The following is a 140,751-nucleotide window of genomic DNA, read 5'->3' on the forward strand; positions in this document are numbered from 1 at the left end:
CTACTTGTGCTGGGCTTGGAGATTTCCAGGTGAGAACAAGCTGTGAATCTATCCTGACTGCTGCTAATGTTGAGCCTGGGGCTCACTGAGGTCTGCTATCACCTGAGCAGGGCTCAGTGAGGCCTGCTTTTGTTTGAGAGGATTAAGGAAGTCGTAAAGGATGAGCCAAGACCAGCCATTCACATGGAAAAGCATCTTGGGTGAGCCCATACGTTGGGTGGGGCAGACTCTCTGGAGGTCTTCAAGGTGGGCCAAATAATGTTAGCCAGGCTGACGGAGTCTCATATATGGCACCAGCTCACTGGCTCTGTGGCTCTGCTGGAGGAGGGTTTAGAAAAAGGACAATGGCCCCCGCTTGTCTTGTTGCCACATACTTCAGTTTCTCCCAGCATGTCACTGGTACCTTTCAAGCTGCTACCCTGTTAATGGAGCGCAGAGAGAGTGAGTCTGAGTTGGTGAGTCCTTGTGTGGGTTCTTTAAGAGGGACTGCTTGGGGCTCCAGAAGTTTCTTCCACCAAGTCAATCCCTGCTGATTTTTGCAGCCAGAAGTTGTGGGGACTTATCTTCCTGGCAATGGAACCCTGGGCATGGGGGCTGGTGTGGGGCTGGGACTCCTTGCTCCTGAGATACCCCTCCCAAATTTTTATCCACCACACATGGGTGTGGGATCAACCCATTCTGTGTCTCTACCCCTCCTACCAGTCTGGATGGATGTGGTTTCTTCAATTCCGTAGTTGTCAGACTTCCAGTCAATGCTTTTTCTGACAGTTCTGAGTGCTGGTTGTTCTATATTTTATTTGTAATTCTGATGTGGTTGTGCAAAGAGGCAAGCCATGTCTGCTTATGCCACCACCTTCACCAGAAGCCTCTCATTTCATTTCTATCAGTTTTTGCCTCACGTATTTTACATTGTTTTTAGGTGCATACACATTATAGATTGTTATGTCATCTTTGAGAATGACCACTTTGTCATGAGATATTCCTTTTTATTCCTGATAGCTTTTCTTATTCTGAAATCTGCTCTGTCTGAAATTAATAATGCTGTTCACACTTTCTTTGATTAGTTAATAAGTTATCTTTATTTTTCTTTTTAATCTATGTGTCTTTTATTTAAAGATAGTTTCTTGTAGACAACAAAGTTGCTTAGTTTCTTGTATTTATTTTAGTCCATTGTGACAATCTCTTTTAAATGGTGTATTTAGATCATTGACATCTAAAGTGATTATTGATGCAGTTGGATTAATATCTATCATGTTACTGTTTTCTATTCATTGTTATTTGTTCACATTTTTGTCTTCCACTCTACTACTGCCATTTGTCATTTTCATTGCACATTTTATATTATTCCATTTTCTCTCTTTTCTTGGCATATCGGTTATACTTCTTTTAACTTTTTTCATCATCACCCTTAAATCTGCAAGATACATTTTCAATTAATCCAAACCCTCTTTCAAATAACACTATACCACTGCACGGATAATGCAAGTGCCATAAAATAACAAAGTATTTCTAATTCCTTCATCCTGTCCCTTCTTTCACTGCTGTCATTCATTTCACTTATACATAAGCTATAATTATCAAATTCATTGTTGTTGCTTTCAACAATCTATTTTCTGTTAGATTAGCTAAAAGAAAAAAAAAATTTTATTTTACCTTCACTTATTTCTTCTCTAATACTCTTCATTTCTTTATGTACATGAGAGTTTTTGACTTATGCCATTTTCTTTCTTTGTGAAGAACTTCTTTTAACATTTCTTGAAAGGCAGTTCTACTAGCATCAAATTCCCTCAATTTTTTTAAGGATAATTTTACAGGATATAGAATTCAAGATTGGTAGTTTTTTCCTCTTAAACTGTTAAATGTTTTACTCAACCCTCTTCTTGCATGCTTTCTGAAGAGAAGTCAGATGTAATTGTTATCTCTGAGATGTTATCTCTGTCTATATGCAAGATTTTTCCCCCTCTTTTTTCTTTCAAGATTTTTTCTTCATCTTTGACTTTTTGCAGTTTGAATGTAATATGCCTCGGTATTATTTTATCTTGGCATTTATTCTGCTTGGTGTTCTCTGAGCTCCTGGTATCTGTGGTTTGGTATCTGATATTAATTTTGGGAAATTCACAGTCATTGGTCTTCAAATATTTTTCTGTTCCTTTTTCTCCTTCTCTTTCTGATAGTCCTATTACATGTACATTACACTTACTAGTTTTCCCACAGTTCTTGGATATTCTGTTCCATTTTTTAAGTCTTTTTTCTCTTTGCTTTTCGGTTTTGGAAGCTTCTGTTCACATGTTCTTTGTCAGGTAAATTCTTTGGACAATTTTGTAAGTCACTGGGTCACTCTAAAAGGCTGTGATCTTGAGTGGAAAAATAGCAACAGCTTCTTGTGGTTTAAATGCTCTGAAAAAAGAAGCAAGGACATTCCCCACATCTGTGATTGCGCTCACCACTTGGTAGGCAATTAAATTTAGAGGCATTTCATCTCAAATGTCAGTAAGCTCACTGATTGTTTCCTTGGCCATATCTAGTGTACTGATGAGCTCATCAAAGACATTACTTACGTTAATGTTTTTGGTCTCTGACATTTTCTTTTGATTCTTTCCTACAATATCCATCTCTCTGCTTATGTTTCCTATCTCTTTGCATGTTTTCTGCTTTTTCTCCTAGACTTCTTAGCATGTTAATCATAGTTATTTTAAATTTCCAGACTAGTACTGGCTGGTGTGTCTCCGTGGATTGAGTGTCAGCCTGCAAACCAAAGGGTCGCTGGTTTGATTCCTAGTCAGGGCACATGACTGGGTTGCCGGCCAGGTCCCCAATGGGGGGCACATGAGAGGCAACCACATGTTGATGTTTCTCTCCCTCTCTTTCTCCCTCCTTTCACCTCTCTCTAAAAATAAATAAAGATAATCTATAAAACATTTCTGATCTAGTAATTACAACACATTTCTAACATTCCTGACACATCTGACTCTGGTTCTGATGTTTGCTCTGTTTCCGTAAACTGTGTGTGGTTTTATTGTTGTTTTTACCTTTTAGTATGCTTTGTGATTTTTTGTTGAAAGCTGGACATAACGTATTGGGTAAAAGGAACTGTTGTCGGTAGGCATTAGTAAGTTGTGGGGGAGGGGATGCTGTTCTATAGACCTATGATTAGGTCTCAGTCTTACAGTGAGCCTGTGCTCTGAGGTTGTGAGCTTCACAGATGTTTCACAGTCCCCTCCCCCAGCCTTAGGTGGGACAGGATGGCTAGAAGGGGGTGAAGTCGAGTATTTTCTTTCCCCCGTGTCAGTTATATGCTGATAAACCCCCAAGCGAGTAGGTACTAGTAGAATAGTTTCTTTAACACATGGGCAGGTTCTTGGGTGTTAAGTTTAGGGAGATTTGAAAAGCCACAGGAAGGAAGGAAGAGGGACAAGAGTACAAGGCATGCTGTGACTCAGTGGGGTATTACCCATTCTTCCTACTTGGACAAAAATACATACATCCCGGGTCTGGTGCTGCACTAACGCATTGCCATGGTTACATCATTTCACTGCCTCTATTTTAATTTCTGGCTGTTGGCATCCTGTAGTCCTATATTTCGGGGTCTATAAGAATCATAACCTTAAAAAATTAAGGAGGTAGAGTTTTTCATGACATGTGGCAGTAAATATCATAACCTAAAACCTATAGGTTCATAAACTAATTAGTTTTTGCTACTGTTGGACAAGAAGCTTAAACCGCAGGAACTATAGGAGTTTCTAATAGCATTATTGATTAATATTGGCTTGAGTATTTTGTTTTCCGCCATGGTAAACATAGACAAAACAGAGGCTTTCCTCGCAAGTGGATTGTGTAGAATATACTGCCAGTCCCTTGTCTTTGTTTACCATGACTACTTCTGGTACACAGATCAAAGTACTTGAAGACGTGTGCCTCAAGCCAAGCTTTTGAGGTGGTTCTCAGACCTCAGTTAAAAGAATTTAGCCAAAAATTTCCCTTTTTCTTCTAAAGAAGAGTCTTTCCCTGGAGGAAATTCAGAAAAATTTAGAAGCAGAAGACACAAATTCCATGAAGCTAAGGTGTTGAAGCAGCTTGCTGAGAAAGAAGAGCACAAGAAAGAAGTGCTTCAGAAAGCAGCAGCAGAGAAGAGCAAGTGCAGTAAAGTTGCTTGCTCTGGTGCTGATTCACAAGGAGGTTTCTGCATGTAGGACCCTGCTCCAGAGGTTGGACTCCCTGGATTTCCTATCCGTCTCTCAAATTTTTTGTGGTAGTAGTTTGCCCTTTGATCTCAATTCTTTGAAGGATCTAAGAAGAGTTGTTGATTTTTAGTTTGTTCAACTTTTTACTTGTTGCTAGGACAGAGTGACAACTTCCAAGCTACTCATGTGCTGGACTGAAAATAAAGGGCAAAAAAAATGTGGAAGATAAGACAGTGAGATTTAAAAGGGGTAAATTCTTTGTAAAATTGCATAAGTCACTGAATCATTCTAAAAGATTGTGATCTTGAATGGATAAATAGCAACAGCTTCCTGTGGTTTAAATGCTCTGAAAAAAGCAAGGGCATTTCCCACATCTGTGATTGCTCTCACCACTTGGTAGGCAATTAAATTAAGAGGCATTTCATCTCAAGAGAGCTAAACAACAAATATGTTCTTCAAATAAATAAAAGGTTCAACTATTAGTATATTAAATTTAGTTAAATGTTCTTATGATAAAGAATAGGCCTTGATGAAATTGCTGCTTTACTCTTGGTCTAATTAAATTCATTCACACATTCATTCAACAAACTGAGTCCTCAGGATGTGCCAAGCACTGTGCTTGAAAGAAGATTATAAACACTATTCCTGCCTGCAAGTCTCTTAAGCTAGTTAGAGACATGGGCACATAAATGGAAACTTAGAAAATAATATGGCACATAAAATAATAGGTACACAAGGTTATAGAAAGACAAGGAAGGACATCAAATCCAGCCGAGCAGGAAGAGGAAAGGCTTCCAGAACATAGTGGTGCCTGAACAGAATATTAACAAGTCCAGCTTCTTCTCCTATAAATCTCAGACTATGAATAATGTAATTTTTTTTTGTTTCAATCCTCTTTCAGCCAAGTCCTAAAGGCCGTAACTCCTAGAAATAAGAACTAGAAATAACTGGGTAATGTATCAGGGCATGTGTATTTCTGTGAAAATGATGAGGCATCCCCAACAAGCAGGAGGGCTGACATGGAGCAGAGTAGCATTAGAGAAGTGTCGCAGTGTTTGAAGCCTCTGAGATGTTTGTGCATTACAGCTGGAGGGAGGCTGCAGAGGTGTCTGACCAAAAATACATTGAGCATTAGCAAAAAAATATTACTGCCATGATATGGTGATGTTTAGGTGGAATCTATTCACAGAGGAGGAATCCGGGAGGAAATCTGCCCGCCTGAGGTCATGCCGCTATTTACTAGCAGAGATGAAACCAGATGGGGGTCTAGGTCATTTATTTTTTCATTAAAACAACTGAATGATATCTAAGTGCCAGGCTATGTGCAGGGTACAGAGTATGAAATTTATGCACACTGATACTCCCCTACTGCCCCCCACCTGACTGCCTCCCCCAAATATCAGTTTTACTCATACTTTAGATATATCTTCAAAACATATTAAAACATAACCACCTTATCGCTATATTCACCATAATTCATTAATATCATCAACTATCTAGTTGATGTTGAAAGTCTCTAATTATTGTAGACAATTTTTTTATTGTCCAAATAAGATCCAAATCAGATGTAATAACATTGCACATTAAAGGTATCTTTGTTGTCCTTATTTGTTGAAGAAACAAGGTCATTATTAGGTAGAATTCTCCAGTCTGGATTTGCTGTTTGCAACCTGTTTTCATTTAACATTTCTCTACCTTCTGATTTATTTTTTTATTTCCAGGGTCACACAGTCAGTGAGTGGCAGAGACCAGATTAATATTCAATTCTGTTGACTGTTTCATGGTTCCATTAAACAAACTCCTTTCACCTTTCAAATGGTTCAATTAAACAAAAAAATCCAATTTAATCTTAACACACTGGACACATGTTCATTGCTCATAAGTTGTTTGTGAGAATCTTATAGATATGAGCTCTCATTGTAACAGGGTTCTAAGATATTAGAAGGGTGAGGGTCAAGTTATCAACGTTCAGTTTATGAAATATTCTCCAGCACCACCATATGTCACAGCAAGATACACATCACTGCACTTTCCCTCAGGAACTACTGAACAGGACACACAAGAGTCCTGTTAAACGCTAAACTGTGCAGCCCAGGAGAGGGATCAACAATGGGTCAGGACTCCCAGAGGCTTATTTCTTTCCTCCCTCACGCCCCCCCCCCGGCCCCCCGCCCAAGTAACCTGCACATTTATTAGCATCGGGACTGCAACATAACAGTTTCCAGTAAATATGCTTCAGTAAATAGGTTCAGATATGTGAACGACGGGTTCTTATTTCGTCCACTCATTCTGGTTGTAGTCCCAGCAGGCAAAGCAGCCCTGGGCTGACCTTCATGTCCAGCATCCTCTTGGTCTGCTTACTCCTCTTCAAAAGTGAGTGGGATGGGGCCATACATGTAGCGCTTTTCCCAGACTAGAATGAGAGCAGTGAAGCCGACGAAAAACATGGCAGCACCCACAACTGTCTTTCGCTCACTTGTGCTCCTGCTCATTTCAGCAAAGCTCTCATTGAATTTAGTGCGATACAATTCAACTTTTTCATCAACCGATGCACTGCTCCAGGGGTTCTTCTCCGTCTCTTTCACGGCTTCCTGGCTGGCAGAAGGGTTCTGGGCGAGGGCCACATCAGGTAAGGGATAGTCACGTCCATCGACGTAACTCGCCGATCAGGTAGGGTAGAGCAAAGCCCTCATCTTCACAACACTCCCATGTGCTCGTACACACAGCACACAAACCGAAGCGGTTGCTCGCTTGCCAATTAGGCTAAATACTCCAATAGTCAACATTCTGCCGCTGCCGCCCAGCCGCAGCGCTGTGGGCCCTGCAACCGACCTCTACACCCTGGCTGCTCACAACCAGAAGACAGAGAAGGTTTCAAAGATTAGAACAGAGCTCTATCTTAAGGGGTCAGTGGAATTTTTATACTGAGAAGGAAACCGAGGGACACTTCAGCACATGAAAATGGGACCAGATACTAAACCTGACAAGCTCTGGGGAGACCTGCGTGGTGGGCCTGCAAACTCAAGAGACTGAAAGTAACCACGTGACGGGGTCTGACATTAAACCTCCCAACTAGAAGCCCGTCACGGTGAGCGCTCACGTCCTAGGCTGGGATCTTCCTAGACAAAGGTCAATGTTTACCTTAACTGGGCCTGTCTATTGCCTCTTTGTAGGTACAATAACCTACCTTTGGAAAGTCAGAGTAATCCCCTTTCTTTCAGAATCCTCAGGGCACAACCTTCCACCAGAGCAGGAGACCCGGGAACCCCTCGTTGTTCTCTTGCTGCCCAAATACCATCTCTGTGTCATATACGCTAATTGTTAACTATCCTGTGCCCACCAATGTAAAAGTAGTTGTCTCTTCATTTTATCCAGTCTCAGAAATTGCCCTGCTTTGCTTTCTCCCACCTCCTTAATTTACCCACCAATAGATGTCCCTCCTTATGACGCCTCCTCCTCTGATTCCAACGTGTAAAATAAACTTCAGAACTGCCCTTCTCCAGGGCATTTTCTTATTCTGTTAAGAGTTTGTCTCCTGGCAATTGTCAGTTTGGCTCAAATAAACTCATACAAATTCTTACAGGTTTGGACATTTCTTACGTCCACAGAGGTAAGAGTGGTAGAAGCTTACACACCTCTCAAAATCAGTGTACACCCCGTCACGCTGATATCGTGGTAGAAGGAAGCTACCAGTGTGTTGGAAGTTCACAAATCTGAAGTCAGGTGGCTGAGAAGCGAGCGGAGCACGGTGATCCGCGCAGGCCACCCTAGCGCCTCCGGCGTCCCCGGGCGGGACTGCAGTCCCCCTCGCTGAAATAAAAAGTTAGAGACGTTGCCATTTGCCTCTACAAAGCTTCGGCAAATTGTGACTCCTGAGGGGGCCATATGCGCACCTACGTTCCACGCAAGCTCAAAGCCCTTCCTTTCCGCACAAAGACGGCAGGAGGAGAGGTCGGCGCAGGCGCCCTAATACTCTCAATAAAAGGGTCATCATTCCGCCTCCTGGTGCAGAGGCAGGGCGACGCATGCGTTGTGAGGCTGTTTGCGACTTGTTTCACGCTGGAGAGGCGGTGACGTAATGACAGAGGAGGCGGTGGTCAAAGAACGGAAGCCGGGAGGGACCCAGGGCGGAAGGGGCCAGGCCAGGCTTGTGTTCGGCGCCTTGGCCGGGCTGGGGTTCCGATGTGGTCTCCGGAGCGGGAGGCCGAAGCCCCGGCCGGGGGAGACCCGGCGGGCCTACTGCCCCCCGAGTGGGAGGAGGACGAGGAGCGCATGTCCTTCCTGTTCTCCGCCTTCAAAAGGAGTCGCGAGGTGAACAGCACCGACTGGGACAGCAAGATGGGCTTCTGGGCGCCGTTGGTGCTGAGCCACAGCCGCCGCCAGGGGGTGGTGCGCCTGCGTCTGCGGGACTTGCAGGAGGCCTTTCAGCGCAAGGGCAGCGTCCCGCTGGGGCTGGCCACAGTGTTGCAGGACCTGCTGCGGTGAGGGCGGGCCCGGGCCTGGGGTGGGGGCGGCTCCCTGAGGGCAGGGAGCCAGCGCTTCTGTGACCGCGCACCGCGCCCAGCCCGAGCTTGGCTCAGAGCAGCCTGTGTGTTTGCTCAGTAGGCGAAGGCAGAGGAAGACGAGAAGGAGGCTGGGGTAGGGGAGTTTGGGGGCTGTTTGGGGGGAATATTGACGGGGTATGGGGTTAGTCCGATTAAATGAGAACCAGAGAGAGGAGAAGCCAGCCCGATGGATGTGACAATGATGCGTCAGGACTGGAATCCCATTATGGAGTTATTTTGCAGGGCCTTCCGAATTTTAATTATCCCAGAAGGTCTGTAAGATTTCTTGAGTGAAGGAACAGCTAAGGAGAGGGCAGTGGTGAGGAAGAGGCCAAGTTGGAGAGAGTGTCCCAACGGCCCATATATAGCACAGGTCATGCGTATGGCGAGTCTTGTCTTGTCCTTGGCACAGGCTCTTTGGGGCAGAGTACATGACAGATAGTGAGGGCTCTACGGAATATCTTAGTGCTCTCAGAAGGTCCTGTAGGTGCTACCTGTGCAACAGGTGCGGTGTTTGGGGATACCTGGGGCATGGCTGTCTGATGGATGTATAGCAGTTCACAGCGTACAGGTCCTTCACACACACCATTTCATCTGACCCCCTCAGCGGTCCTGTGGACAAGATGGCAGAATTATCCTCAGCAGACAGAAGAAGAAACTGAGCCTCAGTCCACACAACTTCCCTGGGGTTACACGCTAGTTAGAGATGATGGCGGGGCTGGACCCTGGTCTTCGGATTCGAAGTCATCTGTGCTTCACATCGTATCGGTCATACTCAGAGCAGCCTAGCCAGCCTAGTGCCTGCCTCCCTCAGTGAATGAAGAAGAAAGTCAACTTAGAAATGTTGCTTTTAGCTTCCTGGTCTTCCTGATCAGAAAGTCTCCCTTCCCCCCCTTACCTTACCATTGGCTGACATGGATGGGACAAGCGATTTCTCAGACTTCTCTTTTCTGAGCAAGTGTGCTGTGGACAAAGTTCTAGTTCATGCTTGAAGTGAGATGCGGGGGAGAGGGTCGCTGAGGAAGCCACTTAGGGACAGGAACGGTCTAGGCTTCACAATTGCAGCAGGACCATCCTCTAGCCCTTCTGACCCAGAGTCCTTTCATACCTCAGTTTCCCCCTTCCTGGCTGCTGTCACTGTGCTCACACTTCCTGGTGTTCGGCGGCACCTGGCAGGTGGAGAATTTCTGAGGAAGCTGTGCCCCGTGGGAGCAGGATGGCATAGTAATTAACAGCTTTGCTTGAGGGCCAGATGGCCTGGGTTCAGATCCTAATTCTGCCACTTGCTAAATTACGTGACCACAGATAAATTCTGCTACCATGGACAAGTTATGTACCCTCTGTAAGCCTCAGTTTGACCATTTATAAAGTGGTGATGATTGTTGAACCTAGGTTTATTGCGAAGATTTCAAGAGATAATCCTTGTGTGGTCCTTAACAAAATGACAAGCTCATGGTAAGCATTCAGTGAATGTAGCTACTACTACCAGTATCATGAAATGCTTATGTCTCCTCTCCACCCTAGCTTGGGAAGAGCAGAAAACCCTTTTCACACACTCTTTGCATTCTTCCTTATGCCTTGCATCTCACAGTGATCCACCCATTGTTATTTTCATTTTATCATTTTCGAACTCCATTTGTGAAAGGCTCATCATTGGCCCTGCATCCTCCTGTGCCTCAGCAGTCTTAGTGGAGAGCTTGCGCTTTGGACCTAAATTACAGTTTAGATTTGGCCTCGCTCACCTTCTCAGCCCCTCAGTTTCCTTATTAGCTAACGGCCGGTTAACACCACCTGCCTCGCAGAGCTGTGAGGCTTCGAGCTGGAGCGTAAACGTAGTAGCTGCTCATCGTAGCTGGCAGAATAGCTGCCTAATACATGATGGTGATGATGATGATGCTCAGACTCCTCGTCAGGGGCGGGTATGTGGGGACTGGAACAGGACATTGTATGATGCCTGCCGTATGCCCATTCTTTGCAGTCGCGGGGAGCTGCAGCGGGAGTCAGACTTCATGGCCAGTGTAGACAGCAGCTGGATCTCCTGGGGGGTCGGAGTCTTCCTGCTGAAGCCCCTCAAGTGGACTCTTTCCAACATGCTAGGGGATAATAAGGTTCCTGCCGAGGAGGTGCTTGTGGCTGTGGAGCTGCTTAAGGTGGGTACTGGGAAGGGAGGGGTCTGGATGCCCTCTGGTGTGATCCCTTGTGTGTATCATTAGAGAATGTATCTTTTTACTTGGTGACAGGTGATAATTGTTTACCTGGCTTCCCTTATTCTGTACTTTGGAGTATCATTTAGATGTTAGTTGGACGTCTGTTGGCTGGCCAAAAAGTTCGTGTGGTTTTTCCCATAAAATAAAAAACACACTTTTCATTTTCATCAACAACTTTATTGATTTGGATATTTTGAGTTGTCGGCTCTCTCCTGCATGATAGAACGTTGATTGTTCTCAGTTAATGTTTTGATCGCTATCAACTTCAACAGATCTGCTCTACCTTGGAGCACCGTCCAGTGAGAAATCTCCAGCATGAAACTTTGCAAACCACTTTTGACATGTTCAATCAGTCACAGCACTTTCTCCATCCACTGCACAAATGTTTTTTTTTGTGTGTGTGTATTTCAGTTACATTTTTACCTTTCTTAAAATAATAAAGCATAATATGCTGAAAATGTCGCTACTTCTCAAAATTAAAATGTCTACACAAAAATTCACCAATTTTGATAAAGTTTTTTAAATGCATGCTGATATGACAGCTGTCACAATACAATCTAACAAAATTGTTTCGAATGAAGTTAAAGGCAACTAAGCACTGCCTTATGGGGGGGAAAATGAACTTCTTGGCCATCCCAGTGTATGTCAAGGGTGAGCCTCTGTCTCAGAATCGTCAGTAATATACAGTTGATTATTTTCTGTATTTATAGGGATTCATGAAAAGCTGAATGCTTAGAAAATGCTTTGCCTTCTGTAGCTTGCTAACAAAAATTTCTCAGGATTCCTGAGGACCTTGTGACTTTCAGCTTTGCCTTCCTCTAAATCACCAAACTGCTTAAGTATTTCTCCTCTCTGGCTGTAACCCTTTCCGATTCCAGCTTACTAACGGCCTTACTTCCATCGAAGAGGCCTCCAGGCCCTTGGCCCCTTTCCGCTCCCCCGGTCGGTCAGCTTCCTCCATGCCTGCCTGCCCTACCGGCCTAGTGCACGCAGCTGACTCCTGTCTGATTTCCACCTCAGTACCCTCAGCTCATTTGCAGCTCTCCCCATCCACACCAGAGACTCCAGCAAACCCAGCCCCTTCAGTCGACCCCGCAGTCTCCATCCCTATCACCCTATCACCGAAACTGGGTCTGCTTTCACGGCCCCAAGCTTTAGGAGGACCCTCAGAGCCCCCCACAGCCTGGTTTTCTCGTCCTCTCCCAGCCCCTCACACACTCCTTCCACGCTCTGCCCTCTCTGCTCTCCGCAGACACTTCGTGGAGAAGGTAGGACCTCCTGAGTCAGCGCCTGCAGGTTTCTGCCTTTCCACCTCCAGTTTAGTTCCTCTGAGCCCCTCTCCCTGGCCACCCCTGGGAGGATGAAGCGTCCCTCCCCTCTGCCGCAAGTGCTCCTGAGTCTGTCCCTGTCCTGCTTGCCCCATCCCATCAGTTAGCCCCTTGTTCCATATATTCCACCTCCCTTTGGCGCTTACCCCTGTCAGCCTCTATACCCACTCATTGCCGATGTGTGACCTGGGCCCCTGCCTACTTCCGCTCCGTCTCTCTCCTTCCTCTTCCGGCTTTGTTGTCACCGCTTCCTCACCTCCCGCGCTCTCTTTGGCCCAGCACACACCTGCTTCGGCCCCACCATTCCTCCAAAGCTGCTGTGGACAAGGTTGCAGCGATCTTGGAGAGAACAAGCGCATGTGTGCGAATGTACAGAGCTGACAGAATGCCTGCTCGCAGAAGTGTAAGGCAGACAGCGGTTATTTTTGAAACTCCCAGACCAAACCCAGCATCAGGGTCCATGCATGGCCCTGGAAGCTTCCGCCAGCTGGAGCCAGCTCAGAATGCCCATTTCCCCACCCCAAGAAGAGCTCCAGTTTCTCCTCCCCTCAGCAGACCCCCAGCCCTCTCCGCCTCAGGCTGAGAGGGAGGTCTCTAAAATCGACCACCTCTCCTGGTCCCCCAGGATTTCTGACTGAGCAGCACACGTTTTCTTCAGGGAACGCCTCTCCCCACCTGCTGTCCACCCCCTCCCTCATGGTTATCCCCCGACCCAGCGCCCTGACCTCCAAGGCTCAGCCAGGGCCCCAGAGAAACTGCAGGATGACTTGGGTGGCGCTGGGCCAAGCCCCGCCCCACTGTGCAGTCTGACCTCCTGTGTTCTCCAGCCCAGAGCAGAGAGACGGGGGTCCATTTATCCCCACAGGTGTGGTTTTGGACTCAGTCTTTGGAGAGCAAAGGAAGAGAAGGGATGGGGGTGGAATCACACAGGTCTTCCAAAACCAGTGGTGGTATTTGTTTAGGTAGACAAGTCAGTCCTGTCTCTGGAGGCTCATGGTGCTGTTAACTCGGTACCCAGTCTGTGTCATTAGACAGAATGTGTAAGACTCAGTCTTGTTCAGTGACATCCGCTTTCTAATATTTGGTGACTTCACTGTTTTCCCCTGGGATGGAGACTCGTTTACCTCCTTGGAACTAAAGGTTCTTACCTGGATATTTTATAAAACAAAGAAAACCTCCTTCTGAGGTCAGTTGATATTTTCTCAGGTCTGGACATAGAAAACAGCCAATAACTTCTTACTTGAAGAAAGTACAGAAAAGAAGTTGCCCATAGATTTTGCTATTTAAAAAAATTATGCAAAGATATGAAAAATTCCCTTCTGTTTATCCCATTTCCTTCTCTTTGCATATGTCCCCTTTGTGTGTGTGTGTGTGTGTGTGTGTGTGTGTGTTCACAGACATATCTTTTCTTACTGACTCTGCCTCACGCTATTATATTACTTTCTGTTTTATTTCCTTACTAGCATTCAGTACTTCCTGAAAATGTTATTTACTTGTTTATTTATTTGTTGTCTCTCCTACCAGAAGGGAGAACTTCCTGGGACTTGGGACCCTGGGATCGGAGTCAGTAAATATTTGTTGAATAAATAATGAATATTCACATACATGTACCTGTGTGTATGTATGGAGGTGTGTGTGTGTGTATATAGATATAGTGTGTGTATATATACACACACACGCACGCACACACTCCATTTTCTTCTTTCCAGAAATGGAATCTTCTTTTACCTATTGGTCTGCAAACTGCTTTGTGTTCTTTTCACTTTAATATATCATGAGCATCTTTCCAGGCCCCTACACAACAGAGATTTCCTTCTTTCTTTGGGACGGCTGCATGATAGTTTGCAGATACACCACAGTGTATGCCGTAGATACCACATGGACAGACAGTTAAGTCATTCCAATTTCTCTATTATAAAAAAATACTTTTCCGATGGTCTTGTTCGCACATCTGTGTACTTCTACTTTTATTTTTATGGAATTGATTTCTAGAAATGTATATGTACATTTTACATTTTAACAAATTACCAAATTACTTTTCAAAAAGTGTGTACTACTTTATGCTTTCATCAAGACTACATTAAAGTGTCTCGTCTCCCCCCATCCTTGTCAGCACTGGATAACAGTGGTCTTTTAAAATTTTCCAGTTTGATAAGCAAAAATGATACTTCATCAGATCAGAAGATTTGAGCATCTTTCCCCCTATCTACTGGCCCTTTCCATGTCCCCTTCTGTGAATTACCTATTTATATCCTGTCTTTATATTGGATTATTTATCTTTTTTTCTTTTTTAAAAATATATGTTTTATTGATTTTGCTCTTACAGTTGTCCCGTTTTTTTCTCCCCTTTATTCCTTTGCCCGCTGCACATGCCCCCCCACCAACATTCCCCCAACCCTTAGTTCATGTACATGGGTTGTACGTATAAGTTCTTTGGCTTCTCCATTTCCTATACTATTCTTCCCTTTGTCTGCTTTGTACCTACCAATTATGCTTCTTGTTCCCTGTACCTTTTTCCCCCATCCTCCCCCCTCACCTTCCCCTCTGATTTCCATTTCTGTGATTCTGTTCCTGTTCTTGTTTGCTTAGTGTGTTTTTGTTTTTTAGGTTCAGTTGTTGATAGTTGTGAGTTGTCATTTTATTGTTCATAGTTTTGGTCTTCTTTTTCCTAGATAAGTCCCTTTAACATTTCATATAATAAGGGCGTGGTGATGATGAGCTCCTTAAACTTGACCTTCTCTGGGAAGCACTTTCTCTGCCCTTGCATTCTAAAGGATGGCTCTGCTGGAGAGAGTAATCTTGGATGTAGGTCCTTGCCTTTCATGACTTTGAATACTTCTCACCAGCCCCTTCTTGCCTACAAGGCTTCTTTTGAGAAATCAGCTGATAGTCTTCTGGGAACTCCTTTGTAGGTAACTGTCTTTTCTCTTGCTGCTTTTAAGATTCTCTCCTTATCTTTAGTCTTGGGTAATGTAATTATGATGTGCCTTGGAGTGTGCTTCCTTAGGTCCAACTTCTTTGGGACTCTGAGCTTTCTGGATCTCCTGGAATTCTATTTCCTTGGCCAGATTGGGGAAGTTCTTCATTATTTTTTCAAATAAGTTTTCAAATTTTTACTTTTCTTCTTCTCTTTCTGGCACCCCTATGATTCGGATGTTGGGACATTTAAAGTTGTCCCAGAAGTTCCTAAGCCTCTCCTCATTTTTTTTGAATTCTTGTCTCTTCATTCTGTTCTTTTCAAATGCTTATCTCTTCCTTCTGTTTCAAATCATGATTTGAGTCCTAGTTTCCTTCCCTTTACTGTTGGTTCCCTTTATATTTTTCTTTATTTCCATTTGCATAGCCTTCACTTTTCCTCCATTTTGTGACCATTTCTGTGAGCATCCTGATTACCAGTGTTTGAACTCTGCATCTGATAGGTTGGTTATCTGTTCATCACTTAGTTGTGTTTTTGGAGCTTTGATCTGTTCTTTCATTTGGGCCATATTTCTTTGTCTCAGCGCACCTGCTATGTTGGAAAGGCAGAGCCTTAGGTATTTGCCAGAGCGGGGCAGCCCAGGTCTCTATGTTGTGATGCTGTCTGTGGGGGAGGGGCCGAGAGGGAATAATGCCACTTGCTCAGTTCTTGGCCAGCTTTCAGTCACTTCCCCCACTACCCACAAGCAAATTGGGCCCTTCTGGTGCTGATTCCCGGGTGGGTGGGTTTGTGTAGGATCCCACGAGTCTTTCCAGTGGATGATCTTGTGAGGCTGGGAGTTTCTCCCACTGCTGCAACCCCCACAGATTTTTACAGCCAGAGGTTTTGAAGCTTTTTTTCCCCACTGCACTGGAACCCTGGGTTACACAATTTTTCTTGCTCCCCACCTGTTCCCGGTTTTTCTGCACGCAAATATGGGACTGCCTGGTCCACCAGCCACCACCTTGCCCTCCCAGTCTGCCAGCCACCGCCTTGCTGTGTGTTTTCTCCACCCCGGCTGCCCATCTCCGCCCCTCCCACTGGTCTGGATAAGTGTTTCTTTTTTACCTCCTTGGTTGTCGGACTTCCATACAGTTCGATTTTCTGGCAGGTCTCATGGTTTTTGTTTTTAAATTTGTTGTTGTTCTTTTGGTTGTGCGAGGAGGCAAAGTATATCTACCTATGCCTCCATCTTGGCCAGAAGTGGATTATTTATCTTTTATATTAATTTGTAGGAGTTCCCTATGTGTAATGTATATTTATATCTGTATGTCTGTGTGTGTGTGTGTGTGTGTGTGTGTGTGTAGGAATAGGGATGTGAATACTGTTTCCCAGTCTCTTGTTTGCTTTTCATTTTTCATTTATCATGTCTTTTCATTTAGACAAGTTTTCCTATTTCTATAGTCATACATCTCAAATTTTCCTTTATGGCTACTGAATTTCTGCTATTGCTTAGGAAAATACCCTCTTTTAAGTTTCATCAGATTTTTAAAATATTTTCTTCAAATTATTTTACATTTTTATTTTCTCAGTTTAAATGTCAGTAATTTGGTATTCATTTCTATATATGTAGAGAGGAGAAACTGTATTTTCTTCCAAATGGATAGCTATTTGTTTTTAACATCACTTACTAATGTTATGTCCATTAATCTATTTGTGTATGGATACCATCCTGTTCTCACTATAGTAGCTTTAATAGTAAGTGTTGTTATCTGGCAGGGCAGTCAAATCTAAGGAAAACTTTAGGTTGTATCTTACTAGACTCCTCTGCTGCCTTTGACACTCCTTGAAATTTTCCATTTCCTTGACTTTGTTGCTTCTCCTTGGTTCTCCGTGAGCAGTGTTTCTGGATCTTGTTTGTGAACTCCTTCATCTCTAAAACATTAGTGTTTCTTCAGCTTATTATTTGCTCTCTGAATTTCCTTGTGATTTAGTTGCCTTCTGTCTCTAGTCCTGGTGTCTCCTTGAGCTTTAGATTTATATGTCCAATTACCTGCTGTACGGATCTCCTTGGATGTACCCCAGGCATCCCAAACCAACATGTCCAACATGTAATGTTTTATTTTTCAATTAAAATATGTTTTTCCTCCTGTATTCTTGCTATTAACCAATAGCATCACATCCATCCAATAGTATCACTCAGGCCAGAACCCAGGAGGCGTGCTAGACTCCAGACCCAGTTACCAGGGACCGCCAGCCTTATCTTCTAAATGCCATTTCAGTCCGTCCCTTCTCTGTCCCCATTACCATTGCCCTGTTCAAACCGAATATCCTCTAGCGTGAATGGTCTCCCTGCCTCTAAGCCTGACTCCTACAATCTATCTTTGCCCAGTTGTCAGCGAGATCTCTGTTAATCTAACTATGTCACTTCCCTTCAGTGGCTCCCCGCCATCTGCCGAACGAAGGACAGCATAGGAGACACTGCGCTCTGTACCAGATGGAAGAGCTTTACGCCTTCCCCTTCCCGTCTGACTTGCGGACACCGCGCTGACTCACACTCCATGCTGCTGCTCTTGATGGCCCTTCTGCCTGAGACGCCCTCCCACCTGCCTCACCCATAAACTCCCTGCCCTTCCGAATTCTGCTCAACAGCCATTTGTTTCCAAACAGCCTCTGAACTCCTGCATGTATCTTCCCGGTGTCTCCAGTGTTCTGTGCATATCTCAGTAAATATTTCTGTTTTTCCAAAGACTGAGAGAGCAGTTTGCATGTAGGAGGAACACAGTGGCCTTGTTTCTTGGAATCTTTCTTTCTTAGATTTCGCATAAGAACCCCACTCCGCCTGCTCATCCCGTGCTTCTCTCCTGAGGACAGTAGTGCTCTCGCTTGCAGCATTGCCAGTTGACATAAAAGTGGACAGAGTAAGGGCTGGAAGGGAAGGTCGATATCTGCAGTGTGAGAGAGAGAGCCGAGGACCAGTGAGACGGGCCGGCTCGGAGATGCCCAGGCCAGGCTGAGAGCCAGCCTCAGCTGCCGTCCACGGCTGTTCCAGCCCCCCGCACCGCCTCCTCCCTCCCTCAGGAAAGCTGTCGGCCAGGGAGACGCCTAAACACACAGTCCCAGATGGAAGTGCAAGCACAACTGGCTTCCAGCACGTCATGGACCTCATTTTATCCCTCCCACCAAACTCCTCCAGCATTTACAAAACACAGATCTTTTTTCTTTCTCAAAGTTGCCACTTGAGGGAGGGTGGGTCGGCGCCCCTTGCTCTTGCGCTGCATGATTGTCGTTTGGAAGCAGGGGTCGGGGCTTGCCGGGTTCGGGGTGGTGGTCAGGGCCTGTGAGCATGTTCTGCCTTCGCTGCAGGAGAAGGCTGAGGAGGTGTATCGTCTGTATCAGAACTCCCCTCTCTCTTCCCACCCCGTGGTGGCCCTGTCCGAGCTGAGCACCCTCTGTGCTGGCTCCTGCCCTGACGAGAGGACCTTCTACTTGGTGTTGCTGCAGCTGCAGAAAGAGAAGAGAGTCACAGTCCTTGAGCAGAATGGGGAAAAGGTACGCGAGCTCGCCTGTCCATTCGGTAACTTACTGAGCATATACTGACGTGCCCATCAGCGTTCCTGCCTGGGGGTGTCTCAGCCTTGTGGTAGGGACAGCAGTAATTTGTCCCTGTCCCTTAGATTGTAAAGTTTGCCCGGGGGCCACATGCCAAGGTCTCTCCTGTCAACGACGTAGATGTTGGGGTGTACCAGCTGATGCAGAGTGAGCGGCTGCTCTCGCGCAAAGTGGAGTCCTTATCCCAGGAAGCAGAGAGGTAACTACCCCAGAGCCGAGCTCCCCCACCCCCTCCCTGCTGGCCCTCAGAGTCGGCAAAGCATTGGTGTCCGTGGGCTCTTTTAAAAAAAAAAGTCTGTGTTTGTTTTACTGATTACAAAACTACTCGCTGCTCAATACAGCAGCCATGGAAAGCATAGAATATCACCAAGGAGAAAAATGAATTTTAATTATTACGACCATTAACGTTATGTTCCTGCTCTCCCACACCAGTATCCACTTCAGCAATATTGGTTGAGCCAGGCCTTGTCGTGGGGACTTGGGGATATGGTAGTGAATACGACAAGTCTCTGCCTTCAAGAGGTCCCTGAGGGACCCCCGCTCTTCCCTGTGGACGGCCATACAAGGTGTCCCTGCTAAAGGCACATGAACACTTCTCCACAGAGTAGTATGTATAGGCACTAGATTAAGATGTACTTGTTTTTTTGTTTATTTTTTAGATTTTATTTATTTTTAGAGAGAAGGGGAGGAAAGGAGAAAGGGAGAGAAACATTGATGTGTGAGAGAAACATCAATGTGTGGTTGCCTCTCTCACGCCCCAACCAGGGGAACCTGGCCCACAACCCAGGCATGTGCCCCGACCGGGAATCAAACCAGAGACCTTTTCATTTATGGGACGATGCCCAGCCCACTGAACAGCACCGGTCGGGGCTAGATTAAAATGTACTTATTCACTCCATCACAGAGTGGGAGAAATCCAAGCAATGTGTCCAAAGTCATCGTTGATGTTAGGAGTTGATTTCCAATCCCCTGGCTCCCCAAACGGGAGCCCGTTTTTAAGGTGCCTTGGTGGCAGGCTCTCCCTGAGGGTTCTCAAGCGTACATCCCAGCTCGCTGCGAGAGTTTGGTGGCGGCTGTCGGGCACCTTTTTTCTTGCCATTGGGGGAGATGGATTCAATCTTCGGATCTGGAGGTGCTTTACCTAGTGCTATTCTGAGGGACTTTTCTGGACCCTGCCACGCAGTCTGACGGCACTGTCATCCCGATCTGTCCCTTCGTCTCACAGGTGTAAAGAAGAGGCCCGCCGGGCGTGCCGAGCAGGGAAGAAGCAGCTGGTGAGATCGCTCTTCCCCTCCAGCCGTGCGCCTGCGTGCTGGGCGGGCGGTGACAGGCGCCCCAGCAGCTCAGGGAGGGACTTGGGGCTCGAGGGGAGCAGCGTGCTGGTGGCCCAGGCACTGCAGAGGGAGGCTTGGGATGGTCTTAGCGTCTGGGAAGGCTGTCTCCCTCCGGCCCTTGGTTCTGCCCAGTGTGACCCTGACCAAGTCTCCATGCCCCCCAGGCACTGAGGTCTCTCAAGGCCAAACAGCGGACAGAGAAGCGCATCGAGGCCCTGCATGCCAAGCTGGACACTGTTCAAGGCATCCTGGACCGGATCTATGCCTCGCAGACAGATCAAATGGTAGCCGCTGCCCCTCCGCTCAGCTCCTGTCTGGTCTGCCCGGCACCCACCTCCCACCGCCCCCGCGTGGCTCTGCTTGGACGAGGCCTGGGATGTGTGCTGCCGTTTGCCTGAGCCTCTTGTGTTGGGAAGTTTGGGCCTCAGTGGACGTGGGGTGACTTGAGCATGGATTGCAAAACAACAAAAACAAAAACAAACAAAAAAACCCCCCAAAGCTGCCTTTTGGAGCTGAAACAGTATTGTATTGTGTTTTGCCCAGTGTTCGCCATTGGCACTGATAACTGCCTTCTCTTTAGGTTTTCAATGCCTATCAGGCCGGGGTAGGAGCCCTCAAGCTCTCCATGAAGGACGTCACAGTGGAGAAGGCAGAGAGCCTCGTGGATCAGATCCAAGAGGTACGGGGAGGGCCGGGAGGGCGGCTCCAGGAGGAGGTCACTGAGGACAGGTGGGACTGTGTCGCACTTCCTCTTTTCACAAACTGGACTGCTGACCTTGTGGACTTGAGGAAGCTGCCTCTGGTTCCCGGGCGGGGTAACAGTGCTATGTAACGCTGAGACACAAAGATGGAGGCCCGTGGAGACCACTCAGAGTTCAAGGCCAGCGCTTTCCCTTACAGCTGTGTGACACCCAGGATGAAGTTTCTCAGACTCTGGCTGGCGGGGTAACCAATGGCCTAGGTGAGTTGACAAGGTGGTCTCCCCCCCACCCCCATTCCTTGTGCTGTGGTAAAGTCGCTCTCTGGGGCTTACTCTCAGGAGTATTGGGAAGCAGTTGTCACTTCCTCCCTCTGCGCCCCAGCATTCCTTACTGACCAGGCTTCTGACTGGAAGATGGTTCTTTAAGGGCAAGAGGAAGCCAGGTCAGTTCTGTGGAGTTAGCAAAATACATCTTTTTAACAACTTAGCTCCACGCACAAAAAAGAGTGTTTGCCCGAAGGTGCCGTCTGCCTTCCAAGCCACGTGCTTTTTAAGCTGAGCTGAGTTTTGCTGTCCTCCACCTTTGACTCATAAATGTGTTCCTTCCCTGGGCCTTCTGTGTCCTCACATCGTCTTTTCTCTCCAGATTTTGACAGTGAGGAACTAGAGAAGGAGTTGGACATCCTTCTTCAGGATACCACCAAAGAGCCTTTGGATCGGCCCGACCATCCCAATCGCCAGTTTTATATCAACAGTGTGCCTGTCCCTAGGATCTCGGACGCTGAGCTTGAAGCTGAACTCGAGAAACTGTCCTTATCAGAGGGAGGTATGGAGCTGCATTCCCCGGGCTGCTGGTGGCCACGTGGCCCTCTGGCTGAAGGGAGCCGCACAGAGTTGATGAGTCCCAGTCCAGTGACTGACTTTGCGGGGTACCAGAGGCCGGGAAGGGATGTGTGGGCTCCTTACTTACTTATATTAAGATTCAGTGCCTTCAGCAGTGGGATGCTTCCGTCTTAAAGATCTGCCTGGTACCGTGTTCATCATTTTTTCTCCTTGCAGGTTTGGTCCCAAGCAGTAAATCTCCAAAAAGGCTATTGGAACCAACTCTCTAAAGCCATTGAAGGACCCTTATATAAAAGAGAGACCAGGCTTGTAAGTGTGTACATAGTTATTTAAAGGAGAAGCTCTCTGAATTTGTTGGGAAGAGGAGGAAGGAGAACCACTCAGATTTTTCTGGATGCTACTACTCACTACGGGACAGACACAGCTTCTGCAAGTGTGCTCCAGACTGCTCATCTTCATAGTGCCACAATTTACACCGTTCTGTGTGTGACCTGTCGTCCCTTAGCCTGCAGTTCTTGCCATTGGCTCAGTTAGGTTTGTCTTCACCCGCCAGCTTTGTTCCAGCTAATGGAGGTGAAAGACTTGAAACTTTGCTAAATCAAAATCAGTCCTTTTCCCCACCCCACTGTTTCTTAGAGGGATGTGTTCTGTCTGTACAGCCAGTTAAACAGCTTGTCCCAGTCCCACTCCACTGTCATTGGTAATGAGAAGAATGAGAATCCAACAGCTGCCACTTTATGCAGAAAGAGACAGTGTAAAAGGTTTTTCTCTAGGGTCATTTGTCACATTCTCCAGGTGTTCAGAAAAAGAGGTCACCCTGAGTGGCTCAGAGTCATGACATCTGGAGGGGGCTCGTGTGGTTGGTGGTCGCTGCTGCCTCTTCCATCTTATGCAGAAGATCTGACTGGAGAAAGGGATATTCTTGGAATTTCGAACTTGGTGGGGGGAAGCCCATGTGACTGACTGCAGGGCCCCAAGTGTCCAAACCCGTATGTTTTTTTTAAAGAGGCATAATCGCTGCCTTGCCCCATCATGAATTAACTTAAACGTACCTTCAGTGTATATTATCAGAACAAGCCACACAACAACACACCTCCCCTTGAGCCAGGCACACACCAACAGGCTCTTCGTGTGAATTTCAGAAGCATTTTGCTCTGTGCCCACCGCTCAGGGCAGATGACCTAAGCCAGGCTGTGCAATAGAAGCAGAAGATCGGGGTCTGCTGCCGGATCTGCTGCGTGCCTCCCGGTCCTGCTCTCTACCTGTCCCTGCGTCCTTGAGCCCCGTCTCCCTGCCTCCTTTGATGGGGGAGGATGGCGCAGCGGGACGGACAGGAGAAGGGAGCGCTGTGGCAGCAGGGAGAGGAGATCGCTGCCGGGCTGCACTGCCGCCACAGCGCAAGTACTCCTGCCTGGAGCCCTTCCGGGCGCCCCCGCCCCGCGAGGTGGGGTGCGCGGAGGGGAGGAGTCTGCTCCAGGCCAGGAGCTCCAGTCGCCTTTCAACAAATTTCCCACTGAAGCTGGGTCACCTGAAATGTTGGGGGTGAAGAGAAACAATCACTATTTTTTCTTTTTTATCTGGTAAATAATTAAAAGCCCGAGTACTTGTCCTTGTCTCTTCTTTAGGTTGCATCAAGTGTCGGTTCCTTCGTACCTCTCCACCCCAGCTCTGCGTGGACTTGCTCTCACTTGGGGGCCACAGAGGCTGTTGAGCGGCTTCATAGTTCAGGTGCTGAGCTGCATTGAAAGCTGGCCAGTCTCCCTGGTGGCTTTCACGCTGATGCTGGCGGAGGCCCCACGTCCTTTGAATGGCCTCCTTGGTTATAGGACTGTGCCATCATTTGCTTTTCCTTCGCCTTTGTTTAAATGACCCAATCTCCTCTGGCCATGGGACCCTGCGTATTTTAGTCTGGCACCAGTGTTTACTCAGGGCATTGTTTAGCAAAGCCTCAGGGACAGGCTTTGAAGCTGAGTGCAGAGCTAGGGCAGGCTCAGACAGCGGCCACGGCACTAGGCTTGCAGCTCCAGGTGAGTCAGGAGGTGAGCCAAGCAGGAAATGGCATTGGGAGCAGGCCCAGAGCAGGCAAATTGGACGGAAGACAGGCCGGGTTCTCGGAGGCTCCAGGGAGTGGGGAACACAATCCCCCAGCCCCTACCACTTCTACCTTTACCCTGCCCTCTCCCCCACTAAAAGCAAAGGACTTGGACTTTATGAGCCTCTTACCTGGTCTCCTGTTGCTCTTTCCCTTGTGGATAGGAGCTGCTGAGGGGTCCTTGTTGCGATGTCTTGGCCTGGTTCTTCGCTGTGCTACAGGAATTGAAAGACGTCAATCCTGTGTTGGATCACTTGGGAATAAGGAGCTGCCGTCTGGTGGTGGCTGTGTTTTTAGCATGTGATCCCCATGTGGGGAGGGGGGCAGAGTCTTAACCAGGATTCTCTCTTTCTCTTGCAAATATGTTTACTGATTTTAGAGAGGAAGGGAGAGAAAGAGAACATCAATGAAAGTCTGGTGGTTGCTCCAATGCATGCCTTGCATGGGTATAGAACCTGCAGCCTTTTGGCACATGGGACGACGCTCCAACCGAGTTGCACTGGTGAGGGCAGGGTGCTCTTGCCGAAGGAACAGACTTGGTTCTTTAAGGGAGCTGGTGGGTTTCTTATATGTGGGGAGGGGTTAGACTAAGGGACCAGGTTCAGATATTGCCTTTTTGAAACAGAAGTATCCTGAGAGGGTACAGATGTAAGAAAGTTTAGAGGGTGAGCACTTGAAGTTGGGGGGCCCAGCGACATCTTCATTGAGAGGGGACATCCAAACTGTCATTTCCCCTGGCTATTTCCTTGGGTATTCAAAACCTTGTGAAGCAATCTGCAAGTCTTAAAATACCTGTGCATGATTCCACTGAAATCAAGTAGGGAGATCATGTACTGAACCAGGTGGGGGCTGGTCCCGACTGGGAGTCGGAAGCCTGGCTCCAGTTTTCATCCCAGCCACCCGCTGGTTGGTTGTGTGGCTTTGGAGACCCCAGTCCCTCATATGCCATCTGCAAAGTGAAGCAAACAGGATGACCCCAGAAGTTCTGATTGCCTTAGTGTCCCCCTGTTATGTTCCTCCCTTCTCTTGAATCCCTGCTACCTCATGACAGAGCACTACTGCAGCAACGCCAGGCCTGGAAAGGTGGCTGGACAGTCCCCAGTCACTGCTGGCTGGGGGAGCGGGGTGATGTGGTGGGGGGTGGGGGTAGAGGAGAGAGTGTGCATTAGGGGAGGTGGGAGGAAGGGAGAAGCCTCAGAACCTCCTGGGCCTCCCTGAAAGGGGCTCTTAGCCACAGGCCTGGGCCCTGGGTGGCCTCTGAGTTACACGTCCCGCTGCAGCCATTGCTTACTGCCTGCCTGGAGGGCAGAGTTCAGGGTTAAGCAGACCCTCCCCCGCCCTACCCCCACCCTCAAGTGGTTGAGACATTCTGGCTCAGTCTGCTGGAAATGTAATCAAGGCAAGGCAGAAAGAGAAAGCCTCCCAACCGTTCAAAGGACAAGGCGGCAGACAGCATGGCTGATGCACAGGAAGCCCCCGAAGCTTGGCTGTGGGGCTCGTGACAGACTTGGCAGCCGCTTTGCTTTTGAGGTATTTTACTGTTTCCTCACCAGCATCTCACTTTTACTCAAGTTGCAGCTACTCTTCAGGGGAAAGCATGTTTGCTTATCTCCTCCAGCACACCAGCAATATGTGGTCATAGATGCCCAAACATGAGGGCGCAAGGACCTCAGCAAGTGCAGGGAAAGCCTCCATGTTACTGGGGAAGACGTTGAAGTCTAGGCGACCGAGCTCGCAGGAGAACTTTCATTTATTGATTTCGTTTGGTATCTGTTACCCCAATCCTCCCTCTCTCTCCCTCTCTTTTAAATCATTTTTTATTTTTCAGTTACAGTTGTCATACAATATTATATTAGTTTCAGGTGTATACCCTGTGATTAGACATTGTATAACTAAGTGATCATCCCAATAAATCTTGTACCCATCTGACACCATACACAGTAATTAGAATATTACTGACTATATTCCCTATGCTATACTTTACATCTCTGTGACTATTTTGTGACTACCAATTTGTACTTTTTAATCCCTTCACCTTTTTCACGCATCCTCCCAACTGCCCCCTCCCATCTGCCAACTTCCTTCAGTGGGGCTCTGGTGCCTGCTGAGTTTGCCCTTTGAGAGTGCTGCTTTGTGGAGGTGGTTGGCTGGTTCTTTGATGTGGTCTGAAGCTTTCCACTGGGTGCACTGGCTCTGGAGTCCCTCCGGAGGTGCAGGCCAAGGTCAGCCACCAGCTGTGTTTGATGGAACCACCCACCAGGAGCTATGAAGCGATCTGCGGATGGCTGCTACTCCTGCTGGGCACGGAGGTGCCCCAGAGAGGCCAAGCTCTGAACCAAGGCTGGGAGCCACTAGTGTTGGGCCTGGGGCCACTTAGTGACAGGTACTGGGTGCATTGAGGCCAGAAGCTGCTTATCTGAAATATTTTAGGAAAGTCTGAAGTGTGAGTCAAGACAGGCCATTCATATGAAAAAGCCACTGGAAACAGCTTGGTTGGGTCTGCAAGTTGGTGGGGCGGGGTCTCAGGGACTCACCAGGTCCAGTGGGGAGAACAGTGAGGGCCAGGTTGGAGGAGACTCAGCTATGGCGTCCCATGGGGGGAGCTCAGAAAAAGAATAGTGGCCTCTGCCAGCACTTCTGTCTGGGAGCAAGCTGCCCCTTCAGCTCTCACCCTGAAGCCAGACAGTTCAGTTCCTCCCCGTCTGTCCCTGGTGCCCTTGAAGCGGCTGCCCCAATGCTGGAGCTTAGAGGGAGCGAGTCCAAGTAAGTCTGTGCGTGGGCCCTTTAAGAGGACCTGCCACCCCTGGCTTCTCTTAACACAGACCCTCAAAAACCACACAACTCCAAGAGAACTTCCTGTGGTTGGTGCTCGGTGGTTGGTGGTCGGTGTCACTGCCTTGAGTTGGCAGATAGCTTACTCTGGATTGAAAATTGCCGCTCAACTAGCTGGCCAGTTTCCCATTTTTAGCGAAACCAAGGACAGTCTTCAGCCTGCTCCTTTGCTGATATGCACCACGAAGGTAACCTTCCTGACTTAGATTTTGTAGCAAGCACATCAACGATGCAGGAAAAAAATGCAGCTGTGGGCTGCACAGCACTCCCTGAAAGGGCCAGACGCAGGCCCCTCATGAGATAACCAGTGCTGTGATGAGGTGACGCGATACCCCCAAAGCATGTCATGAAGTGCAGCGCAGATCAAACCTCAGCCAAAGGACTTCTAGTCCTCTGCAAGGTATAATGCATGTAGGCTGGCTCACTGGAGTATCGCATCAGGGGTGAGCCCAGCATAAAAGAAATGGACTTAGATTATGCACTTTGAAAAAAAATTCAGCTATTTATTCAAAATATCATGCTGGATGTCCTAATCCAGGAAAGTTAAAAATTAACAAATGTGCGCAGTATGTGTGAGCTAACAAATCAGCAGAGGAAGGATGGAAGTTTGAGGAAGTTTAAGTTCCTGCCCTCCAGGAACTTAAAGTCAGACGAAGGATGTATTAGTCAATCTGGGCTGCTACAACAAAATACCAGAGACTGGGTGGCTTTAAACAACAGAAACGTATTTCTCTCAGTTCAGGAGGCTGAAGTCCAAGATCGGAGACCAAGCATGGTCTGGTTCCCCGTCTCGCATTCTTGGTGGTGGACAGAGAGCCAGAGAGATGCCTGGAGTCTCTTTTACAAGGGGACGAATCCTATTCCTGAAGGTTCTGCCCTTATGGTCTGATTATCCCCCAAAGGCCTCACCTCTTAATACCATTATATCAGGGGTTAGGATTTCAACGTGTAAACCTGGTGGGTGGAGGTGGGGGACAACACAGGCCTTCAGACCACGACAAGGGCCATTCCAAGATGTCAGCACAAGGACGGATCAGTGCGGCACTAACGTTTGCAGAGCAGGGGCTGGATGGGTCAGGAACAAAATGCCCAGTCTTGGACTCTTGCTCCCGTTTTAATGCAAGAACCACAACAAAGAAAGAACAAGAGCTCACACGGACTGGGTACTTCCTGTCTGCTGACCACTGTGTTGTGGGGGGCGGTTCTCCAGAAGCAGACCCGAAGGTCACCTGGGGCATCGGGATCACCACCTGTGAGGGAGAGGGGGATGACGCAGGATGGGGAGAGGAAGAAGGCCGCCTGAGAGCAGGCCCCCGAGACGCTTGGCCGCCCTGGTGGGGAATTCCAGCATGCCCATTATCCAGCGCCGTCCCACCTCAGGCAGAATTGCCAGGCTCTATTCCCACCCTTCCCCCTCCATTGTCAGGTGTCCCTGTGAAGGCGGCGGCCTCAGCTCGGGTGGCTCTCTGTGGCTGAGGCAGCCCCTGAAGGAGCTGGCATCGGCAGCGGGCTGGCTGCTGACCGCCGGCCACGAGCCCTTGAAGGGAGGCCTTGAAGGGAGGTGCGTCTCCGTGGCTCCCACTAAGCCCTTGGCATGTACTTAATCTTTCCAATGGGATGGTTACTATTATTTCGTAAATGAGGTAATGGAGGTTTAGAAATGGTACCTAATTTGTCCATGGTTACCAACGGGTAATTGTGATATTGTGATTTATAGTAAGAGACACATATTTGCTCTTCTTCCTCGTTTCTGGCATGAGCTCCTAAAACCCTTGGGATTTCCCCAGTGAAGGAAGCAGTAAATGGGTCTTGATACTTGTTATCTGCAGTAGCCCCCAAAGTAACAAATTCCGGGGAAAAGGTCTCATGAAAGGTGTTGAATAGTCCTTCCTTCACCAGAGTTTCTCAGCCTTGGCTCTACCGACATTTTTGGAATGGATAATTTTTTATTTGTTAGGCTGTTATTTTTAAAAAAACACAAAAAACCATAGACAGGGTGGCTTTAACAACAGAAATACATTTCTTACAGTTCTGGAGGCTGGAAGTTCAAGACTAGATAGGTGCTGACTAATCTGGTTCCTAGTGAGCGTTCTCTTCCTGGCTTGTAGATGGCTGCCTTTCGATGTGTTCTTGCGCGGCAGGAAAGAGAGAGGCTTGCTGTCTCTTCCTCTTCTTATAAGGGCGCCAGTCTTATCAGATTAGGGCCCCACTCTTAGGACTCATTGAACTTTTATCACCAGCTCACAGGCCCTATCTCTGAATACAGTCACGTTGGGGTTTAGGACTTCAACATATAAATTTTGGAGGACACAAACATTGAGTCCATAACAGGGCAATTGTACATGTAGGATGTTTACAGCTATCCCTGGCCTCTGCACATTAGACTCCAGTAGCAACCCCCTCCCCCAGAGTGACAACCAAAAATGTCTCCAGCCATTGCCCCCTGGATGGTGGTGGGGAGGGAGGTGGCAAAAGGGGGTGTAGAATTGCCCATAATTAAGAATCACTGCTCTATGCTAAAAACCACAAAATATCATAGAGAAAAACAGGCCATGTTCATAGATCGGAAGACTTAGTATTGTAAAGATATCCCACCTATTCTTCCAAATTCAATAAAAACCAAATCAAAATCCCAGCAGGATGAGTGTGTGTCTATGTGTGTTTGAACACAAATTAAAGAGCAAATTCTAAAATTTATATGAAAAGTGAAGGATCAAGACTAATCAAGACAGCCTTGAAGAAGGATAAAGGTGGAGGACACCTTTTCTGTGTGTGTGTTATAGCTCAAGTCTTTACAATGTGGGTAACTAAAAGACCAGATGTTGAATGAATAACTTCTAAACCATTAGAGTATAAAGGTAATAAGGAAAACTTAATCCAATAGAAAAATAGGAAAATACATAAAAACAGAAGCATGAAAAATTGTTATTAATAGAAAGTACAAAATTAGATGGTAAAAAGCAATGTCAGTGATCAACAATAAAAGTGAATGAATGAAATCTGTCAGATAAATGACAGATATTGTCAGATTTTCAAAAAATAATAAAATCTACTTCTGAACTGCTTGCAAAGGAGATCTATTTAAAACATAAGGTCACACAAAAATGTAAAATTAAAAGAAAAAGTTGGTGTATCTATTTTAATAATAAACAAAATAGACTTCAGGGCAAAAACATATTGTTTAAGTTAAAGATCGTCATTACCCAATAATAATATGAACAACTTACCAGAAAAATGTATCTTTTCTATATTTTATGCATCCAGTAATATAGCTTCCAGTAATATGGCACATAACTTAAACATGAAATTACAAAGAGAAATTGACAAATAACAGAGTAGTAAATTTTCATACATTGTATTCTAATAGTATAAGATTGACTCATAGATCAAATAGACCAAAGTTAGAAGGCCATGGAAGATTTGAAGCACACAATTAACATGTTGATCTAGGTAGAAATATATGCTACTCTACATCTAATGATTAGAGACTATTCTTTTTTTTAAAGTATCCATAGAATATTTACAAGAGGCAGCCATGTACTAGGACACAAAGCAAGTCTCAACAAATGCTAAAAGATCATATGACGTTGCCCATATTCTCTGATCATGGTGCAGTTAAGCTAGAAACCTACAGCAGTGGGATAACTTAAAACATACGTTTGGGCATTAAAAAACAATTCTAAATAATTCATGGGTCAGAGACTAAGTGATATTGGAAATTAGAAACGATGTAGCCACAGGAGCCCTCGCTGGCCCTGAATTCCCTGGGAGTGCCCCCACCTCAGGACCCACGTCCAGGCTGCCTCCTCGACTCATTCAAATTCATACAATGGAGCTAAAGAAACACTCAGGGGGGATTTATAGCCTTACCTGCTATTATTGAAAAATGAAAAGATGAGGGAAAAAAAGACTGAAAATCAACGAGCCTTTAAAAATCTTAGCAAAGTATTTTTTTTTTTTAATTCCTGTATTCCCAAGTTGGGCTGTGTCTTTCCAGCAGTAGTTTTATCAGAAAATCTCCGAACATCACTGACCACCACGCCGCCAGGTACGCCAGGTATGGGTACGCAGGTCGTCACAGGGCGGGGCTGCCAGGTGTCAAGGCGGCCAGTTGCAGCCAGGAGCCCAGCTTACTGCAGTGGTATACGCAAGAGGCTACACGGAAGGGACGTAGGCTCCCCATGTTCCACTTCCCCGCAGGGAACGGCCCTGGGTGACGGTCAGAAGCATCAGTGAAGTGTGACAGGGAGCCCTGACCGAAAGGCTCTTGCCGTTTGTTGTATGCCGGCGGCGGGGGCGGTGGGGCGGGTGGGGGGGGCGCGGCTAGAGAGAAGGAAGAGGAAGGGCAGATGCAGAGGCATCTGGGCGGTGTCTCAGCTGACCCCCTCCTTTGCAGTGAAGGTCTAGGCTGGGGATGCAGGAACTGCAGGTGCTGTAAGAGCCTGGCCCAGTCTGGACAAAGAGGGGTCCGGACTGCAGAGCTCAGCTGTGCACCAAGTCCCCTGCTAAGAGCCTGGCCCAGTCTGGACAAAGAGGGGTCCGGACTGCAGAGCTCAGCTGTGCACCAGGTCCCCTGCGGGGAGGGCAGCTTCCCCGCCGAGGGCTGCCAGGCAAAGCCTTTGTAACTGCTCACTGCCAGGCCAGAAGGACCACACACAGGATTCTGGCACCCCCCACCCCACAGTCAGGCTCCTCACAAGGTGCGGTCAACATGGGGGCATCTTGCTGGAGGGTTAACGGGGCTGAAATTCCGTTCAAGCTTTGCCGGCATGGAGCTCTGTCCCCCTGGAGGGAGGAGCGCCTTCTCCTCACTCACATAAAGGTATCAGATGGGCTACCTACGGCTCTGCCCACATTAACAGACCAAACTAGATTATTTTACAAAGTCCTCCATAGATGCAGAAGAGGCATGTGATAAGATTCAGCGCTCATTTATGATTTAATAAAACAAATAAATGAATACAACTTAAAAACTAATAGAAGACTAGGAGGAAATTTTCTTAACCTAATAAAGTGTGCATCTGTGTCCAAATTTTCTCTTTTTATGAGGACACTCACTATACTGAATTAGGGCCCACTCTGCTGACCTCATTTTAACTTGATCATTGTTTTAAAGGCCCTATGTCCAAATGTAGTCACATTCTAAGGTCCTGGGGATTAGAGCTCCGACATGTGAATTTAAAGGGACAACTCAGCCCAAAACAGAGGGTTTGGCTTCACTTAGCGAAAGGAGGGGTTGTCAGAAGAGACCATTTCCAGATGTACATTGGAGAGGGAGCCCACAAGTTCCCAAAAGCTTGGGATAAGATTGGAAGGAAAGGAGAGACTAAAAGATGAGCAATACAGCCCTGGCTGGTGTGGCTCAGTGGGTTGGGTGTTGTCCTGCAAACTGAAAGGTTGCACGTTTGATTCCCAAAGCACGTGCCTGGGGTGCGGGCCGGGTCCCCAGGTGGGGTCATGTGAGAGGCAACCCATCAATGTTCTCTCTCACACTGATGTTTCTTCCCTCTCTTTCTCCCTCCCTTCCCTTCTCTCTAAAAATAAATAAATATAATCTTTTAAAAAAAGGAAAGATAACCAATACATTGTGCCTTGAACAAGTGAGTGGATGCTACTGCCATTTACCGAGAGACTGAAAACCGAGGGCAGAGGAAACTTGGGATCTGACCCAGGACGGAGCCCTGAGGCCTTTCAGACCTGAGAGGTTAGCGAGGAGCAGTGGAGCCCAAAGGAAACTGCACGTGGCCGGCGAGGATGCCGGGAGCCGCAGCCAGGGCACCTTGGAAAGTAGGAGAGAAGAGCCAGCCCCAGAGTTTCGCTGTTGCTCCTTTTTCCTGGCTCTCAGACTCGTTCTGATTCCTAGTCTGGACCGGACCTTCACTGGGATCCCACTCCAGTGAGACCCGGCGGAGGGAAGCCGCTCTTACGAAGGGGGGCTTTGTTGGAAGAGAACATAAAAACGGTAAAACACAGTGTGCTTTTCCTGATCACCGTGTGCTGGCAGCCCTAAACGATGTGGGTGATAAAATGTCCTCTCTGAAAAAATGATTTGTTGGCTTAAGTTCCAAATAACTCTGCGGTTACGTTAGCTTCCAGTAGGCACATTTTTCCTACTTACGTTTGTAACAAGCCTTGAACTTGGACGTTCCTTCCGGGAACTCTGGGACACAGTGGGCCGCCACACATTTGTTTTGAAAGAAAGTTCTTAGTGGTTCAGCATCATTAAAGCCCCTTTTCGGTGAGTTCGTTCTCTCACTCTGACAGTAGCACAATTCCCATGTTTAAACAATGGATTCAAAACCAGCCAAGATAACGTAGTAACTGTGAAAACAGGAGAATCGGAGCATGAGTTCCAGTAATTAAGTCATTCCGTGTGAGCAACTGGAGTTTTACTGGTGTTTAAAACCATGAAAAGTGTACAAAGTAGATGGTATAGTATTTTGGCTTGATAAGTGCACATTTAGTTCATGGGTGCAATACCTTACTGAACTCAAATATCTTTAAGCTGAAATTTACTCTTTTTAAAAAATGTAAAGTTTTGTTAAGTTAAAGAACAAATCAAGACAATAATAATGATTAATACTGACTACCCTGTGACTATTACCAAACATAATTTTGTTGTACAGAGAAGAAAGACGTTGAAAAATAAGCCACTCCCCAGGGGTCACATAAGCTAGTTGTGACACCAGATACTCAATATGTCATCTTTGAATATAAATATACAAAGACAAAGCTTACTACCTCCTGCGGTGGTTTCTAGCTTTTCAGTGTGAGAAATTAATAAAGAAAAAAGGTCACAGTTTCTCCTGGCCTGTGCAGAGGGACTTTGAACGTCGAGCTGAGGAAAATATCAGATGGCATGTGGCAGTTTTTATATTAAATTCACTCGTGGCTCCATCTGTATTTTCACAGAAATGAGCTCATTTGCGGTGTTTTATTCTACTGAGTTTCCTCGAGTACTTTCTCTTTCTTCAAAGCCATAAAAAGTGGTGATTTCCTAATACTTAGCCCGCAAGTCCGCAAAGGGTGCTCAGGGGGCCCTAGGGGATGAGCTGCAGAGTTGGGCTCCGAGGGCGCAACCAGCTTGAACTGGAACAGGCCGCGTTTACACATCATGGTCCAGACGTCACGCGCTAAGTTGTGTCCCCTCGAAATTCATATGTCAAAGCCTTAACCCTTAGTACCTCAGTATTTGGATATGGGGATTTTGAAGTAGTCATTAATTAAAATGAGGCCATTAGGGCGGACCTCAATCCACCACAGCTGGTGTTTTATAAGAAAAGCAAATCTAGACATACAAAGAGACACGAGGGGGCACGCGCAGAGAGGGACAGCCCCGTGGAGAGGCAGCAAGAGGGGGGCCATCTGCCGGCCAAGGAGAGAGCCTCAGCGGAAACCAGCCCTGCCAGCACCTTGACCTTGGACTCCCAGCCTCCAGAGCTGTGAGACTCAGTCTCCCGTTGTTTCAGCTGCCCAGGCTGCGGTACCTCAGTACGGCACCCCTAGCAAACTGTACATTAAGGTGGCATTTATTGGAACCAAGGGCTCCACAGCTAAGGCCTGTTGGAAAATTACTGGAATAGAGGCCGGAGCACGTGATTGGAGATGATTCCCCTGTGTTTCGTCTGCCGTTTAGTAGCAGACCATCCTCCCATCTACTGAATGTGAGAAGCCCAAGTTTATGTTTGCAAAATGGGGGTGAAAACCACCACTTCACGGGATTGCAATAGAAGCAACACACACACGTATTGAAAGGACCAGGCCCGCAGCAGGAACCCAATAAATGAAGACGCCAAGCCCAGAATTCCCCAGGCCCTCCTTCCGTGTAAACACTGCCTTAGTTCATGTAGATTAAATCCTGTACCCGCCCCCCACGAAGGCTGGAAGTTTGTGAAGTTTGCAGTTAAGGGAGGGTCATTTTAAAGATGTTTGCTGAGCTATTCAGTTTAAAAGATTTTGCTGAATGTGCAGGTAGTACCACTTTGAATGATTTGGGAAAACTGAAGAATAGGTGTATTATCTCTGCTTATAAATATAACATACATTCATAGTCACGTTACAGAATTACACATATATTGTAAAAAAATTTGTATGAGAAGTCCGGAAGTCTAAAGAAGACAACGGCTCATAATAAAACCACTCAGAGACAGCCACTGACCACAATAGTGTGTATTCTTCCAATAAATGTTTCTGTTGTCATTCTTGGAATAGAGGAGATCAATCCTCCCCCCCCCCCCTCCGTGAACTCTTTAAACAGGAGCGTTTCCTGTGCCATTACAACTTCTTAATGTTCACCTTTCCTCACGCCCCTCAGACCCACCGCAGCAACCGGCTCCGCCGTGAGGTCGCACGTGGACCGGGGAAAACGGGCCTGAGTTTGGAGGTGGGCGCGCAAACATCTGCAAAGTCGTGTCGCCTGAGGAGCCCCTGCAGGAGTTCAGAGGCTGAGATGGGGACAGGCCTGAGCCCTGCAGCCCACCTTGGAGACCCTCCCTTCCCCCAAACCCCATCTGGCCGCCCTTCCTCTGGCCCTTTATGGAAGCTGGAACCCTGGGCAAGCCCGATGCAGGGGTCTCCTGGGAACGGAGGGAGCGCAAACGCACCGGAGATCGGGGGCGGGGCGGCGTGGGAAAGGGAGACCCTTCTCAGCAGCGGGCCGCGCGCCGGAGGCCGGTCAGGTTGAGCCGGGACTTGGGGTGGGTCTCTCGTTCCTTCCTCCTCTGGCCCCTTCGCCCCGCCCCGCCCCGCCTCTCCCCCCACCTTTCTCTCCACCTCCCCGCTCCCCGCCTGCCTGGGCCCTTCCGCTGTCGCTCCCACGGCCCCTGCTGCAGACGGCCTTGGTTTCTGGAGCCGGTCCTTGCTTCTAGGAGTTTCTTCGTTGATTCCTTTTAGATTTTTAGATGGAAAAAATAAAATATTCAGCAAACAATGATCTTTTGTTCTCAACAAATTTCCAAAGCATTTCTTTTTCTTTCTTCACCATCCCCTCCCCGGACTGTTTTTCCTAGGGCCTTTTTAAAAAATGGTAAATCCTAGAGGTGGTAGTGGACATCCCAGTCTTGACCTGAAATGAAGGTGGTACCTCTCACTTCTAATGTTCCCCTATAAAGCTTCATGTGTTGTTTCAACTATTTCACTTAGATCTTGAAAGGAATTTTCATAGAGTTGTTCCAGATGTGAGTTTGGCAAAGACTGTGGAGTGACATTTTGCTTTTTGAATCAGTTCTAATGACTGTAATATAATCGAATCTGTCCCATTTATGGTTTTCCACAAAAGTTTTTTTTAATGTTACTTCTATCACCTCTGTTCTGATTTTTAAGCGCTTCTTTCCCCTGTGTAATATTTTGCTATGTGGTGGGTGCTTCTTTATCGACCAATGCCCCCCTTCCCCTTTCCTCCGTGTTCCAGAATGCCATGTGGCCTGTCTTGCTCTCTTGTGATTTCTTAAAAAAATGCTTTTTTTTTTTTTAACATGTAGCCATCCTTGCAAGAAATACATTTGTGTAGCATTTTGTTGCCGTAATTGTTTCAGTTAATTGAATGTTTAAGCAAATTAAATGTTCATCATGAAGCTTTTTCTTTCACGACGTCCCAGCGTGTGAGCCCTTCAGTTTGATTCACCTCTTGGTTGTCTGGGTTATGCTTTCCAGTAGCTTCCCAGGGAGGATAATGAAGGTCCAAACACAATGTAGAAACACTTAGTAAGCTCTATCACTAACTCTCAAGTGTACCAATGAACAAAGTGAAAAAAGGGGGGGCGGTGGAGAGAAGGATTTATATGAGAAAGTTGGGGGAGGGCGAGAGGTGGGGAAAGGTACCAGTCTAGGAAGAGGGAATTTTGTTTGGTGACTAGCCGGAAGCTGTCAGCGGCCAGTCTGGGCAATCTATTCTGCGACAGGCTGACTAGGTCACTAGAGAAACAACTTGGGTTCGTTGTGGATTTTCCAAAATGTCTCAAGATTGAAGCTGTGCCAGCCATGTGGCAGGCTGTCTGGGAACAGCCTGCGCCCATGTCCCTCCCGCTGGCTCCCGGAGGGCAGGCAGGCAGGTCTTTCCCTTCCTTCAGCAGAGCTTCTGGGAGGCCGACTTCCACGGTCAGAGCAGGCTTGAAAACAGCTTCCTGTTGCCCTCGCAGTTTATAGACTTTTCTAGTCATAAGATTTTCCCTTTAAAATTCTGCAGATACCTTTTCTTCTGGCATAGGAGTGGCTAGGGAAACCTACAAAACATTTGCTTTTTTCCTAGTCTTCTGCCTAAATCATCACAGAATCAAACCCAGATTTGGCCGCCTGCAGTGGAGAAAGCCAGACTCATGAGACAGGGGCTGGTGGGAAGGGAAGCGGTTCATTCAAGTGCCGGCCACCTGCGAAGATGGGGACTCTTGTCCCAATGCCCTTCTCCCCATCTCGGTACAAGCGGCGATTTTTACAAGGGGAGAGAGGGGAAAGCAGGAGAAAGAGATCGAGGGGAGGGGGCTGAGAGTTCTCTGTTGAGAGGACTACGTGCAAGCCAACACAGCCTGTTCAGATAACTGATGGAAGGCCAGCAAATCCCTCAGAGCTGGAACGGGCGAAGGTCAGAGCCTGTTTCCCCTGAAGTTAGTTTCTAAGATTCTGATACAAACATGCTGTTTATCTATAAGCTACATCTTAGAGTCACCATTTATAGAAACAATGTCAAAAGAATGGTGTGGGGGGTGGCAACCCCACGCTGCTACAATTATAGGGGTTTTGTTCCATGTCCAGGGGAAATAATTGTACCATGATATGCAGCAGCCATTTTTCTTTCTCTCTCTCTCTCACTCTTTCTTCCTTCCTTCCTTTCTTCCTTCCTTCCTTCCTTCCTTCCTTCCTTCCTTCCTTCCTTCCTTCCTTCCTTCCTTCCTTCTTTCCTTCCTTCCTTCCTTCCTCCCTCTTTCTTCCTTTCTATCATTTTATCTATTTCTGAAACACAATAAACCACTTTAATCTGTAGATTCACATTTTTGTGTGCTTCAACAAAAATATTATTGCAATTTAATTTTTTTTAAATGTTCCAATAGTTTTGTTTTCCTCCTCCGGTGCACTGAGTATTTGCGTGTGAGATCTCTAGCGCAGGCACCCACATTTCTATTTTCTTTAACTGCTCTAACCTCTTTGGTTTTTCCTTTGAATTTCACAGTTTTACATGTCTGAAAGTGGCTTTTTGCTCATTAAAGATTTCTTGTAATTATTTAGATTTAAGTTATATTAGTTTATGAGATCACATTTAATATCCAGATTTCATTGTTTTAAATTTCAATTTATAGATATGGTAATTTTATTTACATACCTAATATATTTTATAAAAATAAAAACAACTTTGATAACCTGAAAAATAACAGAACAAATTTATTTCCATTAAATATTTAGTTCTGGTTTTACTCATACTTTTATTATTAAATATTTAACCTGCATTTATAAATTGAAATATTTGATTTTCTTTTTTATTAATTGCAAATTTTTATTGAGCATGTTGTGGAGTCACATGCAATTATAAGAAATAATACAGAGAAATCTCACATACACTTGGCCAAGTTTCACCCAATGGTAGTATCTTGCAAACTACAGAACAATATCACAACCAAAACACTGACATTGATGCAATCTTATTTGGATTTTCTCAGTTTTACTTATACCCATGTATATAGTTATATATAACTTTATTACATACGTAATTTCCATATCAAGATAGAGAACACAAGGATTCCTCCTAGAGCTTTTTCAGTTGCACCTACATTCCTCCCCACTCCTCTCCACTCCTCCCCTCCTGTTTCTAACCGCCTCAACCACTAATCTATTCTCCATTTCTAAAACTCCTATCCTTACAAAAAATTTACATGAATGAAATAGATGAAGTAACTTTTTAGGATTAGATTTTTTCACTAAGTTGTCAAATTTATGCGTGCAAAGTTGTTTGTTGTATTTCCTAGTTACACTTTTGATGTCTGTAAGGTCTGCAGTGATACCCTGTTTCATTCCTGATGTTGGTAATTTGTGTCTTCACTCTTTTTTCCATATCATTTTATTAGAGACTTAACAATTTTATTGATATTTTCAAAATACCAGCTCTTTGTGTTATTGATTTCCTCTTACTCTGTTTTCAGTCTCATTGATTTATACTCTTGTTTCCTATTTTCTTCCTTTCTACTTTCTTTTGAGTTTATTTCACTCTTCTTTTTCTTTTGGTTTGCGACTTTTCTACTTTTCATTATGTACCCATCGTGTGCTATAAACTTCCCTCTCAGCACTTTACCTAAGCCTCACAAATTCCGATATGTTCTATTAATTTTTATTTCATTCATTGTATTTTTTCCCCCCATTTCCTTCAAGATTTCCTCTTGAACTCATGAATTATTTAGAAGTGTATGTTTAGTTTTCAAATGTTTGGGGACTTTCCTGTTAACTTTCTCTTATTTATCTCTAGTTTCATTCCACGGTGGTTAGAGAACAACACACTGTGTGATTTCAATTCTTTTAAACTTGCTGAGTTTTGTTTTGTGGTCTAGAATATGGTCTTTCTTGGACCATGTCCCGTGGGTATTTAAAAAGAAGGTGTATTCTGCTTTGGTTGGGTGGAGTGTTCTATACATGCCCATTAGACCCCATTGATTAATGGCATTACTGAGTTCTATATCCTTGATGACTTTCTGTCAAGTTTTACTGATTGGAGAGAGAAGGAGAAGGGGAGAGAGAAAGAGAGGTGTCAAACTTTCTACCTGTAATTCTGGATTTATTTCCCCTTCCAGTTTTATGAGCTTTTACCTTACATATTTTGCGGTTCTTTTGTTTTGTGTGTACACATTTAGAATTGCTATATATTCTTAGTGAGTTGAACCTTTTATCACTGTAGACTTTTATCATTATATAATATCCTTTTTTGTCTGAGGTAATTTTCTTTGTTCTGAAGCCTACTTATCTGAAGTTAATATTGCAACTACACCTGCTTTCCTTTAATTAATGTTTACATGATATCTTTTTTATTTTTTAATTTTCATCCTGCTTATATTTTTATATTTAAAGTAAGCTTCCTGAAGACTGAATGTAGCTGAATTGTGTTTTTTTCTTTTTATGTATATTTTATTGATTATGCTATTAAGTTGTCCCATTTTTTTCTCCCCTTTCTCCCCCTCCCCCTGCACCCCGCCTCCCTCAGCATCCCCCCATCTTAGTTCGTGGCCATGGGTCCTACATATAAATTCTTTGGCTTCTCCATTTCCTGTACTAGTCTTAACCTCCCCTGCCTATTTCGTACCTACTATCTATGCCACTTATTCCCTGTACCTTTCCCCCCATTCTTCCCTCTCCCCCTGCCCTCTGATCTCCATTTCTATGATTCTGTTCCTGTTCTAGTTGTTTGCTTAGTTTGCTTTTGTTTTTATTTTCTTTAGGTTCAGTTGTTGATAGTTGTGAGTTTGTTGTCATTTTAATGTTCATAGTTTTTGATCTTCTTCTTTTTCTTAGATAAGTCCCTTTAACATTTCATATAATAAGGGCGTGGTGATGATGAACTCCTTTAACTTGACCTTATCTAGGAAGCACTTTACCTGCCCTTCCATTCTAAAGGATGGCTTTGCTGGATAGAGTAATCTTGGATGTAGGTCCTTGCCTTTCATGACTTTGAATACTTCTCACCAGCCCCTTCTTGCCTACAAGGTTTCTTTTGAGAAATCAGCTGAGAGTCTTCTGGGAACTCCTTTGTAGGTAACTGCTCCTTTTCTCTTGCTGCTTTTAAGATTCTCTCCTTATCTTTAGTCTTGGGTAATGTAATTATGATGTGCCTTGGAGTGTGTGCTTCCTTGGGTCCAACTTCTTTGGGACTTTCCAAGCTTCCTGGACTTCTTGTATATCTATTTCCTTGCCCAGACTGGGGAAGTTCTCCTTCATTATTTTTTCAAATAAGTTTTCAAATTTTTGCTTTTCCTCTTCTCCTTCTGTCACCCCTATGATTCAGATATTGGAACATTTAAAGTTGTCCCAGAAGTTCCTAAGCCTCTCCTCATTTTTTTGAATTCTTGTTTTTTCATTCTGTTCTGGTTGAATGTTTATTTCTTCCTTCTGCTCCCAGTCATTGATTTAGTCCCAGTTTCCTTCCCTTTACTGTTGGTTCCCTGTATACTTTTATTTATTTCACTTTGCATAGCCTTCACTTTTTCCTCCATTTTGCGACCACACTCAACCATTTCTCTGAGCATCCTGATTACCACTGCTTTGAACTCTGCATCTGATAGGGTGGCTCTCTAGTCATCGCTTAGTTCTTTTTCCGGAGTTTTGGTCTGTTCTTTCATTTGGGCCATGTTTCTTTGTCTCAGTGCACCTGTTATGTTGGAAGGGGTGGAACCTTAGGTATTCACCAGGGCGGGGCAACCCAGGTCGCTGCATTGTGACGCTATATGTGGGGAGGGGTCTGAGAGGAACCAATGCCACTTGCTTCGTTCTCAGTGAGACGTCAGTCACTTCCCCCTGCTACCCACAAGCAAATTGGGCCCTTCTCGTGCTGATTCCTGTGTGGGTGGGTTTGTGTATGTTTTAGGACCCCAAGGATCTCTCCAACAAACATTCCTGTGGGGCTGGGAGTTTCTCTCACCCCCACAACCCCCACAGAATTTTATAGCCAGAGGTTTCAAGGCTTTCTTTTCCTGCGCTGGAGCCCTGGGTTGCACGGTCTGTTTCGCTCTCCAGTTGTTCCTCCCAGTTTTTCCACATGCAAATGTGGGACTGCCAGGACTGCCAGCCTCTGTCCTGCCCTGCATCCTCTCCACCATGGCTGCTGGTCTCCGCCCCTCCTACTGGTCTGGGTGAACGTTTCTCCTTTAGTTCCTTGGTTGTAGGACTTCCATACGGTTCAGTTTTCTGGCAGTTCTGGTTATTTTTTGTTTTTAAATTTGTTTTTGCCCTTCTTTTGGTTGTGTGATGAGGCAAAGTGTATCTACCTATGCCTTCAACTTGGCCGGAATCCTGAATCATGTTTTTTAGTTGACATCTTTGTCTTTTAATTAGAATATCTAGAACATTTACATTTAGTGTAATTATTGATATGTTAAGGTCTAAGTCTTTTTTTAAAAAATTATTCCAGAGAGAGAGGAAGGGGTTGGAGGGAGGGGGAGAGAGAGAGAAACATCGATTGGTTGCCTCCCATACATGTCCTGACCAGGGACTGAACCCGCAACCCAGGGCTGTGGCTTAGCCAGGAACCAAACCAGTGACCTTTCGGTTTACAGGACGACGTTTCAACAAATTGAGCCACACTGGCCAGGGCTGTCTTGTGTTTTGTATTTTGTTTTCTGTTTGTTCTCTCTGTTTTTTAGTTCTCTGTTTTCTTTTTCATGTCTTCCTGTGGGTTATTTGAACAATTTTTAGAATTTTATTTTGATTTATCTCTATTTTTAATATCTATATAGGTTTTTTTTTTTGGTTGCTCTAGGTATCACACAACTTATAACATTCATTTGATGTCACTTTACTAGTGTGAAGTATAGAAATCTTACCTCCTTTTATGTCCTTTTTACCCTCTTCCATTTATAATATTATTGTATTAAACATTTTCTCCACATACATTTAGAACCACATTGTTTCTGTTTTTGCTTCAACCATCAAACTTAATTTAGAAAATTCAAGAGGAGAAGGAAAGTCTACTGTGTTGGCCCTGGAAGGGAGGTCAGTTGGTTAGAGTGTCATTCCGATATGTCAGGTTGCAAGTTTGATCCTTGGTCAGACCCATACAAGAAACAACCCATGAATGCATAAATTAGTGGAGCAAAAAATCAGTCCCTCTCTCTCTCTCTCCCCCTCCACTTTTCTCTCTCTAAAATCAATATATAAAAATTAAAAAAAGAAAGTCTATTGTGGTACTCATCTTTGCTTCCTGAGTTCTTCCTTCCTTCCTAATGTTCCAAGAGTCTTCCTGTTATTGTTTCTTTTCTGCGTAGAGAACTTTATTTAGCCATTCTTCTGGGCTAGCTATCCTAGCAACAAAGCCTGAAGTATGTCTTCACGAGATAAGGATTCTGGGTTCACAATTCTTTTCCTTAAGCATTTGAAGAAAGTTGTGCTACTTTTTTCCTGTCTTTTTGGATTTTGATGAGAAATCCACTGTCATTCAAATGGTTTTCCTCCTATAGGTAAGGTTGTTGTTTTTTTTTTCCTGGCTGCTTTCAAAATTTTGTCTTTAGTTTTCAGAAATTTAGTAATGATGTGTCTCAGTTTGGATTGCTATGGTTTTTTTCTGTTTTATTTTTTTCTTCTTGAATCTCTTGGTTTATGTCTCTTTTCAAATTTGGGAAGTTTTCAGCCATCATTTCTTTAAGTACTTTTTAAGCCTCACCCTCTTTCTCCTCTCTTTCTGGGACTTCAATTACACAAATGTTAAATTTTTTTTGTTTTAGTTCCATAGATCCCCTAGTCTCTGTTCACTTTTGTTTTCAGCCTATTTTCTCTTTTGGTGTTCAGTTTGGGTAATTTCTATTGTTTTACCAGTTCACAGGCTCTTTTCTTTCCCCCTTCCATTCTGCTACTGAGCTTTTTATTTTAGGAATTGTATTTTTTCAATTCTAAAATTTTCTTTTATATACTTCTGTGCCTTTACTGAAAATATATATTTTTTTATCTTTACCTGAGAACTTTTGTTTTCATTCCTTTTAGAGAAAGAGGAAGGGAGAAAGAAAGGGAGAGAGAGAAACATTGAGGTAAGAGAGAAGCGTCATTGGTTGCTTCCTTTATGCGCCCAGACCAGGGACCATAGGTGCCCAGACCAGGGATCGAACCCACAACCTAGGTATGTGTCCTGGCTGGGAATCAAACCCGCTATCTTTTGATTACAGGATGATGCTCTAACCAACTGAGTCAGTCACACTGGCCAGGGCAAGACTATTTTTTTCATTTATTTCAGGTGTGTTCATAATGGTTTGTTGAAGCATATCTATCATGGCTACTCTAAAATGTTTGTCAGATAATTTAACATGTCTGGCATCTTGTTGTTTGCATGTATTGATTGTCTTTTTTCATGGAGTCTGAGATCTTCCTAGTTGTTGGTATCACAAGTTATTTTTTATCGAATCCTGGACATCTTGGGTGCTCTGTTAACGGGGTTCTGAATCTTACTGATGCCCGGTTTAGCTCCCTTTCTCTGCCACCACGCCAGCAGGGGAATGGGGGCCACTGCCTTGTGACTGCCAGGTGGAGGTTAACGTTTATTTAGCTCCCTCACCTGAAGTGGGGGCTCTTCATCTGCTGGGTGGGGTGGGGGTCCTGGCCTTCCCCTAGGCCTTCGTGGGCACTTTCCTTAGTGGGAGGGATAGAAGTGCTTTGCTGCTGTTCCCAATGTGGTCTCTGCTGACACCATGGGCGTGGGGGTGGCCGCTTCATCTCTGGGTGGTGGCTGCCCACAAGGCCTCCTCTGGCAGCACTCCCGGGGGAGGGTGCGGGGCGGGTGGCTTCCTCTCGCTGGGTGGGGGTGGAAGTCGGGTTCCCTAGCGGTCTCTGCTGACGCTGTGGGCAGGGTCAGGGCTCTTGGCTGCTTGGAATGCGTGGAAGTCCGAGCTCCCTGCTTGACCTTCTCAGGCATCGTCTTGGTGGGAAGGTTGTGGCTCCTCTTACAACCCGGTGAGGGTGACGGCCTAGGCCCCTACTTGCCCTGTGCTGGTGTGATGGGGAAAGTGTTTGGCTGTGGTCGAGCAGTTACTGTATGACAGTGTTTTGTCATGCTAGCTTGCACCTTTGGCTAAAGGAAAAAAGGCTTTTGTTGGGTTTCTGTCCATTGATATTTCTGGGTTGCTGGCTTCTTCAAGATCCAAGTCTGGGAATTTGAGGCATAAAAAACACCCAGGAAACTTACCACTCCGTTGTTCGTTGTAACCCGAGGTCCTTGGCTGGTCTGCTTTCTTCTCTCCACTTTTCAGAGTCCGCTTGTTTGTTTACACATAATGTCCAGGGTGTTTAGTTGTGTGCAGTGGGTGGGTGGAACAGGAAAATGTATGTTTACTCCATCTTCCCCGAACTCATGATTTTCTTCTTATACGTTCCAAGTGGATGGCCCAGCAGGCTCTGAAGCAAACCTTCCTCTGTGCTGTGTTTAAACAACTCTTACTGACCTTAAAATAATGCGAATCCAGTTCTCTAGCCCTGGCCAATGTGGCTCAGCTCTCTTTAACACTGTAATATTGTTTACAAACTCCTACATCTGCCTATTTATAATTGTAAGTCAGAGATCTATTTCAGTTTTTAATTAGAATTGCCACCTAATGTGTGAGATTATATAATATGGAACAACTATGTTAGCATTACAAAGGCCTTTAATAACAGCCATGAATGGATATTCATTAACTTAACATTAAACACGAAGAGAAGAGAATAGTGTATCACCTTAAGCCAGCTGAGGCGCCTGGGTTTGTTATAATACTATAGGCAGTCAGAGAGCTGGGGGGTCTCCACCACTGGCCAGGGTGGCAACAGGGGGAGGTTCTCGCCCTGAGCGTGCCAAAAGCTAGAAAGATGGATGGATAGGGCGCCAAGAGCACCAGAAGCTGGAAAGATAATTGGATAGGAAGAAAGTCCCTCTCCCCCTCCCTATAAGAACCTGGGCTTGTGCAGAGAGGTTGAGATGGTCTTTGGGATGGGAGTCCACCCCTCTCCCAGGTCATGTGGCACCTGAATAAAACCTCTTTCCTTCTGCACCAGCACCTGCCTGGTGATTTTGGCTTTTGTTGCAGCAGGCAGCTGAACTTCCGTTTTCTTCAGTCACAGGTTGGCAGTTCACTTCCTGTATTACCATCTCAGGCAGGTTGAGGTGACTTAGAGGAGACACAACACACTGGGACAAAGGCTCCCGAGTTACAGGTGCCCACAGTGACCCTGCCCATGGCAAGGAAAGCTGTACTGGGCTATGATTTAGGTCATAGCTGTCACTACGGCAGCAGGTCCATCCCTTCAGATAGGACTATTTGCAATGCATGCCCCTGCATTCAGTCTTTTCATGGTCTTTCAATCATACTTTCTGTTTCAGGTAAAATTCTACAGCACACACTTAGCTCGCTTCTCCCACTGACCAATCCATCTAATTTATTGAATTCCTGACTTTTGTATTGGGCTGCTGGCCACGCCACCGAGGCAATTCGAAGGCTGTCCTAAAAAAGGAAAATCTTAGTTTTGGGGTGTTCGGTGGCAGTCAGGCTAGACCTGGATTTGAGTGAGTTCCAGCTCTGCCCTCAGTAGCTGGGTGCCCTCAGGTGGTTCTTCCGGGTGAGAAGCTGCAGCTGCAGGGCCTGCCGTGAAGCTTAAACACTTGCAGTTTACCCAGCAAGCTTTACAGAGCCAGTAGCTGTCTTTGTTTTCACGAGCCTTTACTCCGGGCCACTGACTGGTTAGCAGCATGGCGGGCTGTGGTTTTTGCTGCTTCTGTGAGGAGCGTGATTGCCTCTTTCACATCTTTCCGCGGCTCTGGCAGTTCTCTTTCATTTCAGTCTGTCGATTTATCCATTGTGACATGGAAATCAGGCTTCGTTGATTTCCTTGGGAACATGAAGCAGTTATTAACTGAAATTTTCTTCTTTTTATGTCCCCAAGAGAATCTTCCAATACACTCTTATCCTCTCTTTTCTGCTATGTTTTATTTTTTGCTGTAGAAATTCTGCATATCCTTTGTGCTGCTTTTTGTTCTGTTTATTTTCCTTTGAATGGGAACCATTCTGTCCTCATCTGCTATTTGTCATCACAGAGAGTGGGTAGACAAACTTTGGGCCCCTGCTCCATTTATTTCCGCGCCGCACGGCAGAGGCCTGCATGCTGACGCTTCTCTTCCTTTCGGCCTGAGTTACTGGAAGGCGCTGTGGTAGAAGCGGGGCTCAGGAGCGGCTTTCCTCTGAATCCCTCTCTCACAAACCAGCTCGAAGAGGTGGAGGTGCAGCTTGTCCCCCGGGTTTTTGGTTTGTCCCTCCATTTTGAGGAGAGACGGGGACTTTGCTGAGAAAGTTGGGCCTTTGTTTTCAGCCAGCAGGCAGATTTCTCCCAGGTTGTGTCTGGTCCCATAGCTGCTGAGTGGGCTTGCCTCCCAGCCTCCCACCGCCAGTCAGGAAAGTCTGGTCAGACAAAACAAGGCCATTACACGGGCACCCAGCCTCCTCTTGGGTCTGCTCCCACTTCAGTTAAGCCAGGATGGGGTGAGGGAGGGGGCTGGCAAAGTCAGGACCCCTGTCCCCTGTCTGTCCTGCTGCCCTCTCACCCCCTGGCCCACCCCGGCCCGGGGTTGGACGCTCCTCCAGGCCACAGGCTGGGGCAGGGGACCTGTCAAGCCCTCAGAATCTCCTCTCACAGTCATGCCCCCTCCCCGAGGCTCACGACTTACTTGGCTCCCTGAGTTCTCTTTGCATTTGGTCTTGTCTTTAGTCAAGGTCTTTTTATTCTTTGTTAAAAGATTTTATTTATTTATTTTTAGAGAAAGGGGAAGGAAGGGAGAAAGAGAAGGAGAGAAACATGGATGTGTGAGAGAAACATCAGGTTGCCTCTCGCACACACCCAGTCGGGGACCTGGCTTGCAACCCAGGCATGTGCCCTGACTGGGAATCCAACCGGCAACGTTTCTGTTTGTGGGACGATGCCCAACCCACTGAACCACAACAGTCAGGGTCCTTTTTATTCTTGAAAAACCATTGGAAAGATAGTTTTCATAAATGTGATATAATACCACCATCTTCTTAAGAAATACTCTGGGAAAAATGGCAAGAGGGCAAAGTGTATCTTAATCTTCCTCCATTTTTCTGTCCCCAGGCCTCTTCTCCCAGCCGGCCTTGGGAGGTGTCCTCTTCCCCTGACCTCACCCATAGATCCTAGAAAGACCTCACTTGGACTCTCCCACTCCTTTCCTAAGACCTGGGCCTTCGGTGCTGGTCACTCGGGCCCAGCTTGCTCTCAAATTCTGAATTCAGGATGCTCAAGGGCTTACAGTTCAGCACCTTTCAGGACACAGCAGGATGGATTTCAACCTTGGTCTCCTAGATTATTGTAGCCCTTGTTCCATAGCCAGATTTACAAGCCCTATTTAAGATGGGTGCTAGAGTTTTTTCTGGATGTAGTAAGGCAGTATAATTGATGGCCTGCAAATCAACAAGCCATATTCTGGCCTGTTATCCACAAGGCTGGTGCCCCTGGTTAATGACCCTTTAATGAGGGTTGGACCTCTTTACAGGTTCCATCAGTAAGGGCCAAGGAAGGACAGTGAAGCACAAAACTCTGGTACCCGCACGACCTCATAAATAGGAGCCACTCAAAGTCTTCACTGGATGTAATTGATCCTAGGACACTACGTGCGCTCCCGGGCAAAAAAAAAGAAAAGAAAAAAGAAGAAAAAAAAAAAGAAGTCAATCACACGCCCTCTGTCTCTTCTGCGATGTCTCCCCCGGGTCGCGCGGTGGCGCTGCGCCTCCGCCAAGTCCCAACTTTTTGTGCCGCGCGAAAGGGCGTGCGGGCTTCTGAGTACCCTCGGGGCGGCGGAGGCTCTTGGGACGGCTCGGGTGAGTGCGGGAGCCGGGCCTGGGGCGGGCAACTCCGTCGCGGCCCGCCCGGGCCCTCCCAGCCTCTCGCACCTGGGTTGGGGAGGGCCGACCGCGCCCGCTGAGCAGGCTCGAGGCGGCCCCGGCCTCTCTGACTCTTACCCCCCGGGCCAAGAGCCCGGGCGCAAAGGCCCTACAGCCGCGGGCGCCAGCGGGGCCTGGAGCCCCTCCGGTGCCCATCTGCTGTTGTGCCAGCGGCCCTGGGCACGTCCCTGCTTCTCTTTTGTCGGAGGAGAGACCAGGACCACGATGGCCCCAAGGCCCTTGCAGCACCGGCACTGCGGGGTTGGGGTGGCTCGGGATCTGTGCTCTGATTCAGGCCCTGGCCGTCTGCTCCACAGGCCCTCCCTCCTATCATCCTGGCCCTTCTCTGCTTGGACGGCGTCTTCCTTTCCCCTACCGAGAATGACTTTGTGCACCGCGTCCAGGAGGAGCTGGACCGCTTCCTGCTGCAGAAGCAGCTGTCCAAGTAGGCTGGAGCGAGGGTGTTGGAGGGGCCTGCCCTGCTGCTAGGAAAGGCGAGCTGCACCCCGCCCCCTCTGCCCCTTTCCCTAGTGGTGCACCCCGGGTAACAGGCCTGCAGCTGACTCTGACTTTGGCCTTTTGGCTAACGATCTGCTTTCTGGCCTCTCCCAGTTACATTTTTTCCCATGTCATTCTGAGCATTAACTTCCAGCCTCAATGGGGCCTAACACAGGAATGGCGGGGGTTGGGGGCAGGAAGGGCCGGACCAGTTGCTCCCTGTGACAACCCTTATGCTCAGGTCCTTTGCCGTCAGCCTGACTCCAGTGGGCAGAAGGAGCCTAATGTTAAGCCACCTTTAAACTGGGAGTGCACCTGGTGGCGGTCAGGCCCCAGAGGCCGCCCCGGGAGCCCCTGCTCAGCACTCCTTCTGCCCCTCCCTAGGGTGCTGCTTTTCCCCCCACTCTCCAGTCGCCTTCGGTACCTGATCCATAGAACAGCAGAGCATTTCGACCTTTTGAGTAGCTTCTCTGTTGGGGAGGGCTGGAAGAGGAGGACAGTCGTCTGTCACCTGGACGTCAGGTGTGTATCCTGCTGCCTTTGAGGGCCCTCTGTGGCTCTGGTGGGTGGGCAGGGAGGGATCGAGTCAGTCCCTGGGAGGGGAGAGCTTGTTGGGAACTCAGGGCGGGGAGCCCCGATGCTGCTGCCTCTGTCTTCAGCCTCAGTTGCTTAAAGCCAGCGCTGCCTTTTGTTCCAGCAGTGGAGTAGCTGTGCATTGCCGGTGGGATTCACTCAGCAGATTCAACTCTGCATGTTGGGCCTGGAGAGAGGAGGAGAGAGAGCAGTTGAGGGCCTGTGACTCAGGGAGCATGTGCCCCAGAGGCCAGGAATGACTGTGGGAAGCTCATCTGAGCCTTCACTCACCTCTGTTTCCACGTGTGTCCTGCAGGATCTTATAGTGACTCTGAGCCTCGTGCTTATATACACACGCGGGCGCGCGCGCATGGGAACTTGGGATCCAACCACATTCAATATTTTTCTAGTAACGCAATCCCTAAATGCAAGTATTTACCTGGTACATATTCGAAGGTTCAGCCATCTCTAATTCAGTTTAAACACTGGAGGGAGAGCTTGGCTGCTGTGGGCTTGTTCAGAGATAGCATTCAGCCCCCGCTATGATGCCTTAAGCGATTTTCAAGGGTCATTTTGGCATTGGTTTTGCCTAATGCTGACTTGAGGGCCTCATGCCTGGAAGGCAGGTAGCTCCAGTAAATCATGTTCCTGGGGCCCAGACGTGCTCAGATCCCCTTCTGTTTCTGCTTCAGGTTACCCAGCTCAGATGGACTCTCTGGCCCCTGCCGCCCTCCTGCCTCCAACCCTAGCAAGTACCGAGGTCCTTGGCTCACCTCAAACCAGGGAGTGGCTTCTACACCCCGAGGGGCACGGGCAGGTCGGGGGCAACGGGGACGCAAGCCGGACCAGGCTTTATATGTGCCTCGGGTACTGCGCAGGCAAGAAGAAAGGACGCTGGCCCCTGCCCCGGGGCTCCAGGGTGATGCCCCAGCTGGCAGGCGCCTGGAAGAGCCTGCGGATGTCGGTGCTGGGGACCCCAGCTCTGATCAGGAATGCCCTGTGTTGATGACTGAGGCAACAGAGGACCTAAAGGGCCCGGGCCAGCGCTGTGAGAACGAGCAGTTGCTGGACCCAGGGGACGCTCAGCCCTCGGGACCTGGGAGCCTCCCAGCGACGGGGGACAGCCTGGAGAAGGCCACACAGCTTTCGGCCGGTCTGCAGCCGGATCTGGAAGAGGGGAGTGGGGGCGAGCTGGAGAAGAGCCTGGCGGCAGAGGAGGGAGAGGAAGACGTGGAAGAGGCGGGGCCCGGCGGCTGCTCCGAGGACGAGTACAGTGAGCTGCTGCAGGAGGTGATGAGGCTCTTAAGCCCGGAAAAGGGAGGGCGGAAGTGAGGTGGGTGCCGTTCCGGGTGGATGGGACCGAGGGTCATGGTGTGTGGGGCACGTGCTCTCGGAGCAGGGCTGGGAGCGGGGTGACAGGGTCCTTAGGAGACACGGGGGGCGTGCACGGCAGTCTTGTCCACAGAAGTCAAGCCTCACACAGTGGAGGGGAGAAAGGTCAAGGACGCTGTGTCAGGGGTGTGGATTTGGGTCCTAGCTCAGCCACCTAGGAGCCATTAGACTATGGGCTCAAAAGTCATTTTGCTTTTCTGAGTCTCAGTTTCCTCACCTGAGAGGCAGATGGTAATACATCCTTCACAAGGTAACACAGATAGGATGTATGTGGGCTTGTTTTCATTTATTTATTTTTATTGTTTATTCTATTACAGTTGTCCCAACTTTTTTCCCTTTTGCCCTCCTCCACCCCGCCCACCTGTCTCGCCCACAGTCAGTCCCCACACCATTGTCCATGTCCCTGGGTCAGTTGTACATGTTCTTTGACTAGTCCCTTCCCCTTCCTTCCACCATTCCCCCTCTTTCTTCCCTTCCTACAGCTGTCAGTTGGTTCCATGTCTCCATGTCTCTGGTTCTGTTTTTCTTGTTAGTTTATTTTGTTCATTAGATTCTTCTTATAAGTGAGATCATGTGGTATTTGTCACCAACGGGCTTATTTCACTTGTAAGGGGCTACAGATGTTGGTCATGAAAACTACTCTTCTGCCTGAAGCTTCGTCTCACAAATCTTGTCCCCCCGGATTGTGTGTCTCCCTGAGACTGGCTGTCGTGTTCAGTCGGGAGGGCCGGCACCTTTTATTGCTATTTTATAGGTGAAGGACGACCAGAAAGATTTGCTTAATGTCACATCATTAAGGAGGGAAGGAAAGATCCTGGACTTACCCAGCTCTGTCTCTTACTGACTGTGCAACTTCGGGCAGAATTATTTAGCTCTGATTTACAGTGTTCCCAGGTGTAAAGGGGGTACGTAGAGTAAGTAGTTTTCAGGATTCCATGAAACAGTGTGTGTGAGTGCGTCACCCAGTGGGGACTCCGTAAAGCAAGTTCCCTCCCCCAGGACGCAGCCTCCTCCATCCTCCAGGCCAACGTGCTGTCATGCTGCCTCTCTGAGACCCCTGCCGGGTGCGGCTCCCATGGGAAGCCCCCCAGCACGCACCCCCTGCCTGCCAGAAGCCTGCAGGCCTGTGTGTGGTTTTGCAAGCAGTCATGGGGAGCCCTTCACTAACGGGTTCGCTCTCCCCAGATAACGGACAACCTGACTGAGAAGGAGATCCAGGTAGAGAAGGTGCATGTGGACACATCCCCCTTCGTAGAGGAGCTGCCCGGAGAGCAGGATTTTGCCCACGTGGTGGAGATCTACGACTTTGAGCCGGCACTCAAGACCGAGGACCTGTTGGCAGCTTTTTCCGAGTTCCAGTGAGTGTGGGCGAGGCTTCGGGAGGCAGAATCCGGAGAGGAGCTAGGGCGTCCCTATGTTGTTGGGTACACTTGCCTGCCCCTCCGCTGGCACCCAGCCCTCTGGAAGGAAAGGCAGAAAGTGGATGTTGTTGTTTGGGGCTCCATACTTCCGGGCAGTTCAGCCTACTGGCCGTGACGGGAGGGAAGAGGAGAGCGATTTTTGGTCGTCGACATGTTCCAGACGCCCCAGACCTGACTCTGCTGGCCCGCGCAGCTCCTCCGCCTGCCCCCGCACGTCCGCATGCCTGCCAGGCCCCCGTGGGACCCTGCTGCGGGATGCGGGGTGCCGGTAGCCCGTCCCTGGCCCTCGACCCCCTTGCTCCGCACGCCAGCCTCCCAGTGGGGCAGTCAGCAGGCGGGGGGCCGCCTGCCTCCACGCAGGAGCGTCCCTGAGGGGAGTGAGCTCTGGGGAAGAGTCGGGGTGGCGATGGAGGCACATACTGGGAGAAGCCTGCCCCTGTTCCCCCACACTCCTTAACGCCAACCCGCCTTTTCTCCCTTTCCCTTTTTTTTTCTTTGAATGCTCACTTCCCTTTGTCTAAGCCCCATTCTCTTTCCCCGCTTAGGCTTTTAACAGTCCCTGTCTTCGTGGCCCCTTTTCTGACAGCTCTGCCACCCTCCGTGTCCTCCGGACTCTGAGCTGGAGGAGAGAGGAAGGGGTGGGGGTGGGGCACGCGGGGCTCACTTGCTCCCGTCCCCCGAAGGTGTGGCCAGCCTGGGGCCACCAGTGTAGTCAGTGTCTGCAGAGGGACTGGGCTTGGGGGAGGGACCGTTTTGGCCTCTGGTGGCCTTCCGACCCAGCGGTGCTTTCCTGAGCGGTGGGAAGGAAGCTGACCAGGAGCAGCACCAGCGCCATGCACATTGTAGGTTCTATCCCTTGTCCCAGCCGCAGAACCCTCTTGTCTCCAGCCTCGCCCCACGCGCTCGGCCCGGCTCTGACAGGGCCTAGAGGAGCCTCCCTCACCCCTGGTCGTGCTGTGCATCTGGGGCCTGGCTTCTTCCGACCCAGGAATCAGGGCCCGCCTGGCCAGTGGGGAGGTGGTGTCTTTCTGCAGCTACGCACGTGGTCCTCAGAGAGGGTCGGCTGCGGGCGGTCGTCTCTCTCCCGGAGGAGAGGGAGCGTGGCTTGGGCTCACAGTGGTTGAAGGCTGGAGGTGGGAGGGGACTTCCTTTAGCAGGACGGGCTCTGTCCATTTGCTTTCGTAGTCACTCTGTGTCCTATTCCCCGTCTCAGAGAGAAGGAGGTCAAGATCCAGTGGGTGGACGACACGCACGCCCTTGGCGTCTTCCCCTGTGTGGCCTCAGGTAACGCGGCTTCGCGGTGGACCCGGCCCTTTCTCCGTCGCTGAGGGGGGCGGCCTTGGTTTCCCGGGTGTAGACCATCCTGTCCGGGCAGTGGGCCTATGGCCGCCCCCCGAGCTGAGAAGCCCAGGGAGCAGGGTGGGCTCTGTGTCAGGCCGCACACAGCCTTTCCTGCTCACATTAGGGCTCAGGGGACACTGGACCCATGTCAGAAGCCAGGCCTCCGGTCCTTCCACATAGTAAGTGAAACTGCGTGAATGTGCAGTTTTTATAGGTCAAAAGTATTCAGATCCTGGCCACTGTGTGGCTCAAACACAGGCGTTCTCACTCAGTTCCATTACAGCCTCAAGAAGTGGGCACCTCTCTTTTGCAGATGGGGAGGCCAGGGTTCCCAGAGCGTCAGTGGTCCATTCAGGGTCATGAAGCTTCTCAGCGTCAAAGCTGGGGCCTCAGCCCAGCCCCCTGGCTGGAACTCCAGGAGGTTCCTTCTCCCCCTCGGTCGCTTCCCTGAGCTGCCCTCTCATACCGTTCACTTCGGGTGTATTTATAGAGTGACCCCCCTCCCCTCTTGGCTGGGCTTCTGAACACGAGCTGGGAGAGGCCATAGCTGGTGTGGGCTCAGTTCTCAGGAGAACCTGGGGCCAGGGGACCAGGGCCCGGTGGGGGCTGCAGCCCCAGGGAGAGCGCCGACGGAGAGGGAGGCGGAGGGGAGGCCGGGAGGCCGCCCGGTGCAGTGGAGGGGACGAGCCCTGGCCTGGCCGGGCCGCGGCTGCCTTCTGTGCCCTGCCAGGCTGCGTGGCACCAGCACGTCGCGTCCTGGCCTGTTTTCTCACCTACAAAGGTGACGGGGGGAGGCTTGGACGTGAGTCCCCCGCCCCGGCTCTGACATGCTGTGTCTGTAGGTAGCTCAGGCACAACGCCGAGCAGGGAGCACGTGCGCCCCAGCGGGGTCTCGAGTTGGGGAGAGGGTAGAGTTTGTCTGAGGCTCCCAGGCTCTAGAAGACGGGGGCCCCTGAGCAGGCCGGGGCAGAGGGTGGACACTGGCTCTGCAGGCTTTCCTTTTGAGAGCACAGGTGGCCCCTGGCGGCATGCGGGGCTGGGGGCGGGGCGGGCCCATGGCACAGTGGCATCTGGGCGGCCCTGTCCCTGGGCTCTGAATGGGGCACGAAGTGGCTGCGTTCATTTTGGGTTTGGTGTTGTGTGTTCCTGGGCCCTGAGGGCCTCGCCAGGAAGAGGCGAGGGGGACTCCAGCTCTGTTTTCTTTCCACAGCTGCTGAAGCCCTGACCAAGGATTTCTCAGGGCTCAAGATCCGGCCCCTCACGCAGGGGAGCAAGCAGTCAAAGCTGAAAGCCCTGCAGAGGCCAAGTACGGGAGGGGCTGCGCCCGCTGGGGGCCGTGCGCGCGCGGTTATGTGCGGGCCCTCTCCTGCGATTCGGGCCCCCTTGCTCAGGGACAGGCCCTCTGCGTGGCGCCCGGGCTCCGTGGTGCTCCTTCCGCCCCCGGGGCTTGGGGATGCCCAGGGAAGGCAGGGCCCAGCGGGGAGGGCGGTGTGCCCTCCTGTTCGCCCCTCTGCTGGGCGCTGCTCAGGGATAAGTGTGGTCTTTTCTGCAAGCCCATGGGAACCACAATTTTCAGTGGGTTAAAAAGAGTCCACAGGACGTGTGATCCTGGCTTTGTCACTTACTTAGGTTGACCTTGAGCCAGTCACCTGATGTCTGAGTTGGCTTCCTTCTCTGTAAAGCAAGCAGATGCGTATAGAGCGTGCCGGGGGCGTGGGTCAAAGAGTGGCAGACCCGCCAGGGGAGGCAAGCGGCACCCGAAAGGTGCCAAATAGATGGCAGCCCCTCCCCTTCCGGGAAGCGTGAAGGGGTCTTTCGGAGGCCAGTTTTCTGTGGCTGCAAAGTAGTGGCCAGCAAAACTAGCCCAAAAGAAGCCTGCTGACACCATCCACTCTTGTGGCTTGTGTGGCCTTTGTCCCATTCTTTTTGGGGACAGTAAATATCCTGTGGGTCGTCCAGCTCTAGGTATCCCGGTCCTGACTTGATTTCCCTCCCAAATGGCCCTGCAAAGTAGGGAGGTGAAGGGGGTTGACTCCTCCCCCTCCCTGTGCAGGTGCAGAAACAGGAAGGCCACAGACAAGTGGCAGCGTTAGGGCAGGACCTGGCAGCCCCAGGTGGCCCCTCACTAGCGCCTGACCATGCTACAGGCACAGCGAGGTTGGCTCCGATGGCCTCTGTGTCTCTGGGAGGAGAGGTGGCCATGGCCTTGAATTCAAGTCCCTGTTCCTTTTAGAGCTCCTGCGTCTGGCAAAGGAGAGACCACAGACAAGCACAGCAGTGGCGCGGAGGCTGGTGGCCCGGGCCCTGGGGCTTCAGCACAAGCAGAGAGAGCGGCCTGCTGTTGCGTCTCCTACCTCCGCGAGGCCCTGAGCGGCCAGCCCGCCTGGCCGGCCTGGCTCCGCCTCCCCAGGACTTGCTGGCGCCCCGATGCCACAGCCTGTACAGAGAGAACAGCCCTGTGCTCCCACGGGAGTGTGGGGCATCACTGGGGCGCTGTGGGCTTCAGTTTAGTTTCAGAAATGGAGACAAAAAATAAAATGTTATAATGTGATTGCTTCAAAATAATGATCTACCGTGGGACACCAGGGGGTGCTGTTTGTCTCCCATTTTAGACCTGGGGGCGCTGAAGAAATTGGTCACTTGGGGAGACTGGCCCGGAGGGTTCCGCTGGGCCTGCGAGGCTTACTGCACAGAGCCTGCCCGGCTGGGGGGCGGGAGGCAGGTCGCGCCCAGTGTATGATGCCTGCGCTGTCTCCCCTCACAAGTGGGGTGTCCTACCTGCCACCGGGAGCTGCAGCGTGGCTGTGGGTGTCGCGGAGCTGACGGCCCTGCGCCCCAGAACGGATTCTTGTGATATAAACACAAGCAAAGCCAAGAGAGGTGGGACCTGAGATGGCTAGAGAGTTTGCCTCCATCACAGGGACAGATGCAAGGGCCCCTTTGTGGGTTCAGGTCCCATGGTACTTCTGGTTTGTTTGGAGTTGGAGCGGAGCTGCTTTGAGGTCGTTGTGGGGGCAGTTTGCTGGCACGGGCCTGGCACAAGCAGGAGCCTGGGTCTGGGCGAGGGGCTGGCTGGCCGGCCGCCCACCCTCGCTGTGCTGGGACGCGCTCTGGACCCCGCTCTGCAGACGCGCGCACCCTGCGGCCCCACCCTATCCCTCTCAGCCGGCCCAGGCCCTGCCTTGTGGGGGTTCCCTGGGACAGTCTAACTGTCCCTCTGGTCCTAATGCAACTGCTGTGCCTCCTGACAAATTTCAGTCAAAAGCAAGAGCTCCGGAAAGGCCGGGACTTTGACTTTTGTTGAGTTTTGTGACCTCCTTAGACTGCTCTCAGCGGGCAGGAGTTGCCCCTTTGGCGGCGTGTGGAAGGAGGCCCGCTGTGGCCACACCGGACCCCGGCTCTGCCGAAGTGGACGCGCGCGGCGGAGGCTGCCTCAGGCCGACGGGCAGGAGCGCTGCTGCCCGGGGCTGGGTGCGGCGTTCCAAATGAGACACAGGCGCGTATCGCACACCTTTTATTCCAAGTTTCAAGTATGTGTAAGTGTCTGTGATGACACATGGTGTTCGGTGAGTGTCCTCGTCACCCAGGACCCTGGTTATAGCACCGTTAACAGTTACCCCAGAATCAACAACAGAAGCGTGAGTCACTTACACAGGTGGCCGAGTTTTCCTTTTGCGCTATATTCTCAAAGGCCTAGACTGCCAACATAAATACTACTACTTTGTGTTTCCAAGTCCATGAAAATAAAATAACAAAATGAAGGATAGAAGCCATGTGATCATATAGATGCAGAAAAAGCATTTGATAAAATCCAGCACCCATTTATGACAAAAACTCTTGGCAAAGTGGGAATAGAGGGGAACATACCTAAACATAATAAAGGCCACGTATGACGAGCCCACAGCCAGCATCATACTCAATGGGCAAAAACTACAAGTGTTCCCCTTAAGCCCAGGAACAAGACAGGGATGTTCACCCTCACCTCTTTTATTCAACAGAGTACTACTGGAAGTCCTAGCCACAGCCATCAGGCAAGGAAAAGAAAGGGCATCCGATTGGAAAGGGAGAAGTAAAACTGCCTTTGTTTGCAGATGACACGATACTGTATATGGAGAACCCTAAAGATCCCACCAACCAAAAAACCACTAGACCTAATAAGCGAATTTGGCAAAGTAGCAGGATACAAAATCAATACTCGGAAATTGATGGCACTTTTTGACTGTCCTAAATTGTCTATTAGGTAAGAATTTTACAAACGTTACACTAGAGGTCACGGTGGAGCTGGAGAGTATTGTGCCTTTTCCAGGCTGCACGGTGAGGCCCGCCGACAGCGTGGCGGGCCTCGGGGCCCTTCCCCAGGCCACGGCTCTCGGGGGCCTCGGGTGTCGGCCCTCGTGTCTCCCGGTGCTGTGGACCGGTTTGGTGATCCACTGGGTGTCAGGATTCCCTCTGGGAGCCTCATGGAATGGATCAGTGAAGATAACCTCAAAGAATCTGTACGTGGAATCTTCGCCAACCCAGTACGAGTTCAGGAGTCCCAGAGCCCCACAGTGGCACCCCGCTCGCTCCTTGGCAACAGACCGAAGGCTTGCACCCTCAGGAACAGGGCGTTTGCGGCCACCACAACACACGAATCCAAAATATGACCTAGCCTTGCTTGGCCTTGTAGCCCAGCCTCCACGCTTTGTTGGGTCTGGAGGGGCAGGGAGCCCTGCGGCGCGCAGAAAGCTGGCGGTACGCCCGCAGCGCGCCCTGAGAAGGAAGCGCGTCACATTGGACGGCTGCTTCCTCCACAGCCCCTGGACGTACTCGCCAGCACCCGTCTTGGCTTACCTGATGGCTGCGGCCAGTTGGAAAGCTGATGGCATCGCTATACATCAATAATGAACTATCAGAAAGTGAAACTAAGAAAACAATCCCATTTACTATGGCAATAACAAAAAAAAAATGAGGTACCTAGGAATAAATTTAACCAAAGACCTGTACTAGGAAAATTATAAGACACTGAAGAAAGAATTTGAGGAAGATACAAATAAGTGGCATCTTCAATAAGAAGATACATACTGTGTTCATTGGATAGGAAGAATTAACATCATTAAAACATCCACACTACCCAAAGCAACCTACAGATTCAATGACATTCCAATCCAGATATCAATGACGTATTTCACAGAACTAGACCAAATATTCCAAAAATGTATATGGAACCACAAAAGAAACTGGGGAGAAGCACCAACTCTGAGCTCAGAAAACGTGGCAGCATTACTTCTATTGGTGAACAGAACGGAGGAGAGCAGAGGCAGCTTGTTTAACTGGAAGAGTGTTCCAGGCATTCAGATTGGCTGGAAGTGACCTAAGAGGGGAACTGGGATTCAGCCTGACTCCCCCAGGCTGATAAGCTGGTATCGCCGACAAGGCACCTGGGGAGAAAATGGCCCCCTTTTATCAGTGGTGAGCTGAGCGCTGTGGTGTCAGACTCGGGGGAACTGTGGTTCGGATGGGACAAGTGGATGACAACCTGGGGCCCTGGACGAGATGGCTGGTGGCACTTCTCCCACGGCCCTGCGGACAAGCCTCACTCTGTGCAGCAGCCCCCGCAAGTGTCGGGAACACCCCTTCCCCCTGAGTTTGGCTGTGGCCGCAGGGCGCCCGGGCGGAGCAGGGGCTGGACTGGGTGAGGCAGGGCATGGCGATCCATCGGTCAGACTGCAGCTGGGGAAGATGCGCTGTGGCCCGGAGGCGGGAGGTGACACAGAGGCGGCCCTACCGCGTGGAGAGCTGGTTATCTAGGAGCCCACTGAAGTGCTCGAACTTCTTTTCCGTCTCCTCACTGAAGGAACCGCCTGCGGGGCGAGCACGAGGGAGGCAGAGTTTAGCGACCAGAGGCTCAGGCCCTGCCCTGGCGGGGGCGGTCGGCCTCAAGGGCCCTGGAGCCACCACCCCCAGCAGGTGGCCTGCCAGGGCCACCTCTTTGTGATGCCACCAGGGCAGCCACTGGGCCCGGGCACAGGTCAGGTGCGCTGTCAGTTACGCAGAGCGGTGAGTAACCACCAAGAGTGAGGGCCATCGCGTTTCCTGCAGAAGAGAAAGCTCTGCCTCCCCTTCTGGGTCCCCAGCCGTGTAATGCAAGGAACAGTTTCCTTTTTGGCGACCAGAAGCCACATTGGTGCACCAGCCTCCAGTTCTCGACAGAGGAAAATGATCCACAGAGCTGCAAAGGGCCGACGCCCACATTTTTGAGGTTGTGTGTGTGAGGAGGCGGTGGCCTTGGCTCCTACCCTTAAATAATAGCTTCGGAGTGTGTGCTGGGCCCCCGGTCGGGTCCCACCCCCGTGGCCAGAGCTGGCTGCGAAACCCAATCAGCACCTAGGTTAGTGTCTGCGGCACCCTTCCCACGTGTGGGCACGAGAGGCTGGCTGTGTTCCCTGAGCTCTGGACCCAAATTAGGAAGCTGCTCTGGCCCCTTGAGAAAGGAGGGAGGCTCTCGCCTGTCTCCTGCACGGTGGGCTGCGGGGGTGGGCCTGGCAGGCTGGGGGTCCAGTCCTGGGGCTGCTGTGCTTGCCCGGGGTCTTACCTATGTGGCAGTTGTACATCCAGATGCGGTGGCCATCATAGCGGGTCCTGCACTTCATGATGTTGTTGGTGTAGTCGGACTCCGCGACCTCGTAGTTGGGGTTGATGACAACCTGGGGGAGAGTCAGGTCCGACCGTCTGCTGAGTCCTGCCTCCGCCCCCTACCCCAGCACCCCCAGGCCCAGGCCCAGGCCCCAGCGGAGACCAGTCCCGCCTCCAGTGCCCCAAGACAAGCGGGGGCAGGACTGGCCAGAGCTGAGGTCCAGGAGGTGGAGGGGTGCAGCGTCCACATTTCACTGCCTGTCTCAGTGGAGTTCACACGCAGCCCCCACCAGAGGCGAGCCCTCAGAGAGGGCTCCCCTCTCCTGGCTCTCCCGGGAGGCCTGGGGTCGGTAGAGAGGCAGGCGCTGGGGCCGGGGGCCGGGGGCCGGGGGACGCACAGAGGACAGGCTGTGGGAGGGACATAAGGGAGCTGGGGAGCAGGGCGAGCAGAGAGGGTGGGGGCGAGGACGGGCGCCGTGGGAGGTGGGAGAAGGGCTGCCCTGAGCGTGGGAGGCTGGACACTGCTCCTGGCGGAGTGACTTGGAGCTGACCCTCCCGCCGTTGGTGTTGCTCTAGGCCGTCCCTGAGGCCTCCTGGCTCGGCCAGCCCAGGGCCTGGGCTCTGTTGGGGACTGCACGCCCTTGCACACCTTCCTCTGATAGGCCCAGCTCAAGGGGCGGGGCCCACAAGAGCAGGACGAGGGAGGGTCATTGTTGACAGAGGGAGGGTCTCAGTGGGTGGACTGAAAAGGGAGACTGGAGGTGAGGAGCCCAGCAGGAAGGAGAAAGGGGCGGGGGAAGGGCAAGAGACAGAAGCTGCACCTGGGCCGTGGGCCAGACACGGGGGACAGATGACAGATCTCCCCCTTGAGGGCCCTGCGCGAGGGGGCTGCGCTGCCCTGGGTCTGGGGGACAGGGAAGCGGCTTCCTGCCAGGTGAGGTTCTAGGTTTGGGCCTCAGGGACCCTTCCCTGCAGGAGAGCTTGGGCAGACCCTTTAGCAGGCTGGCCGGGCCTCCCAGAGGTGCTGCGGGAGCCGGAGGCGGCACAGCCCCAGCCCAGCGCCGGCCGTTCTGGGGCCGCACCTGGCCCTGCTTGCCACATCCGCCCTAGGCTGTGTCCCGCTTCGACGCTGTCTCTTCTGCTAAGGCTGGTAACCATCCCCCTCTGGGATGGCCTCACATTTCTTTGATCTCTTTTCTACCCAACAGCCTTAGCTGTGCCCTGTCCCCTGTCCCCAGCCCATGCTTGGCTCAGAGCGCCGTGTCAACAAACGCGCACGCTGAGGCCTGTGCCGCTCTCTGCCCCCGAGAGCTGCGCCCCAGGGAGCAGGTGCAGCTCGGGCTCATCTCAGGGGCCGCCCGGGCCAGCGTGACCCACCTGGGGCAGGGGTGGGGGCCGAGAGGTGTGGTCTCCGCCATCCCATCTGACTTTCATTCTACGATTCTAACTCGCGCGAGGACCTGGATGCGGGGACCGCAGGGCCTGGCCTGCCACGGTCCTCGGTTAAGCCGTAATTATTCCGCAGGTGGCGTCTGTCGGAACACAATACGCGAGGGTGCACATGCACCCAGCCAAGTGACTGCAGGCCTCAAAGGCACACCGCCCTCCGTAGTGTACGTGCACAGCGATACAGACGTTCCTTTTTTTAAAACACAGGGCTCTGCCCCTTGGCTGGGCCTCTCCGCGTCTGCCGTTGCGGACTGTGGGTGGAGAAGTGCCCGGCTGGCTGATCCCTAGCCTCTGACACTGCCTGGGGGTGGCTCCTAAAGCCCTTCTGCGGCTGCTGCTGGGCAGGTGCCGGTTCGCCCTAGGGCTGTCTGTAGGGCAGGGACTGCGGGCCAGGCCCCGGGCTGGCTTTCCGGGCACAATGACACGTTTCTGGTCCCCTACTTTGCCACCTGTAGGGCAGGCTGGAAAGCGAGCCGGATAGGGACATGGGATAAATGAGACGTGGGGGATGTGGGGAGACCTCCGCAGGTACAAGGGCACCTGTGCACAGGAGGGGACACAAGGGGGCGCCCCAGTCTCCCCCGCCAGGCTGGGCCCACTGGCCAAGGGGGGAAGCCAAGGCCCCCTGGCTCCTCCCCAGGGCTGGCCTTCCACCCCTGGAGGGCGTGGAGGCCGGCCCGTGCCCCACACCGGCCCCAGACAGGCGGCCTCTGGTGCCGGACATTCTGCCATTATCGAGTCACTTCTTTGCATGGAGAATCGACCCCTCTGCAGACCCCCTTTAATGGGCAGACGTTTCTGGGAGACGTGAGGTGCGGACGTTTGGGGGTGGTTGCCTTCCTCTGAGCTGGCTCGCAGCCTTGACAGCGCAGGCCACGGCAGGGCGAGGGCAGCGGGGGGATCCCGGGCGGAGGTGGCGAGGGCAGAGCCCCAAAGGAAGCAAAAGGGGTAGGCGGCCTTAGCGTCCGTGGGACAAAGTCCCGGCCTGAGGACCAAACCTGGCACAGATGCCTCTGATGTGAGAGCACCGGAGGTTACGTGCATGTGTCTCAGGGGGTCTGCAGCCCACCTGTCCCCGCCCCGCCTGCACGCCTCACACACTTGGGGTACTGGCCCGGCCACACAGGCCTCTGGGGACAGGTCCCCTGCACTCAGGCAGCCTGGCCTCCACGCACGTGTTCTGTGCTTGGGCACTAACAGAAAGGAGGCTGCCTACCACCCCCCGCCCCGCGTGGGGAGAGACCCCTCCTCCCATCAGCAGGGGCCTGGAACTCCGTCCCCCGCCCCTCACCTGGAAAAGGTATTCCCCCGGAGGCACGTCGGTGATGTCCACCCACTGGCAGTCGATGTCATGGCGGTACACGTCCCAGCAGCCCATGGTGATGCCCTGCTCGCCGAAGTTGGCACACTCGTAGTTCTTCTGGATGTCTGCAGACAGGTGCGGAGGGGACCCCAGTCACCACGCACGCCTGGTGCGTCTGCCCTCTGTGCCGCCCTTCCCACGAAGGACCCCAAACTGCCCATCGGCATAACTTGTGGGGGGTCCGGGCGCCTCTATAGGCAGGCCTCGCCCACACCCCCGGCCCCGGGCATGGCCATGGGAACCCCCGCAGAGAAAGGTCACGTGGAGTGTCGGCAGTGGCCAGAGCGACAGCATCCAGCGTCAGACCGGGGCTCTGGGCTGGGCGGGCACGGCTGTTAGGGCACCTGGGTCCCTCTGCAGCCCCCAGCACCCCCCCCAAAGGTACCTCCTTCACATTCGGTATCCTCTAAGCAGAAGCTGGCTTTGTGGCCCTCTGCCACCTTGGTGCCATTGAGGTTCAGGAGATCGTAGTAGGTGAACACTTCCATGCTGTGGTAGTGCCTGGGGCGAGAGACAGGGCCTGGCGGTCAGTCTGGGGAGCAGCTGCCGCCTGCGAGCAGCTGCCTGGCTGGCAACTCGCTTCTGGGGACACCTTGAGTCATGTGGTCCAAAGGGGTGGCCGGTGGGAGAGGAGGGGCGAAGGCACGAGGGGGAACCACGTTGCTGCCGTGGGCTCCAGGGCCCGGCAGCAGCTCGCCTCCGGCCAGTTGTCCCGTCAGCTGCACGAGAGTAACGCCACGTGGGAGGTGGGAGGTGCCGTGCGCATCAGTGAGGCGAACCAGCGAGCACAGGGCCTGGCACACAACCCGCTCAATAGATGACCGGTGTTTGTACCCGGTGCTTTTACGGACCTCCTGTGCGCTACAGTGGCTCTCACAGCCCACTTTTTGATGTCTTTGGAAAATTTTAAAGTGGGAATGTAGTAAAAAGGGAAGGCAAAGAGAATGGGGGAGGGTCTGTGCACTGAGGGGGAGAGGCCGAAGGGCAGGCGAGGGCAGGCAGGAGGCGGGAGCCAGGGAGGGGGTGGGGGTGTCAGCCACAGCTGAGGGAGCGGCGGCGGAAGTCTGTGCTGGGCCCCGGGAGCAGATAGGAAAGGGGGAGACAGCTCTGGAGGCCTGCGGGGAGGGGTGAAGCGGAGGGGCGAGCGCCTGCTGATTGATGTTTACACGAGGTGCCCTCTCTTCACTGAGCGGGGCGGGGGCGGAGGGAACACACGGCGATTCTTGGAAAGTGATGTCTTTGGTTCAGGACACAGAAGGGACACCTGGCTGCTGTGGGGCCGCCCGCAGCACTGGGCTGGCGGGCCATCCTAAGCTGCAACGTGTGTGTCACAGGTCTGTGACTATGGATCGCACCTGTCTCTCTCATCCCAGGGGACATTTGGAAAACAAGGAAAACGGAAGGCCGGGCGCCACGGCCTGGGAGCAGAGCCGCCTGTTCTGTGTGACCTGAGTCGCCTCCCCAGGGGGGAGGGAGTGATGTGGTAAAGCGTCTGGTAGGAGAAATTGCAGAAATACCTACGACAGGGCTTGTGACAGAGGGGTACTCGGCACCTGTCAACTCTCTCTTTATTCCTAATCCTCCCCGTGGTAACAGGAGGAGTATTTGGGTTATTACTACCATTCCTACGATTATTCCCAGGCCCAGGGCAGCTTCCTCGCCTCGCAAGCCTCCCAGGCCTCCCCTGCTTGGCTCAGGCTCCCTCGCTGGCACACGCGCAGTAGGACTGAGGGAAGAGGGGGATGAATGAAAAGGGTAGGTTTTCAGAGAGGAAATTAGAGGTTCTTTTCCTCTTCCTCCAGTGTTTGCCTTGGCTAAAAATAATGTCATAAGTTCCTATGCTGGGCTTTTCCCAGCTCCCTCATGTTTCTGGGTAAAACGGTGCTGAGCTGGGGCCACCAAGAACATTCACAAGGACGCATTCTGTGGCAGCTGAAGTGATGATGTTGAAAGAGTCCCTTTTCGCTATTTGAAGGAGCAAGATGAGGCGCAAGGTCTGACTCATGACCTAAACCATGTTTGCATCTTTCAGAGAACGGCTTCTGTGACCATGTTTACCAGCTGACAGACCGAGAGAAATGGGTTTATGTTCCCTTGTCTAAACACGGCTCAGACGGAGCCGCAGACCAACTGTTGTAAGGCTGACCTCCTCCCGCTCCCCTGCTTCCTGCAAACTTGATTTAAGAGTCTCCACAGCACTTCGGTTTTTCCCCTGCAAATGCCGGGAATACAATGGCTGGCTGGAGCCTCCCAGCTTCCCTCTCTGGTATGTGCGGCATTGCCCTCGGGGCCACGTGTGCCCCGCCACTGGTCGGCTGGAGAGGCTGGGGCACCGCGCGCCCCCCCGCCCCCCACCCCTCTGCCTCCTCTCTCCAGGATGCCGTGTCCTGACCTTTGGAAGTTTAAGACAGGGACAGATCTGCGGGGCAGAGACAGGACAACTTCACTTGGGAAGAAATCCCAGAACGCTAAGGAGACCCGACGTTTGATGGAGTCGTTCACTGTGATCTGGATGGAGGAAGGACTTCTACCGAGAGACTCCAGAGCCCCGCATTCGAGGACACGGTGCTCGTGGAGGAAGACGGTGAGGGACGCACAAGCCGTGACAAACAAAACTAGACCAGAGAAAGGCGAGAGGTTCAGGTGTATTCTTCACTATCCTAGGTCCCCGGGGTCCCAAATGGAACCTCCAGGCAAAAAACGGGTGCGTGCTGTAGAGGAGATGTTTCGCTGTCGTCTTTCCCACGCCTGCCCCCAGGGCCCCATCCCGGGCCTGGCTGGTCCTCAGCTGGGGTGGGACAGGGCTCCGCCCCCACGGCGAGCCCTGCTCCAGTCTCAGGAGGTGCTGCCGCACAGGCAGGAGCCCTTCCGCTCACCCCACCCTGCCTTCCCCACGGCTAGGCAGCCCCCTGCCAGAACAAAGGCCCGCGAGTGTGGCGAGGGCCTGAACTTTGCTCACAGAGTCCACACCGCATTTCTGGGGCTTTCACCCTACACGGGGGCTGCTCCACACATGGGGGAGGCAGGGTGGAGCAAACAAAAGTCTCCCCTTTGCAGCAGAGCCCTGCCTGACCGGGAGGGCCGGCACTGGACTGGCTGCCCACCTCCTCGCGGCTCCAGCTCCCAGCGCCTCTCCTGGCTGCACCCCGCCCCCCGCCCTGTGGGCGGGCCAGCCCTGCGACACCGCTCTGTGTGCTGTGGTGTGTCTGTGCCCGCCTTCATCTGGCCCATCAAAGCTGGGACACGATACGCCAGGTGCGCAGGTGTGGCCCCCCTCCCCGGGGGCGCAAAAAGCAAGGGGGCCCTCATCAGGATCATCGTGTGAGAGAGAAAGACGCAGGGCCCTGTCCTCTATGCCTGGTCGGCGAGGAGACGCTTACGGCTGTCACTCTCAGTGTCATCAGGGGGCTTTCAAAGAACAGGGCTCTGTTCCTCATTGTAGCACCCATTACGTTGGGAGGGATAGTTTTCCTCATTTGCACTAATTTAAGCCAGGATTCTCAACTTCGGCTCCACAGATGGGCTCAGAATCTGCTGAACCAGGATGTTAAATATTCCAGAAAAAAATAATTTTTTTGAGTGGAAGAAGGGCCAGCTTTCATCAGACTCCCAAAGGGACCCGACAGAGTTTGGGGGCCAGGAGTCCTGTTGAAAGGTCCTCCCACAGAGCCCGGAGAAGTACCGAGAGCTCTGGAGGCTGGGTGGGAGCTCGCTCCGCTGCCTGGGTTGCTAGGGTCACAGGGTCTCAGCTACAAACCGGCAGGGGGATCTGAAGGGCCATATGCTCGGCCACACATCCCTTCCCGCACAGCCCTCCCACACCGTTTACTGGAACATCTGCAAGCCCAGAAATGAAACAGGCCACAGGAGAAGCAGGGGCGGGCTGTCAGAAGACCCTTCCATGATGTCACCATGTGTATTCTCAGAGGAGAGCCCATTCCTGGGAGAGCACGCACATGCCACACCGAGACTCCTACCGTGTAATGTCTGGGTGGACTGTCCTGTGGGGCACAGATGCAATTTCCTTCTACTTGTAGACATGCAGGCAGCGTCAGCCCCCGCAGGCCCAGGCTCCTGCCACGTGCTCCCCACGGAAGCCAGGCGCCAGTATGGCCGTGACTTCCCTTTTACCCTTGACTTCCACCTTGCAGGCGACCAACATGCTTCTACACAAAGAGCAAAAATTCTTTGGGTGATGAGGACTTTGAGAACACACAGAAAGTCATTATAAAGGAAAATCAGCACCACTAAGTTCTATCACAGTCCTGTCTTTTGAAACAAGTTGAACAACTCTGCCCCCAAACGGACTCGAATGTGTCTAGGCCATAAGATGTTCCATGATAAAGCAGCAGAGGGACGTGTGATGAAGAGTCAGCGGAGGTGACAGGCAGAACACACCCTTTGGGCTCAGACAGGCCTGAGTCAGTTTCCCCGCCAAACACCAAGCCTCCATTTCCTTCCCCATGAAAACCCGGGTGCCCCGTGCCTGGCACTCAGAGAGGGTGAGGAAACATCAGTTCTGGTGTCCCTCACAGTGATCCCTACATTTTCGAGCCCGGGGAGGCCTAGCGGTGAGCTGGACGGGGGCGTCTCAGACTGCAATGGTCACACGAGCACCTGGTGGCCCTCTTGAATCACAGATTCTAATGTGAAGTCGGCCCCAGGCCCTGGGGTGCAGCACGGACGGTGGGTGCGCCGGCCCATGGCCTCGCTTTGAGAAGCAGGGACCCAGTGGAAAAGCTCTGGCGTGACCAATGTCCGTGGACCCCTGGGGGGCCTGCGGCCGCCGTGTCAGAAGGCTGGGGCCTCCCTCTCTCCCCTTTCACAGATGTGCTCGCTTCCATTTCCGGCAGAAAAATGTGAACATGCAGGGGCCACAGGTTCTGGGTCAGAGGATCAAGGCATAGGAAAAACGGCAAGGCCGGAGGTGCACGGGGTGGCTTCTGTGGGCTCCAGCTGGGGCTGGCTCTGGGATCTCACTCTGTTCCCGTCCCGGGTTTATAGCCCTGGGATCAGATCCACAAACAGAGGCCTGGATGGGACAGGAGAGGTCCTGGGGGATGTGGCCCAGCTTCCTGACATCACACAGCTGGTTAGAGGCACAGCTCGGCTCAGACACCGGGTCCCCTGCCTCCTGGGGCTAGAACGCTTGCCCCCAAACCCCCCGTCTTCTGGGAATATTCAAACTACGTGCTGGGCCCTGGCTGGTGTGGCTCAGTGGACTGTGCACGTGCCTGCGAACCAAAATACATGCTGGTATTTAAAGTGTGTGTGTGTGTGTGTATAGATATATTTAGAGATTTTATTTATTTATTTTTAGAGAGGGGAAGGGAGGGAGAGAAACTTCAGTGTGTGGTTGCCTCTTGTGCACCCCTTACTGGGGACCCAGCCCGCACCCCAGGCACGTGCCCTGACTGGGAATCCAGCCGGCGACCCTTTGGTTCGCAGGCCAGCGCTCAATCCACTGAGCCGCACCAGCCAGGGCTAAAGTATATTTTTAAGTGAACTCAGAGCCAGAGTCCAACCACTGCAGAACTCCAAGCACCCTGCAGAGCACAAACTTCCTGTGGACACACTTGGAAACCACAGACAAAGTTTGTTTCCTAACATTCGCGTGTGGGGGCAGGAGAGAGAACGGGCTCGGGGCAGGGGGGCGGGCCAGGGCGGCTGCAGTGGAGAGCGGCAGGCCAGCGCGGCTCACGGACTCCCTCCAGCTTAGGGAAGCCCCGCCCCTGGACCGCGTGCCCATCCAAGTGACCCTGTGATTCTTAGTGCCACCTGGGGCCTGCAGGACCCTGGGCTGGGGCAGCTTGGGGATGATGGAAGAGAGGCCTTACCTGTGGCAGTCATGCCAGATCCACGCGTGGCGGCCGTTCTTGGGCCGGAAGTCGGACTGGCCGTTGTTGTGGATCTGGGAGGAAAAGCGCAGCAGCCGCCGGTAGCCTGTCCTGGGGTCGGTCTGGGCGGCGGAGGCCGAGAGGCAGCTCTCCTCCATGGCGCACTGGAGCATGAACATGGGCCGGTCCTCCAGGTAGGTGGTCTGCTGCACGATGTCCGCACTGAGGACCAGGTCGGGGGCGGCTGCGGGGCGGGGGGGGCGGCACGGTGCTCAGGCCAGATGCAAGGTCCGGCACGCCCGCCCAAGTCCTTGGCTTGTGATCCCTGAAGTGGGGCACCCCCGCATCCCGTCCCTGCCTGGCGCTGCCTTCTGGACCTGGCTCATGATCTGCCCCTCGAGGCCACCTTCCTGAGGGACACCACCCCAAACTCCTCTTCCCCTTCCCTGGGTGTCCCCTTGGGCCCTGCTGCAGGTATCACGGCAGATGGGCAACACGCTGGAGACTGTGCGGTCTGAGTGGTGGGCGCATGAGGGTTTGCTCTATCATTCTCTCTACCTTTGGGTGGCTTTAGATTTTCCATAATAAAAACCAAACAATAACAAGAACAATGGCGAACAATAGCAATGATCTCTCTACCTAGAAAGAGAACCCTCTTAATTCCTTGGGTTGACTCTTCTGGGAGCGATATAGATCTCTTTTCCAATGTGTATAATATTGTATGTAGATTTATTGTCTGCTTATACTGTTTCCTTTTCAAATATATCTTGACATATTTCCTTGTTAATAAATATCCATTACAACATTCATTACATGGCACATAATATTTAATTCATAACCCTAGCCCATATTTTTTAGATATATTGGCCGCTTGGAATTTTTCCCAGTTAAAGATAAACGGCAATACACATCCTCTAGTAAATCTTCTGTGTATATAACTTAAATGATTTCTTTAGAATATGTTTCTATCAGCGACATTGCTTCGGGGAAGAGCTGCATATGTTCAAGGCTCTGATGCTTATCATGGCGTCAATTCCCTGGACAAGTTCTCCTGGTTTCCACTAACAGTGGCTCTAGGGCTGAGTTTTAAAAGGGCATCTTTTAAACAGGATGGATTTACTCAATTAGTGCATTGCACATAGCAGGTGTTTAAAAAAATTACTGATGGCTACAATCTATAGTAACTGTATAATTGCAGTAGGATCCACTTCTTTACAAAAAGATTAACTGTAAGTTTCCCTTTATAAGGGAGATTCCATTGAACATTTCTAGTACATGCCATTTCACAAAAAAATATTAGATATGGATTATTTATAACAAGGGCCATCAATCTTTTATTTTCTGACACGTGGCTTCTAAGTTTCTCAAGTGCGTGTGGAAGGGCACACAGGTGGGATGTGGGGCTGGGAGTGAGGACAGAGATCAGAGGCTCGCCCTGGCTGGGAGCGCTTTCCCCTTGGAGGACACACACCAGGTGCTGTGCGGGGTGTCCCCGGCACTTTGAGGGGGGTGCTGAAGTCTCTTACTCATTGCCTGTGCTCTGGGCAGCGCTCAGTGGACAGCCGCCTGCTTACGTCTTTCTGAGAGGAGGCCAGCTCAGGAGTCTTAACACAGTGTGGCCTGCGCTCGGCTGGCCCCGGGGCTGCGCGCTCAGTGCCGGCCACAGGACGGCCCAGGCCCCTTGAGATGGGGAGCACCCGCCAGAAGCTCACGGAGGCAGGCCCGCATCCGCTCAGCCGCCCATGCCAGTGATAAGAGACTGCTGGACAAGACAGGCCTCACGTTTTCGCAGGGAGACAGACAGAAGCAGTGTGACACAATGACACTGTGGCCAGAGCTTGAAGAAGAAACGGGCCACGTGCTGGGGACCACAGCGAGGGCAGCCGGTCTGGGGGAATCAGCAGAGACGCCCTTGGAGGCAGCCGCATTCCAGCTGTTCCCGTGAGGGTAGGGAAAGCATGTCAGGCAAAATGAGTGGCACAGGGCAGGTCCCTGAGCTTGAAGCGAGGCAAGGCGTGTGGTCTGGACGCTAAGGAGGGCAGTGATGGGAGGCCGCCTGGAGTGAGGCTGGACGCTGTGAGCCTCGCGCTCGCCCTGCCGCGCTCCCTGAGCTCAGCGGGGGAGGCTGGGTGGGGCTTGAGCAGAAGGGAGCGCCCTTGGGAGGCCAGCACCTCAGCTCAAGCTCAGCTCCGGCTTAGCTCCGGGAGGGGAGGGAGAGGGGGCACATGTCACTGGGGAGCCCAGGCAAGAGCCTGCGGGAATGCAGCGTGGGACACGGTCACCGGAACGGAGGCGGAGGCGGTGGGATGGAGGCCGTAGAGGGGGTTGAGAGGCCACAGACAGGGAAAAATCAAGGTGGACGGGATGTGGGAGTGATGAGGGAGATGGAGGAGGACTTGTAGATTTGGGGCACGTGAAACTGGCAGGGTGAGAAAAAGCGATGACAAAGGGTTGCCTGAAGAACAGACTTTCTCTCTCTGAATCAAGTATTCAGGCACATCAGTGCTTCTGGCTGGAAGGGCTGACGCTCCCCTGCAGACTCGGGGTGACACCGCTGGCAGCCCAAGTGGAGGGCTCTCTGAGCAGCAGCCCCGCGGAGCCCGCTGCGGGCCTGCCTGCCACGAGGACGTGCAGGGCACTGCGTGCCCAGCAACATCGGCCCTTGCAGCACATTTCCTTCACGCTTCTCTCGATTCATGGGTTTGCTTCTATCTCATGGATACTGTGGATTATGTTAATGAACAGCTTTCCTCCTTCCTTTGGCTGCTAGGAAGCTCACTGTGAAATTTACAACCTCTCGGTAGTAAATGTACAGGGCTCTACAGCACATATTTTTAGTTCACCTCGCTCTTGGATTCCCCTGCAGCCACTAACTTTTTGGCCATATCTCCTTTCCTTTCACCTGCTTTTATTTGATGCTACCTTTAATTTTATTTAGGTTTATGTTATCTAAATTTTCTTTTGGAAAAAATGGTATATTACAAATATAAATGGATTATGACGCCAAGAAAAGGCCGTTGACAGCAGTGAGACCGGTTCCCTCTGCCTGGGTGTCCCCCCCAGGGGGCTGGAGAGGGTGAGGATCTGGGGCCTCCGCTCAGGCAGGATGCAGCAGCTTGCGGCGTCCACCCCGGGAGCCAGCGCTGCAGCCAGAGCCCTGCCTTCCAGGGTCGGGGAGGCTGCGTGCGTCTAGAAGGGGCTGATGGGAGAATCGACCTGACCGAGCTCAAGGTTTAGTCTTCTCCCTAGTTCTCTGTGACGGCAAATGATGGTGCATCATTGTTTATTAAGCACCTGCAGATAGTCATTGTCGTATTAAAATTTTCAATTTCTAGAAAAAAACAACTGCAGATGACAGCCGTTAACTAGTTTTGCAGGGTCTGTTCTCAGGTTGTTGGGCCAGATTCCGGCCTCTCCTGCTCCCTGATGCACCAGGGCGTGTTTTTGTACGGCCAGCGGTGGGGAGTGTGGAGCTCGGGGACCAGGTGAGTGGCCCGCCTGCAGGCCGGCCTCTTGTCCTCCCACAGCCGGGAAGGGAAGCACCACCAGCCGGGCCGTTCTGAACCCTGGCGGCGCTTCCCTTTCTGTATCGTCAGTCTCTCCAGAGTGCCCAGGGCTCACCGGGAAGCTGAAGCACCTCCGGGGTGTGGAACAGAAAATGGTCTGCCGAGGAGGGCGGCAGGAAGAAAGCAAGCTAGCACGCACAGGCCATGAGCTGCATGGCTCGCTCGCCTCGGAACCGTCCTCCCAGGAAGGCGCTCTGCTCCTGGCTCGCGGTTAAGAACAGGAGTTCCCAGCCTGCCCGAGGTCGCTCAAATAGTCTACAGTGACCCCGAGATTTGAACCTGAGGCCCCCCAGGCACCCAGGTTGCTCCCTCCTGCTTTCTTTTACCTCCACCCTGAACCCCGTCCACTATTGGGCAAGTTCAGCAGTTGGGGTTGGGGGAATCCCTTTTGTCGTTTGCCCCCAACTTCTCACTTAACAAGAATTAACCTCTGCTCCCCTTTTTTGCTCGGCTCATGGCAGAGGCCCCAGGGCCTTGCAGGGGGGGGATAACCGGGGGCTCCGGCCCCTTCCTGGACCCTGGCAGCAGGGAGAGGGGGTGCACACGACCCTCGGGGAACTCTCACTTTCTGAGCAGACCACTCCAGCCCCATACTGCATTCCGCCCTGGGGGCAGGCCACGTCCTCATCGCGGCGGCAGTGTGCCAGGGACAGCTCCGTTCCCGAGCACTTCACTCCGCTCATGACCACTTTGTTGGCATTGATGTTTTCATGCCAATACCAGGTCTCCTGGAGAATCAACAAAAGGAATGGTCAGCATGTTACCTTGAACGGTCACTTTCTCATATTCTACCGACATTCAGCCTCACCAACGTCTCAGAGCTTTATGATTCCATTTTGCAGATGGAGACAGCAGAGGCACAGAGAATCATTTACCCAGGTCGTGCAGCTTGTTGGTGGCAGAATGAGTGAGAATCCTGGTCTTCTGACCGTGGGACTTGGGTTCAGTCACTCCTCCCTCTGGAGAGAATCTGGTTGTTTTGGCCAAACAGCTGTTCAATGTGGTGGGTCAGGAATAGCAGGCGCCTGCAACCCGTGCTGCCACTGACCCACCCTGAGCCCAGGGCAGACATCACTAATCAACCACAGCACTTCTCTGAGCCTGACTGTGACCTCAGAATCATCCTCGACCCAGTGCTGCAGGGAGATGTTACCAACTGATCAGACATGGCACGAGAGAAGAAGTGTATATGGCGGTAGTTAGCTTCATATCCATACATCCTGCTGGCTCTGTTTCTCTAGAGACCCTGACTATACATCTGTCACCTCTAGACAGAAAACAGGGCCCCTGCCTGGAGGAGCAACAGGACTCGCGCTCAGCGACGGACGTCAGGCGCGGGCCCAGTCTGCGAGCCAGGCCGTGGCCCAGACGCCTTGGCTACGGGCTGACAAGGAACAGGAACAGCTGGGCCACTGTTACGCTGCAGTGAGCAGTTTTTCTGCTCCCCAGAGAGAAATGGAGAGGACCCTGGCTTGTCAGGAGCCGTATCAGCAGAGACGCTGCGCTGCCCTGAGCAGCTGGGCTCCCCGAGGGGGTGGGCAGCAGTGTCAGAGGCCACAGGGCAGCGTCTGCGGGTGCCACACCGCTTACCCTGCACTCGGCAGGCGCTCAGGCCCAGCAAGGCCACCAGGGCCCTTCCAGGTCTCACCCTTTCAGACCCCCGTCCCAAGCAGGGCCGCCTGGGCACAGGAACTGGAGGCAGGGTTAGCAAAGCCGAGCAACCGGGGGGGGGGGGGGGGGTGGCGGGGTTCCAGCTGGCTTCCTGCTCTGAGAAGCTGAGGGCAGTGTTTAGAGCCAGGATCCTGTGGACCTGGGATTCATTCCCTGTCACAGGGCGGAAACCTGAGGCCTGGAAAGGTGGCTGCTTTGCCCCAGACCATTGTGCTGTGGGCTGTTGGGAGCACAGCTGGGAAGACGTTCTGAGCTTTGTCTCCTGCTCCCCTCCCCACGGCCTCTTTCTGACCCTGTTCTACCCTGCCTGTGCCTGTTCCCCCGCCGTCCAGGGGCCAGAGGGAATAATTTTTGTTTATCGTCACCTGAGGACAAGTCCACCAATTGCAGAGAGAGGGGAAGGGAGACAGAGAGAAGGGAGAGAAACATCGATCAGTTGCCTCCCCTATGTGTCTTGACCGGGGACCGAACCTGCAACCCAGGCATATGCTCTGACTGGGAATTGAACCTATGGACCTTTGGTTCATGGGATGACGTCCAACCAACTGAGCCACACCGGCCAGGGCAGAGGGGATAATTCCTGAAGCCAAAAGCTACTTGTCTCCTGCTGCTTTTCAGTGGGGGCGGGAGCTTGGCTGCCCTTCCTCCTTTGAGGAAGGAAAGTGGGTGAGGAGGGCGCAGCTGCTGTGATGAGGTTCTGGATGGCTTAGCAACTTAGCAGCCGACCAGCGGGACAGTGCGTGAGCACGGACGGCCGCTGTGAACACGCTCTGGCCGGGGGGCTGCCGACGGGGCGCGCTGGGGCACATGGCGTGCTGGGGCCTGGCCTGGGCGGTCTCTACTACCGTGCAGGACTGAGCTGCTTCCCTCTGCCAAGGGCACATCAGGACACCCCAAGATTAGCCCTCGTCCTAGGGTGAATCCCAGGGCACAGAGCTGAGTGGACTGGCCCTCACTCTGTAATGAGGGAATGGGAGGGTGGGTGGGTGGGGTTTGTGTGTGTGAACCCCGCCCGAGGACTCAGAGTCGTGAGGGGCAGAACCGAGGTCAGGATGCGGTTCCTGGAGCCCCCCGCACCTGGGAGGGGTCTGAGGCCGGGGCGTCTCACCTGGAAGGCGTTGCTGGCGAACCCCAGGCCCAGCTGCCGGCAGACCACCATGGCCTCCACGATGCCCCAGTTCTCGCCACACACCGTGCCCCACACGAGGGACCCGTTCCTCTCCACCAGCACCTCCACCCGGCCCTCGTAGGGGTTCCGGCCTCCGTGCAGGCGCAGCTGTGGAGAGAAGGTGGGCACGGTCACCAGGAGGGGACAGAGAGGAGCAGTCCCACGGTATTGCCATCAGTCCCAATCTTCCCTCACCACGGGGTCCTGCCTGGGACACCGTCAGATCCAACAGCGGCACCGAGAGCCTACTGCGTTCTGGCGCGGTGCCCAGCCTGGTCTAGCATATCAGGTCCCGGCATCCCGGGGCCCTCGAGCCTAGGTAACCGGGGCCCCCCGACCGCCACTGAGTGCCACACAGCATCTGCCTCTGCTCCCCACGAGGTCCCCAGCGGGGGACTGCTCTTACAATAAGACACTTGGTAGGATGCACCCAGGGTCTCTAAAATGCCCACGCCCTCTGCTTGGCTGTTCCAGCTCCCGATCTCACCTCTTCCCACAGCGCCCCCTGCTGTCCTCTCTACCCAGAACTCTCCTCTGCGACCCAGAGAGCCAACCACCTACTGGATAATTACACTCAGCACCTCAGAGACCTCCAATCGGAACTTGCCCTCTCTTCTCTCTCCAGCTAAACCTGTGCTGTCTCTCCCCCTAAACCTGTGCTATGTCAGCTAAAGTCGCTACCATCTCTCCCGGGGCAGCAAACTTTCTATAAAAGGCCAGCCGGTAAATATCTGGGCTTTGTGGGCCATGTCCCCTCTGCTGTCAGCACTCAGCTCTGCCACGCAGTGTGTAGGCAGTCACAGTGACACATTGATGACTGGGCATGGCTGTGCTCCAATAACACTGTATTTACAAACACAGGCAGAGGGAGGGTGTGGCCTGCAAGCTGCAGTCTGCTCATCCCTAATCGATTCTGTTATACAAGCCAGAAATCTGGGAACCATCCTCAACATCACCCCCGCTTCATCCCCCACATCCTTGTGGACTTTAGCTCGCAGGTCTCTCCCAACCCCCGGCCACCGCGCTTCTCCCCTCCTTCTCCCGGGCACCACCATCTCTGGCCTCTAGTCTCGCCTTCACCTCCTTCAAAGAAAAGTGGGAGACCTGTTTGCTCATGTAATTCACAGTATCCGTGAGATGGAAGCAAACTCATGAATCCAGAGAAGCCCATTCTCTCCTCGGAAGCCAGAGGCGTCTTTAAAAAGCACCTGACCGGCCACTCCCCTGCTTAGAACAAGCCAGTGGCTGCCCAGCCCCCAATGCTCCCCTCTGCCGCCTGTCGTGTGTCTCCCTCATCCTTGTTCCCCGGCCCCCGGGCACGTGGGCCTCCTTTCCGCTTCTGTGGCTGCCTGGCCTTCTTGACCACGTCCCACCGTAAGTCCCCCATTTCGCATGGAAGCCCACTCCACGGGGAGGCCCTGTCCTGGCCTGTCTTGTTCCTCCTGCCAGTTTCACACCCGCTGACGGTCCCCGCCCCTGGGGTCAGCGCCCCCGCACACCCCACGGCTCCCTGTTGTGGTGGGAGCCCTGACAGCCGTGTTTCCTGTTTTGCGTAAGGCACGCGCCTGACTTCAGCTTTGATTACAAGGCACCCCCTTTCAAGGCATCTGCCTCAGGTAAACACATGGGCGGCCACTCGGCTGGACAAAGAGCGCCCCCTGCCGCCCCCCACCTGAGGGTCCTTTATTTTAGAGATCTGGGTTGATTTTGATAACTGCCACTCGGGCCACTGTTTTCCCCTCCCTGTTATGTTTTACATTCAGCAATAAAAAGTGAGCCCACAGAACCCTAGGTCCCCACCCTTGGCCACAGTAAGAGCAGAACCCCAGCCCTGAGCTCTTGCTCTCTACCTGTGGTTTCAGTGCGTGGCCCGGGCGCACTGCGTAATCTCAGTCCTGTAAGTAATAAGTCTGTGTTTTCTAAGTTCTCTAATGGCTGTTGCTCAAGGGCATCTTGCAATCTTAATAAGAGCCACAAGGCCCAGCACAAAACAACTATACGTCTCCTTAGCATTTGTGACAATTACAATTGAGCGACCTTACAATGTGTTTAACATCTGTCTCTGTTAGAATATAAGCTCCAAAGGGCAGTGCTGGATTTGTCAGCTCTTCGGTGTGACCAGCCTCAAAGACAGCGCCTCAGGAATGTTAAGAATGCACAACTATTTCTGGAACGAATGAGTAAATAATCAGTCCTACCAAATGAAAGCATGGATCAACTTTTATGAGCTCAAGCAAGGAGATCTCAAATTTGGGGAAGGATTCTAAAACCGCAAACCTTAATCCGGGTACCTCACCTTGCTACCCCTTAAGCTCCTAACAATTCCTGCCTTTGGGATAAGGCATGACCCCTCCAGGAATTGAAGGGGTCTGGTCAGCAGTCCTTAGCAACAGCACTATAGCTGACCAGTCCTTAGCAACAACACAATAGCTGACCAGTCCTTAGCAACAGCATGACCCTTGGGGTACATCTCAATTCCTGTTATGGACTAAGGGGCTGCCAGGCTCAATGAGGTCAGCGGGCAAACAGATAAGCCAAGGACAGCTAGGATGTTCATCTCCTTCCCAGGGCTGTTGAGTACATAAGTAAAATGAGATAGTTCACAGAAAGTGCTCAGGCAAGGAAACTGCTCGTGGAATATCGGACACCAGCACAGCAACGATCATTACTAGCTGGGGGTCCCGTCAGAAAACAGAACTCTCTTCAGAGCAGGCAGAAGGGCTCAGAGCAGGCAAGAGGCCTGGCCTTCAGGAGGCCAACGTGGCTTTCCCGAGTGCCGCTGGCCTTGCCGTGACCGGACAGACAGGACCAGCTCCAGGTCTGCGGCCTTCATTAGCCACTCAACGCAAAGTCTCCTGATCCACCTAGGGATCAGCTCTCTCCTCTCCTTTACTAGCGGAGCAAACTGAAGCCTCAAAAAGATTAAGGAATCAACTACTGAGTGATTGTTATAAACCAACCTGTGTCCCAAATTCATATACTGAATTTATACGCTAATCCCCAATGTGACTGTATCTGAAGACAGAGCCTTTCAAGAGATAAATAGGTCAAATGAGGTCATGTGGGTGGGGCCCTGATCCACAATGACTGGTGCTCTTACTAGAAGAGGAAGAGACACCAGGGACGCACAAGCAGGAGGAAAGGCCAGGCGAGGACACAGTGAGAAATCTGAAAGCCAAGGAGAGGCCTCAGGAGAAACCAACCCAGCCGGCATCTTGATCTTGAACTTCCAGCCTCCAGAACGATGAGACAATAAATCCTCATTGTTTAAGCCACCCAACTCTGTGGCATTTTGTTCTGCCAACCCAGCTCACTAACACAACAATAAAACTCAGAAGTCTCGATTCTGCTGCCCAGCGCTGTTGCCAGTACCCGTGGGGTCCCAAGCCTGGCCCTGCGGAAGCCTGACCGCCTGCCGTGGCGCGAACTGGTGCCGCCCACAGGGATTTCTTCCGGAGGACCCCCGTTCCCTTCCCGGGGGACCGAAACAGCAGATCCAGGTGTAAAACTCTCCCCTGCTCTACAGTTGAGAGCAGAGGCCACCTCCCGGATCAGGGGGGCCGGTGGGAGGGGGAGGGCTGTTTGTGTCGGGAGTTCTGCTGGCATTGCCGGGCCTGGCTCAGCAATTCCCACCATAAAACAGATCTCTCATTTGGGTTGAAAACCCCACTCCACCCAGCTCCAATCTGTCTGAAGTGCATGGTGCTGCAGCACACCAGCTCAGAGCACGTCGGGTTTTATGGCTCCGTTATGGCTGTTAGAATGCCGCTGGGTAATCACAGATGGCCACCTTCCCGCAGCTGTGGGGCGGTGGCCCACACCCCCGCTCCCCCACGAGCAAACGTATGACGCTGCCGGGTGCTATTGGGTTCACATCATTGGCCTGTTGGGCAACAAGTTGCACGTGATTTATTGCAGTTGGCCATCCAGTAGTGCTGGTGACGAGGTCAGGCACCACTGTGCAAGCAGGAACCGGGCTAGGGAACCATCCTGCACCCGGCTGTGTCTGCGTTTGCCATTTTTAAAATAAGCACTCAAGAAGCTCTTCCTACGTGCCTCCCACCAGATGATGCACAGACCTGACCACATTCAGGGCATAATGAAGAGCATTAAATAGGATTTACGGGGTCTTCTGGTTAGGTTGGACAGACCTCCCAGCAAAGAGGAAGTCATCTGTTGGCTACCCTTGTGGGCAAGGCCACCCAAGCTAGGAGGCACAGTGTAGGTTTTTCGAGACCCTTGTCTCAAAACAGGAAGGCATGTCTCTGGATTAATGCTGTTAAGGTTCCCTTTTCTTTCCCTCTAATTACCAAAAGCCAGTCTTCTGTCCCCAGATACTGTCTGCATTGTGCTCACATCTGTGTGACTTGCAGACCTGCTGTCAATGTGGTCCCTCTGGGTCCTCGGAGAGGGCCGCTGCCAAGGGTGTCCCTCACAGAAAGGACTGAAATGCGATCACCCCACACACCCAGCCCAGCGCAGGCTGTGACATGCTCCACATCTGCCAGTAAAGACAGCGGCGCTGTTACGTAGGTTTTCTCATTTGGCTCAGGTACAAATGCTGGGTGGCCATGTCATTAACAGTGATGACGGCAGAGCCAGAGCCCCTCCTGAGATCAGCACCAGAGCCCCTCATACCACCCGCTAGAAACCCTCAGAGTGAGGCCGCTCGGTCTCTACAGTCCCTTCTGCGTGACCGGTCTCTTCACCTTCTTCTGGAAGCCCATGGCAGGGATGTTGCATCTCACACCAGCATCTTCCTCGTGGTTGCAGCCCTGGGACTCAGCATTGAATTTGCAGTCTATGATGGACTTCTCGTTCCCGGTGCACTCGATCTCGTTGAGATGGATGGGTCCTATCCCTGGGGAAGAAAGCAAACGTGGGAAGAAAAGCATTCCTACGAATGCTTCCGAAGGAAAGTTTCTGCAACTGGCAAGAAAATCCACCCACCTGGTGATTCTCACCGGAACCCCCAGGTTATCTGTAGCACCGCCTCTCTTCACCGACAAGCAATCCATTACCACGTTCTGTTCACTCCCCCAAAGCCGAGTGCTTTTGCTTTCTCACTCCTGACGCCACGACACTAGTCCACCCCTGCCATCTCCCACTTGGACGAATTCAACAGCCTCTGGTCTCCCTCCCGCTTGCTTATTCCAAAAATATTTCCACACGGCAGCCCGAGAGGTTTTCTAATGCAAATTGAATCATGTCACGTCTCCTCTGAAATCCCTGCAATGGCTTCTCACTGCTCTTCATGGCAAAATCCATGGTCCCCAAAAGGCCCAGCAGGCCCTGGGGGGGTCTGACCCCACTTTGCCTTCCGGCTCTGCCAGCTCCTGGCCCTCAGCCACCACCGCCTTTTTTGGCTGCTCCATTGAGCCACATGTTTCCCTCCATGTGGACCCCCTACCTGGACGGTCTTCCTCCCAGTCCTCACCAGCTAACTCCTGCTCGTCTTTCGGGTGCCCGGCTTCCATGCCATTTCCACGAGGAGCCTTTCTGACCCCACCTAAGCTGGGTCTCCTCAGGGAGCCTCCCACGGAGCACTCCGCTTCACGTTCAACGTCTGCCTGCCTCCCTGCTAGGCTAGAGGTGCCACGAGGGCAGGCACCCCCCGTCTGCGTTCCTTTGTATCCCCAGCCAGGCCCCGGCAAATAGGGAGTGTAGCAAATAGTGTCTGAACGGCCGTGTGGACTGCGCTGAGAAGCTGTTGTGTGTCGGCCCCTGTGTGAGGTGTTGGGACTCCTAAGAAGAAGCCAGGCCCTGTCACGAAGGGTCACAGCCAATTCACAGCGGAGGCAGGCATTTACGCAAAGACTTGTAATACGATGCGGTCAAAGGTGGACCTGACTACCTATGTTTTGAACCCAAAGGGAGGGCCCCTGGCTCTGTCAGGGGGTTCTGGAGACACTGGTATCTAGGCTCACTGAGACCAAAGATGAACTTCTAAGAGCCTCCCATGAGAGAAGGTAAGAGCCAAGTTCTAGTTCCATGGAAATTCATAAATGATGGAGCCTCCAATTCCTTGGAATTTTACAAAATTAATAAAAATACATCAGGGGCTATGGCTGGACGCATCCAAAGACTCGGAGCGGAAAGGCGGAGACACAACACAGAGCCTCAACAGGGCGAGGGGACACCCCGGCTCATGAACTAAGAGGGGCACAGGAGGGGGCAGCCACCTAGGGCTCCGGTTCGATCGGACAGGCCTGCGGGGTGAGGGCGAGGATGGCAACGGCGGTGATGAGGGCGGTGCTGAGGGCGGTGCTGATGAGGGCCTCTGATGTTCACTGACTCTCCTGAAGCGCGCACACGCCTGGGACCCAGCGGCAGCGCACAGAGGTGGGAAAGCCAGGGTGGGCCCCCCTCTTCCCCACACCATCCGGTCTCGTGGTGGGCTGCGCAGGGCAGGAGGCAGCGACGGGGGCCCTGGCCTGGGTGTCCAGCTGCAGCTCGCCCAGGGCGCTCGGCGGGCTCCTGGCTGCTTTTATTGACCTGGGTTTGACCTGCACTCTGACCCCCGGCTTTCCCTTGCTCCTGGGTTCTGACTGGACCCTGGATTGCTCCCCACCTCCATCTTGGCCCTGCTCCTTCTCCTTGTACAAGCCCTGGCCCCAGGTGACCAGCGCTCTGGGCAGGGGAAAGGTGCTGGGATAAAGCCACCCCCGACCCTTGGGGCAAGGAATGGACTCTGAACCCACCATCAACTCTGCAGGTTGCAAGCACAATTTTAAGAGCCCAGAAGAATAGAATCAGACATCGCAGAGTGTCTTGCATGTTGTAAAGATTAGCATTGTTTCACACAGCTTTACTTCGGCTTTACATGTGTAGCACGTGCCGTCCCGTGTATTTCTGATTGGGGGTTGTAAACAAAGGGGGTTTAGGGCCAATGCTCTATAGCAGCGACTTCCAATCTTTTTCATCTCACATCACACATAAACTACTTACTGAAGTTCTGCAGCACATCAAAAAATGTATTTTTGCCTACCTGTCAAAAAAATAGGTATAGGTTTAATTCATTCACACCAGACAGCTGTGACTGTATTGGCTGTTGTCATTTTTTTACATTGACAATCTACGGGAAAAGGGGTCTGTGCCCCTGACTAAGTAGTCAGGTGTTGCATGTATTAAAAGTTCTTGCGGCGCACTGGTTGAAAGTCGCTGCCCTAGAGCTTCCTGCTCCCATACAGCAGCCCCGGCCACACTGAGCACGTGGAATGTAGCCAGTCCCGACTGAGCCACATCCTGGGTTCCAAGGAGTTAGTACACAGAATGTCAGCTAGCTCATCAATAGCATTTCTATTGATTTCATATTGACATCAAAATGTTTCATATGTACTGGGTAAAGAAAATATATTATTAAAATTAATTTCACCTTCCTTCCTTCCTTCCTTCCTTCCTTCCTTCCTTCCTTCCTTCCTTCCTTCCTTCCTTTCTTTCTTTCTTTCTTTCTTTCGCGTGACTACTAGAAAACTTAACATCAGGTCTAGAACATTTAACATTACGTATGTGGCCTGCGTGGTATTTCTGCGGGACAGTGCGAGTCTTGAACGTGGACACTTCTTTACCAAGGGCTCATTCAGCCAACCCTCCTTATGCAACTGCAACCCATCCATTCATCCGTCCATCCGCTCTTCTTAAAATGGATATTCCTGGAGCCCCACGAGCTGAGCACAGCCTCAGCACTAAGGGCGCAGAGGTGAAAGACACAGGCCCTCCCCGCACGCGGCCGGTCGCCTGGGCTGGGGGGTGCAGACGGCTGGGGCGCAGGTGTGTGCAGGGGCCTCGTGGCATGAAGCGCGGTGCCAGGCTTCGACCTGGCTCCCATCCCGGGGGAAAGTTCCAGAGAACCACAGAGGACTGCATCCAGGCAGAACCTCAGACATCCTGAATCCAGGAAAGATTCGGAGGCCCAGAAGGTTGCTCAAAGTCACCGCGTAAGTAGGGACACAGCCGGGGCCGGGACTCAGATGTCCCGACTCCAGCCATTGCCCTTTTACTGCCCTCGCTTGGGTGTGGTCACTTGGTCCACCAGCCAGAGCCGGGGCTGAGGGACTGACTCCATCTGCCCCATGACTGGACACTGAATGTGGATTTTCCCCTTTCTGCCCTCCAGAGCTGAGCCCACCCAGTGCAGCAGCAGATAGTAAATCATCCAATGGTTCTTTCAAGGACAGCATCACAAATGTCAAACTCCTCTCCCCAGAGTTCCGCAGGCCCTTGGGGAGCGGTGGCTGCTGGGCAGGGAAATAATTGCGTCCAACAGCACAGAGCCAGGAGACACGGAAAGTTTATGCCACCCAATGCTTGTTTATTCCTTGGAATGAGCTGTCCTGTTGGCCTTGGGAGGGCACGAACCGTCGCACCAGCCAACCAGGAACATGAACCTGTAGGAAAGCTCGAGATCCGAGGGAGAGCTCACTGTGACCAGGGGAAGGTGGGCTGTCAGGCTGCCCAGTGGCACTCTGTGACGGTAAAGTCCACCCTAGACCCCACACGTCTGCTCACGCCCAGGAAGTTTGAGGGACTGCGGAGGAAGGTAGGCATTCTGGATGTGGGCCAGGCTGGGCGCAAAGGGAGGGGTCCTCGTCTGAGTCAGAACACTGGGGTTCCAGTCTTCCTCTGCCATTAACTATGGGGATGACCTCAGGCTTGTTCTCAAATCCCTCATCTTTTGGACCAGATGGCCTGGGACTCTCTCTCAGCCCCCTGGGCCACAATCTCCTCTGGGCTGTGATCTATGACCTCACCGCATTCTTTTCTGTGGGGCGATGGCCCTCTGTCGGACAGAGTGGAAACACCCTCTGCCCACCGGATCGGACACCGCACACCTCATCCGCAGCCCCCTTCCCTCCTCCCCACCCCGTCCCAGCCAGGCAGGCCCTGGGCCACTGCCGCCTCCCTGCTGGTCATCACTGAGGGGACGGATCCGTTGCGCAACCCACGTTCTTCAGGAGCAGCTGGGCACTCACGGGGCTGCGGTTGGTCTGGGGCGAAGAGCCTCCTTCTGAAGGCCCAGGGCTCACGCGGGGTCGGTGGTTTTCCCTGGCTTGGCGGGAGGGAACGCCATTGTCAGGTCACGTTCACAACATTGCTCTCAACGGAGTGACCCATATTTGGTTCTTTGCTCAAGTGGAAGATTTGTTCAGGACACTTAATAAGAACCAGACCCCCTTCTCCTTGGCATCTCTTGACAGCTGGAGAGGGCCAACACGCTCCCAGGCTCTGGCGGCAGGGAGAGGATGTTTGCAGGGCGGCGCCAGAGGGGAAAAGTAAGAGCACATTTGGGGCTCCTTTGTGCCAAGGGTGGGCCACAGGCTGATGAGTCTGAGGGGCTCTCCTTGGGGACCTTCCTGAGACTTTCAGTTTCTCCGTGGGGCAGCTGGGAGCCCGTTAAAGCACACACTGGCTGCTAATCATCTTGTTAATCTATTCCCTTCCGTGGGCCTCAGCTTCCAGGTCTGGAAAATGGGGACACAGTGTTCTCCAAGGCCCTTCCAGCTCCGACTGCCCGGGGAGAGGCCTGAGACTCTCTAAGGGAAGGAGCTGCTGGAGGCAGGAGGAAAAGCAGGAAGAGCGAGGACAGCCCCAGGCGGGCCAGCCCCCCAGGACGATGGGCCGTGGGATGTGTCCCCCACTCCTTACCTTGACCCAGCCGGGAGCCGGTGATGGCCTCTTTGGCACTCCCAAAGCCCAGCTCTCTGCAGACCACACTGGCAGACACCAGGTCCCATTTGTCATCGCAGATGGTACCCCATTCGCCGTTCTTGAGCACCTCCACGCGGCCCTCCCCGATGTTGGCGCCGCCTCTCAACCGCACCAGGGGCTGCTGAAGAGACACACGGTTCTGCTGAGTGCAGGCGCTGAGGCGTGTTCAGCGGGTGGCCGCCGTCTACTGCCCTCCCTTCCCGACCGCCCCCACTCCCAGCCCGGACCCCAGGCCAGGAGCTAGAACTATACCAGACGTGCATGTGCGTGCATGCATGCGTGCATGCCTGTGGTAGGGGCGCTTGCTCCGCGTCATCAGCTCATCCCCCCAACCCATGCCTGGCTCAGGGACCTCACCACCAGCCTTTCCCTCCACCCACTCATCCAGAATCTCAAGAACCTTTAGAGCTACAGGAAGAAGCTCCCAACCCCAGTCTGCAGATTCCAGCTGGATCGTCATCCTCCCTGACCTACTGCGGCGCTGTGAATCCAGGGCTCCTGCCCGGCCACCGCTCTGCTCTTGTCGCCCCTGACTCCACTGCAAATCCAAGTCGGCCCCGCTCTTCAGCAGGTGCACACAGGGTGGGCGGTTCCAGTCTAAACACCCTATTGCTTGCTGACAGCCTGGCAGCCCTGTCCCCTCTGGGTCTATTCCATCGCACAGGCTTGAGACCCCCCCGTCCCCCGCTCCACCAGAATCATGACCCCCACTGGATCATGTCGTATTGGGGGGACCCGGGACTCTGGACTCCATCTGCCCACATACCTCGTCTGCATCAGTTTGGTGTGCTTACGTGTGTACTCGTGCACGTGTGCACATGTGTGTTGGTGTGGGGGACTCCGAAGGCTTCCTGCCTCTGAGTTACGGCTGACTCTCCTTTGATTCAACACAGAGGGACGAAGGAGGGGTGACTGTGTGTTGCATCAGACCGGCCATTGTCCTACTCTGCCTGTGTAGTCCTCACCCATCCCCCACCCCATGGATGGTCCAGCCAAAGCAGGCCAGGCTGGAGGTGGTGTTTTTAAACATTCACATGTATCAGCCACCTTGAGGGCCGAGGGATCAAACGAGACCCTGTGTCTCTATCCTCCGCTGAGGGTCCCCCTTGGCCACATGCCTCTCCCCCATCCGCTGTGGCAGCACCTGGTTCTACCGATCTCAGGGACGCCTCAGACCCTGGCACTAGGGGGAGAAGAAGATAGGGACGGGTAGGTGCAAAAGGCCCGCTGGCTTCAGGAGCCCGCCTCCAGCTCTAAAAGACAAAACAAGCAAAACGGCCAGCTCCGGCCTGTCTCCTCCTCCCGCCTCCCTTCCCAGGCTGTGTGGCCGAGGCCAGGGCCCCTCCCCATGCAGCGGGCCGTCCAAGAGCCGCGCCGCAGCCTGCAGCGCCGGCAGAGTCACCGAGGGAAAATATGATGTCAGGCTCCCTTCCTTTTTTTCTTTTTTAATTGGCTTGGTATGAACTTGATTCCCTTGCTTTAAACCGCACAGTAAGAGGAATTTCCAAACAGTAGGGCCTGGGATCTGGGTGACAAGGCACTGCAAACAGTTTCCACACCCTCTGCTCCGTGGCGGGGCTGCAGCAGCCACGTCGCTCCTTGCCTTTGAGGCCTCTTTGTCTAAATACACCGCCTCCAGTGTGGGAGGGACCCCAGTCTGGGAGGGACCCCCAGTGTGGTTTTTCTGCCTCATGTCCTGGTCTGATGGATGAGTGTTGTTACCCCCTTTCCCAAAGCAGGTCATTGGTGTTGGTGGGGAGGGGTGACTGGGGAGGGCAGAGGGGAAAGGCCGGAGGTCGAGCAAGGAGCGGGAAAGGAGACAGAGGACTCTGCCTCCGCACAGAACCTGCCAGGCTTGGGGAGGGTCTGCCACTCTGCCCACCGCCTGCGCCTGGACACACCATCCACAGCCACCGCAACCTTTCCCCTTCCGCGTACCCTGCCGGGCTCAGGGCTGACTGGGAGCCCGCCCCTGCCAGCTGGCCGATCCCGAGGGCCCAAAGTTTCATCTGGCACAGGGAATCGCTCCTTAAGAAATGCTTGACGATCTTTCCCGCGCCTCCCTCTGCTCTCCCATGTGCTATTTGCCACCTCTATTCCCACCCACTGGCCCCATGTTGGCAGTTTCCAGAAAATGCAAACCCCAGAGACCCTTTGATGGACAGATATAAAGAGAGTAGCAGAAAGGAAAGCTTCTTCCTGGTTTTTGAGGGAAGGCAGCACACTGCCTTCGGAGCCGCTCACGCCCGCACTGGCTGGGACGGTTCCCTGGGGCTGGGAGGTCAGCCTGTGAAGCGGGGTGTTCATTTATGCTGCAGATGTGCACTGACCTCTCCCAAATACATGCATACCTGTGCACACATGTGCACGCATGCACAGGGGCTCATGTCCACACATAAAACGTGACTAGTACCGGTGACATGGTAATGACAAGTTTTCATTTTTTATTTTTGTGAAAACTTAAAAAAAATTTAACCCTTTTCGTTACAGTGAAACCAAAACATGCTTGAAACCCTTGTAGCTGACTTCATGTACTTTTGAGAGTTGTATCGCATTTCCAGAAAATCTAGAACATTTTGTCCTCTGGGAACTGTGCCGAAGCATAAGGTGCCCCCCGCCCCCATTTCTGATCCAGCAGACAGGAAATGTTGATAATGAGGCACTTCCTGTCCTGGGTATTTGTCCTCCACAGGGGGGACCCTGGTCTCAGAGTGAAGCAGCTGTGGTGGAAGGGGGTGCTAATGATTTGAGACAGGGGACCCAGCTGCTTGTCGCACCCGAGGGGTGGCCTCTCTTTGTCACGTTGTCCCTGATAGGTGCTGTCCACTTCCCGGTCCTCTAGAAACGGGGTCTGATTTGGGGCCGGCTCTCCTCACTCTCTCCTGGGGCCTTGCCTGTTCCCGGGGGCCCGTGGCCAGATGCCCGCCCCATCCTCACCTCCGGCTTGTAGGCTTTCCGGAACCTCGAAGGTCCATCGGGGCTGAAGACCTGGCCAGGCACGCAGCTCACCACCGCGGGCAGCCCGTTCTCGCAGGTGACGTTCTTCACGGGGTCCCGCGCCACCTGTGTGCCCAGCTTGCAGCTGGAGATGTGGGCCTCCGTGCCTGTGCAGTCCATGGAGAACCGCCAGTAGCGCTGCTTCTTCCGGGCGGCAAACATCCTGCAGAGGGCGGGAGGGGAAGGGGAGCCGAGTGTCCTGGTCTCTACCCGTCCTTCCTTCCACGATGAGGCGCTGGGCCCCTGCCCTGGGCCAGCCGCTGCACCGGCTCCTGGGGACGGGCTGCTGGACCCGGGCGGCACAGCCTCTGCACCCAGAGCCCCGTCGGGCTCACAGACGGGGACCTGCCCAGCGCGGACGGCTGCAGCCCTCACTGAGCGCCTGGCACGCGGGCCCTGCGCTGGGCCTGGAACGGGGATGTGGCCTCCTGCCCCCCGGCAGCTTCCATTCTAGGAGACAAGGGACTAACTCAATGTGCTGAGATAATACTAAAGCCTATTGACACAAAATGCAGAAAGAGATCTGAGAGAGATGGGGCCCCTGGTCCCAGGAAACCCCTCAGTCCTGGCTGGGCAAACCGCAGCGGAGCGTCACCTGGACTCCCGAAAATGTAAATGTTTGCTCTTGTCCAATGAGCGGTACAGCTGGGTCGTTACTCCCTCCCGAGGATACGCAGGGCTCCCAGGGGTGCCCAGGCGCTGGGAGCGGTCTAAAGTGACCCCCTGCTGAATTAAAGTGTCGGTTGCTTGGTAAGGAAAAATCATAATGGTGATGAAGCTCAGCCACAGCCCTCGTGAAATCGTCACCCGGGCGGCAGTCAGCGAGGCTGAGCCTGTCTCCACACCGCGTCCCAGGGGACCCTGTGTGGCCATTCCTTCCATGGAAGGCAGAGTATGGATCAAGGTGAGTCAAAGTGTTTTCCAAAACAATCAATCAATGAGTACTGAGCTGGTTAACAGAAAGGTTACTGTGCCTCAGTTTCCCCATCTCCAAGTTAGAAGTAGCATTAGGATCTACTCTATAGGAGTGTTGGGAAAGTTCAATGAGTTCCTACTTGTAAAGCACTGAGCACCGTGTCCAACACATAAGAAGGGCTAGACATGTGCTTGGAAGGTCAATAAATAAAACTGAATTGGGTAAAGGAGAAAAGGAAGAGATGAGATTAGAGTGGGATCCCATGCCGTGACAAAGGATCACTGCACAGAAGAGTAGGGTTTGAACTGGGCCTTGAATGACACCTTGTCCTCGCAGGCTGTCCTAGCTCCTCAGGGTCTGTGTGCCTGTCCCAGCCGGGCGGGGCCCACTGAGCTGCCGGAGGGGCCAGGCAGCACCACCGCTGGCTGCCCACTGCGGGGCAGCCTGGCCCCTGCAGGGAACAGAAGCAAGGTCCTGTCCCCGCTGGCCCCGCAGGCCTGGGAGTTTCTGCTTTGCCTCCAAGTGAATGGGATGTGAACACAGTCAACATCAATATCTTTCTAGTACAATTATGGGCGCAGTGGCCCAGAACCTCTGAAAAGAGGCCTGTCCTGGAAGATGCAGGCCATGTGATCACCAGAGTGGCAGCCCGGAATGAAGAGCTCTCCAGGGGGACTGAGGGTGATTCCAGGAACCGCTGGCCTCCCCACGTGGAGCTGCAGCCTCCAGTGTGTTCCCCGTGACACCCCCTGCCCCCGTCAGGACAGAGGGTGCGCTCGGGGAACTGGCTGTGCGAGGATCGGTCAGCTGTCACGAGCTCGGAGAAGCCTTCTGCTCTCAGCTTTCAGAGAACAGCAGCTCTGCCAGGAACCAAGCCCAGATCGCTGCTGCCAGGCTGCCCTGCCGCCCTCTTACATCAGCCCACAGGAATCCCCCCTGACCCGCTGCGGGCTCCTGTCAGGCGCAACCCCCGCCCCCGCCCCGTGATTCACGCCAGACAGGCCCCAGGGCCTGCAGAGGAGCGCTGGGGAGGACGGGTGGGCGGCCCACTCCAGGCCTGGTGATTGGAGGGGGACGGAGTTAGGGACAGCCATTGGCATGGATGGAAACCCTGCTTGGGAACGCTGAGTCCAGGTCTGTGGCTGTGTAGCAGGAAGGAAGAACACCAGGCTGGGCTGATGTAATGAAAACTATAGGGATCAGCTCGCTCTCTCGCGGAGCCAAGGGGAACCCTGCTTTGGTAGGAGCCCTGCCAGCTGCTGAGCATGTCTGTTCTAATTATAGATTTTGGAAGTAGGTGTGGACGGACGGGGAAGGGGCCACGTACTAAACCTGCAAGCTCAGGGGAGGCCTGCACGGCGGCCTCACGAACTCAGAGACCTAAAAATAACCACATAGATGGTCTGAAACTAAAACTTTCTAACTAAAAGCGCGACATGGCGGGCAGTCATGCCCTAGTCTGGGACCTTCCTGGACAAAGGTCAGTCTTCCCCTTAACTGAGCCTGTCTGCTTTTTAATCTACAGTAACCTACCTTTGGAAGGTCAGGGTAGTTTCCTTTTTTTCCCCTCCAGACCCCTCAGGGCACAACCACCTGAGCAGAGACCACAGATCCTATCGCAATTGTTGTCAGTTTGGCTCAAATAAATCCATAAAAATTCTTACAGGCTTGGACATTTCTTACGCTGACACAAGGGAATTACACAGAGTGGGGTCTGGGACCCACTGTGAGACAGACGTGAGCTAAAACTCAGCTGGCCGCCTGGCCTCTGTAACCCCCTGCTCTCACGGGGGTGCACAGTGACATGTGGATCTCCCGTGTGTTTCAGTTCAGAGCCAGCGCCCGGGAGAGGCCCGAAGTTCTGCTGTTTCCGCTCCCCCAGGGCACAGTTTTCCTGGTCAAAGTGCCATGGTCCCTTTGGGGAAGGCTGGGAGGAAGGCTAACAGGATAAATTCCGGGCAGCGTACGAGGGTCTGTCCTCAAGGGGACCGAGCCTCTTCTTCCTTTAGCGAGCTCCGGGCTGAAAACTGCTCCAGACTGGGAACTGATTGAGGGCTGTTTCCATGATTCAGGTTAGACTTTTGTTCACTTGGTCTATTACCTTTCTGCTCATACAGAGCAAATAAGAACTTAGTAGGCTTTCTGTCTACAGTCATATACCACATATGGGGGCGGGGACCAAAAAAAATGGAATTTTTTTTTTGGAGGGTGGGACCCTTGTAGTCCAGGCTTCAAAAAGTCTCCATAGGTGTATTGCATCAAATGAAGAGTAATTTGAAGGACTGAAGTTTAAACGTGTAAGAATAAATACACAATTTTTTATAAATAAATTCCGGGTTTTTTGGGGTCCCCCCTCATACAACTTTTTGGTCAGTGACAGGGAGTAAGTCTCAAGTGACAAACCCACTGTGTCAACGTGAGGAACATCCAAACCCATCAGAATTTTTGTGAGTTTATTTGAGCCAAACTGACAACAATTGCTGGGAAGCAAAACCTCAATGGATTGAGAAAATGCTCTGGAAAATGGCATTTTTGCACCGTATTGTATACATGACAATCAAAAGAGAACACGTAAGGGGATTATGTGACATCCATTGGTGAGAGATTAGGGAGGCAGGAAAAAGTGGCGAAACCCCTGGGATTGGATAAAAAGTAAAATGATAGACTCCTTTTTTTTAAAAGTATATTTTATTGATTATGCTATTATAGGTGTCCAAATTTTCCCCTCTTTGTTCCCCTCTGCCCAGTTCCTTGCTTCCCTCCTGTGATCTGCCCCCCAACCCCGCTTAGTCCATGTCCATGGGTTGTACATAGAAGTTCATCGGCTTCTCCATTTCCTACACTATTCTTGACCTCCCCCTGCCTATTTTGTACCTACATTTTATGCTTCTTATTCCCTGTACCTTTCCCCCATTTTCCCCCTCCCCCTCCCAGCTGAGTAACCTCCAAATGATCTCCATATCTATGATTCTGTTTCTGTCCTCGTTGTTTGCTTAGTTTATTTTTGTTTTTTAGATTCAGTTGTTGATAGTTGTGAGTTTGTTGTCATTTTAATGTTCATAGTTTTGATATTCTTTTTCCTAAATAAGTCCCTTTAACATTTCACATAATGAGGGCTTAGTGATGATGAACTCCTTTAGCTTTACCATATCTGGAAAGCACTTTATCTGCCCTTCCACTGTAAATGATAGCTTTGCTGGATAGAGTCATCTTGGATGTAGGTCCTTGCTTTTCATGACTTTGAATACTTTTTGCCAGCCCCTTCTTGCCAGCAGCTGACAGTCTTGTGAGAACTCCTTTGTAGGTAACTCCCTGCCTTTCTCTTGCTACTTTTAAGATTCTCTCTTTATCTTTAACCTTTGGCATTTTAACTATGATGTGACTTGGTGTGGATCTCTTTGGATTCAATTTGTTTGGGACTCTGTGCTTTCTGGACTGTATGCTTATTTCCTTTGCCACATTAGGAAGTTTTCTTCCATTATTTTTTCAACTAAGTTTTCAATTTCTTGCTCTTCCTCTTCTCCTTCTGGCGTCCCTGTGATTCGAATGTTGGCCCTTTCGGAGACGTCCCAGAGTCTTCTTATTCTTTCCTTGTTTTTTCGAATTCTTGTTTCTTCATTTTGTTCTGGCTGAATGTTTATTTCTTCCTTACGTTCCAAATTATTGATTTGAATCCCGGCTTCCTTCCCTTCACTGTTGTTTTCCTGTGGGTTTTCTTTATTTCCCTTTGTAGAGTCTTCATTTCTTCTCTTATGCTTTTGCTGTATTCAGTGAGATCTTTGAGCATTCTGGCCATCAGTGTTTTGAACTCTGCGTCTGACAAGCTGGCGATCTCCACATCACTTAGTTTTTTTTTCCCTGGGGTTCTGCTCTGTTCCTTCATTTGGACCATACTCCTTGTCTCCTGATTTTGGCAGCCTCCCTGTGTCTGTGTACTAGGTAGAGATGCCTTCTTTCCATTTTAGTGCACCTCTTAAGTCGTATGAGGGGGAGCCTTGGGTATTTGACAGGGTGGGGCAACCGTGGCTCCGTGTGGGGGGGAGGGGTCGAAGAGGGGACAATGACGCTGCTGGCTGACTTCTGGGGGCTTGCTGGCCCTTGCCCCATTTCCAGTCACTTTACCCACTTCCCATATGTGACTGGTGACCCTCCAGCTGCTGTCCTGGTTGTAGTTCCCAGGTTGGGTGGGTTTGCATATGTACTGGCAGTTTCTCCTGCTGCCCCATCCTCTACTGGGTTTACAGCCAGAAGTTATGAGGCTCTCTCTTCCCAGCGCTGAAGCCCTGGGCTGGGCCATCTGGCCTGATGCTGGGCTCGCTCACAGGTGTCTCCCTGATTTTTATCCACCACACGTGAATGTGGGGCTGCCCGTTCTGCCGGCCTCCTTGCTGCCTCTCTGCCTCTTAGGCCCGGGCTCGCCGCGGCCCCACCGTGTCCTCTCTGCCCCGACTCCCCGTCTCAGCCCCTCCTACCCATCTGGAGGCATATAGCTTCCTTAAATCCTTGGTTGTCAGACTTCTGTACAGTTCTGGGTGTTTTTCATATATAAGTTAGCCGTGTTCCTACTTATGATTGTGCAATGAGGTGAGGCATGTCTACCTATGGCTCACCTCCATCTTGACTGGCAGCTCCAAGCGACTTCTTTAGTTAACAGGCAACAATGAACGTGATAACAATAACAATGAAAGGTCCAGAAAAAAGGAAATTACTTTGCTGTTGCAAAGGCATGTTTACCAGGTGTGTTATCCTAGATGCAGACAGGCTCAGTTACGGTGATGATCGACTGTTGCCAGGGAAGATCCCAGCCTAGGACGTGACTGCCCGCCAGGATGCGCTTTTAGTTAGAAAATTTTAATTTCAGACCCTCCTATGTAGCTACTTTAGCTGTCTGAGTTTGTAAGTCCGCCGCATAGGCCTCCCCTGAGCTTGTCAAGTTTCGCATGCGGCCCCTTTTTGTCCACAAGTGTAAGCTTCCAATCTCCCTAAGCCTTAGCCACCTCATCCTGCCCTGGGCAGGGCTGAGGGCAGCCTCCCAGGCCAGAGCAGCTGCTGGCCTGGGGCACTGAGGCAGACAGGTGGGAGTCTGCCGGGGCTGGGGCTGGGGGTGGTTTGCTTTTCTTGGCTCCAACGGCAGGAGAAGCTAAGAAGGGGAAGGAATTGGCCAGCTGGCGGGTGTTCTTTAGAGTATTCAGAGGACGGGGACCCCGGGGTAAACAGGAAGGTCTGGGCTGTGTCTGGGGGTGCCTGCGGCGGGGATCACCACTGAGGTTTCCCCTGGGGGTGTAGGGAGCCTGCCCCGCTGAGCAGCACAGCCACCAGCACTCAGCCTCACGGTGGCCTGGGGGCTCCAACCCAAAACGACCGTGCTAAGCCCCGGGACCTGGTGGGGCGCTGGGTCTCCTGGCTTCCTCTGGCTTGGAAGGAAGGAGCCGGGAGTCCGTACGCTGTCGGAGCGTGAACCCCACGGCTATGCTCGGACCTTAGGTCTGCCACTTCCCTCTCTGACTTGTTTCCTCAACTCTAAAATCAGCCCCTACTTCCTAATGCTGTGAGGCTTGGCTGGCCGAGAACAGAGCCTGGCACACGGTAAGCACTCGGCAAACGGGTGTCATTATTAAAAGGAGTTAGGAAGTCCCCGCCACTAACGTGCACACCCCAGCCACCAGCTTGTCACCAGGGACAGCCCCTCCACTGGACAGCCCTCTGGGGAGATTACTCTCAGACCCGTTAGTATCTACTCTCACCTCCCCCCACTGCCTCCTGGGAGGTATTACCTTTGGAAATCATAACACAATTGTAAGATTTCATTGGGATTGGTGTAACTGATTGAATTTCCTAATGGTTTCTGTGAATTCTAGATTTTTCAGACTAATTGGTTAGTGAGGGCAAAGAAACATTTCTTCTTAAGTTGGTGCCATCCTGGCTCCATCCCTGTGTTACTGAGCTGGCTGCCAGCGCTGAGAGGTGGGGCTTTACTTGCACGTCCCTCTGCCGTACTCTCCCCGCTCTCTGCCTCTGTCATCCACGTGGGGTCTGTCTCCCACAGGAGCATGGCCTCCCCAGAGGCGAGACCTGCCCGGGAGATCGGCTGGTGGAGGCCCTCTGCCTGGCGCCCGCCGCCAGAACGTACTCTTCAGAAAGCGGGCTGCAGCCCAGCCAACGCGCCTGGGGGGGCCTCTTACTTGTACACCTTGGTGTTGTACGTCTTCTCCCCAGGGAAGCCAAACATGCCGCAGACCACGTGGGAGTTCTTGGCCGTCCAGTGCTTGTCGCAGATCTGCTTCCAGATCTTGCCGTCCTTGACCTCCACGTAGCCCTCCGTCACGGGGATGCGCTTGCGGTAGATGGAGAGGATGGGCCGGATCCGGATGTCCTCCACATGGATGTTCAGGTTCTGGGAAGGAGGAGGCACCGAAGGACGCAGGTGAGTTTGCTGCCCAGCCGTGGAGAGGGGACCTGGCCAGCCTGCCTCCACCCCCGGGCCCTGCAAGAGGCCATGGGCGGGCAACCCCGAGGAGCACAGAGCACAAGGCCACCGTTATACAGCACTATGCATAGGGGAACCGTGACCGCGGGGACCCACAGAGAGAGAGCAGGGTAACCTGGGCCACCAGAAGCTCTGAGGGCCCCCACAGCCTCTGCCCTGTCCCCCCGGAAAGCCGGGAGAGCAGAGGGCAGCAGCTCCTCCTGCGAGGGTCTCAGGATTACAGCAGAAGAGAGATCGTGTTCTTTGAGTCCGGAGAAGCTAATTTGGATTCTGTATTTCACTCCTAAGCACATGTGTGCATGCATGTGTGTCATTGTGGGGGTGGCTCTGTGTGTGTGTGTGTGTTCTTCCTAAGGCAGAAGTTTCAGGCAGACGAGCCTCAGCTGGTGGGGCCCCGTGCACACGACCTAGGATCCTGGGCCTAGGAGAGGGCCTGGAGAGAGACAGGAGTGGGCGAGTGTGTGCAGACACCTGGGGGGGACATGTCCCAGGGACCAGGAGGTGGGGGACACACCGTCGTGACAAGGAAGGGAAGGTTCTGAATGCCTCGAGGCCTTTGGAAAGCCCCACCCTCCCCCCCAGCCCCACCCGTCTTTCTGAGGCAGCGAGTGAGAGAGTGAGATACGCAGGACCCGGCAGGAGGAGGCAGAAGAGGCGGGGGGGGGGGGGGGGACAGGAGCTCGCTGCAGGGCGGGCTCTCCAACCTGCACCCTGACACTGAGCAGCCATGTCCCTGCCCCATGCCCCCTCCCGGGTCCCAGGGATTTGGTAGGAGAACAGAAGGCCTCGAGCGGCCAAGCTGGGTGAAAGAAATGGGGGGCTACCTCGGAGTTTCTGCTTTTCCGAGCCTCACCGACCTGACCTCAGACACCACGGGAGCTTCCCCCTGACTCTCCCCCAGCCCTTGCCCTTGCCCCAGGGGGCCACTGCCAGCTCCTGCGTGCTCCCTAACTGAGTCCCTGCCTCCGTCCATCCGCCTGCCACGGGGCCAGCCCCCAGAAAGCTCTTCATCATCGTGTCCCCTGACTTCCCGCTCTTGCCCATGGAGTAACGCCCAAACTGCTTAGTGAGGTGCCCACGGCCTGACATGACCAATTCCGCCTCCCTCGTAGCCCCCTCGCTGTCCCCAGCCCCAAGTCTACACTCAGATCCAATGAACTGCAATGTATTAACAGCTATGGAGTGGAGCCTCACAGTGAAGCTCTGTGTGCCTTCTCTCCCTAAGTCCTCAAACAGAGCTAGGAGCTTTATAGCTACTGTCCTCCCATTACCCAGATGGGGGAGCTGGCTGACTCCAGAGATCTCTCCAGGACTGCCTAGGGGCGGGGCCCCCGAGGTACGTGGTGAGAAGCTCTCTGAGCTGGGCAAGGAGGGGAAGGAGTAGGGTCAGGCATGGGTGCTGGCAGGGGGCACCCGGAGACCCAACCCAAATGCCAGCTAGGTGCAATGAACCACGAGGGTGAACAGGACCATTAGTTGGGTGCCCAGGGATTTGCCTCTCCTTGCCACTGGCTTCCGGGTGCAAAACCAGGCCCTGTTCCGCCAGTCTTGCAGGACGGCGGAAAGTATGCGGCTGGCGGTGATGGCATTTGGCCCCGGTTCCTTTCCACACAGTGTGGAAAGAAAGCTGCCAGGGGCAAGCTGATGTTGGCCCGCTTGGATGCTAGATTCTTTACAGCTTCCATTCAGGCCATAGGACCCGTGCCACCAAGACACGTGGACAGGGGAGCGCCAAGAAAGGGCTGAGGTCTAAACCAGCCCCAGGCCGGCCCCTCCTGCCTCCTCCCACCTCAGGAGCCTTGCTGGAATTCCAGCCCATAATGCGTAATGCCCAGAAGGAAAGTTACCGTGGTAACACCAGCCCTACGGCTTCCTGACAGGACCTCATTGCATTCACAGATCTCCCCCCTCAGCCCACCCCACACGCCTGCGGTGGGGAAGCGCACAGGCGGCCAAGGGCGGACGTGGAGTATGGCCCTCAGCCTCCCGGCCCCGACGACGGGAGAAGGCAGGCCTGGGGGTGGGGGCGCCCAGCAGAGCCCTGAGCCCTGTCCTGGTGGAGCACAGCACCCATCGGCAGGAGTGTAACTAACTGGTGGGCTCTAAGATGTGAGAGTAAGGCTCGGAGAAGCGAAAGCGCTAGAACAAGTGTCATTGTTCTTGTTCTTGCACCAGCTCTCGCTGCGTGTGTGTGCTGGGGTGGGGTGGGGTCAGCGTGTGTGTGTGTGTGTCCGTGTATCCGTACACGCCTCTGTGAGATGGGGCTTTTTGTATGTCTGTGAGAGTGACGACGTGCATGTGCAGGGCTGCGTGATCGGTCTCTGTGCGTGTGGAGCGTGTGTCTCTTTGTGCACCCATGCGGTGGAGGACAGGTCCAGGGGACTGGCTTCCTCCAAAGCCTTAGGACAGCAGTCCGGGTAGGTTTATATGCATTGTTCCTTCAGAACAGAATGCCTTTCTTCCCCCTCCATGGAACCAGCTCCTTCCTGTTATGTTGGGCTCAAATCCACCTCATTCATTCATTCATTCATTCAACAAAATACGCTCTCTCCCCTTCATGGGCCCTGCCAGACTTGCTCCCAGGCGCAGGTCCCCGCCTCTCCTCCGCATGAGAATGACTGCGAGGGCCTCAGTTATTAGGCATCAGGGCCTCTGCTCGGAGCCTTCCGCCCATCCCCTTGCTCAATTTCTAGGACAACCTGTGAGATGGCTCATGCTACACCACATCGCAGGGGGAAAACAAGAAAATCTGGCGAGGTTTTGCCACTCCTCAAAGTCCGCAGGGCCCATCAGTAGGCAAACAAGGGCGAGCGCCGAGTTCTGACCAAGCCCGCGCTCTTGGCTCTTGACTGCTGGTCTCTGCGCAGTCCTCGCCGCCACCTGGGCCCTGTCCACCGCCTCGTGTTGACTTCGCCCCCACCAGGACCTGGGGCTCAGGCTTCCGGGTGGTCTCTTAGGGGCCTGCCCGGTGCCGGACCCACTCCAAGTCCACGCTGCGCTCGCCTGAAGGAGCCGTGTGTCAGACCCGAGCGCACGCACTGGGCGGCAGAGCAGCCTCCCAGCTGCCCCTGATTCAGGCGGGGCCGCGGGGGAACCCTGCGTGGCTCAGATTCGGCGCACACCGCTGGTTAACGAACCCGCGAACCCGCGTAGGCCGCTGAGAGACCCTGGCGTAGGAAAACACAGGCAGACTCACATCACTTCCTGCTGATTTCACTGCTGTGGAATCCCTTCCATAACCGCAGGGGTTTAGATTCCCCGCCCCCCCAGAAGTTTAACTCCGAAAGAGGAGAAAAGGTTTGAAACACTAAAACATACCCGCGTGTTTCTTTTCTAACAAAGGACTCTCTAGACTTGCTAGTTTTATATCAAGCTAGTTTTACATCAAGCTGGTAGTGCGTTTGGCACATTTTAAAATTTAAGTTCCGATGCCATCCCTCTTGCCAGAGACAGTAGGTCACCCAGCTCTCCAATAGGTCTTCCTCCAGGGAATCCACAGAACCTTCTGTATTTGTCCTACTCGGCGCTCATCACGTCCCCAGGGTGGGCCTGAGCCCTGGGGGAGAGAGTCACCGGCTTCCAAAATGGCAAAGCGAGGTGCAGCAAGGCCAGGCCCTGCCTGCCAGGGGCTGGTGGAGAGCCTTGACTCCCAGTGCCGTGCCCGACCATACTTCACAGCTTCTGTGAAGGACTTGCAAGTCCCTCAATGTGACAGTGTAGGGCTGTTGGCAATGAGGGAAAGTCACTAGTTTTGAAAGTCCAGTTGGAGATTGCATCGGAGAAAGATATGGGGGGGGCGGGGGAAGGGGGCAAGGCAAGAGTGCAAGCAAGAGTGCAAGCAAGCCTGCGAAGCACAGCCTTCCCGGGACTCCCCAGGCCCTAGGCGGTCAAGGGGCTCCCTGACCTTCCTGTCTCATTCTCTCTCCTCCCTTTTTCCAGCTGGTGAGCTTCTCCCACTGCCATGCTGACGTCACTCACTGAACGCCCCGGGAGGCACGTTCACATGGACCTGGTCTTCGCCAAGGGTCCTCTCTGCTCTGGAAGTCAGCATTTAACATCAGCCCAGCCGGCCCGCCCAGGGTGTCCTCCCTGGAGCGGCGCTGGGGTGGGAGGACCGTCCTCCATCACCCCACCAGGACGCACGACTGGTTAGCGCTGCACACCCTCCATTCCCTTGGCAAGCCCCCCGGCCCCCGCCACTGCTGCTAAGAAGGTTCCTGCATCTTGCTCTCAAAGCCTGCAGCTTGTTTTATTCACCTATTTTTTAAAATGGCCTTCCAGGTAGAGGTCCATTTTCCTGAGGGCCAGCGTGGCACCTGCCTCCTCACCTCGAACCGGACACCCCCAGGATGCCCTCGGTCGCTTCTGCGTTCACTGCGTGGGGCTCCGGCCCGTCCAGCTGGCAGACCAGAAGCTCGGGCGCCGTCCGCACACGCGCTCCTCCCCGCCCTTACAGCCCGGCCTGCCCGGCAAGGCCTTTTCTGTCTCTCACCCCCTTTCCAGCCCCGCCTCTGTTTCCCGGTCAGGGGTGCAGCGCGAATCCTGCAGGCAGAGGAAGGGCATCATCATTCGGTCATTTCACGAGGGCCCTGGATGTCTTGTCAGTCTGGGGGCGCCTGACTATTGTGACTTCACGGGTCTTGCTCAGAACCTTCCCGTGACTCCCCAGGCCGCACGCTGCAGTTAACAGCTGCCTGGATCTTTCTGTCTCATTCCCTCCCTTCCCTTTTTCCAGCCAGTGGTCTCCCACGGCCCTTCCAAAGTCACTCTCTGAGCTCCTGCACGTCTCTCTTCTCCTCTCCACCTATCAGAATCCTGCCGACCCTCACGGGCAAGTTCAATCATTCATTCAAAAAATATTTGTTGAGGGCTATGATGTCCCGGCACTGCTGGAGGCCCTGGGATGCAGGGCAACCGATTAGGCCAGTTTTGCTGACCAGGGGAGTGGGGGATGGGAAGAGACAGCCCACCTCCTCCTCATAGCCCCCTCTGCCGAATATCTCCTCCACGCAGATCTGATTCCTCCTCTATCCCCCCAGTGCCTGCTTTCCGGGTCGCCCACTCAGCCCTGGGTTGTGCTATCTCATTCTGCTCTTTACCTCTGCGTGCGTTTTGCTGCCTTGTCGGACTGTGAGTCCCTCAAGGACAGACTGTGCCTCCTTCATTTTTGTATTACGGACACATAGTGGGTCCTCAAATATTTTTGGAATGAACCTGTAATAATTTCTAAAAATCCAATGACAGGAATTCAGCTTAGCTACAAACGTTGGGTTCCCAAGCCAAAAATTCAATAAAGAGTCCCTTTATTCTTTGTTTAATGCAAAATAAACAGCGAGGTAGCGTTGCCTCCCGTCACAGCACACACACACTTCCTGTGACTTATGGGTGGGCAAGGAGGGTGTCTGCCCCTTACCCAGGCGTTCCCCTGTCGCCTGAACGATTTAACACTCTCCTTCTCCCCCTTGCAATCTGATGGGAATAAATAGTTGTTGCACTGAATTCAAAGCGGGTCTGACCGTCAGCACTCATGTGGACAGTTAGCTAAGTGGGTATTGTTTGCCAAGCATATGAGGCTTGTCGTATTAGGAGGGTCTGGCTATGCTGCAATCATCCCCTTCTGATGATCAAAATGGGAACTCACGGTACGATGGCCTGTAATGTTCTCCAGCCCGTGACTTGTGTAGGAGGATGACAGGGGACAGGGGAGGCCTGGCCAGGACGCCTGTCCCTCAGCTCGCCGATGGAGGCCAGCGGGGCTGGCGGGCAGGGGCAGGCTGGGGAGGTCACACTGAGCCGCCAGAGGAAAAAGCGCAGTCTGTGCAGGCCCTCCTATAAATCAAAAGCTTTGCAACGTTGCTGGAAAATCGAACGCTCTGTTTCATTTTCCAGCCGAAAGCCCCGGGAAGGTAACAGAGGCCGCTTCTTTGGAGAACAGGCAAGCCCTGCTGTCGGCAGGAAGCTGGCAGGACACCTGCTCCAGCGACCAGTCTCTGACCCAGCAGGGGTGCGGAGGCCACAGACAGGGCGAGCGTCGGGCCAGGCCCCACGGTCCACCACACGCCCAGGTGGGGCATGTGATGCTTCTCATAGCCATCATCACCGTGGTTACAGAGGAATGAGGTGTGAAATCATCTTTCTCCGCTACCAGACAGTGAGCTCCCACAGGATAAGGCTGTCCATTCGTTTCATTAATCCCCTTATTCCCAGGGCCCGGCATAGGGTCTGTGTTCAACTGAAATGTACTGAATGAATGAGCGAACAGATATGGCATCCAGATGCCTTAGCAACAGCCTCATGGGGGTGGGGCGGGTAGATTCCTGAGCACTGACCCCTCCATGGCTGAGGTGATCAAATGAACCACGGGGGCCCACTGCAGAGCCGGACCGGACACTACCGCCCGCCTCAGTCACGGCAGCAGACGCCGGGACAGGGAGGCTTCCTCCCGCCCCGCCCCGCCCCCACTCCCCCCATGGAGCGTCCCTCACACTCTCTTTCCCCATTAATCCCCCCTTTCTAAACTGCCACTCAATTTACCATCTACCCTACACAGTTCAAAGTGTGAGTACATACTGTCCACTTGTATTTCATCTACAACAATATTTAATGCTACTTATCATTTATTTCTCCTCACAGACAGTGATAATGGCGTTTATGCTTTGGAAAGGCGTGCCCTTGCCTAGCTCCCAGGTTTGCCAGGAAGTACGTCATTTCACACATTTTGTTGTGTTAGCTGCATAAATGCCCTTTTGCTTTTCAGATGCTGTGGCCCATTTTGAGTTGGGAAATGGGCCATCTCAGAACCCCTGTGGCAGCTGGCAGGCTGAGCCCACGGAGGCCCTCGATGAACGGGGACGTCCGCCCCAGACAGGATGTCATGCTGGCTCCCCCGGGAGCTGGAGGGACCAGGCCCTGGACAGCCGGCCAGCTGGGCAGGGCCGGGGTTCCCAGGCTGCGGGCTCCTGAAGTAACTCTTCGCTCCCTTGCTGAAGAGCCCAGCATAGCCTGCCCACTTGGGACCGCGTCTCCTCCTGCCGCAGAGGCGGGCCATCAGCTGCCCTGCGGGCCTGGGGGGACGTGGGTCTGTGTTGAGGCCTGGAGGGACCACCGCCGTCTAAACAGCACAGAGGAGAGCACAGCCTCCTTTTCTCTCCTAAACCGCCCAGTGCGACCTGCTGTGCCTCCTCTCGGGTCGGAGGACCAAACTCCTGGCTGGGGGTGCTGGGGCCTTTGCAGCGTTGATTAGTTCCTTTTGGACTCTGGGCCTCCATCCCCAGAAGCCCCAGATGCTGGTGAGATAAGGTTGCTGCTGAGGGAAAAAAATCCAAAAAACAAAACTTGAAGCATTTGGCAGCTGTCTCTGACTAACAAAAACCTGGATTCCTAGAATTTAAAATTTTCCCAACAGCTTCACTCTTGTGGTTAAGAGAAGAAAAGCTTGCCCTGGCTGGGTGGCTCGGCTGGTTGGACTGTCGTCCCATACACCAACAGGCTGTGGGTTTGATGCCCAGTCAGGGCGCGTACCTAGGTTGTCTGTTGGATCCCCGGTTGGGGCGCACACAAGAAGCAATTGATCAATGTTTCCTTCTCATACTGAAGTTTCTCTCTCTCTCATCTCTGCCTTCTTCTCTCTCTAAAATCAATAAACATGTCCTTGGGTAAGGGTTAAAAAAGAGAAAGAGACAGAAAAGAAAAAGCTTTTTCAAGTCTCAGCACCCTTGCAGAAGGACGTCGGGGCGTGGAGGCCAGGGGCCCCGATTCTCCCCGCCCCGCCCCTCGCTCCCCTGCTGGACCCTCCGGACCGCCTGGGCTGCCTGCTGTCCAGGGGAGACCCTGAGGCTGCGGGGACCCCGGGGCAGAGGCCACCCCTTAATCTCACAGCCTAGGGATTGTCCCTCAGTTCTGGTAACCTAACTGCTTTTGCAGAAGAGCCTTTAAAAAAGTGGGTCAGTAGGAAGGCGGGGTGGGGAGGTGGAGAGAAAGAAAACCCCGGCTGTTTCCTGATGCCGCTGCACAGGGACCCAGGCGCAGGCCTTGCTGGGAGCACAGGACTTACCATGTGCAGAACAGCGAGGGCTCTGCTCCGAGGGCATCTGGGTTTGTCATCTCTCCTTATCTAATGCTTTTTCCGACTTGTCTACCCGCCACACACAGGAAACAAAGCCTCTCGACCAAAGAACCTCTGACTCCTGGCAGGTCTGGTTGGGGCTCTGTTTCCTAGGTTTAAACCAGATGTCTTCTTAGAAACCTACGGTATTTCCTATTTTATTTTTTTGTAAGTGCTTTCTTCTTTTGTAAATGCTCCTGCTTTCTTCTTTGTAAGGTTTTGCGGTTTTAAGGTTTCAGACACATTGTTCTTACAAAAATGCTATTTTACAGTGAGGTATCCGGAGACCTCGGAAGGATCAGTCACTCCGGACAGACGGCTGCGAGTCTCAGGCTCCCCTTGGGCTGGAACTCAGCTGTCCTGCGTGCAACTCTGAGGTCTGAACCTTAAAACGCACAGCAAGAGGCGATAGTGCAGCCCGTGTCCGACAAGGGAGAACCAGGACTCCGTGCGGCTGATTTTCTGGATGAAATGAATGCAGGCTGGTAGAGCGATGGTAGGAATAACTGCACAGTCTGCAAGTACTTTTACAGAAATCACCTGGTTTTTTGTTGTTGTTGTTTGCCTACAGAATATTTAAAACTGTTTTACACATGATGAGTGCCTGCTGTGTCATTCTGATGGGGAAGCCATTGCCACTCGGGACAGGCCGTCATAGCTAGAAGGGACTGAATTCATCCCACTCATCCTCAAGGCGACAGTGGACTTGCCCAGCGTCCTAGCTGCTGGCCAACGGGCAGATCAGGGTCCACACCTGCGACCCTTCCCTGGGTGGGGTCGTTCACACAAAGAAGGGTGCTCTTTCTCTTCTTTAGAAGGGAATTTATGGAGTGCCACGGGGCTGCGAGGATGCCCCGAGGACGCCCCGGGAGGATGCAGGGGCTCACCGGAAGCAGTGAGTTCGTTCGGTGAAATCCCGTCAGCCAGGGCCCAGGGCTTAGTGACTCAGGCCTTTGGCATCCCTGAGTAGGATGGAATTGGTCTAGACTGATGTACAGTGTTCTTCCACTCCCTGCTTCAGAAATTCCAGTGTGCTCCTGGGAAGGGCCACACCTATGAGGACCTTCTCTAATGGTCTGTCATCTGTCTCCCATCTCCAGGGGTCAAGGAAGGATGTTACAGAGCTGGCCACACCCCTCACAGTCCAGGTGTGAAGAGATGGGGTGTCCCGATCACATTCATTGGACTAGTCCAGTCATTGACACCTGGCTTCCCGAGACAGAGAAAATGTGAACTGACCCCTCACTTTCACCACGCCCCACTCTTGGCCACTTTTGAATGTTTAGGCCCCAAACTGGGGGAACTCAAGAAAGGGCTTTGGCTCTCACACACTGATGTGTTGATAGAAGGGTGAGGGTAAGAAGCTTGTACTTGCTTTCAAGACCAAGGTCATGAGGAGCCAGAGAGGAGGCAGGGAGAGAGGTGAGCACCTAGCACACACACTACTGGCATCGCTTCTGTGGTGTGTGTGTGTGTGAGAGAGAGAGAGGGGGGGAGAGAGAGAGAGAGAGAGAGAGAGAGACTGATTCACACAATGGTAGACACTGCCAATACCAGCTGTCAGCGTCTGCTGCATGGGCTGGGTGCATTTTCATGAATGTAGAATAACAAAGGGTCTTAAAACGTGGCCATCACCTTATCCTGCTTCCTTCCCAGTGCAGAAGTCTGGCTGTGAGTATCCTGGCCAGGGGCCATGCCATGCCTGCCTGTTTGAACTGCCCCAGGGACGGGGAGCTCACCGCTAACGAATGGGGCAACCCCACCCACTGCACAGGGCCGGCCCTCAGTGTGGTGGAGTTTTTACGCTGAGCTGAAATCCACATCCCATTGTCTTCCCTTCCATCTTAATTCTGGGAGCTAATACAAATCATAGGCCTCGTCTCTGCAGTAGCACTTTAAACATTTGAAGACACTTGCCATGCCCCCCGCTACATATCACTTTTCTTAACACAGTATCTTCATTTCTTGTATCACATGGTTTCCAGACCTGTTCCCATCCTGCTAGTCCCTCCCCTGGGTGACCCAGTTAAGAGATGGCCCCAGAACTGAACCCTGCACTCATTTCTTGGTCCCAAAAACAAAGACTTTAGGAAAATAAGTCTTCTATTGACGCATTGGTTTAATTCACTTTTGAGCAGTCATATCATACCGTGGCTTATTACTGAGTTGTTAGTCAGCCTTCGGGGGTATTTTAAGTATAAGCAAAACTTTTCTGTCACTCTCCCTAGCTTTTGCTCTGTGGCTGATTTTTTCCCCCCATGAACCTTCATGGAGGACCTTCTATTCATCCCTAATATGTTACAGTTTGGGCCTATTACTTCAACGTACTGAGGTTTTCCTGATTCTCCATAGTGTTCTATTCCAGCAATCCTTCCTAGTTTTGTGTCTTTTATGAGTTTGGTCAGTACTCACTTTAATCTCCATGCAAATTTCTGATACTTGACAGAGGCGCAGGAGCGCAGCGCTGGGAGACACGGAAGAGCCCACGCGCAGAGTTCACGCTGACCACCCAGCGGTAGTCCTGGGGACCATCGATCAGTACACGTGACTCCCCCCAACGGCACGTCCACCAAACCTACACCTCGTCCTCCCGTCCACAACGCTAATAAAAGACATTCCGTTAGTCAAGAGGAGTGATTCCATGACTTCAGCTACTGACCCGGGCTATTTACATGAGGTATTTCAGAGGAACTTCTCAGCATCCCACAAAAATCCCCTGTAGGTGGTCTGGGTGGTTCCCCGGCCATCAGGCCAGCTCTGCAGTAAGCACGGGCTTTAGCCACGAAGTCCTGGACAGAAGAAGCCTCTGGCAACCCTCAAAGGCTCTCCTCAGACATCCTTGGATCTGGGCCCTTTCGTGACCTACTTTCATCCGATGCCACAGGGAAGAGGCCTTGGGCACTGCTCATCAGCTGAAAGTCTCTCAGTGTTGGCGGCTGCACACGGAAGCGCCGGGCTGTCTTACGGGACCCAGTCAGATTCGCATGACGGTGAGAGGGGGCCTTCTAGGAAAACTCGGAGTTTGGAAGACCGTGGAAGTCATTGGCACCCCCTCAACTCAGATGACCACCCCCTAGGTAGTCCTCTCTGGGTTACTGGAAATTCATTTAGGATCTAGGCTCCGCGCCTTAGAATAACCTTCCAAGTTTTCATGTATTTTGTCTTCTCAGATTATAAGGGCTGGAAGACAAGGGCCAAGTGTTCTTTCCCTAACGGTGTCCTGGACTGTGATGTGTGCGCAGTGAATGCCCAGCAAGTGTCTGGGACAAAGACTGTTACCAAGCTTTCCTGCCGTGGACTCTCAGCCCTTCCAGAAGAAGAAAGCACTCCTCGGCATATTCTTTCAGTCATTCCTCTGCCTATGCTGCACAATTAAGGCTCTGCTTTTCATAAGACCCATCTTATCTGTCCTTCAAATGTTCAGCATGGGAACTGTGCATAGAGGAAGTCAACAAAACTTGTCTGTTGAAGGGATACCCACAGAGTCCTTTCCTAGAATCAATTTTTTCCTAGTGGCAAAACCTACTGACATGTTGGCCCACCTTCTTTTGCTTCAAACCATCAATGACTTTCTTATGCCCAGAAGCCTGGATCTTCACTTGACAAAGTGGGTTATCCTGAGATTCCATTAAAGATGTTATAAATAAGCTCACTGTCCTAGTAGGCAGGGCGATGCTGTAAAGGAAAAATTTGCTTCCGTGTACCTCTCACCGCTGTTTAGTTTGATATTTTACCCCGGGAGATTCTATACCTTAGGGGATAATGATCTTTGATCTACATTCCTGGGAAGAAGAAAATTTGGGAGTCAGAGATATTGTTTCCATTAGGTACCTGGCATTATTTCTATTGGATAAAATGGGGAATTAGATAGAGCTCCTGCCCTTCAGGAGCTTCCGATCTCATCGGGAAGATGGGATACAGGTACGTGGGTGCCAGTTATTCCCTATGAGGTTATAAAGAGTGGAGATGAAAAGTGTGAAACTGGGTTGGAAAAGTTCACGTCATAAACTTCATAGTAAAGCAAAGTTGTCATCAGTACTGGAGCACTAACTAAAGGACATCCACTCTGTAACGAACAGTCCCTTCCAGTTACCCCTAATAAAACAGCTGCATATGAAGACTGTCAGCTTCATCCTGCCAGCTGAGAAAAGGCTGGAGATCCTTTCCCAGCATGCTCTGCGCTGCGTATGAAAAAGAGCAGGACAGTGTGCGTCATGGGAGGAAAACATAAAGACAAGTCTGGGTCGAGCTTCCTCTGGAGCCCAAACAGGGCCATTTGGAGTCACCTTCCCTCAGCATTAGCTTCATGGTCAGCTGGAGGTTAGCACGGGGAAGGCTTCTTGGCCTGGACTCTTGGCAGCTCCCACTGCCCCTTGGGGTTGACATCCAGCATGCTCCTTCAGGAGGACGTCTCGGCTGCCTGCCCCCTGGCCCTAAGCCCCACGTTCCCTGCACATGACTAGTGCAATAACTATCAGTATTTGCTAATTTCACTGTTTAAGTGGAGAATTTGTTGAAAAGATAAATCGGAAATGAAGCCACACATGCAGAAGAAGGGTCTCCAGCCTTTCACCATTCCCAGATGCTGCCCCAGATCAGAATCACGTGAGGGAGCTCAGAGAACAGCCTGGCCCCACGCGGGAGGCTCTGATTCAGACCCAGTGCCTGCCTCGTCACAAAGACTGAATTGCACTTCTATCTACAATGAGAATGAGCGTTTTAGAAAGTGTTTCCCTAATTGTTTATCCATATCAAGAAACTTTAAAATATAGATACTATTTAAAACCATGATTCCATAATTCCATTTCTTGTCATAAATTCTATTGACATCATCAAAAATGCAGTCAAAGATTATGAACAATGATATGTATTCTAATTTTATATATACTGATCTATATCTGTCCAATAAGCAAGAAAGTTTAACTATGTCACAGCAGGTTCCTAAGATAGAATATTTGGCAACTAATAAAAGCAATGACTTGGAGAGTCTTCGATAACAATATAAATTTCCATGATATATAACATTAAATTAAAAATTTAAACATGAAGCTTGGCGTAGGATTTCGCAATTATAAATATTACCCAGTATCTGCATTTTCAAAGGGATTCTGATCCCCAGCTGGACTTGGGAACAACTGTTCCAGGTATCTACCCAAAAGAATAGAAAGGTGGCCCCGGTGACCCCCCTCCGGTCTCGACAGCCTGGGCCCAATCTCCTCCCACACTGTGCACAGTCTTTTCGTGGGACGAATAGAACACAGCCGAAATGATGGGGTAGCCCTTCTGAGATCTGCTTATGAAAGACTGTGGCTCCCGTGTTTTGCTCCTTCTCTTTCTCTTTTGAGTCACACATTCTGGAGAAAGGCAACTGCGTGTCTTAAGGAAGCTCAGGCAGCGACAGAAGGAGTTGACAGCCAGAGAGAAAGCAAAGCCTGCCAACAACCACAGGAGCCAACCCGGGGAGGGCTCGCCCAGCCGCAGCAGAGAGCCGCCCGCGACCTCCTGCGAGACTCTGAGCAAAATCACCCAGCGGAGCCACCCCCGGACACCCGGCCCTAGAAACTATGGGAGATAATAAAAGTTTGCTGTGTGAAGCTGAACTTTCCAGGGGTGGGTGGGTAACTTGTTACACAACAATTGATAACTAATACATTTTCCTAGTCCAAAGGGCAAGCTCCTGAACAGAGCACAGAAGGCCTTTCCCACCCTCCTTTCTAGCTGCGCTTCACACGGCCCACAGATCCACGTTCTCAGCAGCGCTGACCTGCCTATCTCCCGTTCACAGCTCCATGACTCTGTGCCTTGGCCCAAGCCATTTTCCACTGGTGCCCCTTCCCCCACTGATGGCATCCCCCCTCAATTGTACCCCCCACCAGATCAGGGGGGCTTGGCACGCACATCTTAGAATCAGAAAGTGAAAAGTGAGTTACGCAGAGAAAAGAAAACATCCATATGGAGGAGTCATCGGGCGCACATGACTTGCCTCTACGTGGTTGACCAACGAATTGTCGAATTTGAACCCGGGGATCCTTTTCTCACTGCACACCACACCCACGTCTTCTGTGTGCTTGCAGTCAGTGACGCCCCAGCCGTTGGAGGAGCAGGCTGCGAGGGTCGCCTCTTTGCCAGTGCAGTAGACATTGTCCAACCAGATGGGCCCTGTGGGGAGCAGAGGGGAGAGAAACCAAGCACACTGTCAAAGTGAGTTTGGGTCTTTGCGAGTACCAATGTTGCACATAGAAAGAGATTTTCTCTCATCTCAGCAGCTGTGTGTGGTCATCAATTGATTTTTGGTACATTAAGATATTGCAGAGAGTTCTAGACCATCTATCTGGGTTCCCTTGCCAGAGGGACACGGTAGGTTGACTGAACGTGGTCAGGGTAGAAAGCAAGGTTGCACCCGGGTGTCACGTGGTAGAGAGGGAAGAGTGGAAGTTTTGGATACTAAGCTACATTTGAGATCTGCCTCAGCCCCTTAGCTATATAACCTTTTATCTTATCGGTAAAGTGACGATCCTAACGACACTTGAATCACAGGAGCATGCGCGGGCTAGAGATAATACATGGCACGTGCCTAGTTTCCTGTCAGCCCATAAGTTACTCAAAAAAGGTAGTAATGATGACAATTTTAGTTACACTGACTATGGCAGGGGCCAGACTCACTTCCCATCTGTAGCAAAGGCTGAACTGGACCCCTTGGGGAAAGTCTAAGCTATCCCACAGCTGAGGCTTTTAATAAAGGCATTTTCATATATGTTACCTTCCCTGACCTTCCTATCCCTCAGGGAAGAGGATGAGGTGACATCACTATTCACACCTCACAGACACGAGGCTCTGGCTCAGACAGAGCAACTCACTCTGCAAGGGCACCCCCTGAGCCCGGGACCCAGGGCCACTCAGTGCTCTTCTCACCTCCTGAAGTTTCCATCCATTGACTCAAAGACTAGCCCACAGAGCTGCCTCTGATGTTTCCGGAGGCGGGTGAAGGCAGGGCTGGGTTGCAGCAGGGCATCTGCCTGGGAGGCCCTGTGTGAGGGGGCTCCCCTCCCGGGCCTTCACCTGATTTGCACTAAGCAGAGGATTCAGTGTGCAAAGTGCTACAGGGTTAAATCACAACAAGACACCACCTCATGCCCATCAGGATGGCTCCTTTCAAAAAGCCAGGAAATAACGAGTGTGGGCGAAGATGTGGAGAAACTGGAAGCCCCGTGCGCTGTTGCTGGGAATGTAAAATGGTGCAACTTCTATGGAAAACGGCCTGGTAGCTGCTCAAGAAATTAAAAATAGAATGGCCATATGATACAGCAATTCCCACTTCTGAGTTATCTACCCAAAATAGAAAGCAGGACCACAAAGGGATATTTGCACACTCATGTGCCTTACAGCATTATTTACAATAGCCAAGAAGTAGGAGAAACCCAAGTGTCCATTGATAAAATGTGGTATATCCATACAGCGCAATATTATTCAGCCTGAAAAAGGAAGGAAATTCTCACACGTGCGTGCTCAGCATGGGTGAATCTTGAGTTCATTAGGCTAAACAAAATAAGCCACTCACCAAAAAGACAAACGCTGTGGGATTCCACTTACATGAGGTTCCCAGAGGAGTCAATTCATGGGGACAGGAAGCAGCGTGGTGGCTGCCAGGAGCTGGGGGAGCGGGAACGGGGAGTGGCTGCCTACGGGGACTGGATTTTAGTTTTGCAAGATGAAAAGTGTTTTGGATAGCAGTTGTGCCACAATGTGAATGCACTAACACTATCAGACTGTACAGTGGAAAATGGCAAAGAAGGCACGTTTTTATGTCATGTATATTTTACCATAATTAAAAGTAAAAAAAAAAAATTTAAAGTGCTACAGCATTTTTCAAATAGTGATTTTCATAAGCGTTACTACAAAATGAAAGGAAACAGAATCAAACCTGTCACGTTTCTCATGGCTCTATACAGAACTCTGTGATATAATGGGGTCAGATAATCTGGGTCAAGTTGTCTCGCAGGCTCGGGGACTATGTGACTCAGTCAACCAGTTAAACAGGCCTGCTCCCCATTTCTAAAGTGAAAACAACGATATCCAACAAACAGGTTGCCATGGATATGCAATGAGATAATCTGCGTTCCTAGCACATGTTCAAACTCCCTTTTCCCTTCCTCCTCCCAGTAAGTCAGAAAAACAATGGAAATACCATTGTTTCCACCAGGCAAGGAAGGAGAGAAAAAACACTCCACTGTGGAGATGAGAAAACCAAGAACACCCTGAGGCTCTGAAAGGTGAGGGAGGATGCAGGGCCAGTCTTCCGACATCCGACATCCGCATTGAGCCCCTGCTGAGATGTGTCCACTGTGACCCATGACAGGTCAGGGCTCCTACAAGAGCATTTCAGATGCATCGAGGGTAACAAAGAGCTTATTGAAAACATCTGGGCTGAGGTTTTCCAACTGGTTTCTCAATTTGGCCTGGTTTGCAAGCCATCAAGCTCCACTGAAACATATGCTGCCTAACTGATTGCTGTTTCAACAACAAACCAATGTTTGTCTTGCTAAGTACCAGCAACAGAGGAGACCCTCCACACGGGACACGGGCCTCCTGGGAACATCCTGTAGCTGCAGCGCAGGGACAGAGGTGGTGTGGAGAAGAAGCGCCCTTTTCCATCTTCAAGGAGAGAACTACCCGCACCAGGGGGATGGGGAGCGGGACAACGCGGCCCAAGGCCGCGTGAAGGGCTGACAGACATCCCCCAGGGTCTGCTTAACTTCTCATAAGGAGCGTTTGCAATTAGCCCCTGGAGTGCAAATGGAAACTAACCTACCCTGAAGAACTGCTCTTGCAAGGAGCTTCAGTTCACCCTCTATCATTCTACCCAGCGCATATTCTCACCGGTTATTTTTTTCTTAGATGGTGGAAATGTAAAGTTTTACGTAGCCCAAGACAGCATCCCCACGCACGGTATTCCCACACGGCCTGACTTCATGCCAATTTTTTCCCTGTGTGCTCGGTGTCTGTCCACCAGGCTGTCCTGATGCAAAGCAGCCAGCGCTGGCCCTGCCCCCCGGAAGGAAGGGTGATTCTGGGCACAGGGCACAGATGCGTCTCAGCTGCTAAGGTTGTGACACTTGGGACACATCTGAGGCTCCAACCTTGGACACAAAAAGCCAGTCAATTGGAAGCAAAACTTCATTTTACCCTTTCCACTCATTTACTCTAGGAAATGCTTCTGATGAAAGGAGATGTATAAACAAAGCAACGGATCATTTGGAAGAGAAAGACCGTAAGTGAATTTCCGCTAGAATGCCGGAGCGCTCCCCCGGGCTCTGTCAGGGGAGTGGTGCCTTCCGTGGACACTGATTTCATTTCATTTTTAATTTTTTATTTATGGGAGGGAAGAGGAGGGAGGGAAAAGGAGGGAGAAAGAGACAAGTTAGAACCTTCAGGGCCTCGCTTGGTCATCTGCTGGCTTTGTCACTCTGATCTGAAGAATTCGGGGTGCAGGGTGCCTTGGGAATCAGATCTGATCTCAGATCCGAGGACAGGCAGAAGAAAGCCACAGGTGGCTGTGATACCCATCCAGAGGGTGACAAGTGGGGCAGCTGTCGCCTCTAGAACCTTCTAAAGGGGCTCATGAGGTTTCTGAGCTCAGAGACACCTTGGGAGAGAAGACCCATTGGCAGGCCAGGCTGGAAACCCCGGGGGGATATGGGCACTCTCCCTGCCTTCATTGCTACAGCCTGAACCTGAGAGGAACAGGTGACAGTGAGCGCTCCTGGAGGGGCAGCCTGACAGCGGCGCTGCTGCGGCATTCCCAGCTCACCCACAGAGCCACCTGCTCGGGCCGAGCCCCATGGGAGCGCACCCCAGGGCCTCGCTCACGCTCCCTGGTCACCATGCCAAGCACTGTTTGCCAACTATTCTTCATAGTCTCCCAAACCAACATAAATCAATCCGCTACTATTTACTGAGTTCCTACTATGAACCCAGTGCTAAAAAGCCTCCATTGATGAAATTCAAATACATTTATATTTAAAAGGGCTCTCATGATGTAAGCCAAGTACCACTTTGTGTGGACAGCATGACCCTCAGAGTCCTGGAGATGCGACAGTTACAATGATTCTAGCATCTGTTTCTCCCTTCCGCTCTTCCACACTTCTTTCCTATGTCTTGACGGTTTCAACAGCCACAGAGATGGCCCTCCCAGTCCTCTTGGCCTCTTCCTCACTCGTCCTCTCTCTCCGGTGACACTCCCCTCACCCTTCGTCAGCTACCATCCCACGGCCATCGCTTAGACCTTGTCATTACCAATAATCACTCCCCCCCACCCCCGTGTGTGCCCTTATGCCCTGCGCCCACGTCCCTACCCCATCCTTCTAGCATAATTCTTCTACACTGCAGGCTCAGCGGAGAGCTGACTGATCCACAGTCCATGGATCCTAGCATGCTACTTACTGTCTGTCAGCTTCTCCATGCAGCACCTTCCGTGGACCATGATTTTATTTATTTATTTATTTTTAAAATTTTGATTTTAGAGAGAGGGAAAGGGAGAGAGAAGGAGAGAGACAGAAGCATTGATTGACTGCCTTCTGTACGTGCCCCAGCTGGGGACCGAACACGCAACCCAGGCATGTGTCCCAACTGGGAATCAGACTGGTCACCTTTCACTTGGCAGGATGATGCCCATCCAAGCCATACTGGTCAGGGCTTTTACAATTATTATTTTTACTTCTGATCCGGGGCCAGGCTGGTGGGCCCTGGGTACCAGACTTTATGGGCTAAACCCAGAAGAAGGAGACAAGAGAGAAACATCAGCTGGACCATGATCTTAATTTCTCTACTCCCACGAACTTTCCTCCCTTTGTCATCCCCGAATGGCACTATCTGAGCCAGATTAGCACCTCTCCAGTGACCCTATGTCCCCTCCTGGGCAGGTGAGTGGAGGGAGGAGTCAGGGGGAACCACACCCTTCTTGTCTAATGACAGGTAAATTTTACATTTGGGTAGAAATAAAATAAACTTGTCACTGAGAAAACCCCACAGTCATTGAAAAGTACTTGTTATAAGACAGCTTGGAATAGAAAACATAAATTTAACCTTATCGCCAGATCACTCAACTAGCAGAATAAATAGAGAGGTGTGAATACGGAGAAGCGCCTGGAATTTTTTGTTAAGAAGGCAGGCCATGGGTTTAAAAGCCCAGCATTTGTTAACTCAGGTTTTTGCTGAGGAACTCTCATCCCTGCTGAGGAACCCAGAGGCAGAGTCAGAAAACACTTCACTTTGACTGTGGTTGCTCCAACAGGATATATTCAATTGCACAGAGGCGGGACATGTGTGATATGGGATTTCCATTCTCCTGTAATTTCTACAATAACAGAAAGCCGGGGCTGGAAGGGACCATACCAATGATCTAACTCAACGAATTCCAAACCTGGTTACGTCACCAAAATCACTTGGGAGGCTTCCAAAAGTCACAAGGTCCTAGACTCCAGCCCAGCCCTGACCCAGGAGACCCTGAGTCAGTCCCCTGGGGGTTCGTGCGCTGACAATGCGGGATCACTCCAATAGCCCAGAGCGGGGCTTCGGGCCCCTCTCTTGTCCAGTCAGCAAACTTGCTTTACCAACTCAGGGAGGGCAACTCTCAGCTCCTGTTTTTTGGTTTTTTTTTTTGTTTTAAAATAATGCTCTTCACCTGTATCTAATTTCCCACTTAAAGTCACATACTATGAAAGTTTCAAAACTTATTTTTTTTAATGGTTTATTTATTTATTTTTAGAGAGAGGGGAAGGGAGGGAGAAAGAGAGAGAGAGAGAGAAACATTGATTGGCTGCCTCTCGTATGTGCCCCAGCAGGGGACTAAACCCGCAACCCAGGCCTGTGCCCTGACTGGGAATGAAACCGGTGACCTTTCGCTTTGCACGATTCCTATCAACTGAGCCACACTGGTCGGGGCCCCATCCGTCCATCCGTCCGTCCGTCCTTCCTTCCTTCCTTCCACTTTTTATTTGATTATTTTTAGAGAGTGGGGAAGGGAAGGAGAAAGAGAAGGAGAGAAGGAAGTTTCAGTCTTGAGAGCCCAACTTCCAAACTGGAAACTGGGGCCAAAGGGGACAGGCGCCTTCCTCTAAAGGCTGGGTTAGTTCGGTCAGCAACAGGACTGAGCTCGAGGTTTTGGGCTCTAACGCCTGCCTCCTCTCCAAGGTGTTACTAAAAAAATTTATATCTCTCTCTCTCTTAACCAGGCAGGAAAGAATAGGCCGACCAAAGTAAAAACCCAAAGCCCGTTCCTGTTATAGCCAGGCTGCGAAGAGCATGTGGATGTGGAAGGACAGGGCGGGAGGGCGCGGAGAGTCAGAGGGCAGCTTATGGGCAGCCTTTGTGAGAAAGAGCAAGAAGAACTCCCTGGAAGGCTGGGGAGAAAGGCACCGGCTTCCCGGCTGCTCCAGCCCCCAGGCAGGCCGCCTGCCGGGGCAGGTGAGCACAGGCTGGCTGGCTGCAGCCCCCTCCTCAAGTCCTCAGCCTGGCGGGCGGGCCCCGGATACCAGACTTTGGGGCCAAATCCAGGAAGGTCTGGGCAACGCAGGACAGTCGGTCCCAGCCCCATCCCCAGCACTCCTCCGCTCCTGCCTTGTTGCACAAGCAGAGGAGGCTGCCCAGATGGAGTATTATGAGGAATTCATACTTGATAGTAATTGCAGCTTCCTTTACCGGGCCCATCCTGGGGTTTCCAGAGGACACTGGCACTAGCTTCAAAGCACAAGCCATTTACCTTCCCCCTTGCCGTAAGAGGAGCTGGCCGTCCAGGACTTGGCCTCCACGTAGCCCAGCTCCCGGCAGACGACGTGGGCGGCATGGATGGAGAAGTCATCGTCACATACGGTGCCCCACTCGCCTTGGTAGTACACCTCCACCCGCCCCTCGCTGTGCTTCCTCTTCTGCCCCGCCAGGCGCAGCTGGATCTTGGTGGCACCGGAGGGCGCCTGAGGCTGGTGGTACTCGGGAGCGGGCTGCTGGAAGTACTCCGGGTAGTAGGGCCAGCTCCCCGCAGGGTACTCCTGGTACTGCGCCGTGCTCTGGCTGAAGAGGAGGAAGAGGAACACAGCCAAAGAGCTCCAAAGGCAGGAGCCTCCCCACCTCACCGTGCCCATCCTTGGGCGGCAGGACCCCGCGGAGGGGCCCGTGGGTGCTTCGGGGCTACAGGCAGGAGTCTCCTGGAAGAGAAGAGAGATGCAGGTTACAGAAATCTACACAATGACCGTGGATTTCCTACTCCCTGGCTTGGTATTTAAAGCTCTTCGCATTCTAGACTCCAACCTCCTCTGTCTCCCACCTTTTGCTTCAGCCAGAAAAGCCTGTGAGCCCCCACCTCTTTGCCCACCACCTTCTCTAAGCTCTAAAGTGCTCATTTTTCCCCCACTGGGGTCCCTTGTAGGAAACAAAGCACACTGAAACTTAATGTAAGGAGAGTGTTTTAAAAGACTATGAGGCCATAGAGAAGAGCCTTTACCACCCCGAGGCTGGACGGGCTGGGGAGGGAGCGGCTGAGCTCAGGGGGCTGCCTGTTTGGAGCTGTGGCCTCAGTGAAGGGCCTCAGAGCCACCCCGCAGCAACAGAGGTGGGGGCCATAAACCCCTGAGGCCTCTCTCCTGCAGTCCCCCATCCCTTGCTGCTGCCCCCTCCTGGGCAAACCCAAGCCCGTGGACAGAGTCTACCGGGGGCCTCCGGCGAGGGCACAGTGGGGAGGGAGGGCAGCAGGGCACGCCAAGCGGGGTGGGGCGCCCAGCGCACTTCCTCTTTCTCCCCATCCTTTACATGTCATTCTTCAGGGCCCAGCTCAAATCCCACCCCCTCAGGCGACATCCCTGCTGAAGCGGCCTCCAGGGTTCCCTGCTTCCAAGGTGGGCTTATTATCTAGACATTCTTCTCACCCTTCCCAGAACTTTTCATGTCCCCAAGGAGGTCACAAGCTTCTTAGGGTCAGAATTTTTTCTCTGGCTCCTCCACAGAGTGAATATCACAGGTTCATGGACCATCCCCGGGTAGAGCGTGGTTCCGCATTCCCGAGTCAGGTTGTATAAAAAGAGATAAGGCTTTAGCCCCTGTGCTTTGGCCCTTTCATAATTCAGAGAGAGGGAAGAACTATCTTAAAGGGACCGCAGGTGTGTCTCATGGGAAAGGAAATAGACTAGGGCTGTGGGGCCCCCCAAATCAAGAGCAGGACCGGGAGGTGGAACAGAAGGGCGATACAATGCACGTCCTTTTAACCGGGCCCAGAGGGCTAGGCTGATCGTACATCTCAGCCCACGGCCCAGCACCGCCAAGGAAGGACCGGATAACTGCCCAGAGCTGCCCAGGAGGGATGATCTAACTGGGAGAGGGGCAGCGTCACATCTGGTGGGATGGCCAGGCCGTGCCCAGTCCTGAGCGTGGGTGCTGGGGTGGAGCAGACAGGGCTCAGGGGACAGGCAGGCGGAGGACTTTGGAAAGCTCTCCAGCTCACTAAACACCTAGCCGTCCTTCTCCTGCGATTCACAAACGGGGCCTGAAAGTCGTTGGGGTTCCTGCGACGGTCCCCTGGCCACACTTGGTCCCCATTGGAGCACATCTGGCTTATAAGCTCATCTGCACCTCCCTGCACCTGAGGCGTGGTGGGAGAAGGTATGGTTACAATTCTTATCTTGCAAAAGAGAAAATTAGGAACCAGAGAAGGCTAAGGGCTTCACCAGAGCTGCACCGTGAGTGCAGGCAAAGCCAGAGCCAGTTGCTGCCAAGCTACCGACACGTCAGCAGTTCATCGTCACGTACAGAAACGTCCAGATTCCATCTCGGACAGGGACGCCTTTCCATTTGGCACGTATCTGCATTTCCTAGCTTCAGTTCCCGCGACACTTCTCTCCCTGCCCCGCCTCCAGCGCTTCACATGTCACCTGTCCCATCATATCCGACGCCTGTACTTGGTTTAACTTTTTCCACCAAGGCCAGTTGTGCCTCCTCCCACACCCTACCCCCTCCCTCCAAGTAGCCTGTGTCACGATCCTTCCCATTGTTCAAGGAAACCTTCCCTGGTCCTACTATTCAGAATGAATGCCGTCTCTGATTCCCTGGAAAATAGCATTTTGCCTGTGCCTTGCACCGTGGTCAGGTTGGGCTCTACCAAATGCAGTCCCAGGGGGCACAGGCCATCTCTCCCTTGTTTACACACAGTATCACATGTTTCTGGCTTCGGCAGACTAGCTTGAATGAGATAGACCTTCCTGCCAAGAACAACCGGAAAAGGTAGATACAATTCTAAAAGCATATGTTTGAAAACACCAGAGGGCTCCTGAGGAAGCAAGGAGCCAAGGGCCAAGAATCCACAGAGGTAGGAAGCGCAGCTTTTCCCCTGAAGAAGCTCCTTGAGACTCAGCTGTGAGTCCCAAGACAGCGGCCAATACGGCTGGGAAGCTAATTAAACAGAGCGCTCAGCAGCACCGCCCACCCTCTCCCCCTCCCCCAACCCGGGGACTGGAAAACTGAAATAGAGTTCAGAGTGGGCTCGCAGGAGGGAGGGCTCTGTTGATTATCCCCGGGCTTTCAGGAAGGAGCCCGGGAAGGACTCACTCTCTCAAGTTAGAGCAGGAGTTGTGCTCTATTGTTGGAAGGCTCTAACAGCCACATTCTTGGAATTCCCCAAGAGAGGAGCGAAAGAAAGAACGTAGGAAAGAACTGTTTGAAGAGATAATGGCCAAGAGGTATATGAAATAGATGACAGATTATCAATCCAAGCAGTATAGTTTACATAGAAGCCACATCTGAGCTGTGGAAAATCTAAAGCAGAGAAAATCTTCAAAGCAGCCAGAGTATTACCTTCAAAACAGCAATAATAAGACCAACAACTGAATTTTCAACGGAAAACAAGGAAACAAGGAAGGTAAGGGCATAATGTTTTCAAATAGTCAACCTAGAATTCCTTAACTGCTGGAGAGAAGGAAGGTAAAACAAGGACATTTCAGACAAACCAAAAATGGAAAGAATTTGTTATCAGAGGATCCACAAGATGTTACTAGTAAAGGAAGCTCTTCAGGCCAAAGGAAAACTGACCCAAGATGTTTGTGTGGAGAAGAGGAAACGAAGGTACAGAAGGGACAGCTACGTAGGCAAATCTAAATGAAGATCAGCCTTGTAAAAAGGATAAGAATGACTTGTGGGTTTTAAAATACAGAATGGGCAAAAGTAGGTGTACAGTTACAATACAAATAAATAATACAATAATTAGGAAATAATAGGAATACAAGAATAAACTCAGCATGCGGAGAGAGGGGTCCAAGATGGCTGTAGAGTACCTGCAAGCTCCACACGCTTGCTCCCAGTCCTGGACTGGACCTACAGCTAAACTACAGAACAATCAACTTAAAAAACCCATTGAAGTGTATCTGATCTGAATGCTATAACCAAGATGCACAGAAGCAGCCAGGAGGGGACTGGCAGGATGAGCAGATACGGGGAGAGGGCATGCAGGTGCAGTGGGCGAGAAGCTAGAAGGATGTTGTGGCTGCAAAACTCCCTCCTCCTCGAGCATGGGGTCAACCCCACACGGGGATCCCCACCCCAGAGCAACAGAGACAGGAAGGGGGCACAGGGAGCCCTCATAGTGGCAGTGGGGATTCTGCCCGCCCGGAAGGCTCGGGCCGCACCGTCCCCGTGAAGGAGCGCTCCTGTTGCTGCAGCGCCAGCGCGGATGTTCGCTCGGGCCTATGCCTGCTGGAGAGGCCATGCTGCCACTCTAGGGTTTGGGGTTGGGGGGCTCTGTTCATGACACCCAGCAGTGACTTTAAGGAGCCCTCTATTCCGTGGGAAGGCTTTGGGCAGAGAGCCGGTCAGTAACTAAACTGTGTGGCTTGGGAAAGAGGGTCCATCTGGCCCACCTAGAGTACAGTGCCCTCCCCCGCCTGCTGAACTGCTCAGTGTGCCCCATCCTGCTGGGCTCCTGGCACAGAGGAGTGTTACAGGGCTGGCATTTTCCACCTGCCCTGCTCAGTTTGAGGGTGCAGGGGAGCCAGGCTCTTGGCCCTTTGGGGCCCAGGTAGAGCTGGGAATTTCAGTCCCGCTCTGCAGTGACCAGCCACATGGAGAGATCAGAGCGCCAAGCAGGGCTGATTTGGGGCCCCCTCCTGCTTGGTTTGGTGGCATGGGGGGCCAGGGAGCCATGCAAAGCTGGGTTTTGGGGACTGTTCCTCCCGGGGAGGCTTCTACCTGGGAGTCTGAGGGGTGAGTGCTGGGCTCTGTGGCTGCAGTGGGAGGAGGCAGATCTGAGCTCCCCGGCAAGTGCAGTCTGCACTGTCTGGGAAGGACAAGTGTCCGCACCCCCTCCTACTGCTTGCGGACACCGCCCCCATGGGAGGCTGTTTGAATCAGCCCTGCTAAGTCCTGGAGTTGCCGAGAGCAATTCCGTGGGGGAAGGGAGTGTGGCTCAGAGTGGGGACATTCAAAGTGCAAGACCCACAGCAGACCCATCCTCTGGGCTCTGGAGGCCCCGCCTGCCAAACTACTAGGGATTCGGCCTGCCAAGGTCTGGGGAAAAAATCCAGGACAGATTCAGAGGTGTGGCTCCAGGGGGGAGGGAACATACCCACCATCTTCCCCGAAGTCTGAATGATGCCTCCCCCTCATGGGAGATACAGTAGCCCCACCCTCCCAATTCAACCAGAGGCTCTTTTAGAGACTGAGTCCATCCTGTGACTAAGCCTGTCAGCTGACCAGCAGGCGGAGGCGGAGATGGATCCCGAGGTGCCTTGGGACATTCACTGACCCACCCCTGGGCCCTGTGCTGGTAAAAGCTGGCTTTGGAGCACAGCTTGGTCCTTCCCAAGTACAGACAAGCCCAGCAGAGGCAGCCATAGACTGTGATCACTTGTGGCTTCAGACGGGTTGCCGAAGACCAGACATGGGCAGTATCTGACATTGGCTTGCACCAGAGAACCTCATAGGAGGCTCAGAACCAGCACACCAAGTGGCCAGCTGCAGACAACATTGGAGCAGGTCCCAACAAGCTTCACAACCAGCATATCCGAAGAGAGATCACAGCAGGCACTAAACTCTGCTGAGGTGAACTGCACTTTTTTTTATTCTTTTCTTTCTTTTTTTCTTTTCTAATAAGACTAAATTTATTCAATAATCTAGTAAAAGTATATATATTCCAGAAAGAGGGGGAGAGAGAGAGAGAGAGAGAGAGAGAAAGAGAAAGAGAGAGAAGAAGGAACTCCGGCACAGCCTTGAACTGGCCTGGCGGAGGGTAAAAGGGGTTTCTCTGGGTGTCCTAGAGGGGATGGGCTCTGAGGCAGAAGCCTGCCATTCTTCCAAAATGTGAGCTCTTGAATAAAAGACTCCTTTCCTTTTTAACCAAAACTCCAGAATTTGCCTATGGATGGTGGGCAGTAGGACCCCTTCTCTGTTTGGAAACACCCTGACAGAGAATCAAGCCCGTGATCTTTCAGTGCATGGGACGATGCTCCAACCAATCAGGCCACACCGGCTGGGCACCTAAATAAAAGTTTTGATTATAAGTATCCAACAGCATAAAAAGTACAAAACAGATTTATAGATTTCTAATATATTAATACAAAGTACATGACTACATACCATACATCCTATAGGTACAGAGAGGTGGAAGGGGTTGAGGCCTAGTAATAAATAAATAAAGACAGAAATAGAGATGAGCCCTATTATTCTACCAACAATACTGCAGCCAAAAGGTACAAAAAAAGAACCATTTCAAAATAACTCAGGAGGAAGATGACAATGGCCGAGACCCATGCGATATACATCAGAGGCTGCGGGAGAACCATCCAGCTCACTGTGGAGTCTGTGTACAGAGGGTGACTTATAGTTTCTTCCAAAAAGAATATGAAATTTTAAGTTTAGATTAAAAACTACAAAACTACAGGGTGCGATAAAAAGTGGCTCTCTTTATTGTTCTTTATACTATCCAATTTTTAAAATCCACCTTGAAAAACTGTGGTACATTTACACAATGGAATACTACACAGCAGAAAGAAAGAAGAAACTCATACCCTTCACGACAGCATGCGCAGAACTGGAGACTATTATACTAAGTGAAATAAGCCAGGCAGAGAAAGACAAATACCCTATGTTCTCACCTATAAGTAGAACCTAATCAACAAAACAAGCAAGCGAGGAAAATAGAACCAGAGACATTGAAATAAAGGACAAACTGACAGTGACCAGAGGGGAGGGGGAAGGGGGATAATGGGGGGGGGGAAAGAAGGGGAAGGGTGAAGTCAAGGAACATGCATGAAGGACTCACGGACAAAGACAGTTGGGGGAGGACTGAATGGGGGAGGTGAGGGGGTGGGGAGGGCAGGGGAGAGTAATGGCGACAAAGTGAGGACAACTGTAATTGAACAATAAAAAATTTTAAAAATAAAAATAAGCATGGAATCATTTTATTATAAGGTAGGTAAATAATCCTCACTACGGAAAGCGTGACCTGGTAATATTTTTCGTGAACATTTAGGAAACAGGCAACGAGAGCACTTTGGTCTGGCTCTTCCTAAAAGTTTTGGAGTGCACGGGCCCCGCGCTCGGGGTTCATCGCCCAGCGCCCCAGCATCCAGACTAAAAGGAGCCAGAGCCAAACCAGCCCGCTCGGCATCAACACACCCCTCTTCCTTTATTAGAATTTTACTTTAACGCCCAGCGTCCGGCACAGACAGTGCCCCTTCTTATTACAAAATCATAAGCATGTCATTCTGTAACGTAACAGTATCACACTCGAGCACACCATGTGACATTTTAGGGGAAATGTTCAAAATGAAAATGGTAAATCATTACACCCATATTATCACCCTACCAACCCCACTTGAGCCAGCGTTACTTCTGCCAGACCCTGTGGTGGAAAACCCCAAGCCCTGATTGGGTCAAGGATGTTGAACAATCACTCTGCAACCGAGGAAGCCCCCACAAAGGCCAGCTGAAGTGACCCAGAGCTGCAACTGCGCTGTGCTGACTTCCAAGTAAGTCTCTGGCCGCGTAACACAAATAAGGCAGTTATTTACACAGGCGGCGAGCCCTCTGAGTAATGTGCCCAGAGAAGCATTAACCTTTGTTATTTTTTTATGCCATCTTAATGGGTTGCACATTTTATTTCTCAGATAATTTAACATAATAGAGTGTGTTTTCTACCATGTGGTAAAACTTTGCTACTATTCATATACGACTGCTTAGCATAGAGACATGACATTTCCCTAAGCAGAGCTTTGATTCTGCTTTAGAAGTTTCATATAAATTAAAATCTTCATCAAATGTCAGTACGAGGGAGGTGACACAGGATACAACACATACAGCCCAGTTACCTCTTTGTATATTTATTGGAAACTTCTCCATCAAGGTATTTATACCAGGGAGCTTAGTTTTTATTGCTAAATATTCAGTAGTATAGTTTTGAATCATCAGAACCTTGGTAAGACCTTAATATTTCAAATTTATTAACAACTACCTCTTGGGGCAAGTCCAGGTTAATGAGTTATGACAAATTAGTCATCATGAAGGAAAGCAGGTGCAGTCAGCCATCTTTAAAATTGTACCAACCACTGCTTCTGAATATAGAACGGCTATAACTACACGTTTATCATACAACACATTCCATGTCTGTCCCCTGAAATTCTCCTAGTTTCATTCGTTAGAAGGGGACTTCAAAGGCAAAGACTTAAGAGCACTTTACAGCAGCATTCAGCTTTCCTATGAAATACTCAGCATCTTAAATATTATGTATACGTCTTTTTTTTTTTTTTTTCTTTTAGGAAGCTAAACACCAGCTTCAGAGTTTGGGAACTTGTGGAAACGGAGGAAACATAACCCATTCGGAACTAGTCTAGAAGTTGTCTTTTGGCAGAGTATGTGAGTGAAAAATAGAAGGGCTATTTTGTTGCTGTAACTTTTTTTCTAAAATGCAGATCGTTCTGTGCTCCCCTCTACAGAAACCTCAGTCTTTACTCCTGCGTGGGGCCAGGCAGAGGCCCGGGCCCGCTCCTCTGGCTTCTCAGCCTCTGCCTTCTTGTCGCTGCAGCAAGGCTTGAATAGATGTGCAGCAATGAGGACTTTCTGTCTATTCCAGCATGTGAGATCTGAAAAGGAAAAAAAACAACTGGCATTCTGTCAGAGCCCGAGCCATGGCTGTATCTGAGCCATTGTCTGGCTACTAGAACAAGGAGACTGAGCTGGGAGGCCCTTGAGGTGGGCCTGTGAGCATCAGAGTTGTGATGTTTAACTTCTTTCTGCAGTTGGCTGATCTGGTTGCTTTTTATCGTGTTTCAAGTAGAGTTTTCACTTTCTTCGGTTTCAATGCAGTTTTTAGACTGGGCCTGCGCCTGCGCGTACCACGATTCCAATTTTGTTGTGCTTTGATCCCGCTGGCAACTTCTTCCATCCTTTCACAAGCCTGACACAGGCATTACAGATGTTTCCTGACCACGTATCATGCAAACAAAGACAGCTCTGGAAGTCCTTCGCATAGTGTCTACTGCGAGCGAATCAGGAACTGGAGACAGCTCTGCAAATACAGCAGCCTCCTATGCTTTGGTACATCTTTGGCTTCTGAAAACCAAACATCTTTTCTTGTGGGCAATAGTCTTCCAAAGCCAGCCACTCTATACGCATTACGTTCCTGAGGTACAGAGTGCACGCCGGGGCCAGACCCCTTCAATCACTCCCTCCTCCTCAACTGCCTTGTCTAGAAAGCTCTTTTCTATTTCATTATTTTGTTCTCTTTTTTCTTTCACATTTTTTTCTTTTTCATTTATTCAATTTTTTCTCTCCGTATTCTTTTCCCCCATATTTCTTTACCTATTCTTTATTTTTTCTTCCTTCTTTCATAATTTTTTTTCTTATTCTTTTTTTTCTGTTCTTTTCTTTCCTTTTTTGATTTTTTTTTTGCTGTTGTTTATGTTGCTATTGTTGTTGTTTTGTTTTGTTTGCATTTGTCTTGTTTTGGTCTGTCTGCACCAATACAACAGCTTGCACAAAGTGGTCAGGGTTGATCCTCACAGTCTGCCAGCCTGAGGTTCGATCCCACCCACGAAGGAGCCAACAACAAGCAAAACCCAATTACAACATGAGGGCCCACATAACCACACAAAAGACATCCCTACAGCATCCAACTCAGGAGATCAAGGAGGCTGCATCGCTGGGTCCCACAAGACACCTACTACATAAGACTACCTCATAAAGGAGTCATAGCTGTTCTATCTATTACATAGAAACAAACACAAAAAGTCAGCTAAAATGGAGAGACGAAGAAACAAGCCCTGAATCAAAGAACAGAAGAAATCGCCAGAAAAAGAACTAAATGAAATGGAGGCAAACAATTTATCAGATATAGAGTTCAAAGTAATGGCTATAAGGATGCTCAAGGAACTTAGTGAGAATTACAAGAAACTCAGTGGGAACTAGAACAGCATGAAAAAGGACAGAGAAACCATGAATAAGAACAAGGTAGAGATGAAGAATACCATATCTGACAACAAGAATACATTAGAAGGAATTAAAAGTAGGTTCGATGAAGCAGAGGATCGAATCAGTGAGTTGAAAGACAAAGTAGAAAAAACATCCCATTAGAGCAGCAAAATAATAATAATAATTATAATAAGGATGGTTTAAGGTAACTTTGGGACAACATGAAACAACATCTGCCTCCTAGGGCTACCAGAAGGAGAAGAAAATGAACAAGGGATAGAGAACCTGTTTGAAGAAATAATGACAGAAAACTTCCCTAACCTGGTAAAAATCACACAAAAAAATCACACAAGTTCAAGATGAACCCAAAGAGACCCACACAAGGTGCATCAGAATTAAAATGGCAAAAGTTAAAGACAAAGAGAGAATCTTAAAGCCAGCAAGAAAGTTACCTGCAACGGTGTTCCTATAAGACTGTGAGCTGATTTCTCAACAGCAACACTTCAGGCTAGAGGGGACTGGCATAAAGTATTTAAAGTAATGAAAAACAAGGATCTGAAACCTAAACTACTCTATCCAGCAAAGCTATCACTTAAAATTGAGGAGAAAATAAAGACTTCCCAGACAAGGAAAAAACCCACTAAAGGAGTTTATTGTCACTAAATCAGCATTGCAAGAAATGTTAAAGGGACAAGGAGGAGAAGGAGGAGGAAAAGAAGGAGGAGGAAGAAGAGGAGAAGACCAAGGAGGAGGAGAAATAGCGCTGGCCAGATTGCTCAGTTGGTTGGAGCATCATCTTGTATACCAAAAGGTTGCATGTTCGATCCCAGGACAAGGCATATACTTAGGTTGTGGGTTCGATACCCAGTCAGACCATGTACGGGAGGCAACTGATCCATGATTCTCTCTCCCACTCTCCCCCCCTTCCTCTCTCTCTAATATCAATAATGAAGAAAAGAAGGAGGAGACAGAAAATAATAAAGAGAGGAACATAGGCAAAAAAATGGTAATAAATAAATACCTGTCAATAATAACCTTAAGTGTAAATAAACTAAATGCTCCAATCAAATGACGAAGGGTAACTGAATAGATAAGAAAACATGACCCATACATATGCTGTCTACCAAGACCTACCTCATAACAAATGATTCATACAGGTTGAAAGTGAAGGGATAGGGAAAAAAGTTTCCATGCAAATGAAAATGAAAAAAGAAAAAAAGCTGGGGTAGCAATACTTACATCTGACAAAATAGATTTCAAAACAAAGACCATAACAAGAGACAAAAAAGGCCACTACATAATACTAAGGGGATCAATTAAAAAAAAATACAACCCTGGTAAACATATACAAGGTCTACCCAGAAACTATCCAGTCATGTTCTATGAAAAATAGAGACATTTATTGAAGAAGATACGAGGAACATTGTACATAGGACAATGACGCCTCAGTCCCCTTCAAAGTAGACACCTTGGGACCTCACACAGTTCTCCCAATTGCCATCAGCTACCCTGTCATATTTTCCTGAATCTCATTGACGGTCTGAAATCTCTCCCCTTTCAAAGGTGATTTTAGTTTTGGGAAAAGCCAGAAGTTACAGGGCACCAAGTCTGGGCTGTAGGGAAGCTGAGTCACCTGGGTGATTTGATGTTTCACCAAAACACTCTGCACAAGACATGATATATGAGTGGGCACATTGTCATGTTGAAGCTGCCAATCACCAGTTACTCACAGATGTGGCCTTCTGAACCATCCGAATAGTTTCTGCGGAGGAATGCTCAAGCTTCAAGCAAAACTTGATGCAGATTCATTGCTCTACTCTCTCAATCATTTTGAATGCGACGGCCACACAGTACACATGCTCACTCAACAGCATCTTCCACCCCCACTGACTAGTACGTCGTTGAAGTGATGTCATGAAGGAGCCATTGTTCATGCATATTGCAGTCCACTCTCCTTGGCTGCCAGGTTACACTCATGTTGTGCAAACTTTTCTCATTATATTAACAATGAATGGACTTTTTCAGGACAGACCTCATATGCACCCACTATAGGAGCAACCAAATACATAGTAAAACTCTTGGTGAACTCTAAGGGAGAGATCAACAGTAATATAATAATAGTAGGGGACTTTAACACCCCTCTGTCATCACTGGGTAGGTCTCCCAGACAGAAAATCAACAAAGAAACAGTGACCTTACATAATACACTATATACCAGGGATTTAATTGATATTTACAGAACATTTCATTCCAAAGCAGTAGAATATACATTCTCCTCAAGTGCAGATGGAACATTTTCAAAGATAGATCACACATGAGAACATAAAATAAGTTATAACAAATTCACAAAGATTGAAATCATTATCAAGCATCTTCTTGTACCAAAATGGCATGAAACTAGAAATCATCTACAATAAAAATCTCAAAAACATTCAAATACATGGAAGCTTAATAGCATGTTGTTAAACAATGAATGGGTTACCAATAAAATCAGGGGAGAAATAAAAAATTACCTGGAAACAAATGAAAATGAACACACAACAACCCCAAATCTATGGGACATAGTAAAAGCAGTCCTGAGAGGGAAGTTTATAATATTACAGGCCTACCTCAAGAAACAAATAGTATCTCACATAAGCAATCTAAAATATCTAGAAAAACAACAAACAAAACCCAGAGTAAGTAGAAAGAAGAAAATAATAAGGATCAGAATGGAAATAAATGACGTAGAGACTACTAGAAAAAACAGTTCAAAAGATCATGAAACCAAGAGCTGGTTATTTGAAAGATAAACAAGACTGATGAACATTTAGAAGATTCATCAAGAAACAAGGAAAGAGGACCCACATATATAAAATCAAAAAGGGAAGAGGTAAAGTAACCACTGACATAACAGAAACACAAATGATTGTAAGAAAATACTATAAGCAACTTTAGCCAACAAATTGGATAACCTGGGCAAAATGGACCGATTCCATCATACAAACGGATTCAGAAGAATCAGAAAACTTAAATAGAACAATAGCAGCTAATGAAATTGAAGCAGTAATCAAAATACTCCCAGAAAACAAAAATCCTGGTTTGGATGGCTTCACAGGCAATTTTTACCAAACATTCAAAGAGCTAACACTTATCTTCCTCAAAGTATTGCAAAAAATTAAAAGGGAGGGAAGATTTCTAAGGTCTTTTTAGGAGGCTAGCATTATTTTAATTACAAAACCAGATAAATACACTACAAAGAAAGAAAACTATAGGCCAGTATCCCTGATGAATATAAATGCTAAAATCCTCAACAAAATATTAGCAAACTGGATCCAGCAATACATTAAAAAGATAGTACACTGCTACCAAGTGGGATTTATTCCAGGGATGCAAGGCTGGTACAATATTTGCAAATCAACAAATGTGATGCATCAAATACACAAAATGAAAGATAAAAATCACATGATCACATCAATATATGCAGAAAAAGCATTTGATAAAATTCAGCACCCGTTTGTGATAAAATTCTCAGCAAAGTGGGAATAGAGGGATCATACCTTAACATAATAAAGGTCATATATGGCACACCTACAGCCATATTAAAGCCAATGGCCAAAAGCTAAAGGCATTTCCCTTAACATCGGGAACAAGACAGGGATGTCTGCTTTCACTACTTTTATTCAACATATACTGAAAGTCCTAGCCACAATGATCAGACAAGAAAAAGAAATAAAAGGCAAAAGAAATAAAAGATTGGAAAGGAGGAAGTAAAACTGTCATTATTTACCAATGACATGATATTGTACATAGGAAACCCTAAAGACTCCACCAAAATACTACTAGATATAATAAATGAATTCAACAAAGTAGCAGGATACAAAATTAATATTCAGAAAGTTGCATTTTTATATACCAATAATGAACTATCAGAAAGAAAAACTAAGAAAACAATCCCATTTACTTCAGTAACAACAAAAAAATAAGGTAATTAAGAATAAACTTAACCAAGAAAGTAAAAGATCTGTACTCAGAAAACTTAGGACATTGAAGAGGAAGATACAAACAACTGGATGCATAGACTATGGGATTGTTCAGGGATTGAAAGAATTAACATCATTAAATATCCATTCTATGCAAAAATAATCTACAGAGTCAATGCAATTCCTATTAAAATACCAATGGCATATTTCACAAATCTAGACCAAATATTCCAAAAATTTATGTGGAACCAAAAAATATCCTTAATAGCCTCACCAACATGGAAAAAGAAGAACGAAGTTGGAGATGGCACGATGCCTGATATAAAACTATACTACAAGGCCATTGTAATCAACACAGCATGGTATTGACATTAAAACAGAGCTATAGATCAATGGAACAGAACAGAGCCCAGAAATCACCCCACACCTGCATGGTCAATTCATATTCGACAAAGGAGGCATGAGCATACAATGGAGTAAAATCTGTCTCTTCAATAAATGGTGTTGGGGCCCTGGCTGGTGTAGCTCAGTTGGTTAGAGCATTGTCCCATAACCAAAAGATTGCACGTTTGACTCCCAGTCAGGGCACATACCTAGGTTTCAGGTTTGATCCCTAGTCTGGTGCATATGATCCCTGGTCCAGGTGCGTATGAGAGGCAACTGCTGTTTCTCTCTCACACTGATGTTTCTGTCTCTCCCTTCCTCTCTCTCTAAAAGCAATGAAAAAATGTCCTCGGGTGAGGATAAAAAAAAGTAATTATATAAGTAAATGGTGCTGGGAAAATTGAACAGGTACACAAAAAATGAAACTAGACGACCAACTTACACCGTACACAAGAATAAAGAGATTAGCCAAAGGACATACATAGGTGGCCGATGGACACAATAACGGGGTCAAGGCCAGGGGAGCGGGGTGAAGGGAGGGCCAATGGGGGGCGCCTGTAATAGCGCCAACAATAAAAAAGGGAATAAACTCCATTTCTCATACTCACTGCTGTAAAACTACTTTTGCCCATTCCTGTATATGTGTCGTTAAAAACATAGCAGCAACAGCACAAAAGGCAGGAGGGGGTTAAATAGACAGTGATTCAAGGTTCTTGTGCTGACTGAAGTGGGAAAAGCATTATTTTGTATTATACTTCAGAAAGTCTACTAGGTGCATGCTGTAATCTATATGGAATCACCATAAAAAGTTTTTAAAAAGTAGAATGAATGGGTTAATACAAGGAAGTGGGGATGATGAAATTGTAAAAAATATTGATTACTCCAATAAAAAAATGAAAGCAGAGACAAAGTAAAATAGAACAGTTGTCACAATTAAAAAAAGTCAGATGGTGAATTTAAACTCAATTATATCAAGAATTAAATTAGATGAAATAAATACTCCAATGAAAAGACAAAAATTATCAGAATGGATTTAATAAAACAATATTACTTTCTATTTCTTACAGAAGGCACAGAGGTTTAAAGTAAAAGGATGGAGAAATATATTATGTACACATTAATCAAAGAAAGCTGGTACAGTCAGATAGTCAACTTTAAGACAAGAAGCATTACTGTAGACAAAAAGGGACAGTTTATAACATAAGAGTCAATTCACCAAGAAGATGTAATTATTCTTAATTTGTATACATAGATTCAATCTGTATGCAATAAATATTGACAGATTTAAGAGGAAAAAATCGATAAATCTGTGATCACAGGGGGAGATTTTATACATCTGTCAGTAACTACCAGAAGCAGGCAAAAATACTCTAGCTCCAAGGATGTGAATGACATGGTTAACAAAATGATCTCATTGACAAGGTTCTATCAACTGTATTCAACTAGTGAAGACAGATTCACCCCCAGTCCCCATGCAAGACTGACCCAAATGGACCCTAAGTTGGGTCATAACGCAGGTCTCGCCACGTTCAACGAAATCACACAGACTGTGTTGCCTTATAGTAGGATTAAGCTATACACCAATAATAAAAGAATACCTAGAAACCCCACAAATATCTGGAAATGAGATAAAAAGGAAAACAATCTACTACTGCTTTCACTCACTTAATAAACACCATTATTATCCTCGGGAGGATGAGGAGGCACAGAGAGGCTGGGCAAGGTGCCTAAGGCCGCACTGATGGTAAGTGGCAAACCAGGAACTGAGTGAGGGCAGCGGGCTGACCTGGGCTGCGTCCTTGACCGCTGCGCTCCACGGCCCTGGAGCTTCCCCACTGCCCCGCCCATGCCTACTACCGACACTCATTGCTCGTCTGGACCTGGGAGTGGGCTGAGGGCAGGGGAACTCAGCGGCCACTGGGGGAGAGTCAAACCGCTTCCTGCCCCCACCAGAGTCAGGGGGACGCAAGCCAGGTCTCTCTGGGTGGGGCCATGTTGCCTGGGTAACCAAGCGCACGCTCTCCTGCCCCTGGGCAAGATGGCGACAGTCGAAGTCTTTACCTTGAGCATGCACAGGGCTAGAAAGATAATTAGATAAGAGGGAAAAGGCCTCCTACCCACTGCTAGTACCAGACTGGGGATGGGACCAGGGGAAGGCAGGCACATACACAACGGAAGTTAAAATGGCGGCAGCCGTGGTCGGGGGCGCGGCGGGGCGGGCGGGGTGGGGGGGAATGCTGGACCAAAGAGGACTGTCAGTCTAGCCAGGGGAAAGGAGGAATTGGTTGGGAGGTGGATCCACCCAAAGCATGTGAAAAGCTTTGCGCTCCCATGTGCAATGCAAACCCACGTTTTGTGGGCCAAACTTTCAGGAAAAAATTCTTTCGTTTTACTATATATAATACAGAATTAAACATTTATAATGTGCACCCTTATTTTTTCCCTCAAAAATTTGGGCAAAACAGTGCACTCCATACACAGCAAAGTATGGTAATTGGTCATTCTGAGAAAGCACCTGGTCCCACACCCAAAACTAATATAAAACCCAGGGGAACAAAGAGATGCTCTCTTGCTCATTGCTAGCTTCCGAGGACCCAGATGGTGAACTAGCTGGTCCTCTCTGCAGACAATGAGGCCTTATCAGTCATGCGGCCCCATGGCCTCCAGGAGGAAATATCTCAATCTCTTTCTCTCTCTCTCTTTGACCCAGCGGAACATTCGCCATTGCCTTTGCACTCTCTGGCCCAGAGGCACTGAATCTTGGAGCCCTGGAAGTCACGTGGCCAATGGCAGTGCTGGTACTACACGCAGCCTCCAGGAGGGACCCTGAAACCAGACAGCAGCTAGAAACAAGCTAAGCTCCCTGGATGGCCACTTAGCAGCCACCTTAGGGTCCAAAGGACGGTACTTTAAAATGGAGCAGGCGCTCTGGGCACACTGCCTTTTGTTTTGGTCTTGCTGAGGACGGCTGGGTTTTGTCTGGGTTTTGTGGAGGAGAGGGGCTTTGAGACAGGAAGTTTCCTGTTCTTCCAGATCGTTCGGCATCTGAATAAAAGCCTTTTTCCTGTCTCACCAGCCTCTGCCCCTAGAGTTTGCCATCTGGCAGCAGTGGGCCGCCAAGTCCCACTTTGGTCTGGTGACACTACCTCCCAGGGTCTCCATCACATGGGAGGTGCAGAGGCCTGCAGGTCACCGAGCCTTATCTTAGAAAGAACTTTTTAAAAAGTGTTTCATTTTTTAAAAGAAATCTTAATCTCTGGATCTGCATATCTGCATACCTACAAACCGCTCCACCCATCTCCTTGGAGTCTCCCATCAGTGGGAATGGCCAGTGTTCAACTCCTAAATCTTTCTAGGAAAGTGCTCCGGATTTTTTTTGCTTCTTTAGTAGGGCCTTCTCCCACTCCTTACGCAGGGGAATTGTAAATGATTAGACCCAGCTGCTTCTCTCCTCTTTTAAAAATAACTTTTATGGGGTTTTGTTGTTGTTGTTTCTTATTGCCAAAGTTATACAAGCTGGTGATAAAAATGTGGAGAATGCCATAAGTAAAAGAAAGAAAATAATTTGCAACCCCTCTCTCAAAGGTAACTGTTAACAACACAGTAGTGAATACTCCTTTTGGCATTTTCCCTGTACCGACATATTTGCTTTTTAAAATTAGAATCCTCTTAGACATAGTATTTTATAAACAGCTCTTCACACTTCACAGTATATTGCAAACATTATGCCTCATTGTTCTTTCAAAATATTTTTATTGTATAGTATTCAATCTTATAATCTTTTATTTATTTATTTTTTAGAGAGAGAGGAAAAGAGGGAGAAAGAGGAGGGAAACATCAATGTGTGGCTGCCTCTCGTACACCCCCAAGTGGGGACTTGGTCCACAACCCAGGCACGAGCCCTGACTAGGAATCCAACCGGCGACCCTTTGATTCGCAGGCCAGCGCTCAATCCACTAGCACTCAATCCACAATCGCGTTTAGGGCCACACCAGCCAGGGCCAATCTTATAATCTTACCGCTAAATTTTTTTCACTGCTATAAAGATGGTTGAAATGAATATCTGTATAGCTAAGCTGTCCATAATGTTGGGATAAATTCCTAACAGTAAAATTGCTGGGTCAAAGGGCTGGTAAAAAGTGAACACTTTTGCAAAACTGTATTAACTGCCCTTCAGAAAGACTGCCAACGTTAATGTCAACAGCAGGCTATAGGTTCCCCACATCCTCAGACATTCTAGCTATGGCCATGTGTTCAAACCTTTCCCCACCTGAAGCAGAAAAAGGTATTTTGTTTTAAATAACTGGGTTTTTCTTTTTTATTACTAGTTGAGCTTTTATTCCCCCATGCTCATTGGTAGCTTGTATTGCTATCTTGAGAAATGACCTCTTCCTGTTTGTTATCCCTTTTTTTTTTTTTTTAATAATTAAATGTTTGTCTTTCCCTTACTGCTCTATCAAATTCATGTTTTTCACGGGCATTCATGCAGCCCTCTAGAGGCAAAAACCATGGGGTAGAAGCCAACGTCCAAAGCAGAGCGTGGGTCGATGGAGAGAGAGCAAAATGCGAGCCGCCCCGTTCAATGAGGGGCCTTCATTCTACCACCCGCTGCAGAACCGAGGCCTTGCCGGCTTCCCTCAAGCCCCAGTTCCAGTTCGGAGCTTGAGCTCGGGTTCAGCCCCTCCTCGGTCCAAGACCCCAGCTGCTGGGAGGGGCCTGTAGGAAATCTGTCCAGGGTAGTTTCACCCCTGCAGCTCCTCGGGTTCACCAGCGCGTTGGCAGCCTGGGCCGCCTGCGACTCGGGTGACCGCGTTTAGAACCCAGCCCCCAGCGCCACGGGCAGAGACGGGTAGTGCCAGGTCATGTCCAGCTGCGGAGGGCGGGACCGGGATGCACTCTCCAGTCCGTAGTAGGAGCCCCGGGCCCCGTGTCTGGGGCGCCAGCCGCACACGTGAGCCCGCCGCGCGCAGGCAGCGCGCATGACTTACGTGACCAGGTCTCCCCACCCCCGCTGGAAAAGCCTGCTGACTCTGTGCCTAGCTTTTCCGCAGAGCCCCAGCTGTGCTGGAGCCGCGCCCAGGGCGGGCGCTGTCCCAGCTGTGCTGGAGCTGCGCCCAAAGCTGGCGCCAGCGGAAAAGGCTAGATCGCGCTGTTTCTTGGTGGCTGAAGATGTTCTCTCTCTCTGCTAAAGTTGCTGCGAGGGGTGGCGGGTGGTTTGCTGTGGACCCCAGGTCTAGTACATGTCAGGCGCTTATTAAAAACAGGGACAGACTGATGGATACCAGAAGGGAGCGGGGAAGGGATTAAGAGGTACCCGATTGGTTGGTAAGAGCAGTCAAAGGGATGTAAATTACAGCACAGGGAATATAGTCAATAATATTGTAATAACTATGTATGGGGCCAGGTGGGTGCTGGAAATGTCAGGAGGAGCACTTTATAAAGTATATGATTGTCTAACCACTGTACACCTAAAACTAATAAAAAATAATATTGAATGTCAACTGTAATTGAAAAATGAAATAAAAATAAAAAAGCAGAATGCAAGGTTGTCATACCAGTTTTCAATTTTAAATTTACAAAAAGACACAGCATTTCTCCTCTTCACACATGCGCTATTAGGCCTCTCTCAGAGTGCTGTATTTCTCTAAAGACATCGAAGAGCCTGGTGGAAACATCTATCTGATACCACAGTTGGGAGAGTTTTTAGACAGGAAGATCGAGGCTCAACATTCACCTTTGAAAACCTCCAAGGTCATCGGCAACCTGGGAAGAGTCTATGCCTGTGAGACGGTACTACCACCTGTCACGGACATCCCAGAGCCACCCTCTACGCTGACCACAGCCAGCACTTCCGCAGCCCCTGCAATCACGCCAGACTGAGCTCAGGGGTCACCAGCCCTCTCCAGGCCTGCGGAGGAACCATCCTCAGGAGGAGGGCCCGCTGGGAGGGTGTTCTGTGAAAACTGCATCCCAGCGAAGTCTAGGAGCCAAGGCAGCAGAGGGTCTTAACTTTTTACAGGGTTCAGCTCGGGAGTGGGCCATCACACCCAAGGGCTACAGTATCTGACTGACGCGAATAAGAGCCAGCAGGCGCCAGAGGGCGGGGGCTATGGCTTATCGGAAAGTGGTCAATTATCTCTCCCAGTATTTTCTCACGGGGCTCTGGCTAAGCAGTTGAAGACATTCTTGCATTTCGTTCAAGCCATGGGAACTCCCAAGGATAAGCTTAGGTAGTTCCTTCTGGATCCATCTCTTGCAACAACATACTTGAAAGCTAGAAAAAAATATTTGCTCCAAATAATACACAATATTGGAGAAAAGCTCAATTATTTAAATAAAAAGATGTCTTCACTTGTACTATATAAACCAGGCAGGTGCTAAATTGTGCAGAGTTCAATGGGAGGGTGGGCTCCAGGGTGTTTACAGTATCTGCAAATAAGACTAAAGCAGGACGTAAATCAACATGTTCTCTCTGGCCTTGTGAGGATTTGGGGCTGAGGAGGAGAAAGAGGTTCTAAACCTGGATTTTACTCAAGTTTCTCAGTCAATCATGAACAGTGATCATCTGATTAACATCGTTTCTTGGAGGACATCTTTTGAGGCATTTATTACCCAAGGAATTTTCTAGTGCATTCTAGAAATAATTTCTATGATTCCAGGAGTGGCATTGTACTGATCATGGGTGAATATTTGAAAATCCTTTATTTAATTTTGACCCAACAAGCTTCTAAAAGGAAAAGGAGAACATGTACAATGGGAATTTCTAGTGTCCTTTTCTTAAAATACTAGTTTGACAGTGGAATCATTCTACCTAGGAACAAATGCGAAAGGCGTGCTCCCCAAAATATCTGAGTCTCAAGATATTTTCTGAGCTACTCAAATGATTTTCTTCCCCCCAAAAGCAATCCTATTTGAATCACTTCATCATCTACCTGAAGAAGGCATTCTGTGTTGTATAACTTGCCTGCCTACCAAAACTTTCTGAAAATCAAATGACTGTTGACTTCCCTAGGATAATCTTAAACATTATCACCAACTGCGCGGCCTCTTACCACTGACACCTCGCTCTGTGGCCCAGTCAAAAAAAACACCAAAAAGTGCCCAATGTGCCCTGGCCAGTGTGGCTCAGTTGGTTGGAGCACTGTCCCGTAGACTGAAAGGTCGCAGGTTCGATTCCCAGTTACGGCGCATAGCCAGGTTGTGAGTTCAATCCCTGGCTGGGGCGTGTACAAGAAGGCAACCAATCAATGTGTCTCTCTCACATCAATGTTTATCTCTCCCTATTCTTCTCCTTTCCTCTCTCTCTAAAAGCAATGAAAAAATGTTCTTGGGTGAGGATCAAAAAAAAAAAGGCCCAACATGACCAACTGAATCCTAGTTAATAACAAGGGCACACATTGTAAAAATTGTACACTATTTGTGCATAGTGCATTCTATGCATTTAGCAAAAAGCCCTGTTCCCCCTCCACACGACCACCAACAGGAGTCTCTGGGGCACAGGGCTGTCCTGAAGCAGGCCTGATTCCAGCTCCAGCTTTGCGTGACAGCTCTGCTGCTTCTGAGGCCCCTGCTGGGCAGGAAGTGATTCATTCCTCCCATCACTTGCTCCTCACCGCACCCTGTGCTCTGGAGCACCCAGTAACTGGCTTGCTATCCCACATGGGATGCATCGCATAAACAACCGTGCTCCTCCCGGGCCAGGAGCAGTGGCTGAGATGCCAAGGACACTTGCTTAGTATGTTCAACAGTGGCGTGCAGGGCTCAGCTGTCTGGGCCAGATGCAGGCATTCCGATGTGGGGTCAGGGGGTGAGGTGGGAGCTGTCTCCCCCATCAGGCTCCCCACCCCCCTGCAGGCCACCAGGGTCACCTGCTCCACCAGCAGCAGTGATGAATGGCTCTCATTCAGGGCCAGAGTGCACCTCAGAGGGGCTCCCCAGCTGTGGTCCAGGCGCTCTCTGACCCTACATGGCCCACATTCCTTTATGGAGGAAGGTTGTCCGGGGTGAATGGGGTGTGCTCAGGGAATGAGGGAACAGGGAGGCAGACGAGAGGGCCCTTCTGAACCACATCAGACAAGATCGCCAACTTTGACACCATGCTTGGCCAGGGCTGGTCCATTCGCCTCCTGGCCCAAGGCTCCACCTCAGTCCCGTCTCTTTCTGGTCACAGAGTTTAATGGTAAGGTAGGCATACAAAGCTGAATTTTTTTTTCAGCTTCCAGAAAGTGGCCTTTGTCAGGAATAATTTGTTGTGACGGATGGGGGAGGACGGGGGTTCCCCACAATCGCCCTCCACCTCTGGGTGGAATCTCATTCTGACCAGGCTGTTGCCTTACAAGGCTGGAGATACTATTTCAAACACTTTAAAATGTGCCTGCTGGCAACTCCTGGATGGGATCAGAAAGAAACAGCTAATTATCATCTCTACAGCACACAGCCCATTAAGCAGTGGCAGGGGAAATCCAAAATCGGTGCTGCTGCTTAAAGGCAATACTACCACAGCCAGCAGAGGAAACGGAGAGAGGTGAGGATGCCCTTTGGTTCAAATTAGCCAACCCCAACCCCTAAGAAAATGGGGACATGGCCCTGACCACCATGGCTCAATTGGTTAGGCACCAACTTGCAAAGCGAAGGGTTGCCAGTTCGACTCCCGGTCAGGGCACACACCTGGGGTGCAGGCCTGGTCCCTGGCTGGGGCATGTGCAAAGAGCAGCTGATCCGTGTTTCTCTTACACATCCATGTTTCCCTCTGTCTCCCTCCATTCCCCTCTCTCTAAAAATAAATAAAATCTTTTTTAAAAATGGAGACATGGTTTGACTACAGGGCAACATATGGTAACTGAAAGAACATGATGGTCTCAGATTCAAATCTGGCTTCTGCAAATGGAGAACGGTCTTAGGGTCATGCTGATACTGCTTATACATAAGAAGTCCCAAGGGCCCAGCGCAGTCACCCGCTGATACCAATGCTCGGTGAGTGGTAGCTATTTAAACTATAAAATCTCAAAAACCTGAAAAAATTTCAGGAGGGGCGTCACTTCACCCATCGACTACTCTTTTATTTTTAAAAAATTATTTATTTATTTAATGTATAAATCCTCACCTGAGGATATGTTTATTAATTTTAGAGCGAGAAGAGGGGGAGAGAGAGAAAGAGAAACATCAATGGGAGAGAAACATCAATTGCTTGCCTCTTGAACATGCCCCCAACAGGGGATCAAACCCACGGCCTTTTGGTATATGGACAACGCTCCAACAGAGCCAGCTGTTATCCACTTGGATAACAGGTTTTAATCACTCTTTCCCTGTGCTCCCCCCCTGCTACAAGCCCAGACACTCTGGACACAATGCTTCTCGGAGCTAACAATCGGTAGCTAAATTGGTCTGAATTTCTGTGCCACTTTGAAGGAAATACTAAAATCTATAAAGGTAGCAGCAGGAGAACAGAAGTTAGAGTGAGAATGGTATGCAAAATTAGCAAGCAATCTAATCATTGTTTCCAGGGGAGGAAGCAGAGTTAGTGATGGGGTCCCTTCTGTGCCAATTCCTACAGGGGGTTGGTCCAGGCAGTCACCTAGGTTAGGGGGCGAGGGGAGTCTCACTCGAACTGTATGGGTAAGAATGATATCGATCACCTGGCCAGATCACTGAGAGCAGGCAGGGGGCAGGGACACAGGAGGGGTCGCCCAGGGCAGTGGACAGGGTTGTGGTGTCCAGATAGACAAGCCATTGCCTTGCAAGAGCTCTGCCAGCAATGTGGAGAGTCCCACTTCTGGCGGCAGGTCCTCCACCCTTGGGCAAGAAGGCGGCAGATGGAAGCATTGCACTGAGCATGTGCAAAGCTAACAAACTAATTGGATGGCGGAAAAGCCCTCTTACCCCCTTCCGGTACTTGATTGGGGGTGAGATCATGGGAAGGCAGGCACACGCACCATAGAGGTCAGGATGGCGGCAGGGGAAGGTCCTGGACGAAAGAGGCCTGTCACTCTATCCCGGCGAAAAGAAGGGATTGGTCCGGGGTGGGGGACTCCTGGACTGTCCAGAAGTTTGGGAAGTTAACTGGGCATATTTTTGAGGAAACACCTGGCCCTTTGCACACCCAAAGCTAATATAATCCCAAGGGAAGGAAAGGATGCTCTCTTACCCACCCTGCAAACATGCTGTCTGGTGTGTTTATGGGACCTTTGACCCTGGAAGCCATGTGGCCAATGACAACACCAGGCCCACACGTGAGTTCCAGGAGGAAATGTGAGGCCTGACAGTGGCTGGGAGAAAAGCTGAGCTGCCTGGGTGACCACTCAGTGGCCGCCTGTGCTTCCCAGAGATGGTACGTGTAGTGGGAGAAGGAACTCTGCGTGCTGCCTCCGGTTTTGGTCTGTCTGAGGACGGCTGGGTTTTCCTCCGAGTTTCCAAGAAGTAATGGGCTTTGAGACAAGAGTTTGCTCTTCCCCCAGATCATGCAGCACTTGAATAAAAACCCCTTTCCTTTATCGCCAGCCTCTGCCTCTAGAACTTGCCTATTGGTAGTGGTGGGCAGACAAACCCCCACACGGGTGTGGTAACAAGAAGAGCATCCTGGATGGGAGGGGACTGGAGGGAGATACAACCATTTTTTTAAAGAGATGGCGTTAACAGTTCTTAAGTGATGGTTTCTGCAGGCCCCTCCTGTTTAGCCTTCTCGTGCCTCAGACAGCGTTAGTCATCGCAGG

At 50.9% G+C, this 140,751-nt stretch overlaps 3 protein-coding genes and 3 pseudogenes across 4 annotated transcripts; 2 read left to right on the top strand and 4 right to left on the bottom strand.

Annotated features, from left to right (window-relative positions):
• Positions 1-6,385: 6,385 nt before the first annotated feature.
• On the bottom strand, positions 6,386-7,154 carry LOC129074888 (cytochrome c oxidase subunit 4 isoform 1, mitochondrial-like; annotated as a pseudogene).
• Positions 7,155-8,306: 1,152 nt separating this feature from the next.
• CHMP7 (charged multivesicular body protein 7) lies at positions 8,307-23,239 on the top strand. 2 transcript variants are annotated; one of them, XM_054578979.1, is made up of 10 exons: positions 8,307-8,662; positions 10,704-10,875; positions 18,523-18,708; positions 18,834-18,967; positions 19,994-20,042; positions 20,267-20,386; positions 20,683-20,781; positions 21,003-21,063; positions 21,449-21,628; positions 21,862-23,239. In XM_054578979.1, exons 1-10 carry the CDS (start codon positions 8,364-8,366, stop codon positions 21,912-21,914), a joined length of 1,353 nt encoding a protein of 450 aa, XP_054434954.1. In that variant the 5' UTR covers positions 8,307-8,363; the 3' UTR covers positions 21,915-23,239. The 2 variants fall into 2 exon arrangements, with proteins under 2 accessions (XP_054434954.1, XP_054434955.1); XM_054578980.1 differs by having other exon boundaries at positions 8,451-8,492.
• On the top strand, positions 22,959-55,943 carry R3HCC1 (R3H domain and coiled-coil containing 1). Its single transcript, XM_054578818.1, has 10 exons — positions 22,959-23,046; positions 47,766-47,812; positions 48,010-48,090; positions 48,471-48,598; positions 49,036-49,173; positions 49,917-50,514; positions 51,802-51,974; positions 53,251-53,321; positions 54,589-54,684; positions 55,612-55,943. The coding sequence occupies exons 1-10, from the start codon at positions 22,959-22,961 to the stop codon at positions 55,746-55,748; spliced, it is 1,557 nt and encodes a 518-aa protein (XP_054434793.1). The 3' UTR covers positions 55,749-55,943.
• A 950-nt stretch (positions 55,944-56,893) lies between these two features.
• On the bottom strand, positions 56,894-59,066 carry LOC129074930 (60S ribosomal protein L15-like; annotated as a pseudogene).
• A 6-nt stretch (positions 59,067-59,072) lies between these two features.
• LOXL2 (lysyl oxidase like 2) lies at positions 59,073-116,395 on the bottom strand. Its single transcript, XM_054578788.1, has 13 exons — positions 116,017-116,395; positions 109,243-109,418; positions 94,851-95,062; positions 87,693-87,915; positions 84,693-84,876; positions 79,757-79,908; positions 74,988-75,155; positions 72,774-72,936; positions 68,643-68,886; positions 63,191-63,306; positions 62,734-62,870; positions 59,953-60,064; positions 59,073-59,221 (listed from the first exon to the last, which is right to left on the bottom strand). The coding sequence occupies exons 1-13, from the start codon at positions 116,393-116,395 to the stop codon at positions 59,142-59,144; spliced, it is 2,346 nt and encodes a 781-aa protein (XP_054434763.1). The 3' UTR covers positions 59,073-59,141.
• Positions 116,396-124,234: 7,839 nt separating this feature from the next.
• LOC129074890 (SIN3-HDAC complex-associated factor-like) lies at positions 124,235-124,865 on the bottom strand (annotated as a pseudogene).
• Between the last annotated feature and the right edge of the window lie 15,886 nt (positions 124,866-140,751).

The sequence above is a fragment of the Pteronotus mesoamericanus genome, unplaced genomic scaffold, assembly GCF_021234165.1.
Source record: "Pteronotus mesoamericanus isolate MK-2021 breed Mesoamerican mustached bat unplaced genomic scaffold, CSHL_Meso_final contig_502, whole genome shotgun sequence".
NCBI lineage: Eukaryota > Metazoa > Chordata > Mammalia > Chiroptera > Mormoopidae > Pteronotus > Pteronotus mesoamericanus.

Bases quoted from the DNA above. Each gene is read 5' to 3' on its own strand.
- CHMP7 (XM_054578979.1), top strand. From the start codon at position 8,364: ATGTGGTCTCCGGAGCGGGAGGCCGAAGCCCCGGCCGGGGGAGACCCG. The intron at 8,663-10,703 runs GTGAGGGCGGGC...CATTCTTTGCAG, and splicing joins GTGTTGCAGGACCTGCTGCG to TCGCGGGGAGCTGCAGCGGG. The intron at 21,064-21,448 runs GTGAGTTGACAA...TTTTCTCTCCAG, and splicing joins CGGGGTAACCAATGGCCTAG to ATTTTGACAGTGAGGAACTA.
- R3HCC1 (XM_054578818.1), top strand. From the start codon at position 22,959: ATGGCGCAGCGGGACGGACAGGAGAAGGGAGCGCTGTGGCAGCAGGGA. The intron at 48,599-49,035 runs GTAGGCTGGAGC...GCCCCTCCCTAG, and splicing joins CTGCAGAAGCAGCTGTCCAA to GGTGCTGCTTTTCCCCCCAC. The intron at 54,685-55,611 runs GTACGGGAGGGG...TGTTCCTTTTAG, and splicing joins GAAAGCCCTGCAGAGGCCAA to AGCTCCTGCGTCTGGCAAAG.
- LOXL2 (XM_054578788.1), bottom strand. From the start codon at position 116,395: ATGGGCACGGTGAGGTGGGGAGGCTCCTGCCTTTGGAGCTCTTTGGCT. The intron at 68,887-72,773 runs GTGAGAGTTCCC...CCCGCCCCGCAG, and splicing joins TGGAGTGGTCTGCTCAGAAA to CCGCCCCCGACCTGGTCCTC. The intron at 60,065-62,733 runs GTGAGGGGCGGG...ACTCTCCCCCAG, and splicing joins CGGGGGAATACCTTTTCCAG to GTTGTCATCAACCCCAACTA.